Raw genomic sequence first — 116,303 nt, 5'->3', positions numbered from 1 at the left:
GGGGAGCAGGGCACTGGGCGTGGCAACAGGCCGGCCAAGAGGGGTTTGGGTGTCTTCTGAATCTCAGAAATGTCAGAGGGAGGTTTCCTCGTATGAGATTTTAGATTCCAAGATCTCTGGAAATGAACAAACTCAGTCCCTTTAGATCCCCGGAACGGTGTGGAGGATGAGCTAAACCAGCCCACATCCCATCCTGATTCTGAGGGCCATCTGTAGCCCTGCTTCCCCTGGTTTCACTCCTGCATCTGTGTTCCGGATTTTTAAGAACAATAAATAGAACAGACAGAACGAGGAAAGTAACAGGTCAACAGATTCTAGGCCTTGTGTCAGGAAATGCCTGCACGAGGAAGTCAGACCCCAAAGTCTTTCCCCACCTTCAGAAAATCAGAATCAAAAAGAAGAAGAAGAAAAAAAAGATCCAAGGAGCAACAGGAGGAAATGAAGGAGACCAGAAGATATCAGCTGCGATTATGACCAACGATAAAACCCTAAGATGTTATTCTGTATTACAAAAGAAGAAATTAGACTCAATGGCCCAATTATAAATTTGCTAAAAATACATATATATATATATATATATATTTTATCTGAACAGAAAAATAGACTACTCTGAGATGCGTGGACAACCTATGATATGGTCACGCATCACATACTTCTAGAGCCAGAAAAATGGCAACAGAAAATGCAGAGGTAACTCTTATTTCTGGGTGTAGCCAGGGCTGGTTTGAGTCGTCCGGGGTTGAGTGAAAGCATTTGGATGCTGTCATATAAGCTGTGGGAGGCGAGGAAATTTTAGCTCAGGGCTGCAGGTTCTCCACTGTCCTGCTGGGGGAGTCAGGGGAAAGCCCCCTTTTAACGCCTGCCAACTTCGCAGCAGTAGAAAAAGTCTTTTTCTCAAAGGATCACATGCTAGAGGCTTCTCACCACATTGGATTCAAAGTTACTTGACTGGAGGCTGAAGCCCGGGGTCATGTTACTTGAGACTAGTTGGCAGAGAAATGAGGAAAGCAGAGAGAGAGAGAGAGAGAGAGAGAGACACCTGGCATTAGTGACCCTTGTCCGTGGTGAATTTTAAATTTCCCCCTGCCCGTGGACTATACACTCCAGCCATAACTTGGAGCAAGACAGAAATATACAACAGTTACAAACATCAACAATACATTACAGTTTTACAGAAGAGAATACGGTTCTGTTTTTTTCTCCTTAGAAACGTGGATCTTATTCAGAGAAAGGGCAGGGATGAGGCTCACAGTTACTAAGACACGGCGGAGGAGATGTCAGGAATCAGTCTGAAAAAGTTTGTGTCACCAGCAATTCAAAGGGGCAAAGCCAGGTGGGTTGAAAGGAAACGGCCTCCTCAGGATTCTGCCGTTTCCCCATCGTCCTTGTCTTCCTTCTTGATCCCCAGTGCTTTTAGAGAAAAGGGCTTCACGGGAATGAATGTTCTTTCCTCTTTTTCCTTTCCCCGTTAAGTGTGCTTAAGGTAAAATCCCTAAAGAAGGCACTGAGAACTCTACTGCACTCCAGTCGTATTGCTCTTCTGTACCCCAAGATGAAAAGGTGAATAAACGGACTCCTCCAGAGCTCTCCCACCTCTCTCTGCTGGTCGTGGACAGTCCCCTGTGTGATCAGGACACAGAGCTACCTGGTCCCGAGCCCTTTTTGATGATGGTGTAAGTTTGGTGGGGTTCTTGATGAGTTTTACTGAATTTGCCAAAGGGACCAGGCATCCATTCACCTCCAGTCCCTAGATTCATTTCTTTGGGATGACTCGTTTTTTTTCCCACTTTCGTTGGTTTAGGAATGGGTGGTACATGGACGACCATCAAGTTAAAGCCGTAATTGCCTCCAAACCATTGCTTTCCTCTCCTCCATCAACACCCGTCTATCAAGGTTAGCTTCTCACTGGAGACTCGGGTAGATATCCCAGTGCGCGTACACAGGTACAGGTAGGGTGTACACATATTACAAATCTGGGTATGTTTCTTTTTGGCAGGTGGGGGCCTGGGAGAACTTACAATACTCTATTTTGAATCGGCACAGGGTAAAAGCTATATTCCTACAATACATCCACAAGTAAAAGGAAAACCCAAAACAAAGCGCGATACTTTCTAAGCATAGTATATGCTGAGTTTCAGTTATTCTGTTTCTATAAGAACTCTATAGGACTCTGGCTATTAAGCCTGAAAAGGTAGGTTCTTAATGATACTTCTGAATTCATCCTTCAAAAGTGACTCAATAAAATGCTACTTTAAGTTCAGACAAAATACATGAGGAAGGAAGGGGTAGGTCCTGCATGACCGCACAAGGCAGAAAGGGCCTTTGGTTAGAGACAAGGAGAGTTGCACCAATTGGTTATTAGTTTAAAAAAAAAAGAAAGAAAGAAATCATTTCTAATCTGTACACTTCTCGTCTGCTTCAACCAGCAAATGAAATGCCCCGATTTGAAGAAGGGGTGGTAAGTTCCTTCTCGCTATATATGGCTATATTTAAACATGTTCACTTTCCTGATATGTAAAATAGACTATATTATTATTATTAATTTTTACAGATAGCATCAGCTCTAAAAAATCTGAATCGGAAATCACAACTATTTACTTTTATCAAAAAGCATTTGTTTGTTTTCCCTGAATTTTCACATTTGTGCTGATGGCGGATGTCAATGGTGATGGAAACAAAGAGACGTGAGATGGCCCAGGGAGGACTGTTCTGCGGCCTTTCCTCCACAGGCCCCCAGCTTGTCCTGTGTGCTCAGTAAAGCACCTTGGGAGCTTCCCCTCTCTGGTGTGCCACCAGCACAGGATGACCTCACACTCCCTGCCCCTTAAATCCCTTTGCATTTGCTGCGAGAGTACTCCGGAGATACTTCCAGAGTCAAGATACTTTGTTAACGCAGCAAAAACCAGAACTGCACCCTCTTGGAGGGATCTACAGTCCCTGGGGATGCTGAGAAACAGTACGAACCGGGTGCATACGCAGCAGAGAACGCGCGTTTTTAAGGGCCGTGGAATGATCGCATGTCATCATACCTGTGACACGTTGCCCAACCTCATGCCACTGTGCAGAGCACGGGCAGAATGACGCCACGACGTCTGTGCACTGACAGGTGGATGGCGCCATCGTACTAACAGGCAGACCAACCACATGCTCTACGAAGGACGGGGAAACCCCGTTTTGTACCATCAGGAAGACATATGCCTGGCACGGTACTGAGGATCAGCAGATCTACACGATCGTACTTGGGACACCATCCTTCAAACTTGTGCTAGGAGAACAACGTCGGTTCATTGTACTAAAGACAAGCAGATCAATAACGTGTCCTCTTTACTGACACATGGGCCAACAGCTTGGCAGCCTGCTAACCAGCGGCTCCACCCAGTGTTACTGACCTGAGGAATGGCCAACGCACCGTGCTGTTGGACTAAAATCAGGCAGGTCAACGCCAGGTCATCAAACTAAGACAGGAAGACCAACACCAAGAGATAGACCAGAACCGCTCACAACGCACACGAATACTTATTGCTTTTGTCGGTACTGGCTGCATTGATGGCTGCAGAAAGGAGAGCTGAGCTGTTAGTACAGACAGTGACACTGAAAACACACCAACACCTGGTTGACAAGAAAGAGAACAGAGTAAAACACCCAATGCCCAACCGTCTACTTCATTCTTCTGAGATGTTCCAGTTTCCTGTACCCATGACTTTATGAGAGGCCCCATGCAGGGGCCAAGTACCCTTCCTGATGCAAGAGGGTTAAGGGGAAGCTTCAGGGGGGCAGGGAAGGAGCCCACAGACTTTGACACAGCAGACAGTAATACCAGCACAGTATCACTCACCGTGGCCAGATACATGCCTGGAGCAAAAACCCAACCGTAGTCCCAACAACTGGCCCACGGGAAATCATGCCTGGTTTAAAGTGCAAGATGTTGACACTGTCCCTGGTAGAACCTATTTTTGAAAAACATAAAGTGCTTTTTATTTTAACTTTTTTTTTTTTTTTCAAACTTGAATATCACAGGAAACAAAAAAGAATTTCTATTATAGTAAATGCTTTCCCTGCCCCAGCAGGAAGTATTCAAAAGTCTGAACTGGGCATTTCAATTGGGTTTTTTTTTTTTTCCTTTCGTTTTTTTCAGGTAAAAAAAAAAATCAGATTTTATTCTGTTCTTCGGTAACATACAGTCTCTTTGAATAAGCTATTCTTCTGCATATTTGACACTTGCATATCTTTTGAGTCTACACTAGCAATGTACAGAAAGCATTTTCCTTCCATAACCCTAAAGCAATGCTCAGAGTTCATACTGTTGGCTGAGTGCCCGCTTTCTGAACCCTTCCCAGATTGCCAGGGGGCAATTAGAATTGAGTACAAGTGGTGCAACTCACCCTGATGATATCTCAAAATAAAATCTCAGGTACTACGGAATACTGAAGTCAATGAAGACATTTGAGGAAGGGTTTTGCGCTGGGATCGTGGCTTATGGTGCAGTTTTCCCCATGACACAAGCATTCCCTGTAGCCTTCTAACAGTGGGATCCATCCAGCAGGTGATGGACAGAAGTTCCTAGAGGTGTGGCCAGGCAACACCCCAAACCAAATTGGTCAACCCCCTCTTTTAACACCAGCCACTTGTTCCGGCCTCCTTCTCCAGCTGCAGCCAGGAGGGATGGAGATCTTGCCCTCAGAGGCTGTGATGGAAAGCCACGAGAGAAGAATGGGGAGTAGGTGGCCTTGGTTATGTCTAGAACGTGGTAGTGGTGGCTGTGAGTTCTGCTCTTGTCATCTTCCAAAGAGGGCCGTGGAGCTCTTACAAGGAGGCGCCATACCCTGTGGCTTGGCCAGCTTCACTCTGATGGACCCGTTAACGGCTCTCAAGGTTTTAAGGGAGCTTTCTCTGGTCTCTCTTCTTTCTGGGGGCTTTGCAGAGCCTTTCTGTTTCAGAGGTCATGCACAAAAGCTCCACGGCAGGTAAGCTGAACAGCACTCCTCTTTGGACCCTGCCCCAAGTCTCTCCTCCGTGTGGAGGTAGTTCAGATGCTCTGATCCCGTGTGCTTCCATGGGCTCCTCCCCCCGGCAACACGCGGACGTCGGGGGAGATGTGGTTCTCAAGCTTGCACTTTTCCTGACCACTGGGAGTTTTTCCAGTCAATGCTTCTGTAGAGTAAATACAGTTCTGCCTTAAGAACTTAGGGGAGGTGGGTAAAGGGGAGCTTTCAAAGTGGTTCTTCTCTGACCTTGTCCCGACACTGAACTTGGGACTAGCGCTCCCGTGGAGGCTCTTGGGGGGGCTGGAGTCCACACTGTAGAGCACTTGCCCCTCGTCATCTGTGTCCGCATCAATGTACTGGTGGATACCGGCTTCAAAGTTGAATGCTATTGCTGTGTGTTTCTCTGGCGACCGGGGGGGTGTCCTAGCACTTGCTGTGGTGTAGATGGAGGACTCCGGACTCAGCACGGGCCTGTCCAAGAGTGTGGCGCACTCCAGCCCAGCAACAGCTGCCGCAGCACCCCCCCGGTTCCTAAGAGGGTCATGGTACATCCCCAGAACGGGGACTAATGGCCTGGGATCGCCCTCCATGAAGTTGACTTTAAGTGCGCGAAGCTTCAAGGGGTTGGTGGTCTTCATGGAGCTCTTGGGGCTCTCAGTGAAGAAAGCAGAGGGATGCCTGGCATCAGAGGTGGGGTTGGCCTCCACAAACCTACCACCAGTGGCACCCAGAGCTCCCTGCCAGCCAACCTCTGGGGCCAGGCCACCCCCAGTTTTGCTGGGGAGTGATGCCAAAGGGCTGTGGGAGAATCTGGTGGCTTCAGGGAAGTCTGTGGCACAGCTAATGAAGCTATCAATGCTCGACATGCTTCGCATGTCAATGACCCCTTCTGTACGAGTGGGCAGAGGGGCTACGGGGCTGGGGACACTCTCCATTTCAAGTTCTTCCTTTGGTTTGCTCTGTGTTGCAGACTCCTTAGTATTGAGGATGGGTTGAGATTGTGTCTTGGCCATCTTATTGTACATGTCTTCCAACTGCTGGACGTTCAGGTGCTGAGGACTAGAAGATGATCTGGCCTTCTCAGGGGACCCCTGCTCCTTGGTTTCAAAGGACTTGCTTGAGCTGGTTTCGGACAGTGTCCTCTTTGTCCATTTCCATTTGTTGGGAGACAAGTGATTATCTTGCACTTTGTCTTTCTGACCCAGGTTCTCTCCATTTTTCTCAACCACAATGTCCATCATCTCGATGCTCCGGGGGAATGCATCCTTCATGTTCATGGATACGATGCTGCCATTTCTCTTGGCTCTCTCCAGAGCCTCTCTCCGCTTGATTGCTTTCTCCTGCCTCTTCTGCTCCTTGTAGAACTCAGAGAAGTTATTGACAATGATGGGGATGGGAAGAGCAATCACCAGGACCCCTGCAATGCAGCAAAGACCCCCCACAATTTTCCCCAGGAGAGTCTTGGGGTAGATGTCTCCATACCCAACGGTCGTCATGGTGATGGTGGCCCACCAGAAAGAGGCTGGGATGCTTTTGAACTTGGTGTCATCCTCATCCTTCTCGGCAAAGAAGACAAGGCTGGAGAAGATCATGATGCCCATGGCAAGGAAGAGGATGAGCAAGCCCAGCTCGTTGTAGCTCCTCCGCAGAGTGAAGCCCAAGGACTGGAGGCCAGTGGAGTGACGTGCGAGCTTAAGAATGCGGAGAATACGCATGATGCGGAAGATCTGGACCACGCGGCGGACATTCTGGAACTGCAGCACGCTCTTGTTGGATTCAGTGAGGAAGATGGTGACATAATATGGCAGGATGGCCAACAAGTCAATGGCGTTGAGCGGGCCCTTGAAGAACTTCCACTTTTTGGGGGAGGAGAGGAACCGCAGCAGATACTCCATGGTGAACCATGCAATGCACACGGCCTCCACGTGGGCCAGCTGGGGGTTGTCTGTGGTCTGGCCAAACTCATCAAGGCTCTGCAGCTCGGGCAGTGTGTTGAGAGACAGGGCAATGGTGGAGAGGACGATGAACATGATGGAAATTATGGCAAGGATCTGTGAGGAGAAGAGAGTGGAATTTAGTTATCAACCACCAATGGGATGGTCATCCTAATACTCTGGGTCTGCAGGACATTCCTCAACATTCAAAAGCATTTTCATAGCTCACTAATCACCTAATGACTGGATGTTTGAGCTAAAAAGATTATTTATTCAAATCCATGTATCATACAGACGTGGAAACTGAGGCCCAGAGGATTGAAATGATTTAAAACTAATCATCAAGCCCAGGGGTCAGTCAATTTTTTTCTATAAAGGGCCAGATAGTAAATCTTTTTGACTTTGAAGCCCATGAATTCTTTGTTGCAACCACTTAACTCTGCAGTTATGGCATGAAGACAGACTTAGATAATACATAAACGAATGAGCATAGCTGTTTCACTAAAACTTTATTTACAAAAACAGGAAGTGGGATGAATTTCACCTGCAAGCCATAGTTGGCCGTCTCGTGATCTAAACCAGTGGTTCATGACTATTATGGGGTGGGGTACCGCTTTCCAGACATTATACTAATGATAATATCAATAGTTACCCTTTATCGAGTGTTCATTGTATCCGAGGCACGATGCTTGTCACTTTCCATGCAATTCCTTATTTCATTCTTACAACAACCCCATTAAGTTGTACTTCCAATGAAAAGATGAGGAAACCTAGGCTTCCAAAGCTGCTAAGTTGCAGAGCCAGTATATTAACCTGGGTCTGTCTGACCCCAATACTTGAGCTCTTAAGAATGTGTTAGAAATGAGATGAAAGCTACAGACCTTTTTGCTAAACGCTCAAGGTTTTGAAGATGATTTTCAGGGAGGCCTAGACATCCTGGTCTCATGTTATTAACTCCTGAGTGTGACTATGAAATTTTGAGGCTAAGGATCACAGCTTAACTACCTTTGAGTCCCCTGGATCAAGAAGAGGGTTTGGTCCAGATGTTTGGGCTCATTGGATGTCTGTTGAATTTAATGGAGCCTAGGCTAGTCTACAGCTTATGCAGAAATGCAAACATGTAATAAATTGCTCTAGGGTCTATTTTTCAAAAATACAAATCCAGTCACATCACTCTCCTGCTAAATACATTTCCAGGACTCTTCAGGAAAAAATATAAACTCCTAAACTTATCTATCAGCCCTCCTCCCCACCCTGCAAAAGCTGTCCTCTTCTCATAGGCTTGTGCTTCCCTTTCTGCCGCCCCTGCTAAAGGGCAGCAGGTGGGGGTGGGGTCTCCATGCTTGTATCACCTGATCCCGGCTGCCGCTGAGTGGCCCAGAGATGGACAGAAAACCCAGGCTGGGCTGAACCAGTCTACCATGGAAGATTTGAGTTCAGGGATCCAGGGGTGAGTGGGTTATGGGGGTGGTGAGCCTCTGAATTAAATGGTCAAGTACAGCCCAGGCCTGAACCAGCTTCACGATAAGCCCAAGCCTCAAACAACTTTTCACCCACATTGTAGGGGATCAGAAAAACCGTAAAAAAGTCAGAGAAAGCTGAACCTTTTAGAGAAGCCAGAGATTAAAGGGAAGAGGCAGAGAGAAGGAGCAGAGAGGACACAGGAGATTTGAAAAGGGTGTAGAGGGCCACAGTTAAAAGCTTGGGCTCTGGTGTCAGGCTGTTTTAGATTCAAGTCTCAGTGCTTCCACTTCCTTACCTTTAGTCAGGCATTTAACTTCTCTAAGCCTCAGTTTCTTCATCTGCAAAATGGGACGATAATGGCAATATCTATCTCAGAGGGCTGCTGTGAAGATTAAATGTGTTAACACATGCAAAGCACTCAGGACAGGTTCCAGCAGCACAGAGTGAATGTCTAATAAATGTTAGCTGTCATCACAGGGGAAATAGCTCAGCCCACACCCTGTCAGCCCAGACCACCCAGCCTCCGAGGGGCCAGCTAGTCTTTGCTTCTCGCCCTTGTTATGAAACTGCCTGCCGTATCCTGAAAGTAAATGCCGCTGCTGCTTGGGTGAGCGCGAGAGGGTTCTGTCCCCTGCAGTAAATCCCCGATCAGGACACACGGTTGCCAAGTCTCTGAGTTTGACTCTGACCCCTCTCTTTGGCCTCTCCTGCCACAGGTTCCCGAACTTCACGCTTCCCTAATCACACGCTATCGTTGGTCAGTTCTGCAGGTCTGTGCCTCTTCCTCTCTGTCCAGTGAATTCCAATCCATCTTTTAAAACCCAGCCCACATGGCCCCTCCCTGCAGAGGTCATCCCTGGAGGGGCCAGCCACTCCATCCTTTGGGCTCCCTCGTCATTTTGCCAGCCTTGGGGTTCTTAGCACACTACAGCCTATTACAGGTGTGTGTGTGTGTGTGTGTGTGTGTGTGTGTGTGAACGTGTCCATCACTGCCCAGAATCTGTAAGCTTTGGGGGGACAGGGATGGATTCTGAGATTCACCTCTGCACCCACAGCGCCTAGGGCAATGGGTTTTCATGGTGTTTCTTGGCTGTGGCTCAAGTTCACGGCCATTTATGGGTCCGGTGGCCTTGGGTATTGCAACTTTCCTTGCCTCTGTTTCCTTATTTGTAAAATGGGGATCTTCCAGTCGTTTTTAACTGGGGATGATTTTGACCCCTCCCCCTTCCCTTGGGGACATTTGGCAAATCCTGCAGAAATTTTTGGTTGTCACCCTTTGGAGGAGGGGTGATACTGGCGGCTGGTGGGTGGAGCCAGGGATGCTGTTGAATACAATGCACAGGACAGTCCCCACCAGGGAGAATCAGGCCCCAAATGTTAATAGTACCAACGTTGAGAATCTCCGGGATATACCAGTAGTCAGCCCCTCAGGAGCTGTAGAACGACGGAAACGAGCTGTTAGCCCAGAGCTAGGCACAGAGTGGGTCTGACCTTACAGAGCAGCCAGCTGTGACCTCGGGCTGAGCCCCTGCAGTGGAGCTGCTACAGTTTCCGACTCCTGGCCCTGAGGGCAGCTGCAGGAGAAGGAGCTGATCCCTGGGGCGTCTATTCCTTTAAGAGTTGGGAGATCTCATTTCCCCCAGAGGCTGGCAGCGGAGGCCTGCCCCAGTTTCTAACCCCCAAGACAACTCCAGGGAAGGCCCGCATAATTGATGTCCGCTGACAGATGCATGAATTATGCACCCACCTATAGTACAGTCCTTAGTGCTGTTATTCAAAGGTGGCACCCCCTCTTTGTACCCCAGAAAGTGCTCTCCCCTCCCGTCCTCTCAGCCTGAGGATGCTTAGGAAAGAAGAAAATGCAGGCAGAGGCCTCACTGCATCCTGGAGGGGGGTGTCCGATGCTCAGGGTTGGGTTGGGAGGGTTAGAGGGTGCCAGGCCTCCTGCCCTGGCACATGCACTCATCAAATAGCACTTGTGCTAACGCTGTGTGACCCACCCTTCCTAGCCCTGCCCACAAGACTGCTTTCTCTTCCAGACCCACTGAAGCCCTTAGGGTCAGGGTTACACTTCCTGACTAGGGAGCTCCTGAACATGAGCTAAACCCTCTGTGCCTCAGTCTCCTCATCTGTAAGATGGGGGTGGGTCACTGCAAGGTGGCAAAGAGAATTCAATGAATTCATAAGGCCCTTAGATCAACTTGTATTGCTTTTATTATTTCACAACATTATACTTATTTATAAGCTGGTTGGACTTGGCTCTGAGCAGTAGTGTTATTATTCCCACCTGGCTGAGTGGCCTTGGACAAGTCACTTCCTCTCTCTGAGACTCCATTTTTAAAAAAATTAATTAATTTATTTATTTTTGCTGTGTTGGGTCTTCGTTTCTGAGCGAGGGCTTTCTCTAGTTGTGGCAAGCGGGGGCCACTCTTCATCGCGGTGCGCGGGCCTCTCCCGTTGCGGAGCACAGGCTCCAGACGCGCAGGCTCAGAGGCCATGGCTCAAGGGCCCAGCCGCTCCGCGGCATGTGGGATCCTCCCAGACCAGGGCTCAAACCTGTGTCCCCTGCCAGACCCTCAACCACTGCGCCACGAGGGAAGCCCGAGACTCCATTTCTTTATCTCTAAAATGGAGATGAAAGTAATTGAGCACCTACCACATAACAGCCACTTAATATATATTTTGTTATTAAATTATTATTTGGATAATTTATTGTCACCCTTACCCCCAGCCTCTGGACTGGTTGCTTCTGGAGATCCAGGACTAGGTCTGTGGACCCCAGTGCCTGGCTAAGGCAGCAGACATCCTCTAAACAGTCTTGAACCCAAATGAACAGTGTTGATTTGGTCTCTGGGATGGGCTGCAGGGATGGGCGACCAGCCAGGCGAGCAATGAGTCCTCCCAGCCCCAGCTCAAACCCCTGGTCAGGTCCCTGCATTTTCAGCCTTGCTTCCCTGGATCTGAGCCCAATCGGGTTTGGGCAGGACTCCAGGAACCCAGGGAGCAGAGGCAGGAAACAGGACCAGGACTCAGAGGCTGTACCCAAATTCCCTCCCTGCAATGAGGTTCTGCATCCTGCAGCCTACTTGTCTGCACCAAGTGTGGGAGGGGGCTTTGGTCCTCTGAGAGAAGAGATTAGCAGGTAGGGGTACCCAGGAGGGAATCAAGGGTTCTGAAGCCAGGCCTTTCTCATTCTAAAAAAAAATTGTTGGCTCTGGTGGTTAATCACAGGATACCTACCTTTGGCTCCAGCAATAAACAGGCTGTTTATCATTTGCTCTGAACACTTCCCTGTTCTTCCAGGAATATGGACAAGGCACAGAACGTCTGTGCAGAAAAGGGTCCAGGCTCCTTTCTGGAAGGATAGGGAGACTCAAGCAGAGAAGGGAAGGGACTAGTCTATGGTCACACAGCCCATTGGGGTCAAGTCTGTGCAGCAACACTAGAAGCTCTGGCCAGCAGAGAGCTGCACCTAGTGTTCAGGTCCTGCAAACTGTTCTCATACACGTCCATCTTCACAGCAGCAATATTTGTAAGAGGCAAGAAGTGAAATCAACCTGAATGTCCATCAACTGATGGATATACAAACTGTGGTCTATCTATACAATGGAATATTATTCAGCCATAAAAAGGAATGAAATACTAATACATGATACGATATGGATGAATCTTGAAAACATTATGCTAAGTGGAAGAAGCCAGACACAAAAAGCCACACAGTGTATGATTCCATTTATATGAAATGACCAGATAAGACACACCTATAGAGACAGAAGGCAAGTTAGTTGTTGCCAGGGTGGGGACAGGGATTAACAGTTAATGGGCATGAAGGATCTCATGGGGATGATGAAAATGTTATAAAATTGATTTAGGATGATGGTTGTACTTGGCAAATTTACTGAAAAATCATTGAATTGCTCACTGGAAATGGTGAATTATATGCTATGTAAAATTAGCCTCAATATAAGTTATATAAAAAGTTGCTTTCCATAAAGAGTATCGCATTGCTTTTAATCCTCACAACCACACTGATGGGTCACAGGAGAGAAGCAGAAATCTGAGCAAGCTACGGCCCTGCTGTAAACCCTGAAATGGCTCCCCATGAAGTTCCGATCCTTTTGCATTTAGTTGGCAATATATTTACCGAGCACTTACTAAGTGCTATGCTCTTTGCTGGGGATGCAGCATGGATAAGAAAGACAATTTCCCTGGCCTTAAGGAACTGGTAGGGAAAGGCAGACAAAAAACCCCATAGACCAATAAAGGAGCAAGATGATGTCAGATAGTATTATGTGCCATGTGTTACTGAGAAAAACAAACCAGGAGTATCAGTAGAGAAGCACTGGGGCTGTCCACGTGAGGTTGAGTGGTCAGGACAGGCCTTTCACAGGAGATGTGCTGGTTCTGAGACTTGAAGGTGAGGAGTATGTCATTCAAAGATCTGAGCATTCCAGGTACAAGCACAGCATGTGCAAAGGCCCTGGGGTGGGAATGAGCTTGGCATATCAAGCAACAGAAAGAAGCTCATTGTGGGTGGGGCTGCGTGAGCAAGGCAGAGAGTGGGAGGAGGTGAGGTCAGAGAGGCAGGAGGAATAAAAAGGAGATTTGGCTTTTGTATTAAGTCCACCTTTCTTCTCTCTCCAGACCATTTCCTCCATTTCCCACTGCATATTCCATAATGAATCCTGGCAAAAGCACTTACAATTCCCAAGCCATGCTGCCATGGTTTCTCACACCTCCAGATCCTTGTCCATGCTGTTCCTTCTGCCTGGAGTACCCTTCCTCCCCTACTTCTCCTGGCTGATTCCTACAGCCTGTTCTGGCCTCAGCTCAGAAGCCACTTGCTCCAGTAAGCCCTCTCTGACTCCCAGTTGTGGGTTGAGAACACCCACCCCCTGGACTGTCACAGCCCTTGAGTTTGTCCCTTCACGGCCCTGATCTTTCCAAGCTGGAATTTTCTCCTCTGTGTCCCGCAATAGAATGTCAGCTGCATGAGGGCCCAGGCTGGGTTTGTCTTGCGTTGCTGTAACCCCAGCTCCTGAAACAGTGCCTGGCACAGAGCAGGAGATCCCTAAATAGTTAATAAATGAATGATCAAGCAAACGAATGAAATGGAGGCTCAGAGAATGAAGTGACTTTTCCAGGGCCACACAACTTGCAAGGAGTAGATCTGGGACTCCAATTCAGGTCTGTGCATCTCCCCAAGACGTTTTCAAGGGCGTAGGAGGTGGCAGTTTCTGGACCATCTAACCTTTTGCTCCTTTTATGGTGCTTCCGCTTCCCCAGCTTTAAGGGGGGGATTACAGATGGGGAGTTTTAATCAGAAGGGTCACTGGCGCAGATCCGATTAAGGGGATTGGGAGCAGGCTGATGGTTTTGGCTCCCTCTTCTACAGGTAGGGGCCTTTGGTGTGTGTGGGGGGTGTTGGTGAGAAATTGGAGTTGGGAGCCTGCAGGGGGCGCTCATGCGCACAAAGGGACAGGAATCCAGGGACAATAGAGGATGAAGGCCTTGGGGTGAGCCAGGCGACAGAGGCCTTCACCATGAGAAGGCAACCGAGACACAAAGGTGGAAACAGGGTGCAGTGACATTGCTGGGTGTGTCCCAGGCATTATAAACCAGAGGCCTTGGGGCTGAGAAATTTACTTTTACTTATTTGTCCAAGCTTCCAAATTAGGAGATTTCACATAAAAGTCTAGATTTTCAGATTTCCCTTGGAACATCACATACTGTGTCTACACGTTCAACCTGCGTTCCCCATGGCAACAACTTGCTGGCGCTAAGGAGTAGCTGTCCCTTTAGACAGGGCGCGGGTTCCCCAGGGTCCACAGGCCCCTTCACTCCTTTCATTATCTGTCAGGTCTCTGTAGGTGTCGGGTTTGCCCCCTGGGCCCACTGATATGATACTGAAGACAGCAACACTTACCTGACCTGCTACCATACACGAAGAACTTTCCAGACAAGACCTGCATCTAATTGCACATGCCAGGAGTCTAAGGGTCACACTTGCCACATCCAACCCCATCCTTTGCCTCCATATCCAAACTGTCACCACGTGCTGTCCATTCTGGCTCACAAACACCTTTGGATCTGTTCCATTCGCTCCACCTGCTAAACCATGACCCTGTCCCAAGTCACCTTCACCTCCCATTGGACCACTGCAAACTGACCTCTTTCTGGTGTCCCCAAAGCCACTAGATGTCCCCAATATCTATTCTTCTCTTCTCTCATTGTAATAGAGTTTTAGCGGGACAAAGGGTTACCCAGAATGAAGACTACATTTTCCAGCTTCCCTTGCAGTTACACGTGGCCATGTGACTAAGCTCGGCCAATGGAATGTGAGCAAAAATGATGCTTGCCTTCTTTCCTTTTCCTCTTTCTTGCTGGAGGGGAGGCAGCTGTGAGGTGCAGAGCTGGAGCAACTATCTTGGATCTGAGATGGAAGCTAACCCCAGCCCTGGACTGGTCCTTTACTGAAGAAGTTTGCCAGCTACTGGTCTACCTCATAACATCCATCTTGTTTAAGCCACTGTATTTTGGGGTCTCACAGTTACAGTCACTTAGTCTGTACGCTGCCTAACTCTCCACCCTCGTCTTGTTCCATGCTGCCCTTTGCTTTCTCATCTCAGGCACATTAGCTTTCCTTTGGTCCCTCATAGTCTCCATGATCCTTCTTGCCATAGGGGCTTTGCTCATGCTGTTCCTTCTGCCTGGAATGCTTTTCCCTCCACTCTGCTTGGTTAACTCCTACTCATCCTTCTTAGCTCAGCTCAGGCATCACCTCCTCAGGGAAGCCATCCCTGACCAGGTCAAATTCCTAATTGCAGGCTCTAGTAGTACTATGCCCTTCTCCTCATAATGCTGTCCAAGTTGCAATTTTACAATAATGCCCACCTCTGTAGAATGTAAGCAACTGGAGGGCAGGGGTTGTGTCTAAATAAAGAATGTATTTCATCCCCCAAACAATCTGCAAGGTGTGCTGTGTCCCCTCCCTTCATTTTATAATTGGGAAAACTGAGGCTGAGAAAGACTATATCCAAAGTGACAGTTAAGGAAGTGGTAGAGGCTGGCTTTTAAATCCATGTCTACTAGACTCTGAAGCACCCACTCCACCTTTTTTTTAAACACTGAGGACCTTTCTTATCCCAGCATCCTGGGGTCTGGGTTATGGTTTTAATTTAATTTAATTTTTATTTTTATTTATTTATTTTTTTGCAGAACATGGGCCTGTCACTGTTGTGGCCTCTCCCGCCGCGGAGCACAGGCTCCGGGCGCGCAGGCTCAGCGGCCATGGCTCACGGGCCCAGCTGCTCCGCAGCATGTGGGATCTTCCCGGCCCAGGGCACGAACCCGTGTCCCCTGCATCAGCAGGTGGACTCTCAACCACAGCACCACCGGGGAAGCCCTGGGTTATGGCTTTTAATGTATGCCCTCACTTGAACCATCTTCCCTAGGTGACCTGACTCTTCCCCAAAAGCTCTGGGTTGGGTACCCTTTTCCTAACAGGTCAACTAAGTTCTCATGAGCTTTGCCAAACAGGAATTCTAGAAGCTGGTGCTGTTACAACCTCCTGCCCATCTGAGGACAATGTCTCTGATGGGGGTGGGAACTTGACTCTGATCCCTATAGAGGGAGGAGGTGATGGGGAGAAACGTGGGGCAGTGTCCTTCCTGCCTGAGTGATCGCCAAGTCCTGATATGTGCTGAGGGCATGCGGAGCTGAGGAAGGGACTGTCAGTCTTAACGGTGATGAATGGCCTCAGTCTATCCCCGCTGCAGAGAGCAGTGTTTTGAATAAAAAACAAGGAGCATAGGAGACGTTAGGCAAGGGCAGTGTCCACAGGCTCTGCTCAGCCACAAACCTGTCCTTTTGCCCCCTGAGTCTGATAGGATGAGGAGTGGGAAGGGTAGTCTCTGAGAGCTTGGCTGAGGTGGTTGGGCTGCTGAAAGTAACTAAATGTGTTAGTCTGGATGCTGGGATTGGGTACCACTCTGGCTAATGTCAGAATGATGGCCCTGTGAGTGGTCATTTTGACAATAGCCAGTTTTGCTGGTTAATGCCCAATATACATTTAGAAAGAGACATTTGGGTGACTTAACAATAGTTCTTTTTCGTATAGCGTTTTAGTCTCACCAGAGATTCATACTGAGGTAAAATGGATGTGTGGATAGTCTAGAGACCTACTTTCTAATTCTGGCTGGGCATCCTTAGGCCAAGTGTCTTCACATCTCTGATCTTTTTCATGCAATATCTCCTGAGGGTCTGTAGCTGCAGGAATGGAGGTCTCATGCTCAGAGGATGGAGCTACTGGATTCTTGAGTCACCACTCGGAAGAGAGCTGTGCGGGGTTGTTACTGGATCCTCAGTGGGAACCACATGAGTCAGAAATAAACTTTGACGTATAAAGTCATGAGACTGTGTGTTCGTACATACTGCAGCATAATCTAGGGTATTCTAATTCATCCGGTTGAGTTGGAGTGCAGGTTCTATCCTCTGGTTTTAGCTGAACTAGTCCTTGCACATAAAGATGAAAGGCTTACAAAGATCCTCGCAAAGAAACAACGGCTTGGAGATAGTATTAATAATCCAAGCCCAGGAGAACATCAAGACGATAGCTAAATTGATATTTTTCCTCCTGGTATGAGTCCTTCAACAGTAACAATGTGAGGTTAAAAACAACGATGATCTTGTCATGTCATCATTATCAGGGAGACTCTGTAATATGGATTTTCATCCACTCTTTTACGGTGAACCCTGGCTTCATTCACTCATCACATATAGGAAGAAGGCAGGATAAGTGAATTAAAAAAATGAATGAATGGACTAGGTCCAGTGGGACGGAGGTACTAGAATGTACTGGTTAAGATCTAGACCTGCATTTTAATCCCAGCTTCTTAATTTTCCAGCCATGAGACCTTGGACATGTTACTTCACCTCTTTGGGCCTCAATTTCCTCATCTCTGCAACGAGGATAACCAGTTCCTATTTCACTGAGGATTCATTGAGACAATGGCTGGCACACAGTAGAGGCCCAGTGAATGTTAGCTGCTCATTTTTTAAAAAACCGGGAGGAAGACTTCAGCTCGATGTAAGACTCTACTAAGGTGGGTGCCGTTAACAATTAGTTATTATTATTTTTCATTGGAGGGAGGCCAAAGGGTGGGTATCCCTTACACAGCTGTGTACATTTACACAAGGAACTTCACCTCAGTTTCCTTGTCAGTAAAAAGGGAATAATAATACCTACATGGTCAGGTTTTTATTAAGATTGACCTCATTCATTCATTAAATGATGCCAGGTACCATTTTAGGCTCTCGGGATACAGCAGTGAACAAACCAGGCAAAAATCCCAGCTTGTGTAGACCTGATCATCTTGTAGAGGCAAGGGATACACAGTGAACAGTAGCAAGTCAATGGGATAATTTCAGGTGGTGAAAGTTGCTAGGAAAAAATGAAGCAGGTCAGTGGGAAAGAGAATGACCACGAGATGGGTTTACTTTAGCTGAGGTGGTCAGGGAGCGCTTCTCTGTGGAGGTGACATTGAAACTGAGACTTGAATGATAAGGAGGAGTTGCCATGTGACCATCAGTGGGAAAAGCATTCCAGGCAGAGGGAACAGCAAGTGCAAAGGCCCTGAGGTGGGAACGTGGGCCAGTGTGAAGTAGGGCTACTGAAAGGGAGAGGAAGAAGAGGTGAGAGGAGAGAGGTAATGGGGGCAGGTGTTAAAGGGTCTCCAGGCCACACACACTAAATGTAGAACATGTCATGATTATTAGTGGTATTATTAGCAGCAGTCTTCCTCTGACTCCCTTCTTCATGCTTGACTAAGGACCCGCTTTGGAAAAGACAATCATTCTGGAGGAGTCCCTCAGATATTCAGCCAAGAATCCTGTCAGGTCAATTTAGCCAGAATCCCCCTTTTCCCTGATGTTTCCTCTTAGTAATTTTCCATCCACTGACCCCCATCTGCTCCTTGGCTATAAACACCCACTTGAATGAAACTTAACAAGCTTTTGAACAGCAAAGGAAACCATAAACAAGAGGAAAAGACAACCCTCAGAATGGGAGAAAATATTTGCAAACAAAGCAACTGACAAAGGATTAATCTCCAAAATATTCAAGCAGCTCATGCAGCTCATCATCAAAAAAACAAACAACCCAATCCAAAAATGGGCAGAAGACCTAAAGAGACATTTCTCCAAAGAAGACATACAGATGGCCAACAAACACATGAAAGGATGTTCAACATCACTAATCATTAGAGAAATGCAAATCAAAACTACAGTGAGCTATAATCTCACACCAGTCAGAATGGCCATCATCAAAAAATCTAGAAACAATAAATGCTGGAGAGGGTGTGGAGAAAAGGGAACCCTCTTACACTGTTGGTGGGAATGTAAAATGATACAGCCACTATGGAGAACGGTATGGAGGTTCCTTAAAAAACTAAAAATAGAACTACCATATGACCCAGCAATCCCACTACTGGGCATATACCCTGAGAAAACCATAATTCAAAAAGAGTCATGTACCAAAATGTTCATTGCAGCTCTATTTACGATAGCCAGGACATGGAAGCAACCTAAGTGTCCATCAACAGATGAATAGATAAAGAAGATGTGGCACATATATACAATGGAATATTACTCAGCCATAAAAAAATGAAACTGAGTTATTTATAGTGAGGCGGATGGACCTAGAGACTGTCATACAGAGTGAAGTAAGTCAGAAAGAGAAAAACAAATACCATAGGCTAACACATATATATGGAATCTAAAAAAAAAAAAGGTTCTGAAGAACGTAGGGGCAGGATAAGAATAAAGACGCAAATGTAGAGAATCTGACTTGAGGACAGTGGGAAGGGTAAGCTGGGACGAACTGAGAGAGTGGCATGGACATATATACACTACCAAATGTAAATAGATAGCTAGCGGGAAGCAGCCGCATAGCACAGAGAGATCAGCTCGGTGCTTTGTGACCACCTAGAGGGGTGGGATAGGGAGGGTGGGAGGGAGACGCAAGAGGGAGGGGATATGGGGATATATGTATACGTATAGCTGATTCACTTTGTTACAAAGCAGAAACTAACACACCACTGTAAAGCAATTATACTCCAATAAAGACATTTAAAAAATACAAAAAAACCCCACTTGGTCATGCTGTATTCAGAGCTGAGCCCAATCTCTCTCTTACTGTAAAATCCCATTGCAGTGGTCCCCACACATGTCTCAATGGTCCTGAGTAAAGTCTGCCTTACCATCTTAACAAGTGTCACTGATTTTTTTTTTCTTTGACACCTTCCTTCTCTGGACCCCAGTAGCCTCTCATTTTCCTGTTGTACAAGGGAGTCAACAGAGCCTTTGGCACCTTCTCGTTTGCTGCTCTGTGGGCCTGGAGAGCCCTTTCCCCACTCCCTCTCTCTTACACACAGTTTGCTTTCTGACTTCTTTCAGGACTCAGCAGAAATGTCACCTCCTCAAAAAAGCCTTTTCAACTTTCCCCAGACTGAATTAAACGCCCTTCTGATGTTTTTCTCAACTCTTTTATTGCCCCTGTCATAGCAGTCTTTTTAAGGTAAAAACTAGGCCTTGTCCCTCCCCTTTTCAGCCCTCCAGTGGCTTCCTAGTGTGCTCAAAATAAGGTTCCATCTCTTATGGGCCTTACAAGACCCTGCCTGATCTCATCCAGGTTGGCCTCTCAGATCTCTTCTCCTCTGCTCTCTCCCACACAATCCCTCTCCTCTAGCCACACTGGCCATCTATCTGCTCCTCAACATGCCAGGATCATTCCTGCCTCAGGACCTTTGCACTTGCTGTTTTCTCTCCCTGGAATGCCATCCCTCCAGATTACTCTGTGGCTGGCTCCTTCTTATCCCTCACATTTCCTCCTTAGAGAGGCTGTCTCTGACAACCTGATCCAAAAGAAACTCCTCCCTACTCACTCAACCTTTCCATCCTGTTTTACCTCGTTGGGGATTTGCCACAATCTGCAGTCATCTTGTTTATTCATTTGCTCACTCATTTATTTTTTTCTTCCCCACTGACCTTGGTTAGCACTATGAGGGCAGGGACTATGTCTATCTTGCAAGGCTGGATCCCCCATTGCCCGGAACTGAGCTTGGTATGGAGTTGACATTCAACAAATACTGGTGCAGTAAATGAACAAATGAATGGATGGATGAGTGGATGGTTGTTGGGTGGATGGATGGATGGGTGGGTGGGTTTAGAAGTCAAGGCCTCAACTAGACCACCCAAATGTAACTAGTTTATTGAGTACTCACCCTGCATGAGACACTGTGGGGAAACACAAGCTGGAATTAGCGGCTGAACATCTAATAATAATGACATAATAAAAACAACTAGTATTTATTGATTACCCACCATGCCAGGCACTGTACCAACTGCTTTACATAGGCAGTCTCACTAACTCCTGAAGTCAACCCTAAGATGTAGATACTCTCATAATCCCTGTTTTGTAGTTGGGAAAACCAAGGCACAGAGAGGCGAGGCTTCCTGGAGGAGGAATCCTTTGGGCTGGACCCTGAGGGCTAGAGATGGATTCCAGCAGGCAGAGATGAGAGGAGGAGGTGTTCTAGGTGGAGGTAACCATACGTGCAAAGGCTTGGAGGTGGGGAATAAGAGTCAACCCAGTTTGGCTGGGGCGGGTGTGCACAGAGAGAGAGGCTGGCAGGAGTGCCAGCCTACTAAGTGCCTACTAAGTGCCTACTGCATGCCATTAACTCACTCAAGGCATTTCCTCACAACCACCCCAGGAGGTAAGTTTTATCACCTCCACTTTTTAGAGGACCAATCTGAGGCTTGGAGCAGCTAAATAACTTGCCCAAAGTCACACAGCAGAATTAGGGTTGAACTGAGGCCTACCTAACTCTGGAGTGGGCACGCTGGGTAAGAGGGGTATTCAGGGGTCGAGAAGAGAGAAGACAAAGGCAAGCTGTTAAGTGAGCATGTACTAAGAGTCAAGCACAGCATATTATCTCATCTAATTCTCACAAGTATGTAGGCGGTAGGTATTTTTGTAGCGTTTTTTTGTTTTTGTTTTTTTGGCCATGCCGTGCAGCTTATGGGATCTTAGTTCACCTACCAGGGATCGAACCCTGGGCAGTGGAAGCACAGAGTCCTAATCACTGGACCACCAGAGAACTCCCATGTAGTTTTTGATGTTTGAGACTGTTTAGCATTTTTGGGGGAGAATCAACCCTCTTCCACTCTTATGCATTGAGTGAAGTTGACCCTTTTCCCCAATCCCAGGGAGGGTAAGAATGAGATCAAAGCTTACCGGTTAGGCTAATCTATCCCCCTGGACACAGTGATTGGTTTAGCAGTGTGGGCATGACTCAAACTGGCTAATCAAGTTTCATCTTGGGATTGTTTCTGGAATTATTGGGAAAGAGGTATTCTCTTTCATCAGAGACTGCTGAGTTGACAGGATATCAACCTATGGGGGCCAGAAAGTAATCTTTGGCCCTCTGGAAAAAATCTGCCCAAGAATATAACCAATGTAGAGGGACTCAATGCTAAGAGACAAAGGCAAGTTTCTGATGACACTATTTGAGCACCTGGATACAGCCATTCCTGAAGCCATTGTCCTTGGAGTGTCAAATAATATGAACCAATCAGTGCCCTTTTTTTGATTTGGGTTTATGACTATTGCAAATAAAAAGTGAACTGGCTAACAAAATTCTTAACTTCATTTAACAGGCAAGGTAATTAAGATTCATAGAGGTAAAGTGACTCACCCAGGATCACACAGCCAGGAAGTGACTGAATCACACTGAGATATAACATAGAAGGTGCCTGGCATCTAATAGGTCCTCAATAAATGTCAGTTCCCATCCCCCACAAACCAAAGAATGGCAGAGTAGAGGACTGGAAGAGATATGCCATGTGGAGCTCCAAGCTGCTGGTCAGATTCTGGATTCCATCTGGAAACTTCCAAACTGTGTTAGGGTCTGGCAGGAGTGGGAACCAAGGCTTAAGAGTTGGCAAATAAAGTGAATCAGCTACCAGGATGTCAGGGTTTAAACAAAACTCCTGAGGATCTCACTCCCTCCAAAAAATGCCATCTGAGGGTTCTGGCTGCAACCCAAGGTTTCCAGGGAAGGGCCTGAAGTCCTAGCTCTTAGAAGCTTATACTTAGTAGGAGCGTGCGCAGAAAATGCTTTCAGTATTGCCAAGGATTCTGTGGTCATTGAACTTTTCAGAGCTCCTTCTCACTGGAACTAGACAAAGAATAAAGGGTTTAACCTGCAAACTCTGACACTGAACAGAGTTGGGTTGTAATCCTGGCTCTTGCCAGCTGGGTGACCTCTGGTACATTACTTAACCTCTCTGAGCCTTGGTTTCCCATTGTGTGAAATGGACAGAAACGGAGGAAGAAATCAGGCAAAGCAGGTAAAAGCTTTCAGTTCAGAGTTTAGAATCTCTCTAACTTTTGGGCCACACAAGTGAGTTCTACATACAGGCTGAGCCCTGGCATAGACAATCATGTCATCTCTCTGAGCCTCAGTTTTCTCATCTGTAACATGGGGTTCAAATAGTCTCCACCACACAGGTGTTTGTGAGGCAGGGAAGAAATCATGGGGGGAACATGTGTACCCCAAACTTCCACTTGGTGCCAATGAAGGGTGAGTGTATGTGACAGATATGAACTGAGGGCTGGAGGGCTCCACCTACCTACAAGCAGGTGGTTTTGGCCCACACAGTAGATTATTTGCCAAAATTTATTTCCCCTACAAATCCAGATTTCCAGCTTCTCAAAAGGAAAAAAAAAAAGCAATCTGAAGCTCTGGCTCCTCTGGGCCCCTGTTCCTCTGTGAATGCTGGGCTGGGGCTGAGCACCAGCTAGTCCAGGCCTGTGCTTTTCAAGTCTTATAAGCAGCCCCTGCAAGTTGTTTATGAGGCCTACTTGGCCTCTGCAGGGATCTCAGTTTGTGAGCCTAGGCATAAATCATTAGAAGTGTGGCCAGCGATGAGGGAAAGAATTAAACAGTGCCAGGGAAACAGTCATGGGCCCCTTAAGGAACGCTGGGTCTGCAGCTGGCTCCATGGGATGCTCGGAATCAGGGATGTGCGGCTGGAATCCCCACCTGCTCGAGCACCTCACCCCTTCCATACTGTGGCCTGCTCTTCCTGGTCTGTAGGAAAGCCGTGTTGTTGCTTCCTTAGAGCCCCTGATGCATTTTTTCCCCTGCTTCCGGAGCTCTCTGAAGCCCTCCCCACCCCCATTCTCCACTACCCACTCTGCCAATAAAACAAAGTGATGGGATTAAAAAAATAGGGAGGGGAGGAGTGACTACTTCAGTTCAAGTAGCCAGGAAGGGCCTCTCTGAGGAGCTGACATTTGAGTGGAGATCTGAGGGATGCGAAGGAGCCGGGCATGGGAAGACCTGGGGACAAGGTGTTCCAGGAAGAGGTAACAGCGAGTGCAAAGGCCCTGAGGCAGAGAAGAGATTGTAAGAGGAAGAGAAGGGAGAGCTGTGTACCCGGAGCTGGGAGAAAGGTAAGGCATGTCAGAGATGAGGTCCAAGAGAGAAGTGAAGAAAGCCTTGAAGACCTGATAGGATGTTGCTATTCTGAGAACCACATAAGCCACAGAGGGCTTCTCAGCAGGCTCGTGACACGGCCTAATGTAGATTTTAAGATCCTCCAGTTGCATTTGGTAACGGCCTGTAGGGAGATTGGAATAGAAGCAGGAATCTAAGTGAGGAAGCCTGGCAGGTGTCCAGGTGAGAGATGGTGGTGGCTGTTGAGAATACAGAAGAAAGGTTTAAGGCATATTTTGGATGTGAAACTAACCAAATTGCTGATGGCTCAGACGTGTGAAGTGAGGGAAAGAAGAATCAAGGAGGAATTCCAGGTTCCATCCTGAGCAACCAGGAGGCTTGTGGTGGCCTTTTCTGAGATGGGGAGGATTGGGAGGAACATGCTGGAGAGGCCAGAGGAGCACCTGGGGCCAGATCATGATGGGCTGTGAACACTGGCTGAAGGGTCTGGAGGAGACCCTGCAGGCAATGGGGAGCTATGGAGGGCTTTTGAGCAATAGCAGAATATTCATTCAGTCATTCAACAAACATTTATGGGACGAGGTAGGTGATGCACATTCTGCTCTCTTCCAGACAGTGATGCTCCCGCCAATCGACAGTGGGTTTAGGGGCACAAATCACATTCCTGAGACCAGAGCATCGATAAGGAGATCTCACCTGCTGATCCATGGGTTCCCTTCCCCTCCTTCTCCATCCCCTCCTTTAGGAGTCAACATGCATTTAAAAATCTTTATTTACTCACTGATTGTCCTCCCCTCTAAAAGCTCCATGAATGTAGTGACCATCTTTGTCACTTCTGTGTCCCCCATGCTTAGACCTGTGCCGGGCACACAGTATGTGTTCCATGACTATTTATTGAGGAAAAAAATTTTTTTTTTTTTTGCAGTACAAGGGCCTCTCACTGTTGTGGCCTCTCTCGTTGTGGAGCACAGGCTCCGGACGCGCAGGCTCGGCGGCCACGGCTCACGGGCCCAGCCGCTCCGTGGCATGTGGGACCTTCCCGGACCGGGGCACGAACCCGTGTCCCCTGCTTCGGCAGGCGGACTCTCAACCACTGCGCCACCAGGGAAGCCCGAGGAACCAAATTTTAAAAAAAGCCCCAGTTTGCCATCTTGAAGGACCAAGTGAGAGGCTATCAAGTGCCGGCCTCAGGCCTGGAACACAGCAGACGTTCAGCAAATGGTGATGAAAATGCATGGAAAATAAAGGCACACTGTATGCAGCCCTGGCCCAGTGTCTGGTGGGTCTTGAGGCCTTCCCCAGTACAGGATGGGCCTGAGGGGTGGGGACAGAGAGGTGGCCTGTGACCCACCCTCCTGGGTCCCTGTCTCGGGGCTAGACTGGACAGGTAGGCATGGTGTCTGAACTAATCCCAGCTAAGCAGCCAGACATGTAAGGATGTGTAATCCGAGGCCTGAGCACATACTCTCCTCTGGCTTTAGCCTGACCTTGGCTGGGATGACCCAAGTCAAGGTGGACACCCCGGCGCCCCAAGGTCCCCCAGAGCTAAGACCCTCCACACAGCCAGGGACAAAGACAAAAGGGAGCCCTTCTCTGAAGGCAGAGAGTGACAAGCTCACCCAGGCCTCCCCCACCTTCCAGCCCTGCCAATGTGGGGAGTACCTCTCTGCACCCCTCCCCCATTCCTGCATCTCTGTCTCAAGAGTCCTCCCTGATGTGGAAAACACTGTACAAAAACATTGTGTCAGGGAAGAAAAGAAGGATCCATTCATTCAGCAAATATTTATGGAGCCTAAACTATGTGTGAAGCCCTGTTATAGATTCTCAGGACACCAGTGACCAAGACAGACCTTGTCTTCAAGTCTCTGACATTTGGGTCGGGGGAGAAGATATTAAATGAGGAAACATGAATGAACAAGGTTACTTCAGATACCAAAAAGACAAGAAAATGGGCTAATGGGATAGAGTGTGACTGGGTGTAGGGAGGTCATCGTTAGCTGTGGTGGTCAGGGAGGGCTTTTTGAGGAGGTGACATCTGACCTGAAGGAGAAGGATTCAGCTGTTTAAGATCTAGCAGAGGAGTGTCCAGTCAGAGGGAAGAGATTTTAATCGTCCTAAGTTATATAAATTGGCACCATTACCTCCATTTATTGAGTACTTACTACATGCCAGGCCCTGCTCTAAGCAATAAGTTGTTTAACACTTAAAACGATCCATTATTGTTGTCCCATTTTATGGATGAGGAAACTGAGCCACAGAGAAGTTAAGTACTTTGCCTAAGGCCACACAGCTAGCAAATAGCAGAGCGGGGATTTGAACCCAGGTCTGCTCTATCCTCCAATTTAGGATGAGTTTTTCCCCATCCTCAGAGCACAGGGAGGAGAAAAATTAATTGTTGAGCACCTACCAAGTACCAGGCCCTTTGACCTCTGTCATCTTTGCCTGGCCCTACCTCTGAAGTCCACCCACTGGTTTCCTGCCATCTCTTTCCTCCTCCCCTGTTACGACCTTGTCCACCTCCAGCTCCGGGAGTAGCCATGTGACCCAGGCTGGTCCAATCAGCATATTTCAACCCTCTTAGACCCAGTGATTGGCTGGAAGAATGGGCATGTTACACAGATGGGCCAATTAGAGCAAGTCCTGGGACTTTGGATGTAATCCTGGGCTGGAGAGGAGCAGTTCTCTTTCGAAGGGGAATGTCTAGCTGGGAGATGAGGAGCCAGGAAGCCCAGAGAGCTTGCCTGAGAGTGAAGCTCACCCAGGGGAAGGCAGAGACCAAAGATGGAGGCAGACTAAGTTGCAATGACAAGTCCTGACAATATGGTTCAAGGGCCTGTGTATCTGGGCCAGAAGCCAGAGCAACTTCCTGACTTTCCAGTTGTTTGAGCCAATAAATCACCTCTCCCTTTCTTTTCGAGCTTAAGCCAGTCTGAATTGGATTTCTGTCACTTGCAACTGAAATCAGAATATTTTTTTTCCTCCTGGAATGTCCTCCCTTCTCTTCTCTCCTCCTACCAATAGTACTGTTCTTACGACCATCATGAATATAACCATCATTGTCGTCACTAATGCAATTACTATTCTCATGAATATTTCTGTTACCACTGCCAGTAATAACACCATCATCACCACCACGAACATATGACTGCTGGGGCCACTATTGCTCCTATGATTGGCGCTGGTATTAGTACTATTACCTCTATTAATGTCACAATCTCCATTGGAAACCTCCCTTGTTTACAAAGCTTTTCACCATCCATTGCAAGGGCAAGGACATTAAGGTTTGCAAAGGTGATGGAGTCTGCCTACAGCCATAGGCAAGGTTTCTCAGATTAACATTCATTCACTCTCACCTACTCATTCATTTATTGAAGAAATGCCATTGACTGCCTTCTGCATGAGGATGGGCTCCATTAGATGCTGGGATGCAGCAGTGAATATAGACCTGGTTCCTGCCCTCGCTGGGATGCCAGTCAGGGGGACATTCCAAGAAGTTTCTTCACAGCCCACACAAGAAGTCTAGCCAGGATCATTCCCTCCAATGCAGGGTTCTGAGACTATAGTGGAGGAGCCCTGTCTGCAGGCAGAATTGAAGGACTGCTGTTTTTTACCTCTTACCTGAGCTGCCTTGGCCAATGGTCTCAGCCTCTCAACATTTCTCCCCAACTAGACAGTGAATTCCTCATGCGTGTGTGTGTGTGTGTGTGTGTGTGTGTGTGTGTGTGTGTCGGCGGGGGTGGCGCACGGGGCTTGGGGAGTATGCGGTGAGGTGGGGAGAGAGCCTGACTTTACTTCTCTGTCTCTGCACAGTGCCTAGTATAGGGCTAGGCACATAGTAGGGGCTCAATAAATGCTTATTAATGGATTGTTTTTCAGAGGCAGAACTAAGCCTCCTTTCTTCCATCCATGCAAATTTCTATCCATTCATTTATCTAACATACATCTAATTCTTCCTTTCACCTATCCTCCATTCTTATATTCAGCCAGCCAGCCAGCCAGCCGGCCACCTACCAGTCTACCTTTATCTGTCTACTCATCTATGCATCCATTCACCCAACCATATACTACTGTCCACCTTCCTCTGTCTCACTCTCCTTCCATCCATCTATTCATTCATCCAGCCAGATTTCTATCTGTCAATTCTTTTTTTTTTTTTTTTTTAAAGGTTTATTATTTATTTATTTATTTTTGGCTGTGTTGGGTCTTTAGTTGTGGCACGCGGGATCTTCGTTGAGGTGTGCGGGCTCTTTCATTGCAGTGCACACGGGCTCTTTGTTGCGGCGCATGGGCTCCTCTCTAGTTGTGGCATGCGGGCTTTCTCTTCCCTAGTTGTGACGCGTGGGTTCCAGGGCACGTGGGCTCTGTAGTTTGCGGTACGCAGGCTCTCCAGTTGAGGCGCAAGAGCTCAGTAGTTGTGGCAGGCTGGTTTGTCGCCCTGTGGCATGTGGCACCTTAGCTCCCTGACCAGGGATCGAACCCGTGTCCCCTGCATTGGAAAGTGGATTCTTTACCACTGGACCACCAGGGAAATCCCTCCATCTGTCAATTCTTCCACTTTCCTTTTCTCTCTTCTTTCTCTTCCCTCCCTCCCTTCATTCTTTCCTCCTTCCACTCATTCTCCATTTTAAAATTCATCCATCTTCTCTCCACTTAACCAGCATCCACCATCCTTTAGTCTTCTACCATCCATCCACCCATCCATCCATCCATCCATCCATCCATCCATCCATCCATCCATCCTTTCCACTCTCTCATTTCCTGTGTTTGTCTCCATCTTTCTTTTAATCAGTTGTTCATTCATCCCTCAAGCATGTCAGGCCCTGTGTCAGCAGCCACGGGTAAGGTAATCACCACTTGATCCCTTCCTCAGAGGAATCACATTTAAGCCAGACCAGTGGCTCCTCAGGACCAGGCTCCCTTTCGCTGTCCCTACAGTCTGTCTCCTGAACCCTCCAAGGGACCCCACCTCTCATCCAGGCATTTTCTTCTTGCCTGTGCTTGGAATCTTCCCTAGAGTTCCAGCCCACAGCCCCAGCAGAGATTATAAACACAGCCACTTTCTCCGGCTGTTCCTAGAGCTGTTCTTAACCCCTGCCTTCAGAGAACACAGGCCTGGACAGGGCCAAGTTGCCACACAGCTCTGTGCAACTGTGTACAAAAACACTACAGTACTGCTTAAGCGCCTACTGAGTACTGCCATAATGAGGGGTGTAATGAAGAAGATAACCTAAAATTTCAGAGTCCAAAGGCTGCTCCCTGGTTCATTCCTTTCCTTACACCCATTCTAGGGTAAGAGGCTGGGAACAGCCCAGAGAAGAGAGTGACTAACCAAGGTCGCCAGGCCACTCTGTGGCAAAACCAGGATTAGATTAGGGGTCTCCTGACCTGGTGCTCCGTCCCCTTCCAGACCAGTCCCGGCCTCTACCCATTCTCCTTGGGTAATTTAGGTTGATTCCAGCCTCCAGGTTTTTGCTCTTGCTATGCCTCTTCCCAGCCTCCTTCCCTAGAATGTTAACATTTTCCTGGCTCTTAGCAATTTTCGATGAGTTTGCAAGATTGAACAAACAAACAAAACCTTGATTCTCTCAGCCACTTTTGAGGCACTCCAAATTCCTCCAGGGCTTCTTATCTTCCCTGACAACCCAGGCCCAATCCCTCGCTTCCTTTTAAAACTCTTCCTTCCGGTTTCCTGAGGAGTGTGCTCTGTCCCTCCCCCTTAGAGCCAGCCCGGGGTGGAATACGCAGTGGTCTACAGGGCCCAGGCAGGAAGCGCAAATAACTCCAGCTGGCTGGATGTAAAATTCCAGGAGCCAGGAGGGGTGCTCAGACTACTTCTCACCAGCTCCAGGAGGGAACAGAGGTGACCTAAAGGTGGCCTAATTTTCCAACTTCTTAAGAGAAACAAAAAAAAAAATCTAGGTTTTTCCCTGAAATCTTCCAAATTGTTAACGCTGGCAGCTGATTAAAATATGTAAATGCAGTTCAATTCAGACAATACACATTAGCAGGCTAGATCTGCTTCTCTCTTCACAATCTCATCTGGTAGATAGTTCCCTCCTCCCGCACAAATTGCCACAAGAGAGCCTCGCTCCAAGAAGAGCTTATTGCTTTGAATACAAATGACATAACCATAACAGTAGCAGCTACCTCAAATTCGATAACCAAACACTCAAATCACCACTATGAGATATCGTTGTCATTTTACAAATGAAGAAAACGAGAGGCTCAGAGAGGTTAAGGAACTTGCCCAAGGTCACACAGCTAAATGACAACCTGGATTTGAGCCCAGGTCTGTGTGACTCCAAGACGGTGACCTAGCCCAGTGGTGGTGGCAGTGCTGTCCCTTCGGAGGCATTTTGGAAATGTGAGGGTGGGCAGGTATGGGGTGGGTGTGCTACTGGTGTTCAGTGGGTGGGAGCCAGGGATGGGAGAAGTCCCGTGATGCACAGTCTTGCATCAAAGTCTCATCCTGCCTCCAGTGCCAATAGTGCCCCCAGTTTCTCCCTTCCCCCATGTTGGTAGCTATTACTACATGCCAGCTGTATGCCAGGGACTTGAGATCCAGCAGCCCAATGAGGTAGGTACTGTCAGTAACCCCACTTTACATATGAGAAAACTACAGCTTGGAGGCGGGTGGGTGGTGACTTGACAAAGGTTACATGAAGTGGCACCAGGGCCAAGACTAGGGTGAAAAAATTTAAGGGTGCAAAATGGAAGGGAGTCCCTCAAAACTCAGTAATCAAGATAACTAATATTTTAATGCAATATTTTAGAAAAGCAAACTTAATGCAAAAAAAATGCATGATGAAAAAGCGTCTATATCTTATGTAAAGACAGGATCTGCCGTGTTGAGCCATCCTGGAGTCTGAAGGAAAAGAAAAAATCAGTAATACTGATTCTGGATTTTTGTGCCTCACCTGCCACCCCCGAGCCCCAGCCCCAAGGCCATACTAATGGTAGGTACCCTGCCTCTCTACCACTAGCCTCAGTAAGACGGGGAATGGGGAGGCCAGTCTTCCATCCGCAACTCGCCAGGCCTTAATTACGACTGGTTAAATTATAGGCCCCAGAAAGCCATGATTTGTAAGCAGAAGACAGACAGGCCTTTAATTAGAGCCAGGCAGGTGGGTGGCTGGCTAATACTAAGTTCCGTAATAAGAGCTGTATTTTTGAATTCTCTGGCTTGATCACACCCATTCTGGAGGCCTCTTTGGAAACCTGTTCGTAAAAAATAGGGTAAACAGCTATTTCTACCCCAGGAGGAGGAAAACGACTCTGCAGCAGGGCGACCATAACAAGGGGGGGGGGGCTCTGGGGGCAGTGAGTCCAGGACAAACTCCAGCCTTGCCACTGCCCTGCTGTGTGGCCTTGGGCAAGTCACAGCCCTCTCTGAACTCCTGTTTCCTCATCTGCAACACAAGAATGAGAAAGACCTACCCTGCTGGTGATGAGGATGATTAGAAATAATACACAGTAGGTTCATACCCCTCATGGGTTTGGTTCCAAGGATAACCACGTAAGATGAATCATGAATCACCATCCTTTACTCTTGAAAATGCCTACCTTTAAATTGGAAGGGCCCCAAACCTGGAAGTTCAAAAAGCAAGAAGTAACATCCTTTACTTCAGGTATGGTCTCCCTCTTTGTGACCGGGAGGCACATGTCTAAAGTGGGGCCTTTAGGGAAAGGTGAAAGGATGAAGGAGGAAATAAAGAATTGTTCTTTTTCTGTCTCTCTTCCTTCTCAAGCGAGAAGAATCCAGTTCTCATGTATCAGATGCTTGGGTAAGAAAGTCTGTTCTAACTAAAAGTCTGTGGCTCATAGAAGCTCTCCCTATGGTTCTGGTTTGAAGAAACAACTGCCGGGGTTCCAGACTTCCTGAGCTGCCTATTTCTGGCTGTGAGCACACATGGGAGCTGGTTAATGTCTACAGAGCTAGTCTGGAGTGGCTGAGAATTCACAGTGGATTCAGCCAGGGGCGGCTGACTTCTTGGTAGCTTTACCAAGAATGAATAGCAAGGCTTGTTCAGGCTGGTCAGGAGGGAATCTGTGCTGGTGTTGCCTCCTTTATTTCCAAGGCTAATTGCTGAGGATGTGCACAGATTGGAAAAAAACACAAGCTGCTGTCACTGTGCAAGGCCCCTGATAATGTAAACAAAGTGTAAATAAACCATTAGGTTGAGGATAGAAGGACCAACAGATAACAGAGTGACCTGCTCAGAGACCGGCTGTTAGTTGGAGGTTGGCACCAGTGATTCTGTGTGTGTGTGTGGGGGGGGGGTACTGCCCACATGGGCAGGTGCTGGAAAAGTTCGAGGACGTCCCAAGGATGGGGGAGAACATTCAGGCACTCAGTGGGCAGAGGCTGGCACGCCAGGCGACCTGTAATGCACCCACGAGGCAGGGCTGCTTATGATTTCCTGCCTCCATCTAAACACATCACATATCTTCTGTCAATGCCAAGGTTTAACATACACTGAATTTTCCAGAAATGCAACCATTGAATAAAACAGCCGAAGAGCTGTACTTTCCTCTGTTCAGGTACTAAGTTACTCACCACATTGGAAAAACCACGTGGCTGATGGCAACGCCACTTGTGGTATTTGGGCTGCCGACATACCTGTAGCTGTCTGTTTTTGTCACTGTCACACAGCGCTTCTATGTATAGGGTGAGCACCTGACACTTCATCGTGTTTTCTGGTGTCACTGTCATGGCCAGGCATTTGTATATTGAAATGCATGAGAGTTTAATATAAATTATTATCCTTATAATTCTCCTTTCTACTAACGTTAGGGCATTACATATATTGATTTGGTGGGGGGAGTTACATATACAGGTAAAGTATATTATCTACTTTTTTTTTTTCTTTTTGGCTGTGCGGCATGTGGGATCTTAGTTCCCTGATAAGGGATCGAAACTGTGCCCCCTCGCAGTGGAAGCATGGAGTCTTAATCAGGGAAGTCAAGTATACTATCTATGAATTTCATTTTAGGGCAGTAAGTGGTGAGAGGAGTTAACAAAATATCTGTTATATGTAAAGGGGGCTTGGGGTTGGGCAGGTGGAGAACCATTACCCCGAATGATGTGTGTGTTTATACATCTTCCGTTCTCAGGGCTGCCTTCCTTGACCCTCTCCTCCCTCCCCGATAAGGGCATGTCTCTCCGCTCATGCTTTCAGGGCCAGGCTGAGGCATGCACTGTACCACCCTGAGAGTGAACATCTTAAATTTTATGCCCTGGGCACCTCACTCGTCTCTCTCTCTCTTCCTGGCCCTGCCAACATGATTTTGAATATTTGTATGATTCGTTGCAACGCCTGTCTCTGCTGCTTCACTGGGAGCTCTAGTCCAGGGCCCAGTCTGCCGTGTTCATCCACGATCCTGCAGCGCCTAGCACTGTGGTGCTTGAGGCACTGTCGTCACTGGCTGAAGGGCTGGTATATTTCATATATATGTAAATAAATTCATTTCAACTTTATGGCAGGATGAAAGGTGATCAGCTCTGGACCAAGAGCCAGGTCTGCAAAAGCAAGTAAGACGCAATTCTCCTCCCTGTCTAGTAGCAGAGAGACAGACACACAAATTATCGCAAAGCAGAGTGGGGCATCCAGGGAGAAGGGGGAGCCTGCAGCCTGGGGGAAACCAAGTCCATCTGGGGTGGGGAGAGGGAAGACTTTCTACAGGAGGCACCACTTGAGTCTTGGGGGAGAGCAGTTTGCCAGGCAGCCACCCACCATCCAGTCTAACCGGCTATTTTATAGACGAGGAAACTGAGTCTGGTTCTAGGTCCAGCTCTGCCACTGCCCTGCTGCGTGACCTCAGCAAGTCTTTCCCCTTCTTTGGGCCTCACTCTCCCCATCTGTACAATGAATGACCTCCAGGGTCAGCCTATCTTGCAGGACAGAGGTCTTAAACTGGCAGCTCTCAGGCTGAATCTCACCTGCTGATGGCTGTTACCTGCCTGATGCCAGGATGCATTTGAGCTGATGAACTATGTCTGAGGTCTTCACGAAGGCTAAAAACTTTATAAATTAGATGCCAACATTTTATCTTTTTCTTCTTTTTTTTTTTTTTTTTTTTTTTTGTGGTACGTGGGCCTCTCACTGCCGTGGCCTCTCCCGCTGCGGAGCACAGGCTCCGGACGCGCAGGCTCAGCGGCCATGGCTCACGGGCCCAGCCGCTCCGCGGCACGTGGGATCCTCCCGGACCGGGTCACGAACCCGTGTCCCCCCGCATCGGCAGGCGGACTCTCAACCACTGCGCCACCAGGGAAGCCCGTAGATGCCAACATTTTAGATTACACCTGAAAGCACTGGTTTTCAACCAGGTGTGATTTTACTCCCCAGGGGACATTTGGCAATGTACCCCCTACGGAAGGTTTTGGTTGTCACAGTGGGCGTGGAGTGGGGGCGGGGGTGGGGCCTGACTGGCATCTAGTGGGTGGAGGCCAGGGATGCTGCTAAACATCCGACGGTGCAGACCCCTACCCCACCCCACCAGCAAAGAATTCTCCCACGGTGCTGACCTCGAGATGCCCTGGCTAAAAATCAAGGCCTTATATATATATGTGTTAGCAAACGGTATTTGTTTTTCTCCTTCTGACTTACTTCACTCTGTATGACAGACTCCAGGTCTATCCACCTCATTACAAATAACTCAGTTTCATTTCTTTTTATGGCTGAGTAATAGTCCATTGTATATATGTGCCACATCTTATGGAATCTAAGGAAAAATAAAGTCATGAAGAGTCTAAGGGTAGGACGGGAATAAAACACAAACCTACTAGAGCATGGACTTGAGGATATGGGGAGGGGGAAGGGTAAGCTGTGACAAAGTGAGAGAGTGGCATGGACATATATACACTACCAAATGTAAGTGGATAGCTAGTGGGAAGCAGCCGCATAGCACAGGGAGATCAGCTCGGGGCTTTGTGACCACCTAGAGGGGTGGGATAGGGAGGGTGGGAGGGAGGGAGATGCAAGAGGGAAGACATATGGGGATATATATATATATATGTATAGCTGATTTACTTTGTTATACAGCAGAAACTAACACATCATTGTAAAACAGTTATACTCCAATAAAGATGTTAAAAGAAGAAAAGAAAAGAAAACATATGTATGAAAATAAAGTATAAATAAACATTTTTAAAAAAAACAAGGCCTTTTTCTGGGCCACAACAGCTCCTGGGAGGGTCCCACCAGATCCCATTGTCTTTCAACTTGTCAATTAATCACCAGCCTTTCTCGGTAGTCTGGAATTTTTCTCTGTTTTGTTACTATGCTTTTTCCCTACAGGCCTAGACTCCCTGCTAGCCTCCAGCTCCCTGGGAGCAGTGCGTGACTCTCTTGCTCACTCTTGACTTCACCTGATTTCTTTGGTTCAAACCTTGAGGCACCTTGGACACAAGGCCTGCATGTTAAGACCCTTCTTTTCCACATGGGCACATGTGGAAGCACAGAGGGTGACACTGGCTTGACCAAAGTCACACAGCGAAGGAAGTGCTGGGGCTGAGATTTGAACCCAGGCACCCTGACCCCCAGCTCGTTCTCTGAAGCTTTGTTTCTGAGATTTGACCTCCTCTGGGGTTCAGGTTTTCTATGTCCTCTCTGCTCACCACCCTCTATGCCTTTCTGGTTAGAACCGAGCCTTAAGGTTATGTTGGAAACAGAAACAAAAGCTGTCTTTGAATCCTCCCTCTTAGTGATGTGCTGAGGCTTTGAGTTACATCTCAGAAGGACTTTCTGACAACGGTATGTTAGGGTGGGCAAAGGAATGGCATGAATGGTGGGGATAAGGTGGCACACAACACGGGGGCTGAGAAAACAGTCTCCGGAGACAGAATTGAGTTCTAGTGTTTGGGTTTCACCCTAGACTAGGACAAATTCCTTTACGTCTCCGAGTCTCAGTTTCCCTGTCTGTGAAATGGGCGCAGTGATCCTTCCTCAATCATTGAGTTGTGAGGATTTGACGGGAACATGCATGTGGAGGGCTGGCCCAGGGCCTGTTCAATGAAGGGAGCTGGGGTGGCTGTTAGCTCCAAGCCTGTGGAGGCAGGGGGAGTGACCGGAGGATTCTGGAAGGTGACAGCGTGTCTTCCTCTCCAGAGGCTCTTTCAACTGCCTTGCTTTCTCTTTTAGGAATTCTCCCCCCCACACCTCTCTGCCCACTTTCATGCCACAAATTTCTCATACCCCAACCTTAGCCAGCAGCCCCCAGGGCGTTGAGTACTTCACCAAGAGAGGAGCCTAGAAGTTTCGCTCGGCTCTTCTCTGGCTGCGGCACGTTTCACATTTTATGTCCACTCAGTCACCACGTACTGGACACTTTATGTGGGCCCGGCACTGTGCTGGGGCCACAACAGTGAATGAGGCAGGAAGTCACGGTCCTCAGGGGAGAGAAGGAGCCGACAAGCATATAAATAAAGGCTGGCAGGGAGGGGGTTAACGGGCAATGGGGAGAGGTGCCTGTGGGAGGGAAACAGCTGGTCAAGAAAGGTCCCTCGGGCTTCCCTGGTGGCGCAGAGGTTAAGAATCCACCTACCAATGCAGGGGACGCAGGTTCGAGCCCTAGTCCCGGAAGATTCCCACATGCCGTGGAACAACAAAGCTCCTGCTCCACAACTACTGAGCCTGCGCTCTAGAGCCCGCGAGCCACGACTACTGAGTCCATGTGCTGCAACTACTGAAGCCTGCGTGCCTGGAGCCCGTGCTCTACAACAAGAGAAGCCACCTCAGTGAGAAGGCTGTGCACCGCAACGAAGAGTAGCCCCCGCTTGCCACAACTAGAGAAAGCCCGTGCGCAACAATGAAAACTCAACGCAGCCAAATAAATAAATTAAATAAAATAAATAAATTAAATTAATAATAAAAAAATTAAAAGTTAAAAATTTTTTTAAAAGAAAAAAAAAAGGCCCCTCTGAGGTGCCTACACAGCTGAGGTCTGAGGACGAGCACATCAAGACAGAGGAAACAGCAAGTACAAAGGCCCTGAGGCAGGAACAAGGTATGTTTCAGGGCCAGAAAGAGGCCAGTGTGGAAGAAGCAAGGGAAAGGAAGGTCAGAGATGATGATGGAGAGGCAGGCGGGAACCAGATCACACGGGGTTTTGAAGGCCAGAGTGAGGAGCTTCCTCACAATTTTTTCTAAAAACCCAGAGGAAGAGGAGGCTCTGGGTGCAGGGTGGAAGCGCTGCCTTTCTGCTGGGAGTGCCAGGGCTCATGGATACCAGCCTCAATCCTGCCTCCTCACTTTTGCTCAGGCAGATTTGCCTGCCTGGAATGCCTTTTCCTTTCCCCTCACCTGTCCAGCTTCTCTTCAGCCCACCCTTCCTCAGGAAGCCCTCCCTGACAGCTGAGCCCATGGGGACCTCTTCCTCCCTGACCACCCCTCTGACACTGAAATCCTCTGGGAAATTTTGCTAACAGTGCAGATTCCTGGTCCTCTACACAGAGAATGATTCAGGAGGTCTGCAGTAGCACCCAGGAATCTGCAATTTTAACAAACTCTTCCAGATGATTCTGTTACTGGGCCTTAGAGAGAAAGTTGCTGGCATTTTCCCAGAGCCACCTCAGGCAGTAGGGTGGCTGGTGTGTATATGGAAGAGGAGGGAAGGTGGCAGTCAGTCGAACCAGAGGACCCTGGGCTCAAATCTCAGCTCTGCTGCTTACCCAGCTGGGTGATCTTGGGCAAGTGCCATCACCTCTTTGAGCCTCAGTTTCCTCATCTATAAAATGGGCATAGTCACACCTAACTTGAAGTGCTGTGGAGGAGATCTGTCCACATAATGTGCTTAGCCCAGGGGGCGGCTCACAGTTGGTGCTTAATAAGCCCTGTCTGGTCCTCAGCCCATAGCAGCTTCCCAAGGGCCTGAATGAGACCAGTTAACACACTGAGGTTCGTTGTGTACCAGGCAATGCTGTCTAGACCAGGGGTCGGCAAACTTTTTCTTTAAAGGGCCAGACAGCCAATATTTTAGACTTTGTGGCTCACATGGTCTTTCGCAACCACTCCACTCTGCACTTGGCACAAAGGCAGCCAGAAACAAACAGAAACAAATGGGTCTGGCTGTGTTCCAATAAGACTTTATGGACAGTGGAATTTGAATTTCATATAATTTTCACATATCATGAAATTTCTTCTTTTGATATTTTTCAGTGACTTGAAAATATAAAAACCACTCTTAGCTTGCAAGCCATACAAAAAGGGGTGGTGGGCTAGACTTGGCCTGTGGGCTCTGGGTTGCTGACCCCTGCTCTGGACACTTTGTGTGTATTCACTCCTGGAACCCTTATGAAATAGGCATGTTATTACAACTGAATTTTCAGATGAGGAAATGGAGGCTCAGAGAGGCTAAGATCCTTGTGCCAGGTCCATCTGACCCCTGTTGCAAGAGATGGTGGTGAGATTTGGATGCAGGCAGAGCTGGGTTCAGAGCCCTCACTGTTAACACTGTGCTCTCCTGCCCTGTTGGGGCTCCACACGCCTTAGATGTATATACCACATTTCAAGAACCAGTGACCTCTCTTTATTGAGAGAGAAAGAGAAGAAACAACTTTGATATTGTTTAAGCCACTGCCATTTGTGTCTCTATCACAGCAGCCAAATCTGTATCTTATGTAAGTAATTCTTAGAATAATTGTGGGGGGAGGGTGGCTACTAAGCAAGGTGGTTGGTGATGGCCTTTCTGAGAGGAGACGTTTGAGCTAAGATCTGACTGTGAGAAGGAGTTGATCATGGGAAGAGCCCTGGCAGACAGTCCCAGGCAGAGATAAGTAAGTGCAAAGGCCCTTGGGTCGGAGGAATTTTCAGGGCTACCCTACCTTTTAATTCACATCCCACTAACAGGCTGTGCTGTGATCATCCATGGGTTTCTCACTCCTGTGGCAAGTGGCTTGATTTCTCATCTGAGAAATGAGATAAGAATAGCACTTAAAAAAAAAAATTAAAAAGTTAAAAAAAATTAAAAAAATTAAAAAATAAAAATAAATTTAAAAAAAGAATAGCACTTTTTTCATGGGGCTTTTGTGAGGATGGATGAATGCATACCTGGTTCTTATAACGGTGCCTGGTCCATAATGGGTGCTCAATAAATGGTGGATCTGTTTCCTGTCTTCTCTGAAAAGAGGTGGCCTTGGAGCTGCATGCTTCCCAAGTCAGAGGGGAGCATCACCAATGACTTAATGTGCAAGAACAGCTTTCTCATGTGGAAATTTTCTATCTCTCACACCTTTCTTGTCTCTCTTTTTCTACTCCCTCCATCATCCATCTGTCCACCCACCCACCCATCCTTCCTTCCTTCCTTCCACCATCTATATACTTACCCACCACCTATCTGTCCATCATCTACCCACTTGTTCATCTATTGTTTATCTATCCACACATCCACATGTCCACCTACCCATCCATCTGCGTATCTATCTATCTATCATCTATCTATCTATCTATCTATCTATCTAAGCTGCTTTGTAAAACATGACAGAGATTATAGAGTTTGAATTTCCCCTCTGCCACCTCTTTCACTTCTCTTGCATGACCTCCAGATAGTGACTTTACCTCCTTCAACCTTAACTTTCTCATCAGTAAAACAGAGGCAATCATCCCTATCTCCAAAGATTAGATGAGACCAGAAAGATAAAGTACTTCTTACAGAACTTGGCACGTAATAGGCTTTTAAAATATGGTTCCGGGGCTTCCCTGGTGGCGCAGTGGTTGAGAGTCCGCCTGCCGATGCAGGGGACGCGGGTTCGTGCCCCGGTCTGGGAAGATCTCACATGCCGCGGAGCGGCTGGGCCCGTGAGCCATGGCCACTGAGCCTGAGCGTCCGGAGCCTGTGCTCCGCAACGGGAGGGCCACAACGGTGAGAGAGGCCCGCGTACCGCAAAAAAAAAAAAATTAAAATAAAATAAATAAATAAAACATGGTTCCTATTATTCTAAGCGGAAACCCAGGAAGGTTTCTTGGAGGCTTCTAGGCTTGACATAAAAGGATGGAGAGAATTTGGCTACGTGAGAGTTAGGCGAAAGTGAATTCTAGGCAGAGGGCATAACAAGAGCAAAGGAGAGGCAGGGAAATCCAGGGTTCACAGAAAGGCCTGTGGAAGAGGAATCTCTGGTTTCCCTCCCTCAGTGTTCCCGGGGCAGCAGGTCCAGAGAACTGAAAATACCAGAGAGGGGAGGGTGGGTGCAGGACAGGCCCTGAGGGGTGAGGACCTGCAGTCCAGGTGACCCAGGTAGCCACAGGCAGACAGAACTGGGTCATGGGAATTAATCTCGGCCGCAAGGTGGGCTCCCCTCCACTCAACACCTGGGCTGGCAGGGCCTGGCTGGGTGGGAAGAGGTTTGCTTTGACACTTGGCTGTCCCATGGACGTCTCAAACTTAACAAGGCCAAGCAGTGCTCTTGAGCCCCTACTTGCTCTTTACTGGATTTTGCCTGTTTTGGCAAATGGCACTCCCATGCTCCCAAATTCCTAGGCCACCAACCTGGGAGCCCTGCTTGACTGCTCACTGCCCTGTGGGCTCTACCTTCAAGACGGATCCGCAGTCTGACCACTTCTCCCCACCTCTACCGCCACCACCCTGGCCCAGGTCCCTGAGGTATCCTGCAAGGACGGCAGTGGCCTCCACACGGTGTCGGCGTGTCCGCCCTTACGCCTGCAGTCCTTTCTCTACTCCGAATGATCTTTTAAAAACATACATTGATCCTGTCACTGCCCTGCTCAAAAGCCCCTAGGGGTGTCCCATGAACTTGAAATAAAAGCCAGCGGCCACACCATGGCCTCATGGTCCTGCCTGATCTGGCTCTGGCTGCCTCTCCCATCTCACCCCCACCCCCTCGCTCACACTGGTCTCCCTGCTGCTCCTCCAATACTCCAGACTGGCTCCAGCCTCAGAGCCTTTGCACGTGCGGTTCTCACTACTCCTCCCTAGATCTCTGCAGGTCTCTTTCCTCCTCACCCTTCAGGTTTCAGCTCAGAGGTTACCTCCACAGAGAGGTCTTCCTGACCACCTTGGTAAAGCAGCCCACCAAACCCTCTCACTTGTTATCCCAGGATCCTCTTTCAGGGCTTTTAAAGCACTCAGTCATTTCTTTCTTGACTTGTTGATTGTCTCATACACTAGAATGAGGGGGCAGGGACTGTATCTGCCTTCATTCCCTGTGTATCCCAGCTCCCTGGTACAAAGGAGGTGCTCAATAAATGTTTGTTGGATGAATGAATACACAAGGCCTTCTCCAGTGGGGAAATTGAAGAGACTTCTCAGAATCAGAATCAGAGGCTCATGGGAGTACTTTGGAGACATCTGAGTGGCGAGCCTCCTAAAGATCATCAGAGCCACCATGCCCATTATACAGGTGTGGAATCTGAGCCTCAGTCTCCCCCTGTGTAAAATGGGGTGAAACTACTGACATTGCAGAGAAATCAATAGGAAATCTTTTCTTGCTTCGCACAAGAAAACATCAGCAACCACAGTTTGAGCACCTACTGTATGAACTTTTCTAAGTGCTTTAATTGTAGCTTTTAAGCCTCTACAAGGGCCACCTGAATAAGAGCTACATTTACAAAACAACCCAGAGAACATACCCCCGCTGAAATAAACGCTCCCCACACAACATGGATCCTGATGATGACATTCTCTGGCCTTTTTTTTTTTTTTATTTGCAGTATGAGGGCCTCTCACTGCTCTGACTTCTCCCGTTGCGGAGCACAGGCTCCGGACGCGGAGGTCCAGCGGCTCACGGGCTTAGCCGCTCCGCGGCATGTGGGATCTTCCCGGACCGGGGCACGAACCCGCATCCCCTGCATCGGCAGGCGGACTCTCAACCACTGCGCCACCAGGGAAGCCCTCTCTGGCCTTTTTAGTTCTTGTTTTTTCAATGGTGGTTGTGACCCACTAAATTGATTCTATGACCTGCCGTACTGTGTTAACTCACTTAAACCTCTCAAAACCCTATGAGAGGTTTTGAGACCAGGCTGGAGCCATGGTCACTGAGCCTGCGCGTCCGGAGCCTGTGCTCCGCAACGGGAGAGGCCACAGCAGTGAGAGGCCCGCGTACCGCAAAAAAAAAAAAAAAAGAAAAAAAAAAAAGAAAGCAACAAAAAAAACCCTATGAGAGAAGAACTATTAATACCTCATTTTATAAATCAGGAAAGAGCTTGCCGTAGTAAGTGATGAGGCTTTGAGGCCAACCAGACCTCAAATCTTAACCGCTGTGCTCAGCTGCCCCTTTAAGGGCTGGGCTGGGTAAGTAGGGCCCCCTTCCTGGGATGGGGCGATGGAAACCTTTCCACAATCCCCTGGCAATTTCCATTCCTTGGCCCCAGGCAGCTCCTCTTTTGGTTTTCCTAAGCAAGATGTCAGGTTAGTAAAACAGATCCCAGAGTTTAATTAAAATAATGAGCCATGCCAAAGGATAGGGCGCCAGGGCCAGCCCGAGTGGGGAAGATGAATTACAGTTTTGTTCGGGGGAAGAGGGAGGGAGGGAGGGAGGGAGGGAGGGAAGGAAGGAGAGGGATGGTGAGTGAGTACGAGAGGGAAGATGATAGCAGAGAAGAGAAAAGAAGAAGACAGAGAAGGAAAGGGTGGGAGAGAGCAAGAGAAAGGAGGAGGAAGAGAAGGCGGGGGAGGGTGATAGAGGAGAGAGACGGACAGACAGACAGACCTGAGAGGGCAATCACGTTTTGAGATGGTGCTGCTCACATTATTGCCTCCTCTAAGCCCTCCTCCCAGAGAATCCCGAGATCAGCGTCTTCTACAAGATCTGAACTTGTCGCTCCTCTGCTTTAGAGCTTTCTGTGGCCCCCCAGTGCCTTCAGAATGAACCCAGACTCCTAACTGTGGCTCTCAAGGCCCTGAAAGATGTGGGTCCTGCTGCCCCTCCGGCTGTCTCTGTCCCCACTCCCCTCCTCGCCTCCCCACAGCACAGCTCCCCTCTCCCTGTCTCCACACGGGGCTGTTCCAAGGGGCCATACAAGGGCTCTGCTCTCTCCTCACTCCTCTTGCCCCAGATAACACCGGCTCCTCCTTAAAGGTCTCTTTAAATATCACTTGGGGACACAGGGCTGAACCCCACTGGCAGCACCCCCTTCCTGAGCTCACAGCTCAGAGCGGAAGCTGGGGCACACACAAGTAATGGATAAAAGGAGATAAGATTTAAGGCACTGAGTGGAAAAGCAATGCCCGACCTTCTGAGCACTCTCTGTGCCGGGCCCTGCTCAGCATGCTTTATGTGTGTTCATTGCATCTTGCTCCAGCCCCAAAAGGTGGGTGTTAGTATTGTCTTCACCCCTGTGAGCAGTGAAACAGGCTGTTCGCAGCTTGTCGGGGCAGAGCCGGGTTCCACTCGGGAAGTCTGGCTTTGAAACCACCAGGCTTCAGGGTGGCTCCAAAGAGTGAGGAGGTAGGCAAGGTGGGTGGACACGAGGAGAGGGAGGCAACTGATGTTTGGTGGCCTCGGAAGTTGATCTGCTCAGAGAGAGAGAGAGAGAGAGGGGCTCGCCATGCAGAGATGGAGGAACGTATTCCAGGGTAGCTGCATGGTGGGATATTCTGAGCCCAGCCCACCTCAGCACCCCGTGAGTTCCCATCCTTTTAAAAATGTGCTTTTGCCCCAGGCCAGTGTGGGCACTGAGAGAGGCCACAGTCAAGTCCACTGAAGGCCTTGGTGAGTTCCAGACCTGTGGCAGGTCACTAGGCTCTTTCCTCTCTGTGGGGTGACCTTGGGGAAAGGTCTAGGGGACCCAAGAGGGGAGGGGCCGCCAGTCTTTCCAGCAACCAGAGGTCAGGGGAGGGCCATGCCTGTCTCTTGGAATATAATGTCTTTTCAGTTGTCACTGAATGAATATCAACGAATGGCTTCATTGGGAATTCCCTGGTCGTCCAGTGGTTAGGGCTCCACGCTTCCATTGCGGGGGGCCCAGGCTTGCTCCCTGGTCGGGGAACTAAGATCCCACATCTCACGTGCCACACGGTGCGGCCAAAAATTTAAAAATGAAAAAAAAGAATGGCTTCCTTCATTCATTCGCCCACTCCAGCCTCACCATGGCCCGCCTGCCCTCTGAAATCCTCTCTAACTTCATCTCCTACTCCTCTCCCCTGACATGCTCCATTCTATCCTCAAGGGCCTTCTTGCCATATCCCAATATGATGAGCTCATTTTTGCCCCAGGGCCTTTGCATTGCAGTCCCCTCTGCCTGGAAGGTTCTTCGTCCATTTTGTGATGCTATCCCTAATCGAGCTTCAGCTTCCAGGAAGGGGTTGGAGGTGTGCAAAAGAGGGGCCATTCCACCCAGACCTCATAATCCTTAAGGGTCTTAAACAAGAGTTTTCATGATATAGACATAAGGTTCCTCACTGCACCAGTCTTTATTAGATCAGAAAGTTCAGAAACAACCTCAGTGTCCATCAACAGGGGAAAAGTTAAATCAGCAGTGGGTCAGCCACACAACGGAATACTATGCAGCTGTAAAAAGGAGCAAGGTGGCTCAATACACATGAATAGCGAATAATCCCTGAGGAATGATGTTAGCAAACAGAGCAAGATGAGAACAATGTTTGTAACCAGTCCCCATTTCAGTAAAACAAAGAAAAAAGGATCTACACATATATGGATTGGGATGAATTTGTATATAGATAAATTGTTTCTGGAAGGGATCAGAAGAAATTGGTAACAGTGGCTGCCTCTGGGGAGGAGGGCTGGGGGAAGGGGCAGGAGAAGGACTTTTCACTGTGTGCCCTTTTGGACACTTTGACTTTCATACCAAGAAAATATATCACCTATTCAAAAAACTGACATCCCAATATTTTTAGAATTTTGACCTTAACTCTAGATGGGTTACATACATAAACAGGGACACAGTGACAATGATGAAAAAAGGCCATGTTCGTCAAACCTCACCATCCTTGTATCCCATTACTGGCTCATGCCTCGAGAACAGCATGAATTTAAAATATAAATATATAAGTGCATAAAACAAATCCTGTGGTTATCTTGTGAGCCCCACACATACATTGTGCTGTAATTTTGTGCAGGTGGGCCCAAAGCAGGAATTTGTTCAATTTAATATTTAAAAATTTTATTCTATTTTATTTATTTGGTTCCGCTGGGTTTTAGTTGTGGCCGGCAGGCTCCTTAGTTGCAGCTCGCCAGCTCTTAGTTGCAGCACGCGCGTGGGATCTAGTTCCCTGACCAGGGATCGAACCCGGGCCCTCTGGATTGGGAGCTTGGAGTCAACTGCTGCGTCACCAGGGAAGCCCCTAATATTTTAAATGTACCATAACTTTTGGGATGTCTTTGTTTGGGGGCTTTTAAAAAATAAATTAATATTCCAGGAGTCTCAAAAAATAGAAGTCTTCCAGGCTTCTCTTGGCCTGAGGGACCCTGTCCCAGTTCTCCTCAGGGAGAGACCAGGAACAGTAAACCCACAATCCCACATTTAGCCACTCCCAGGGGACGATGACAAGTTCACCAGGATGCAGAGGCTGGGTCAGGCCCGCCCCTGGGAACGTGGCCCCTGGTGAACGGGGGCAGGAGGGAATACCAGCCCGGGAGGCTGGTCTGGCTACGAACTGGGGGGACCATCTTGTGTTTTAGCTGCCTTCCTGGGAACTGAGCTAGAAGCTCCACCCAGTTCTGTCCAAACCCACAGCCCAGGCTTTTTGGCCACTAGATCAAAGTGAGAGATGTTGATACTGTATGTTTTCACTTATAAGTCTAAAAAATGAAATAAACTTATCAATATAACAAAACTGAAACGGACTCACAGATACAGAGAATGGACTAGTGGTTACCAGAGGGAAGAAGGGCAAGATAGGGGTAGGGCATTAAGGGGTATAAATTACTAGGTATAAAATAAATAAGATACAAGGATGTAATGTACAGTACAGAGAATATAGGCAATATTTTATAATAACTTTAAATGGAGTATAATCTATAAGAACATAGGGTCACTCTGTTGTACACCCGAAACTAATATAATATTGCAAATAAACTATACTTCAATAAGAAAAAGTGAGATATGTTGATCTAGCGTGGCTGTGACCTGGCTTGAACCAAGGTCAAAGTTTCCCACTAGCCTGCAGGACAGCAGACATGACCAAATGTCACTACTAATAATGTACACGAGTTTAACACCTTTGTGAGCATTGCCCTTCACCGTCTTCAAAGCTTGTGCCCAGCCTGCATCTTACTTCTCACGGCCACCCTAGGAGGCAGCAGGATTGGCTTCATAATTCTCACTTTACAGACAGGGAAGCTGAGACTCAGCGTGGGGAGGGGACTCGTCTAAGGTCACACAGCGGGGGAGTATCATACATGGTAAGCATCTACAGTCCAGAGCTCTCTCTGAGACACCGCCTGGGGGAAGCCAGGGTGGGCCTCACCCAGTGCCTGGGTCCCCAGGGCACGGATAGACAAGGCTCCCACCTCCTCAGGTGGGCAGAGACCAGGTGACCTAGTCTAGACTGTGTTGCTGAGCCTGGGAGCGGGGAGGCACCTGAAGGCACCAGTGACAGGGAATCTCAGAGTATCTAATGGATCAGTGAGACCTGTCACATCTGCCTTCAAGAGGTATCTGGAGTGAACCCACCTCTCACCACCCCGACAGATGCCCCCTGGCCAGGCCACCATCCTCTTCTGCCTGGATGGCTGCAATCACCTCCTCACTATCTTCCTGCTTCTGTCCTGATCCCTACAAGAAACCCACTCCATCTTCTACATTCATCTGGAGGGATGCCGTCAGAACCTAAGCCGGGTCATTTCACTCTTCTTTGCTCAGAACACTGCATGTGTCCCAGTGCGCTCAGAAGAAAAGCCGAAGTCCTTACAAGGCCCACAAGGCCCTGCGTGGTTGGGGCCTCCTTCCCTCTCTGACCCGTCTCTCTCCACTCCTCCCCTTGCTCACTTGGCTCCAGCCACGCTGGCTTTCTTGCTGCTCCTGGAACACACCAGGCACTCTTCAGCCTCAGGGCCTTTGCGCTGGCTGTCCCCTCTGCCTGGAACACTCCACCCCGACATACATACTCATCTCCTTCACTTCTTTCAGGTCTCTGCTTAAATGTCACATCCCCAGAATGGCTTACCCTGACCTACTTCAAGCGGCACCAAGCTCCCACGAATATCTGAATATCTGTGCCCTTACTCCTGACATATCATATCTATGCATAGATATTATATATTTGTGTCCTGTTGTTTTTGTTCTTCTCTCCTTTCTAGAATGCAAGCTTCATGAGCTGTGGAGGCTTGGTTCTTTTCCTTCATTACTGTATCGTCGGAGCCTAGCAAGGGGCTAGTGGACAGTAGACACTAAATAAAGATTTGTTGGAGGACAAACAAATGAATCCAGGTCTCCAGACAGACTCCTCAGGACTCCGACTGGGCCAAGGAGCTCTGAAATGCCCCATGGATCTTTCTCTCCGAGAAATGCAAACCTTGCTTCCCACTGGGGTTGGGTAGTTTGCTGGCCACATGCCCAAGTCACTGCAGTGACAATACCCATTCGGTGTGTTTCTGTGATTGAAGGCAAAGCACGCTCTGTTTCCTCAAGGTACTCACACAAACACAATGAGAACTTTTGGGGGCTCAAGGTAAAATTTGTAGAGTGAAATGTTGCTCCAAATGCATGGTTTACAAGGAACCGGGAATTATTTCTTTGTAAACAGGAAATGAGATCTTATGCAAAATAGGCTTTCCTTGGGGTTGGCTCCCTTTTTCAAAAGACCATTATTAGGCAGAAAATAATGATAGTTATCACTAACTGAGCAGCTGTTACGGGCGAGGCACTGTATGAAGTACACTGTCTACTTCATCCTCATGATATCCCTGAATAGTATTCCTGCCTGCCAGAAAAGGAAACGGAGGATCGAGAAGTGAAGTGACTTGTCTGATGTCCCACAGTCACTAAGAGCAGAAGACAGCACCCAAACCCTGGTCTTCTCACCCCAAATCCAAGAAAAGATCCTCTAAGGACACTGGCACTAGCAATTTGCTAAGACAGCCATGCAGATAAGGACAGGCCTGCTGGCCAGGGTCTGAAAAAAAAAAAAAAAAAGAAAAAGATTCTAGATCATCCAGATGACAAGGGTAGCCAGTCATGCAGCACCCGGAGTTCGGGCTGGGGTTACACTTCACTGCTGGCGTGTTCCTGGAAGACAACCAGAGAGCTCTGGCCATTTCCCCTTAAAAGCTCTGGTGAAAGGCGAGGAAAGACGTGTTTGGAGAAGCTTCTTTGGATTCCATTAAAGCAGGTGCTTAGGGGCCTGGAGCAGCCACGTGCATATGTTGCCCCACCGACTCACTGTTGGGTCTCCCCACTTCTGAGAGGATGTTGTGACCCAAGGCTGGGCAAGAAGGCCTGGATTTCCAAGTACACAATCCCTCGGGGAAGGAGGGCAGTGACGCTGGCCTAGGGGCATAGAAAAGACAGGGTACGGACCTGCTTAACACTTAGCCCATGAGGCAAAATGAAATTTGGCTCAAACCAACTATTGCCAACATGAGGTGGTAAGGAGTCTCTTGTCCTGGGCAGGCCCTTCTGGTTTAATAGTCCCACGGAGCATCTTCCTCCAAAACCTCATGACCGACTGACGTGCCATGAAACTACCAGTCACTTGAGTCTTAACACATCGCCCCCATGATCTTTACCTCTCCTTCCATTAAGAGGTGAGGTCTGTGTCCCTTCCTCCTGAATTTGGGCTCTGCAATTGCTTGTTCAGTAGAGTATGGCAGAAATGATGCGGTGCCCGTGTTGGGACCCAAACCTTGAGAAACTGGCATCTACCACTTCCCGTTTCTTGGTACGATCACTCTTGGAGCCCAGCCACCATGCTGTGAGGAGGCATAAGCTACTCCATGGAGGGGAACTGACAGCCGGGAACAACTCCCGGGGGTGGCCAGTGTGAGTGAGCCCAGGTGAGGTGCTCCCATGGGTACCACGTGCAGGGTAGAAATATACTAGCCCCACCCAGCCCTGTACATGTTGCAGATTCGCGGACAAATAAATGATTGAGTGTGTTTCAAGCCACTAAGTTTTGAGGGTGGATTGTCATGCAACAATAGATAACCAGAACACCTCCCCAACTTGGAAGACATTTCCTGTGTCTTGCAGGAACCCCCAATCCAGGTATAGGACGTTAATATCAACAGAGAGGCCTGGTTATTGAAAAGAAGGCTAATAAATCAGGCCAGAAAACTTCACCCGCTGACTTTCCCCCATCTCTCTCCAGTCTCATCAAGTAGAATAGCTAAGTATAGTCTTGGACTCTTCCCTATTTGAGATAGAATCCTCTATTAACCAATACCCACCCCCCAGATCCTCGATAGTCAGCGGTGAAGGTGGCAAAGGTGGAGAATAGATGTTTTCCTTTAATTCAGGATTTTAGATATTTTCATGGAACATGGAATCATCTGGTAGCTATAGTCCTATTTGGAATATCAAAGGAAAGAAGACCACTGTATAGGAAAGCACCAGAAACCTCGCCTTCGGCTCTTCTCTTTTAATGACCGTGAGGGGATGCCATGGATATGGAACTGGGAAGAGATGGGGAAAATTCGGCCTGGAAAATCTTCATGAACGCCTCTTTTCTAGGGCTTGGACTGGCTCCATGGAAGTGATTTGCCTGCTTTTCATGGAAGTGGGTTTGTCATATGGTTTTAAAAGTCTCTAAAACTCTGCCTGCCAAACTGGCCCTCTCTTATTTTAAGCTAGCTCGAACTCCCCAAAGGGCCAGGATGACAGGACAGGCCCGACGAGGGCCAATGGAGGGATCCTAGCCGTGAGACTCAAGGCTCTGAGACTGACAGCACCCAAAAAGCTCTCGCCAGCATGACCTTGGAAAATGCTCTCAGGAACCCGGTGAAGGTGACTAGATACAAACTGTGGTCTATCCAAAGAATGAAATACTACTCAGCAGTAAAAAGGACTGAAGCACTGATGCACCATGGATGAACCTCCCAAACATTGTGCTAAGTGAAAGAAGCCAGACACAAAAGGCCATATATCATATGATTCCATTTCTAGGAAATGTCCAGAAGAGGCAGATCCATAGAGATAAAACATAAATTAGTGGTTTTCTGAGCCTGTGGGTGGGAATGGGGAGTGAATGCAAGTAGGTGGGAGGGTTTTGGGGGAAATGTTCTGAAATTGGATTATAGTGATGGCTGTACAGCTCCGTAAATTTACGAAAAATTATTGCATTGTACATTTAAAATGGAATGTTATGGTATATAAATGATTCCCCAGTATTATTAAAATGGAATTATTCCCCAATATTATTAAAATGGAATGTTATGGTATATAAATGATTCCCCAATAGAGCCATTTTAAAAACCCAGGGAAGTCAGAGGGAGGAACCGGGCGTGGGGACTGGGGGTACTTAAGGCCTCGTGGAGCACAGGAGATAAATGGGTATGTACTGGTTAGAGGGATGGAAGCTGTGATTTTCTTTTTTTTTTTCGGTATGCGGGCCTCTTACTGCTGTGGCCTCTCCCGTTGTGGAGCACAGGCTCCGGACACACAGGCTCAGTGGCCACGGCTCACGGGCCCAGCCGCTCCGCAGCACGTGGGATCCTCCCGGACCGGGACACAAACCCGCGTCCCCTGCATCGGCAGGCGGACTCCCAACCACTGCGCCACCAGGGAAGCCCTGTGATTTTCTTAGTCACCTAACTGGGGAAACCAAAGAGCAGAAGGCCTCTGACTCCCTATTAGTTGAAAGGAGATTATATTGTGACGGGGATAAAAGCTGAGAATCATCATGATAACGGCTGACATTATTAAGCGCTTATTCTTCACCAGGTGCTGTACGAAGCAGTTTACACATATGAACTCCTTTGCTCCTCCCAACAGCCCTATGAGCTGATGCTGGGAGAAAATTCTCCATGGGTCGCTCAATGTCTGCGTGTCTTCTGAGCAAGAGACACCGAGAGCTTTGTACTGGACTCTCTTCTCAAGGATGTCTGCATAGCAAGCAGCCTTGGAAGATAGAAAGAGTAGCTCCCTCTAGGGCAGAGAGAGTTGTTTCCCAATCACTATAATAAAGATAAGGTCTCCCTCCAGAGCAAAGGCTGGGTGGGTTTGCCAGCAGCCCTCTTATAAGATTGGGGGTTTCCTAAGCCTGGGGGTCCTCAGCTGTGACAAGTCCAGGTGGTGCAGCGTCAACCTGGGTCACCCTGCAGTGCTCCCATGGAAGCTGGGACCTGCTGGGCTGTGAGTAATAAAGTCCTTTGTCTTCTGACCCAGGGTTCTCTTGTCTCCTGCTGGTATCTGTTAAATTGGGGCAGGCTCACTTGTTTGCTTGCAAGCAAAGTAAAATCTCAGAACCCTCCACAGTTCTTGACAGTTGGCGCTCACATCACCCCCATTTTACAGATGAGGACTCTGAGACCCAGAGAATTAAAGCTTCTTGTTCAAGGTCACACACAGCTAGCAAGTGACAGAGTTGGGACTGAAACCCAGACAGATTGGGAAAGGCAGGAGATCCGAGCAGGGGACTGGCGAAGGTATCGCCTGGGAGTGACAGGAGCTGAAATCTCTGAAGATACACAGAAGGTCGTGCCTCTCAGCCTCCCAACCCCATACACCCCCAGATGCTGCCTGTCCCCACATCCGGCTGCTGGGGCTGAGCAGCCATTTGGGACGGCCGCGATATATTTAACAGTGAGTCACGCTCTCCCCCAGCAATCAGCAGTGGCAGGCTCAGGAGGATGCAGGGAGCATCTCTGGGAATCCAAGCCTGAGGGTCGCCATGGCAACCCCACCCAACTTGCTTGCCAACAGCTGGGATGCCAGTGCCTGAATCAAGGTAGAAAATAGTCTCATAGGCCGAGTGCGGCCAAGGACAGGAGCAGGCCTGCCACACGCCATCACTGGTGGGTTCACCAGGGGTTGCTGCAGGAGTCCTGAGGACTTGGTGATCAGGAAGTCTCATAGGCGCACTGGTGAGCTCGAGTCCCCCCATGGAGGCCTGATGTCCCTGGCCTGCTGGGGTGAGGGTACTTGACTTGATGGGTACTCTGGTGAGAACCATCTCTTTCTGCCTTTGTTCCTCTCAGTTTGTCTGTCTGTCTCATACATACCCACCCTCATGAAGACCCCTCTCCATCTGAGGCTTCTAACAAAGCATGAGTACAACAGCTACAGGCTGATGGCAACCTGGGGGTGTGAACCACAGACCAACATCTTCCAGGATAATTCTGAAGACTTCAGAACCTAAGACAAAGCAGCTACACCCACACTCCCACACCAAATATCAATATTCTAGTGAAAGCAGTTTGGAACCCATTCATTCATAAATTCATTCATTCATCAACTTGTCTTAATTGTTCATTCTGAGTTAAATTCAGGCTCTTACAGGCCCTGTATAGATGTGGACCTGGTTATCTCTCTATCCGCATCCCCTTCCACTCTCCTCCTTTCTCACTCCACTCCAGCCCACTAGCCTTGTTGCTGTGCCTCAAAGATAGCAGGCTCTTTTCTGCCTCAGGGCCTTTGCACTTGTAGTTCTAACTTCCTGGAAAGTTCTTCCTCCAGATAACCACAGCCCGACTCCTTCACCCCCTTTTCATCCCTGTACAGATCTCATCTCCTCAGAGAGACACTGTCAAGACCACCCAAGGAGAAAGCTCCCAATACAGCCTCAGGGATAAGGCCAAATATATCTACATCATGTATGACACAGATTGTGACTTAGATTCTTCTATTTGTGACAAGGAAAGGGAGATTGAAAATTCGTGGCCTGTAAATTGAATCTGGTCCACAGATACGTTTTGTTTGGTCTAAATAGTGTTTCCAAAACATTGAGTTAGTTGTTAACATTCATAAAACTGGGGAGATTTCATTTTAAAATACCAATTTTCAACTTCTCTTGCAAAACTGGAGGATCAAGCTACACGTTCCTGCATCTCAGCCACTGGCGGGGGCTGAGAAGCGGCCACTCCTTTAGACAGAGCCTGAGAATTTCTGTCTGCCAGGTGCACCACTTGGCGCCCTTCAATTATTTACACAGCCACGCGCAGCCTCTGGGGGTCTTTATTCTCACAATCCAGGTCTCCAAGCTGAGGTCACTAAGCTTGGTTTTGGATGGAGGGAGTGGGACATCACAGGTTTTTTTACCTTAATCAGTTAGAATTGAGTTTCTGAACTAATGCAGGCATTCTAGGTGAAGTAAGCAAAGGCATGAAAATGTAGGGCAAGTTCTAGGACTGCCAAGAAGTAGTATGGAGTGGGAAGAGGCCAGCAAAGTCATTTGGGACCAGAATCTGCAGGGCCTCGAATGCCTTGTTAAGTCCTTCAACTTCTCCTGAGGGTAGCGGGGAGCCACAGAAGATTGTGGAGCAAGGCAAGGGACACGGTCAGAGTCGGCAGGGGTGTGTGGGGAAGTAGGAGCGAGAATCACCCATGATACCAAGTCTGGCTCAGGGTTCTCTTGGGGCCAAACCCCAGCCTAGAGAGCACTCAGGGGTGAGAGGGGTGGTGTCTCCCATCAGCCCCTCAGCTCCCGGCTCCTTCCTCTGGCTGTCTGATAATAAGTGTTTTCAGTACAGACGTTCTGGGTCCCCTGCCGTGGATCACTCAGCCACCCTTCCAGAGAGAAAACAAAGAGCAGTGTTTTTCCATGTCTGTTTTAGACGGCTGCCTACATCTTTGTTCTCCATGAGGAACACCCACCCCCCGGGGTGCCTCTTTTTCAGTTGTGGCCCAGCAGCCAGGTCTGGACCACCAGGCTGGGTTCCATTACAGGAAAGAAGCAGCAGATGTAGCAGAATCATGCCAATTAGTCCGGAAGCTGCCTGGGGATGGTGGTGTCATTAAGTCTCAGGGATGTGGAGGTGAGGGGGAAGGAAGCTTGTCCCAGTCCACATGCTCATTCAAGTTGCCTTCTTGAACTATTCTGAGTAGCTAGGAAGAGCCTGCTCTCCTTGTCTCCTCAAGATGCTCCCTGGAATTTGGGAGTTTGTATTGTGTGGTATATTTGTGCCCATTTTACTGATGGGCTGAGAGAAGTAGGAACTCTACTGCACCTGGGTGGATCCAGCTCACCCATTTTACAGGTGGTAAAACTGAGGCCTGAAAAGGAAGCATGGTTTGCTCAAGATTATAGCGCAGTTGGCCACAATCTGAAAAGACCAGAATGTAAAATCTCACAGGGCGTGCACTTTGTTTGCCTTGGTCACAATTCCATCCCCACCACACAACATAGTACCTGGCAAATAACAGGCTCTTGATAAATATATGTTGAATGAATAAATAACATTGCTTCAGCTGTTTTCAACTTTCACAAATAAGTCTCACACACATTCCCTCATTTCGACTGTCATCATTATCTTTCAAGCCAGGAATGGTATTTTTCCTCATTTTGTAGGTGAGGAAATGGAGGTTCAGAAAGGTTTAGTCACCTATCTGAGATCACAAAACCTGGAAAGAGCAGACCTAAATCCATAACATCTTACTGTGGGCTGAGGATCCCTTAGAATATTCGCGTGGAGGAAGAGACCTTGGGAATGCCCAGCTATGGGGTAAAAGCCTTGATCCACAAGAGCAGCTCTGACCTAACAATCTGGGGGGAGAGAGAGATCAAGAGAACAATTCCTCAAACTGTTAAACAGAGTTGCCATACGAGCCAGCAATTTCACTCCTAGGTATATATGCAAGAGAACTGAAAACCTCTATCCACACAAAAACTTGTACATGATGTTCATAGCAGTCTTATTCATAATAGCCAAAAAGTAGGAAAAAAGGTAGAAATGCCCATAAACTGACAAAGGATAAACAAAATGTAGCATATTCATACAATGCAATATTATTTGTCTATAAAAAGGAATGAAGAACTGATACATGCTGCAACATGGATGAACCTTGAAAACGTTATGCTAAGTGAAAGAAGCCAGACACAAAAGGCCACATGGTGTATGACTCCATTTATATGAAATGTCCAGAAGAGGCAAATCTATACAAACGGAAAGCACATTAGGGGTTGTCAGGGGCCGAGGGAAAGCAGGGATGGAGAGTGACTGTTAATGGGTATGGGTTTCTTTTGGGGATGATGTAAATGTTCTAGAGTCAGACTGTGATGATAGCTGTACAACTCTGTGAATATACTAAAAACTACTGAGTTATACCTTTTAAATGGGTGAATTTTTATGCCACATGAATTATATCCCAACCAAACCATTTTTAAAAGAATACCAAGAGAAGCATTTCCATAACAACAGAGTTTTAGAAGGAGGAACACACAAATGAGAAGACGTCCCCAGCATGGGCAGCCCCATGCTGTCTTCCGGGATGTCTCAAGAAGGATTTCAAGACAGAATTCCAACCCCAAGCCCCAACAGTTCACCTTAGGGCTTGTTCCTAGAGAATTGGGAATCTGCGGGACACTTCCTTCAGGAAGCCCCTCCAGATATCCTAACCACAGATGAGAAAAGGAACCCGGTGTGATGACTGCGCAACATCTGGTGTCCAGGTGCTCTGCCTTTGGTATCTTACTGAAGCCACGCAACAGCCTTGCTGAGTGCGAGAGAACATCCTCACCCCCATTATCTGGGCAAAGACACGGAGGCTCAGAGAAAGGAAATGACTTGCCCAAGGTCCCATAGTGTGTGATGCTCTCAGCTACATCATAGCACAAGGGACTCGCCTAGGTAGACTTGGGGCTACTTGCAGGGGAACCCCAGTCAAGTTCCTCACTCTCTGTGGGCCTTGGTTTCCCCATTTGTACCACGAAATCCCAGCTCACTGTCCCCTTCCCTGTCTTGGTGGGGGCTTCAGCCGGACCACCCCTAACTGCCTCTGATGTAATGATTCTCCACATTTCATCAGGTTTCATTTGAACAAAGCCAAACATCTGTTCTCAGGGCCCCACCCACCCAGGGATTCTAGGCTAAATCTGTGCTGTCTTTCTCAACTCTGTCCTTCTAACGCTTGGCATGCCACTCTGCACTGTGGCCTCTATAACCACTTCTCAAATAACCCTGATGCTGGGGTTCAAGGAAGAAGACAAGGTTGCTGCCTTGTGAAGCATTTGCATGATGCAATTTCACAGGCTTTCTTTCTTCAGAGCTAAATGAGATGCTTTTCAGGGGCCCTCCCTTTTCTTTCGAAGTTCAGCTTTGGGGTTTGCAGACCTGAGAAGAATTTCCCACCAAAGTGTACAGACAAAGCTGCAAACACACACCCTTTCACACCTCCAACCATCCATCCAACCATCCATCCATCCATTTCCCCATTCATTCATTAGTTCAACAAAAATTTATTGAGGGACTTCTATGTGCCAGGCACTGTGTTAGTCACTGGGTACCATGGAAGAAAAGATAAAACAAGCTCCTTGTCCTCATGGAGCTCACAGACTAGTGGAGGAAGATGGGTCTTAGTAGACCCACAAAATAGCAACACAAATTGGGATGAATGTCACCAGAGAAAATTTCAGAATAATAAGGAGGACCTAATTTCTATTGGGGGGCAGAGGAGATCTCTCTGAGGAAGTTGATATGTGAGATAAGTATGATTTACAATTTATCAGTGAGAAATGCTCTTGGTTGAAGAAGTAGAAAATGCTGACTCGTAAGAGACTCAAACCAGCAGGGCATTTATAATCCCACATAACAAAATGCCCTGAGATAGGTACCCCATCATTGAGGTTCACAACAATATCATAAAAGATCCAAGTTCTCTACCATCCGTTCTACTATCCTCAGAGGATTGGCTCCATTCTCAGTTTCACTCACCTCATGGACCCAAGATGGCTGCCACTGCTCTAGCCATCACATGAAGACATGACCACACAAGAAAAGGAAAAAAAGTCCTTCTCGTCCTCCTATCATTTTCTGAAGTAGAGAAAAACCTTTCCAGAAACTCCCCAGCAGATTTGATGTGGGCATCATATATCCTCACCTAAGCCACCACTGGTAAAAGTAATGGGGCCACCATGATTATCTCAAACCAGCAGTTTTTACCCAAAGGTGATTTTTTTCCTCCTTGGGACATTTGGAGACACTTTTGGTGCAATAATTGTGTGTGTTGGGGGTGCTACTGGCATCTGCCAGGTAGAGGCCAGGAATGCTACTGAACATCCTATAGCACACAGGACAGCCCCACAGCACAATTATCCAGATGTCAACAGTGCTCAGGTTGAAAAACCATGTCTTAGCCCAATCAGAAGCAAATCCTGACTCATGGGGGCAGCAGGTGGAAGGGGGTGGGAAATTGGTTAGGGAAGCTTCCTGGAGGCTGTAACAGCCCAGCTTAGTCTAAAAAGATGGACATTGGCCAGACCAATCCAGGAAATGAGTCAAGCCTAGCATCTGGCCAGTGTACCAGCAGAAACGCAGATGACCCCCTCCATCTTTCCTGCCTCTACCAGTAGGATGTAAGCCCATGTGGGTATAGGTCTTGCCTGTCCTACTCAGTGCTTTATCCCCATTCCCAGTTCAGTGACTGTCACAGAGGTTGTTCAGCAGGTCATTGGTAAAGAAGATGTGAATGGAATGGAGGTAGCAGACTCTTGACTGTGAAACCTCTGGGAATTTCTGGGCATCACACAGAGTGGACATCACATCACACAGAATGAATAAGCATAGGGGGCGCAGTCAGTCAGCAGTAGCAAGACCCCTCCAAACGGTTCAATCCCATCATTGTACAGATGGGGAGACACTGGGAAGGGGAGAGTCCAAACTCCCTCAGCAAGCGGCAGATGCAGGCCACGTGCCCCTTTCCGAGCCCAGGATCAATACCAACTGGTAGAACCAGAATGATTGTTTAGAGACACATGATGCAGCCGACCACAATTTCTAGTTCCTAAATCCAAGTCTATTTGGGGGATTTGGGCACGCCCCACCTCCTCGCAAAGCGGTCTTCCCCGATTTGCTTACCTTGTGACCCCAAAAGGATGCTGAGCAGGGCAGCCATTTTGTCACTCACATTCCCTGCTCAGATCGCAAAATGGCCGGCCCACGTATTGATGCATGTTTTGTTTGGACCACACAGTTCTCAAAGAATTTATGATTCGCCTTCTTTGCCAACAATAAAAGTAATTGGGACAGTGAGCCTATAATCCAAATTTCTCACTTTCTTAGATAATCGGAAGGTTGGGCAGCACTGTGCCCATTTTTCTGCCTGGCAGCCATTTCCTGGAGCTGGAGTGTGACTGCCCCTTGAGTTGGGATACAAGCGCTCCATCCCAGCCCAAGGCCTTCCTGGCATGTCACTCACAGGCTGGGAGAGGCATTCTGAGGTTACAATCTAGCCCCCGCGGATGGGGCACAAGCGTGAGTGGGCGAGGCTGCACTGGACCCCGGGCCGGACACTCTTCCCCTCTCTTGGAAGGAAGTGCCTGGGTGACCATGGCAACACGCTGCCATTTGTAATACAGCTTCCATTCGAAATGGAGAGACGACAAGTACATCTCTCTTCTCGGCTCAGGTGACATCAACTCCTGGTGCCCCCCAGACCTAAGAGCCAGAAGGAGATAGAGTGTGATCTGTCTTCTCCAATCTCGGCCCCAAAGGCAGATGCCCCCAAACACCCCCATTTGTTCAACCAACCCAGAGATGGGGGGTAGGGAGGGGTTGATTTAGATTCCATCTTATATAAAAAGACCAGAAAATGTTTGATTAGAGATAGAGGAAGGCGTGGGTGTCTGAGACGGGGCTCTATTTCTGGGCAAACGTACACATTCCCTGCTGCCTCTCCTCCCCTCCCCTCCCTCCTGCCCTCCCCCTCCCCTCCTGCCCTCCCCCTCCCCTCCTCCCCTCCCCTCCCTCCTCCCCTCCCTCCTCCCCTTCCTCTGAGCAGCAGCGCAGACTCTCCTGGCCGCTCAACGCCGCCATCTTCCCCTCAGCCATGACCCCAGCCCTCTGCCAATATCCTGGAGTCCCCAGTGCATCCGGCATGTTTTTACACTGCTTACAGGATCAGAAGGGAATGAAATGAGAGAATCATCCAGAAATAAGGAAATACCCCACGCAATATTTCCCTTTGAAACTAAGAAGCTGAAACCCAGAACTGCAGCGGAAATCGGAAGCCTCATTGAGAAACGAAGCAAAGAGAAGAGTGCCAGTTAGCACCCAAGTCCCCTCCTGGGAGTGAAAACCATAAATATTAATGGCCATAATCATCTGGTATTAGTCATATGCCTTGTAAATTAAGGTCTTTTTTTTTTGCGGTACGTGGGCCTCTCACTGTTGTGGCGTCTCCCGTTGCGGAGCACAGGCTCCGGACGCGCAGGCTCAGCGGCCATGGCTCACGGGCCCAGCCACTCCACGGCATATGGGATCTTCCCAGGCCGGGGCACAAACCCGTGTCCCCTGCATCGGCGGGCAGACTCTCAACCACCGCGCCACCAGGGAAGCCCAGGGTCTTTTTATCGGGAGTAAATAGCCGTGTTAATGGCAGCAAAAGGTAACCGTGTGGCTGGCTGCATGCCAGGTGTGGCCCGCCAAGGTGACGGCAGAAATCAAAACAGGTCCAATCTGTGAAGTGGGGCAGCGGCTTCTAGAACAGGTGGGGTGAGGGGGCAGGGGGTGTGGCCAGCCCTCTCAATGTCTGCAGTTTCCATGCAGGGTCGTGGGGCAAAGCTGATCTGGCAGATGCAGCTTCAGACAGTGAAGTCTGGGAAGATAAAGCTTCCAGGGAGAGGTGAGGCCAGGTGGGCAGGGAGAGGGGGGGTCTCGGGGAGGTGACCCGAAGGGTGCAAACGCTTGGGCTGAGGGCAGAGGGCGGAAGTTCTGGCTGCTGCCCATCCTGTTGCATTGCAGCCTCGATCTCTTCGATATGTGATGCAGCCCCATCTCTTCTTCCTCTGCCTTCTTTCCCCTCTTCTCTTCATCTTCCTTCTCTGCCTCTACACCTGCCAGGGCTTACTTCTCCATGAAACATCAGAGACACAGAGCATGGGGCTTACATGGCTTCTAAGGTCCCCTCCCCAGTGTTCTCATTTCTTTCTAATTAGAAGGAAAAGAATGAATTTTTTTCTTTTTTTGGCTGTGCCGTGTGGCTTGTGGGGTCTTAGTTTGCCCACCAGGCATCGAACCTGGGTCACTGCAGTGAAAGCTCCGAGTCCTAACCACTGGACCACCAGGGAATTCCCCAGAAAACAATGAACTTTTAGATTGCAGAAGATGTTTCAATAGGTAATCTTAATCTAGTCATCTTTATATCAATGCAGCCATCAAATGTAATGTTGAATAATTTTCATGGAGAAAAGCGAAAGTACCCAGGGCCCCTGAAACGCATAACGTGGTCCTGCTTTCTGTCACCCGCCTCTTCTCCACCTCCTCTTCCTTATCCTCCTCCCACTCCTCCTTTCTCCTTCTCCGCAACCTCCTTCTCCCCTTTCTCCGACTGATCCCCTTCCTCCCACTAACCATGGGGTCTCAAGCAATCAGCATTGCTTTATGGAGTCTCAGTTTCATCCTGTGCAAAATGGGCTAATAACAATAATTAATAGTAATGACGAGTCAGTGAAATAACATCAGGGAAAGCTTTTGACACAAAGCAGTGCTCAGCAGTAGTACTTCCCTTCCTTTCCAGGAGGTTCTGGAGTCCTGGGAGTCAGAGGTGTGATTTACTTGAAAATCTCAGGGGACAAAGTCCCTGGTCATATGCGCCCCACCCGCCCACCTGCTAAATGCATCATCAGGCCCTCTCTCTCCCTGTTTCCTGGGCTCCCCTGTTCCCCTTAAGGATAAAGGCTTCTCTTGACCCTCCGAGAAAACTCACAAGGCACTTGATTAGATAGATCAACGAATGCCTCCAAATCCCAACAGAAAGCAAGCATCCATCTGGCTGGCTCTGGCAAGGGAGGGGGGCCTCCCAGCTCCTTGTCAGCCAGGACTGGATGCATAATTTACAGAACCCAGCGCCAAGTGAAAATGCAGGGCCTCTTGTTCAGAAATTATTATGATTTTCCAGACAGTGACAGCAGAGCATAAACAAAGTATGGGGCCCTTCTGAGCGCAGAGCCCAGTGCTACCTCAGGAGCCGGGGGCTCGTGACAGCGCCCGTGGTCAGCTTGGGGCTGCCGGCCTGAGGGTGGGTGTGGCCGTGGGAGGGGGAGGTGGTAGCAGTGATGCTGACTCTCTTTGATTCCCCACACCCCCACTCCACACAGCAGGTGCCCTGCAAGTTCTTACTTACTCACGGTTCACTCATGCATCCTCTGAGCATTGGGCCTACAGTGTCAGGTGAGACCCCTCCGGGGGGCTGTGCCCTGGACCCACTCCCTCCTCCCTCTTCCAGCTTCCGTTAGATCCCTGGCTCCAAGTCATGCTGGCCATAAGCACCCTCACCCCTGCCAATCGCGCACAGCATAGGCCAGGAATAAAAATGAAATGAAATAATAATGGCTGAAATAGGAAAAGCCAGAATTTATAAAGCATTTACAAGGTGCTAGTCTAAGTTCTGGGTCTATCTCAACCTATTTTAATTCTCACAAGGACCTTCTGAGGTGGGTCCTATGATGATCTCCATTTGGCAGAGGTGGAAACTGAGGCACAGAGAGGTCAGGTCCCTTGCCCAAGGCCACACGTGGGGATGTGGCAGACCTGGGCTCCAGTGAAGGCTGGTGCTGGTTCAGAGCAGGGACAGGAAGGGGGGTGATGTTGCCTGTTCCCAGCCTCTGGGCAGGAGACCTACAGACCCCTACGAGAAGCTTTCTCCTGGGAGTGGGGTAGAGAGCATGGGTGACCGGAGAGTAGTGTGTGACCCCTGGGAGCGCGCTGGGCTGCGAGTGCTGAGACCTGGGTTAGAGTCTGGGTTCTACCGATACGTCAACCTGCAAGGTCACTCACCCTGATGTGCGCCTCCTGCCAGCTTTGCTGACCTTACCTCCTGCACCCTCCCTTCACTCCTACAGCAACACACTAACCTCTCCACCATTCCTAGACTCTACCAAATGCATTCCCATCCCAGTACCTCTGCACTCGCTGCTTTCATTTCCGGAGCGCCCTCATGCAGTGATTCACATGGCTCCTTATTTTTCTGGTTTAAAGTCAAGGCCCACGAAGCGTTTGTGTGTGGGGGGCTGTGGAGAGCGTGATCTGTCTTCTCTGTGACAGAGAGGCTTCTCTGACTGCCTCACCTGGAAATATATGTAAACTGCTTTGAACAGCACCCAACACTTGGTAAACACCACAGAACTGTCTAGTACTATTATTGTCATCTAAATTTGCAGCCCCTCAACTTGTCCCTCAATTCCCTCTATTCTTCTTCACTGCTCTTATCCCTTCCTGAAATTATCTTACACGTTTGTCTACCTGTGTACCATCTGTCTCTCCCACTACAGGGCGAGCTCCACTGGGCTGGAGCTCCAGGCACTTTGGACCCCGCGAGTTAGCACAGGGCTCAGCCGGTATCCCGGGGCCGGGAAGTCACCTCTCTGAGCCTCACTTTTTTCAAGAGGTAACAGCAGCTCCCACAAAGGCTGAGGAGCAAATGGAAGGAGGGGAGACCCAGCCATGGTTCTGTGATACTGGGGAGGGGACTAGAGCAATGACGGTCCCTAGAGCTTAGTCCCGAAAGCTGGCCGTGGCTGCCAGTCGGCATAGAGTGCTGCTGCCCCGGCTCTGGCCTGACCCAGGAGACTGCCCAGCCACAGGTAGCATCCTGGGAGGTCCGGGGCGGGCGGCTTCCCCTGAGCTTTAGGCTTCAGCCCTGCCCTGATCTGGAAGGCAGCTGAGGGGGCTGGGCCATGTAGACCCTTGTCATTCAATTCACTCCCTCAAGAAACATTCATGATTAGCCATCAGGGAAAGGCAAATCAAAACCACTGGGAAATGCCACTTCACACCCACTGAGATAGCTAGAATAAAAACCAGACAATAGGGCTTCCCTGGTGGCGCAGTGGTTGAGAATCCGCCTGCCGATGCAGGAGACACGGGTTCGTGCCCTGGTCCGGGAAGATCCCACGTGCCGCGGAGCAACTAAGCCCGTGAGCCATGGCCGCTAGGCCTGCGCGTCCGGAGCCTGTGCTCCGCAACGGGAGAGGCCACAACAGTGAGAGGCCCGCATACCGCCAAAAAAAAAAAAAACAAAACAAAAAAACCAGACAATAACAAGTGTTGAAGATGCAGAGGAACCGGAACCCTCGTATATTGCTGGTGGGAATGCAAGATAGCACAGCCACTGTGGAAAACAGTCTGGCAGCTCCTCAAAAGGTTAAACATAAGAGTTACCATATGACCCAGCAATTCCACTCCTAAGTATACACCCAAGAGAAATGAAAACCTATGTCCACACAAAAACTTGTATACAAATGTTCACAGCAGCATTATTTATCATAGCCCAAAGTGGGAAAAACCTGAATATCCATCAGCTGACAAAAGATAAACAAAATGCAGTATTCTCCATACAGTGGAATATTATTCAGCCATAGAAATGAATGAAGTACTGATACATGCTACACGCAAGAACTTTGAAAACATTATGCTAACTGAAAGAAGCCAAACACAAAAGGCTGCATATTATATGACCCCACTTATGTGAAATGTCCAGAAGAGGCAAATCTATAGAGACAGAAAGTAGATTAGTGGCTGCCTAGGACTGGAAAGGGGTGGGGGGAAATAGGGAGTGATTGCTAGTGGGTACGGGGTTTCCTTTTGGGGTGATAAAAATGCTTTAAAATTGATTATGGTGATGGTTGCACCGCTCTGTATATACTAAAAATGATTGAATTATGCACTTTAAGTGGGTGAATTATACATCCCAATATCTCAACAGAGCTGTTATATGTATGTGGATATGTATGTAGATAGATAAATATATTTATGAAATATCTACTATGAGCCAAGCGAGCAAAGCAAAACCCCTGCCCTCTTAGGAAGCTAACAAGGAAGAGACGAGGGAACAAATACAAGTGTAATTTGATTCTTGGTGATACGAAAAATACAGCAGGAAAGGAAGAGAGGGATAGGTGGCAGGGGAGAGGCACTGTGGTTCAGGAAGGCCACTCTGAGGAGGCGACATCTGAACACAGACCTGAATGAAGAGATTGAGGGAGTCACAGATATCTGGTGGGAGAGCACCTGGAGAAACGGCAAGTGCAAAGGCCCTGAGGCGGGAGCAATAATCCAGTGGGACTGGAATGTAAGGAGCCAGAGGGAGGGTGGCAGGAGGTGAGGTCAGAGAATTGATGGGGGCTGGATCATGGAGGGCCTGGTGGGCTATGGTAAGAACTGTAGCTTTATTCGGAGCGAGGTGGGAGCCATGGGGGAGTTTAGAGCAGAGGAGGGATGGGTTCTGACTAAAGTTTTCATGGGCTCCCTCTGGCTGGGAATGGAGAATGAACTCGGGGGTGGAAGTGGGCAGGGTGGAAGCTGGGAAACCAGGGAGGAGGCTACCATAATGGGCCATGTGAGAGATGATGGGGGCTTGGCTCTGGGGATGGAGGTGCGGGAAGTGGTCAGGTGCTGGGTGTGGAGTGTACCATCCCATCCCTGGTCTTGTCTGCACATCCCCACAGCCCTGACATTTGCAGGGACTTTTACTGCCATTTAACTTGCCCAGTGATCAGCTGGGAGAGGGGGCTTCCTACATAATGAACAGTCTGAACTCCTTGCACTGTCCAAGGTCAACACCCAATCCACAGCCCTTACTCAGAACCCTGAAAACTCCTATGGATTTGTAGACTTAGGATCCTTGCTGCTTCTCTCTCCTGTGACCAAGTGTCCTGACCCCGTCTGGGCCCTGGCTCAGCCTCCACTACCAATTTCATGAGAAACCCAACCCCACCCAACACTTTATCATTCTGGCAGACTTAACTGCAGACTCAGTTTCTTCATCTATAAAATGGGAATAGTAATAGATAACTTGAATGACCATTGTCAGGGTTAAGTGAGTTAATGTATGTAAAAGCACTTAGAACAGTGCCTGGCACATGGTTGGCATTCAGTGAATGTTGGCTGTTATTATTATTGTATATTATGTATTATTATTGTATATTATTATTGCTGTATTATGATTAGTGGTAAGGGGTATTTGGCAGGTCATGGGGTGGGGGGTTCATGTATTAAAGGATGCTAACCCAGAGCTAATTCTCTTCCCTTGCCCCATTCCCACCAGCAAACTCCTGTCTTCTTCTCACGAAGCATAATTTCACTCCCTTTCTGGGAAGCATTGGCTCTACCCCCAACCACCGAGAGGCTCACTCATTTCAAGAGGTCTTAAGAAGCCATCTCCCCAATAGCACTGGGCTCCTGGGAGGAATTCTCCTGCCAGCCGCTCAAAGAATGTGTTTTTCTGTACCTTGTTTAAGGAAATGGAAGCACAGAAAGATGGAGAAATGTGCCCAAGGTCACAAAACTTAGATGTGGCAGACCTGGGAATTTAATCCACATCTGATGCTAAAGCAACTGTTTAAAGATAGAAAGCTGGTGTTACTGAGTGCCTGTTATGTTCCAGGCATTTTGTAGGCATTGCCTTTCTTTAAATTGTATTTTTACAAAAATTATATATTTTTGAGAAGGTCACACATGCATACAGTTTGAAAATCAAAAAGGTACAAGAGGGTATATACATACAGGTAAGGGGGTGATCTCCCTTCTGTCCCCATTCCTGTTGTTCAGCTCCCCTCCCTGGAGCCAGCCACTGTGCCAGTTTGTTATGGATCCTTCCAGTGATGAGCTATGAATGGCAGACCCCACTTGCCTACCCAATATCCACCCTCCACCTTACTAACAGAATCCCAGTTTTGTTCAGGCAGCCATGTGCCCAGGTAAAAATACTCATGTTCTCAGACTCCCTTACAACCAGGAGCAGCCATGTGACCCAGTTCTGTGCAAAAGTCCCTGGGCAAGTCATTCCTTTCTACTTCCCCCCAAAGACAAAGCACATTTTGCCCTTTGCCCTTCCTTTTCCTTCCTGCCTGGAATGTGGACTTGATGCCTGGAGGCAGTGCAGCCATTTTGAAACCATGAGGATCAAAGCCACATGCTCTGGAACAGGAAGAAGGAAGATGCCCGAGTCCTTGAGCATCTGGGTCGGCACTGGTCCACCCAGCTCTGAACTTTTGTTGTGTTTGTTCAAACCATTGTTTGTTGAATTTTCTGTTCCTTGCAGCTGCATGCCTTCCTAGCTGATGTACTATACATACATAAGCATTTATATTTATCTGTATTCTTTCTTCCCCACAAAAATGTAGCATTTTTTACACCTACCCTTCAGAATCTTACTTCTTCACTTAATGATGTATCTTGGAAGTTGTTACAAATCAGTACACACAAAGCCTCAAACGTAATTAAATTATTGTGTCAAATACTTTGTACACATGCCCCATAAGTCCTTCACCCAGTCCTCTCTTAGGCCTCATTTGGATTGTTCGCAACCTTACAAAGATTATCCAGGTATATATATTTCCCACATGTGAGGGCATATCTACAGGAGTAGAAAGTGTAGATGCCTTTTAAATGTTCCCAAATGTCAAATTGCCCTGCAAAGAGGTGTGGCCAATTTGCATTCCACCAGCAATGTGCTAGAGACCCCATGCATTGTCTCTAATCCTTGCAACGACAAAAATTGCTAATGCCCATTTTGCCAAGACTTAGGGAATTGTATGTGGCCTACCCAAGGTCATGGCAGGGAATTGTATGTGGCCTACCCAAGGTAATGGAAGGTAACTGGTAGAACTGGGATTTGAACCAAGGTCTGTCTGATGTCAAAGCTGTGCTTTTAAACACTTACATGACATTGCTTCCCAGGCAGGCTGGATTCCAGAGACTCTCATCAAAGAGGGAAGAGTGAATATAACCTGGGTGCTGGTCTGTGCCTGAGAAGGGCCTTTGGGTGGAGCTGCGAAGAATACATCCCAGGCTGGCTTTCATCTCAGATCTGCCACTGCCTTGCTGTGTGAGCAAGTCCTGCCCCCTCTCTGGGCCTCAGTTTCCCCATCTGTAAAATGGGTAGCTTGGAGTTGTGGATCTCTAAGACCTTCTAATACTCAGCTTCTGGAAAATCCCCAATGTCTGAGGGTCTCCAGGGAGCCACTTTTTTCAGCCCCCACAATGGAAACAGTCTTCTGAGCAATTTGTCCTCCGTTCCTGACCAATCAGAGGTCAGTAGCATCCAGGGGCTTCCATTTCTATCTGTGGACCGTAGTCACACTCCCTGGGGGAGTCTGGGCTGCAGAGCAGAGAACGGCCTGGCTGCCCTGTTTTCTGTTCAGAGCACATCTTCTTCCAGCTCTCTCTGACACCTGGATTCTGAGGGCAATGATTCTAATTATGGCTTCATATACCCAGAGCTTACCATAGGTCAGGCACTTGCCAAAGTGTTTTTACAAATATAACATACACACATTTGGAAGAGACAGCCTATCCTTATCCTGTTTTCCATATCCAACTTTACAGATAAGGAAACAGAGGCACAGAGGGGTTAAACAACTTGCATAAGATCACTCAGCCAGTAAATGGCAGGCCAGGGTTTGGCTCCAGGAAGCCTGGGCCAGAGTCCGTGCCCTTAACACAGGGTTTCTCCACCAAGGCAGTGTTGGGCTGGAGCATTCTTGTCTAGGGGGCTGTGCATTGTAGGATGTTTAGCAGCAACCCTAGACTCTACCCACTACATTCCAATAGCACCCATCCTCCTGAGTGGGGCAACCCCAAATATCCCATACATTGCCAAGTGTCCCCTGGGGGCCAAAACACCCCTGGCTGAGAACTGTTGCCTTAACTACAGCTCTGGAGGAATGGATTCTGGGTCCATCTGGAGGCTCTTACCCTCCGGAGCCCAGATCAGGCTCCTGGGAGGCACTGCGAAATCTGAGAGACCCTTGCTGGAGGTCCATGCCCTGTGTAGGTGATGGAAGCGTTGCAGGGCAGCCATCTCTGAGACTGGTGATGGGAAAACTCAGTGAGGGTCACTGGTGGACAGCAGCGTGGTGGTGGAGTGGGTTTGTAGGTCAGCTGGGGGACCTTGGGCAAGTGCCTTAACTTCTCTGAGATGCCGTCTTCTCAGTCAAAATCAGTGATAACCGCTTGCCGAGTTGAGGTGTGAAGCAGGTGTCACATTATGGGGGAAGAAAAATGAAAACCAGAAACTACCTCAATGTAAGGTCTACTTAAATAAATTATGGTTCATCCATGGCCTGGAAGATTATGTAGCCATTAAAAATGAATGAGGTCAATGTATTTTTGCTGATGTGGAAAGAGCTCTAAGGTTTATTAATTTATTAATAGTTAAAAGGCAAGGTATAGAGCAGGATGTATGAAATAATCCCATTGGTATTATAAAAAAAATTGAATGTTCAGCATATCCTTATTGAAAACCTACTACTTGCCAGGCGCTATTCTAAGCAGTAGGAATACAGCAGTGGACAGAACAGACAAATCCCTATTTCCTCAGAGCTTGTGGAATGTGAGTATGAAGATTCAAACACATGAAGATTTAAGAAGTACAAGAAAATGGTTTCTTCTGAGCCTGGAGACGTGGGGGTGAGATTGCTATCCTTCCACTGTATACCCTTCGGTATTGTCTGAACTAGTCTTCACTGGGTGCGTGCATTCATTTCAATGATCAGTTTTTAAAAGACCGGATCAAAAAATTAGAGGCAAAGCACAGTGCCCGGTTGCCTTTATTATGATCACGTATTCAGTAACTGTTTCTTGAGCACCTACTATGTGCAGCTACTATGCTGGGTGGTGAGCAGGAAAGATGAGAAACCAGCCCTCAAGGGGTAGGCACTCTAGTTGTGGGGCACAGACCCATTGGAAAAGTACTGCAAGTGTCATTCGTGTTACAGTGATGACGTCCAGGGGATTACAGAGGCATCAGCACTTAACACAGGGGAGGCCTACAGATTTGGGGAGCTGGCCAGGGGTCAGGAGCCTGGGCTCTAGCCCTCTCTCCCCTGACATAACTTCCCTGCCCCCCACTGTTCACAGGGTGTGGCCCCGTGTGGCTCTGGAGCTAAAACAACTAAAATTGACTGAGAACGTACAACCTGCGAGGCGCTCTGTAAGCACTTTACACATATTAATTGACTTAATCCTTACTACAACCCCATGAAGTAAATAGGATTTTTCTCCCTATGCTACAGATAAGAAAGCCAAGGCACAGAGAGGATGAGTAACTTGCCCAAGGCCACTCACGCAGCTGGTACGTGGCAGAATCAGAACAGAAACCCAGGTTGTCTGCTCCAGACCCCAAACTTGTAAATACTTCCTTTTAGGACTTCTCCTTTTCCTCCTCTTCCCTGCTCATCAGGGGCCGTCCTCTGCCTCCACGCCCTCCCCCAGACTGAGGATGGCCCTCTGGTCCCACCTCCAGCAGGATGCAAGGATGAGGGAACATCCCTGCGCACGCTCACCTGCCTCCGTGGCTCACGTGGCATCTTGGCTTTGCCCTCAGGAAGCACCAGGAGCACACGGTGCCTCTGCCTGCCTGTCCTTTAGGGATGAGGACCTACATTGACTCTTAGAGCCCAAGGATCCAGACTGAATCTAATTCCAGACCCTGAAAGAGCCCTGCCCTGGGTCACAGACTGGGTCCTAATCCTGGTCACACTGAATCCCGACTCTGGCCACAGATTCCTTCACGACCCTGGTCCTAGTCTATGCCCTGACCCTGGTTACGACAGAGCTCTCACCTCGGTCCCAATCTGAGCCCTGGTCCTGGTCACAGACCCAGTCTTAGGCTGAGCCATGATCCAGGTCACACACTGACCTCAGACTCAGATTTAGCTCTGATCCTTGTCAAGAATAAGCCCCGACCCTCATCACGCACCGAGTCCTGACCCTGGTCACACATTGAGCTTTACCTTGGCCTCAGGCAGAGAGCACCCTCTCCACCTGCTGCTTTCTACCGTCCAAGGGTCTGGAAGACTTCTAGAATGCACTCTTCCCACCTATCCCTGAGCTTGGACCAGTCATTCCCTCCACCTGTGTGAGGATCGTCCAGACTGCCATCTCCCAGGGCCAGTCTGGGGGACCTGGGGAGCCCTAAGAAAGATCAGGAAGGCATGATTTAGATAGAGCTAAATTCTTGGGAGGTCCCTTTCCATCCAGAGGATGTCAACCCCCTCCTATTTCTCCCTGCCCATTTCTTTCTTTCATGTTCATGCACACATTTATCTTGAAATAAAATTCATCAGCAGAATTCTGTCTTTAAGGAAGGGAGGTCAGAGAGCCACCCAGCAGCTGGGCAAAATTCTATTATCAGGATGAAGAGCTGCCAGCAGGAAAGGACAGTGCCCTCTTTTCCCCCGCCAAGCATTACCCACTCCCCCCTGAGCCTGGCTTGATTCTGAGGGGCTGTGGAGTCCCCAACAGGTGGAGAAGGCCCGCTGGCAGAAAGAACCTGTCCCCCCAGCAGCAGCTGTCTGCCCCGCAGATGGCCAGGGTCTGCCTCCGGGCCTGCGAATAAGCCCGCGTCTGAACAACAATAGTGTAAAGATTTGAAAAGGGTCCCCCTTCCAAGGGTGGCAGGGCCTGGGCAGGGCGTGACACATTGGGAGCATGTCCCTGCGGTCTCCTTGAAGGATGATGTTTCCTCCATCAGGCCCCTGGGGGGGTTCCCTGAAAATGGGGGTGGGGGACGGTGTGAGGAGCACGCATTCGTCACCTTCCTCATTCCCCCAGAGTGCAAACGTGTGAAATCACGGAGATGGAGCAGATGCTGAGTTTGCCACCCCACTCCCCTCCCTCCTCTGGAGGGGTACATGGAGGTACATGGGGGTACATGGGGGTGCCTGGAGGCGTATATGGAGGGGTACATAGAGGGGTACATGGGGGTACATGGGGGTAACATGGGGTACATGGAGGTACATGGGGTGCTTGGAGGGGTACATGGAGGGGTACATGGGGGTAACATGGGGTACATGGGGGTAACATGGGGGTACATGGAGGGGTACATGGGGTACATGGGGGTACATGGGGGTACATGGGGTGCTTGGAGGGGTATATGGAGGGGTACATGGGGGTACATAGAGGGGTACATGGGGGTAACATGGGGTACATGAAGGTACATGGGGTGCTTGGAGGGATACATGGAGATGGAGGGGTACATGGGGGTAACATGGGGTACATGGGGGGTAACATGGGGTATATGGGGGTACATGGGGTAACATGGGGGTAACATGGGGTATATGGAGGTACATGGGGTGCTTGGAGGGATACATGGAGGGGTACATGGGAGTAACATGGGGTACATGGGGGGTAGATGGGGGTAACATGGGGGTACATGGGGTACATGGAGGGGTACATGGGGGTAACATGGGGTACATGGGGGTAACATGGGATACATGGGGGTACATGGGGGTACATGGAGGGGTACAGGGGGAAGGAGGGAAGCGTGATTGCTGAGGCCGGCTGGGGGTATTTCAGCTGGGTGTCCTTCAAACCCCACCACTACCTAGGTCAGCTTGTGAGTTGTGTCCTAGTTGGGGAGTCAAGAGCCAAATATCCAGTGAGCCAGTCAGTGGGACATGGAGGTGGCAAAACAGTCAGTCAGCCTGTCGGCCATCTTGTCAGTCAGACGCAGAGACAGGCAGGTATGAGTCAGTCACTCAGCTATCTGATCAGGCACACGGTCAGACAACCGGCCGAGCCGAGAGACGACCGGTCAGTCAGTCAGACAAGAAGATGGACGGAGAGACGTCCTGTCATCGTCTGTTACATACAACAGCCAGCGAGCAGTCGGACTGACAAACAGGCTGTCCGCCCTCTTGCCAGTCAGACATGGAGACAGCCAGCCAGGCGGGCAGTCAGACCAGGAGACGAAGAGGTAGGCTCGGCCATTCATCTAATCGCAGCCGAACACCCTGGCAAACAGACAGCCCAACAGCCTGTCAGCCCGTCAGACAGACGTGAAGGCAGGCAGATCAGCAGGTGGTCACTCAGCCATCGGGTCAGACACCCAGGCAGAACAGACAGACAGTCAGCCAGACACTCATAAAGGCATTTAAACAAGGAGATGGACAGTCTGTTACACATCCAGTTACATACAACAGTCAGACAGACAGACAGACGGTCAGTCAGTCATCCATTCAGTCAGAGGTCTCACAGTGTCATCACACAGGGAGCCATTCAGTTTCACAACCGCTCAGTGAGTCTGGAGACAAAAGGTGATCCCCCACTCAGCCAGCACAGCTGAGTCAGGCAGACGCCTAGGTGGACAGAAAGACACAGCCAGACAACCATTCATGCAGTCAACCATCCAGTCAGTCAGACACCCAGGCGGGAAGGCAGACAGACCAACAGTGACCTAGGCTTGTAACCAGTTTGTTAGATGGACAGATCATCAGCAAGACAGGCAACCACCAAGCCAATCATTCAGACATTCCTCCTCCAGTCAGCGGTGTGGTGGGCGAATCAGACAGTCAGACCCAACCTGCTCCCCGGCCAGTGGCCCAGCCGGTCATTATGATCCAGGCCAGGCGGTGTAGTAACTGGACCCTGTGAGGGACGCTGGGAAATGGGACAGGTGGCCACAGAATAACCAACTGGGGATCTGAACACCCTTCGCGAGACCCTGACACAGACACCTAAACAGTCAGGGAAAGCTTCCCAGAAGAGGAGGAAGGAGGACCAGGCTCAGCAGTCAAGAGCAAAGCATTCTGGGTGGGCTAGCTGCCCATCCCCCAGCCAGGATTGGAGGCAATTTGCCAGTTTGTGTCTCCTCTTTCCTTAACCCCAGTCATCTTCTAGCTCTGGGCAGGGGGTCCACACGTTCCCTAACCTTTTTATCCTCAGCATGCCCTGCCCCATCCCAGGAGCCCTTTCTCCCTCTGAAGCACATCAGACACATTGCCAGGACCTGGAAACACCCCAAAGCTTCCTACTTTTTACAGGTTGCAGGGCTACAGAAGGGCTGTCGCGTGTGTGTGTGTGTGTGTGTGTGTGTGTGTGTGTGCGCGCACGCGCGCGTGTGTTTGGGGATGGTGTGTGGAGTCCTCGTTGGGCCCCCTCCTTTCTCACAGCTCTGCCAAGTTTTCCCTTCCTCCCTCCTCCCCTGGAGCTGAGGGTGCGGAGGACCTCCCACCTTCCAGGCCACTTCCCATTTTGGGAATTGGGCTGAGAACTATGCAAGGAGACAGAAATAATTCCTTTTTCGAGCCTGGCCTGGGCCATAGCAGCCCAAACATTGGCCCAAAACCAGTGCTGGGAAGGGGCCCAGGAAGGGGCAGCTGGGGGCGGGGCTGAGCCTTGGGGCCCAGGGAGACAGAGGCCTGGGTGTCCAGAAAATCTTCCTCAGCCAGCCTCAGGGCTAGGTCCCAGGAACCTGGAAGACACAGAAGCTCCCAGCGGGGAGCTGCCAGGCCAGAAAAGGTTGGGGGAGGGTTATGGGGATCAGGATAACGAAAGAGGAAGAAAGAAGTCACAGATCCTGCGCTGGCAAAGACAACTTGAAAAATAGACCATGTCTGGAAGGCAAGAAGGAATCTCTGATATCTCCTGAGAACATGCCCCTCCCACAGGCAGACAGGGTTTCAGCAAAATGGGGGCAGACCCACTGACCCCTCAAGTAAGAGATGGTGGCCAGGGAAGCACCTAGCACACAGGTGGTACACACGAAATGCAAGTGTCCTTCTGATGGGAATTCAAATACAGCCAGCTTTGTACCCTGGCTGCACTGCCTCCGAGCATGTGACCCTGGGCAAGTCACTTCAACTTGCTCAAGGTCACATTTCACATCTGGAAAATGGGAGCAATTGTAACAGGGAAGAGCTTAATCAGACTCCACGTTGGATCTGTTTCTTTGACTTTAACCTTTGCTTTTCATTGCTTTTATTATTATAATCATACATAATGGCCTGCCTCAGGGAACCCTGCCCACCTGTGAATGGCTGCTAGAAAGTAGAAACTAACACAACCCCTCACTGAGGCTGGTCATTCCAGGAGATGTTTTGCAAGACTGATGGCCCTTTTACTTTACTTCCTCACCGCCTCTCCCTCTCTGATTCTATAAAAGAAACTGGCATCCAGACCCAGATAAGATATTTTTTCAGAGACACTAGCCTGCCGGCTTTCCGAATAAAGTCATATTCCTTGTCTCCGATTCACTGGCCTGTGGTGACAAATTTGGCTTAGCCAGACAGGAGCCTTGCTGCTTATGGCTAGCCGGCCCCGGTCAGGGAATACTGGGGCAAGGCCCTCGCAGCTGCCAGGACCATTTGTCCTGAGGATCGTCCCTTCAAAGTTCCCTGAAGCGGCACCAGTACCCCAGCACTTGGCAGTTGAAGCAAGGAACCGACCAACTTCAATTTGGGGCTACGGGTCGATAGACTCGATTCGATTCTGGAACTTCGGTTCCATCTGGGCAACTTCTGTTCCATTTGGGGCTACAAGTTGACGGACTCGGTTAGATTCTGGAGGGTAAGTTGCTCAGGCGTGCACGCGGGGAACATATTCCCCCCTCAATCTGGGCTTTTCCCTTACGGGACAAGCCAATCTGGTCGGGGTATCCTGCTGGAGGGGAGAATTGTTGCTGGACTCTACCTGATTCTGGGAACCGGTTCGCTGAGACCCAGTTCGTTGGTTTTGTAGGGTAAGTCTACCCGATCGGGGAACTAGTTCATTGGTTTTGTCTTGGTTTTGTCTGCATCGATGCTAGAATTTTTGCCTTTTGCGTTAGAATTGGTCTGTGTCTTTTGTGTTTTGGTGTTATCCAACTTATAAAAATGGGAAATACTCCATTTATCCCGAAGGACAGCCCTTTTGGGCGTATATTAGATAAATGGGCAAAACAGCTGTGAGCCTATGACTAAGAAAGACAAGATGTACTATTGTAATAGGGTGTGGACCCAGTATATGTTAGGATCAGAAGAACGATGGCCCCTGAATGACTCACTCAATTATTATACAATCTCGCCGTTAGAAATGTTCTGCAAAAGAGCAGGGAAAAGAGATAAGATTCCACATGTAGGAGCATTTATGCTGTTGCATCAGGGGGAAAAGGAGTCAGAGGGCTGCCCTCTAATGGTGCTGTGGTCTAAAAGGAAACACAAAGGAAAACCTGTTCTACACGGGAAGAGGGAGAAAATGAGAGTGGGGACATGTTATTTCAAAACTTAGCCCGCCCCCTCCCCAGCCTATCCAGCTCCCCCAGTGGCCAAGCAGGCTGCACCGGCAGTAGTTCCAACTACCCCCACCCCCGCCACCCCATGCCGCCAACATATTCTCACTGCCTCCTGTTTCCCCTACCTGTGGGGATCAAATAGAAGTTTCTATGGTAACCCCCAGGGCACAGAGACCTGGTTTAGTATCACCATCTAAGACCCAATAGGGCGCCCAATTTGGACCGGGAGCCACTTCTGCAGCAGGGCAATTTCCCTTGCCCCGATATCCTGTAAGAGGCCAGGGGACTCCCTTGAACTTGAGGTGTCCAATTCTGATTTCCCCACAGGAGCCCCGGGTAACATTGACAGTGGGGAACAAGTTGATTGACTTTCTAATAAATACGGGTGATCTTAAGAGGATTGTAAATATTAAACAAAGGGGGAACAAAGTCATCCTAGGAAAAACTTGCCTGTATCTTTGAGATACAAATGTTCTATCTGGTCTTCTCAGAAACCTTTATCTCTGCCATCTTTTTAAAATGCAAATTTTGAAAAAGAGGTATGGTAATTTAGAACTTGACTCGTTTTCCATAAATATTAGTAGAAAGAGATTAGCCATCTAGATAAGGGAGTTGATTTGTTCCATCTGCCAGAAACCCAAGTTTAATCCAACCTCTTTTGTAAACTGATGGATTTTACACTGCCATGCCTGACTCACGGCTAAAATTTTAAAATGAGAACTATGATGTCTCTCTGTGTGTTTGTATGTGTTTTTGTCTTTGGATAACATTACTGAGGTTAATCTGTAAATGAGCTCTATTTAATTGGCTTAAAGAAAAGTGAGCATTTTCAAAGCAAACAACTCTAAATACAAGAGAAATTAAGCTAAATGAGTTTCATGTTCACTTGAACTGGAAAATATTTAGTATTAAATTAATATCTGGTATTAATGTTTAAGTTTGTTGATCTAATTAATATAGACATGTCTTTAGAGCCATCAACAATTAAGTACAGTACTTTCACTGCACCTAGGTCTAATAGACGTTAAATGAAATCTTGTTATATCTGTTGCAAATTTGTCAGCAGGAAAAGTAACTTGATATGATGAAACTTTAAAGTAATTATAAATGAGATAAGAGCTTTTAGGTAAACTATAAAAATATTTTTATGTTCTAAAAATCATCTAAAATAGTTTCTCCAGATTTTGGTAACTATTACTTGCCTCTTGGTTGTCACTAGAAATTAAGGTTTTTAAGAGTCCAGGATTCTAATTTAAATATATAATTAAAGCTACTGAAAATAATAAAAGATTTCCGTACGGTGGAAGGTGTGTTTTCAGTTAAGAAGGTATGAGAAATGGAATTACATTTTACTGAGAAAGTTTTTTGAAGTTAACTAAGTAAATAGATTTTTTTTTTTCTTCTTTTTTTTTTTTTTTTTTGCAGTACGCGGACCTCTCACTGCTGTGGCCTCTCCCGTTGCGGGGCACAGGCTCGGGACGCGCAGGCTCAGCGGCCATGGCTCACGGGCCCAGCCGCTCCGCGGCATGTGGGATCTTCCCGGACCGGGGCACGAACCCGTGTCCCCTGCATCGGCAGGCGGACTCTCAACCACTGCGCCACCAGGGAAGCCCAGAAGTGCTTCTTCTGATAACAGATTATATAAGTTTCTGTGCCCTTGGGTGATCCGTATTTTCTTTTAATCTTTGTGACTTTGGTTAAATGGATAAGTACTGTTTCACAGTGACCTACGATCCTGTTGTGTTTTAAAACCTTTTTGATATTTTTAACAAACTTCCCAAATATCAAAATCTGACTCAAGCTTTTTAGCCTCCAGCTGACTCTGGGATACTTTGAAAGAATATCTCTGAGACATCTCAGAGACAGATGTCAAACTAAGTTTATTTGATATGTTAAATTGCTTCAAAAACATTGTCAAGTGATTGGAGATGAACCTTAGATTATAGTGTGTGGAGATATGTCATTTATATAGATATTCCAAAATTTATATGGAATCCCTAACATCTGATATGTCTGATATGTAATCAATCATACTAGCTATTCTAAAATGGTATATCCAAGTTTCCTGCTAATTGCATTGTACTCAAATCTTTATCCATGCCATTTTAAGTTTTGTCTTGATGCTTTTACAAAATGAAGATTTTCAAGAAGACTGATAAAAAGGAACTTTTTAAGAAATACAAGTTTCTGATTGCCTTTAGATAATATCACTGGACTAGGTAACAAATGACAACTAATGGGAAACCTGACTATTTCATCCAGATCAACGGGAATTAATTACATGAGACTGAATAAACTGGTAAATATGATTTATAACTTTACGACTTTGGGAAATATATTGGCTTTAATCTTTGTTTTTCGGAAAACCTTTTTCTCTTGTGCTATGATCTACAACAAGTTGATAAAGTATGCCTTTGTAAACAAAGACAAAACATTAATCTTCTTCTCTATACCTGATCCTGCCAGAATTTGTTGTCTCCAGCTGGCTCTCCTGTGGACTTGATATTATGCTAATCATTGTTTTAATTTGTTCTTTATTTCCAAATTGTTTGTGCTTTGTGTCTCCCCGCTGTACTGTATTTGTCAATATTACTAGCTGCATTGCTTATATCCTATTTTATAAGATCGTTGTCTCTTGCAGTACCCAGTGTGTAACCAGGCCTCCAACAAAACTTCTATGGCTAAACATCTTAAGGAAATAGATCACTTTTATAACATAAAATAATTGTAGTAACATGATTCTAAGTATGGGAAGAAGCAACAAGGGAAAATGTCTCCTGGATCATAATTAGAGGAGCCAGAGAATCTTTAATTATCAATAAGGCCTAATCTGAAAATTGGCACCTAGAGTGGCATATCAAGAATTTTCCCCTGACCTGGGAATGAGCCTCCCAGCACCTTCGGACAAAATCTTATCATGAAATATCTCCCAAATATTGGTCAAATTCCTGACCAAGAGGAGAGGATCAGTCATCGGCGACTGCAGCCTTCCAATGTGAGCCGGTGAACCCGGAGGAAACTCAGGAAGGAGAAGAAAACCTGCCACCTAGCAGCCATCAGACGGCAGCCACTCCCTATGGCGAGCCCTGAGGAAACGCAGGATGTGAAAATACAGGATACAGGCCCCAGATAGCTGTGTGCATATCAAAGAGATGATTTCTGTGAGCCCAGACTCTTGTATCTTCCCATACCAAGAAAAATGCTAAATTCCTTAACGTGAGATGTGGCCTCCTGGGCTTGTGAAGCCCTCAAAATTCCCGATAACTCTCAACTTTTAGGTTGTGAATATTTTTAAGTATGCAGGTGTAAAGCAGACACTTCCAAAGCGGAACAAAAGACAAATCTCAACATTTGGGACACTGACCCCAGTGGTGGACACTCCCAGAAAGATCCATCTGACGGAGCAGTTAGAACGTTGTCACGCCTTTTTCCACAAGACTGTGGAATGGACATTGACAGTGGAGAACTGTAACAGGGAACAGCTAAATCTGACTCCATGTTCGATCTGTTTCTTTGACTTTAACCTTTGCTTTTCATTGATTTTGTTATTATAATCATACATAATGGCCTGCCTCGGGGAACCCTGCCCACCTGTGAAAGGCTGCAAGAAAGAAGAAATGAACACATCCCCTCCCTGAAGCTGGTCATTCCAGGAGATGTTTTGCAAGACTGATGGCCCTTTTACTTTACTTCCTCACCCCCTCTCCCTCTCTGATTCTATAAAAGAAATTGGCATCCAGACCCAGAGAAGATGCTTTTTCAGAGACACTAGTCTGCCATCTTCTTGGTCTGGCTTTCCGAATAATGTTGTATTCCTTGTCTCAACACCTCATCTCCGATTCATTGGCCTGTTGTGTGGCCAGCTTGGACTCGGAAACACAATGACAGAACCTACTTTCCAGCCTGGCTACAAAGATTAAATGACATGATGGGGGTAGAAAATCTAGCACGGAGTAGGTGTACAATGCATCTTAGTCCTTCTTTTCCTTCTTAAAGCATTATTCTTATCTCAGTGCGGTCTTACAGCAACTCAGACAAAGGTAGATCTCCGTGCACATTTTCTAGGTGACACCCACCTGGAACCTCATCTCTCTGAGCCTTAGTTTCCCCTTGTGTAAATGATAGTTTAGGACAAGAGGAGATATCTCTGAGAGCCAGCCCTTTCATTGCTGTCATCATTAGAGTCTCTGGTGATCTTCAACATCTGATTGCATCATTGCCAGCATGCATTTTTCCCTTTGCCAACCTCTTCCTGGTCAGCTGGGATCCATCTGGTCCTCAGGAAGCTGACTCCGCCCCTGCCCCAGGGATAAGCCAATCAGCACATTGCATCCTCCAGCCACTGAGATTGCTCAGAGTGTGAGGTGTGACTTAAACTAGTCCAGTGAGATTGACTTCTGAGACTTTTGCTGGAATGCTGGGAGTTCTCTTTTCTTCTGGACAACATGGTGTGCAAATGTGAAGCCTAGAATTACCTTTAGGGCTCCCATGAGGGGGGCCAGTCCAAGAGCAAAGCTGACTCACAGAGAAAGGCAAAGCAGAATTAATCATAGACATTGGAAAGGCATTGTGACCCCTCTTTTACCCCTGGATCAAAACTCACTGAGACTTTTCAGTTACACCAGCCAATAAATGCCCTTCATTGTTTATGTCAGTTTGATTTGGTTTTCTTTTTCTTGCCGCCAAACGCATCCATCCTTCCAGACATATCTCTTTTACCAAAGACTTTCCACCAGTTTTCATCCTCATTGTGACCTTTCTAAATAGATTCTATCATTCTTCCATTTTAGAGATGAGGAAACTGAGGCTCGGAAAAATGAATTGACTTGCTCAAAATTACAGAGGCAGAAAGTGTCAGTGCTGGGATTTGAATCTGGAAATGCCTTAAGTTCCTTTCTTCATGCTATATATGACCTCCCCATTTCTCATCTATCTCTGAGCAATTGAAAGGGAGAAAAACAGTAACAACCACTAAACAACGATAATAATTGTTCCAGGGCAGACAAATCTCAAAATGTCAAAGCCTGGAAGATTCTTAGAGATCATTCAAGTTAACCTCCTTCAACCTTCCATTTTGTAGATGGGGAGACCGAGGCCCAGAGAGGGGAAGGGACACAGGGAGAAAGAAGCAGATTGGGAACCAGGGCCTGGGAGAGCAAGAGGAGATTGTTCCTGCAAGAATGGACAGGTCATCTGCTGTTTCGTGTCTGCCTGGAGGGCTTCCTCTTGGTAACAAATCCCCTCACTCTTTAGAGGAACTGTCCCCCTGCTCTGGAGCCAGGTGGCTTGGTTGAGGCTGACCCCACCTCTAGCTCTAGGCCTGGCCATTCGGAAGGGTGCGTTCCCCTGGCAGCAACAATTGGCTCCATTTGAGCACCTGACCAAATCAAGCCAATCAGAGTGAGCCCTGGAACTTGTGGGGGGACTACAGAAAAGAGGGGCTCCAAGTCTAAAACTCCAGGTTCAGAGCCTGTGGCAGAGGCCACTGTGGCAGGTTACAGTTTAATAATCTAGCTCGTTTTCACAGCATGCATTTTTAAACTTGCTTTCCATTCAGGGTAAGCAACGCAACCCAGTTTGCTGGGCCCATCCCAATTTTAAAACGGAAAAGTTCCATGTCCAGAGAACTGCCTCAGTCCCAGGCAAATGGGGACAGGGAAGGTTGGTCACTCTACTTCAATTTAGGGGGATCTGATATTGGTTTTCCATTAATAGCAGATTCCTTTTAAAATAAACTTACTTAAATTTAATAAGTGGGCCGTTTACAGGAAACATACTAAGAAATAATAGTACCTTTAGTGAAAGGAAATGGCAAGAAGAAATCATGAAAGCTGCATGTCAGTGCCTGACTGTCGTGGGAGACACACATGCCTGCAAGTTCCTGGGTCGCTGGCCTGCTAGCTGTTTGACCCTGGACAAGTTGCTCACCCTCTCTGAGCCTCCATGTCCTCCCCAGCTCACAAGGCGGTGGAAAGGACAGAGGCAGGGCTGGCGCGGGCAGGCAGGCTCTGTTTATACTCTTAAAGTGTGGGCTCCTCCCAGGGCAAAACCTGCAGCCAAGAGTGGCTCACAAGTTGTTGGAGGAAGCCCTTCATCCGCCTGCTGCGCTTGGCTGATGGGACCATGTCTGCACATTAGCCACCAGTCAGCCAAGACGCCCTTTAGAGATGCTAATTGCCTGGAGTCCAGGAGTCCACACTCCTCCCTGGCACAGGCGGCTGGCTGTCAATCTCTTGCCATTGTTGTCTGAAACAGCGCTTGATTTGTCTACACAGACCAGGGCCCTGGAATGCTGTTAGCATCTAACTGTGGCACAGTGAGCGGAGCGTGGTCCAGCGATGCTCCTGCATGTAGCACACAGGTGCTAGCAGACATCTATTCCCGTGGACATCTCTGTGGACGCACGTGCGCCCTCCTGCTCTCTGTGGACATATGTGCACCCTCGTGCCTGCCCGCTGGGGCCCTCAAGTTTGGGGATGAATGAGCGTATATATGTGCTCTGTGAACCATGCATAAACCTGCACAGAAAGCCCCAGACAAGGTACGTACAGGCATGCTACGTGGGGCTGCTGTGGGGATTAAATGACAGACACCTGTAAGGTGCCCAGAACAGTGCCTGGCACGTGATTAGTTAGCCCTCAGTAAATGAGATCACATACGTGATCATTTCCCCCCATGTGCTCTTATTTATTGAGGTATAATTTACACATATAAAATGCACACATTTTAAGTGTTTCAGCGCAATGACTTTTGATAAATGGAAACACCTGTGTAACCGCCATCCCAATTAAGGTACACATATTTCCATCACCTTCCAGTCAATATCCCCAGAGGCAACCACTGTTCTGATTTCTCTCACCAAAGTTTAGTTTTGCCTATTCTTGAAGCTCATATAGAGATGATGACTATTAACATACTCAGACACATGCAAGTAAGCATGCAGAGCCACACACACTCGCACATACGTGCATGGAAGCTCACGGATGCACCCAGATACACACTGAGAAAGGGGTATTTCTAAGCTGTAAATCCCTGGGTTTCAGTCTGCAGCTCAGATTAGCCTCTCAAGGTCCCGGTAGCTAAGGGAGGTGGGGAAGCTCCTGGTACTGGGACCAGACCACGGGGAGGCTCCTTCAGCATCTCCTTTAGCTGCCCCTTGCTGGATGACCTCAGGAAAGTACGTAAAATCTCAGTTTTCTCCTCCATAAAAATGGGCTGACTAACATCCTCCTCCCTTGGATTGACCACTTACTATGTGCCAGGCACTGTTCTAAGGCCTGTACAAGTCCTAACCCACTCCATTCTTCCAGCCAGCTTAGTAGTTAGACCCCTCTTATGGGTAAGGGAACTGAGGCACAGAGAGGTGCAGCAGCTTGCCCAAGGTCACACAGCTGGGAAGTGGCAGAGTTGGATTTAACCCAGTATGGCTCCAGAGCCTTCATTCACCACCCTTACAGTATACGCCTCCCCATGGAAGAGACTATGAGGGTTATTATCTATGTCCACGCCCTGGAAAACAGTAGGTGCTTAATAAATATTAGATGCAGCTACTACCAAGAACATTCATGTCCACTATCTCAGTGATGCCTCAGCAGAACCCAATTTTACAGACGAGGAGACTGAGGCTCAGAGAAGTCAGTGGCAAAAAAATGTAGGTCTTCTGATTCTAAATCCCACATTCTTTTTATTCTCCCCAGTAGGGCTATCCTATCCCACGAGGAAGGGACTTTGTTTTGTTTACTACCATGTTCCCAGAACCTAGAAGAGTGCCTGGCAGGTACTCAGCACTCCATAAATGTTTTTCCAATGAATGGGTACAGCAGGGAGCTGGGAGGAATCATCCAGTCCAATGTCCTCCTTTATGGTTGGGGGATCCAGGACCTGGCGAGGGGGTGTGACTTGTCCAAGGTCACACTGAGCCTTAGGACCATTGAATCTATAATCTTCTCCCTGTCTGGTTCACTCTCTCTACTTCCTGACCTGAGCAGGCCAAAAGCTTTTGGGAGCCCATGAGACACCCTCAAAGGCCATGTTAATGGGGATCTGGCACAGAGCCTCTCCCAAATTCATTACGCTGTCCAAGGTCGGCGTGGAAGGCTGCCAAGCTTATCCTCAGAAAATGCCCAAGCAGGAGGGAAACAAGGCCCAGCTTGCCAGGGCTTTCACGCTGGGGCTGGGGAGCATTCCTGGCGGAGAGGGCGGGGAGGGAAGGCCAGGCCAGCCTTTAAAAGCCCTTTGTGCACAAATGCTTGAACTGCAGCCCCCTCTGGCCATCGTCCCACCAAGTCAGCAGAAGAAGCTAAAGCGCTCAGCCCAGCAGGACAGTGGGGAGGGGCCTGAGGTCTGTGCTCGTGGGGACAGGGTCAATGAGAGCCCATCCTGAAGACCAAGGAGAAATGAGAGGAGGGTGGGAATGCTGGGGAGGAGACAGACTGCCCGAGACCGAGGGTCACTTTTAGTTATAAATCCCTAGCGTATGTACAGGGATGTACATTTTAAACACACAATGACTTCCCCTCATGACCGTTAAGTGGGTGTCGCTAGAAGCAGAGACTGAGAGCCTTATGTGCCAGATGTATTGAGGAGACAGCAAGCGAGGGAGGCAGGACCCTGCAGGGCAGGAGCTACAGTAAGGTGGGGTCTTACAGGAAGCTAGCTTCAGCCTGATCCCACCACGGGGAACTTGGGAGTGTGAACTGCACCTGAAGTTGATCTCACCTTAAAGTAAGAAGGCAGAGCTTTTGTACCCCTGACTCAGTGAGTCGTTGGCTACAGGCTGCCAGTGATGGGGGGAGGGGGCAGGACAGAGCTGTTGTAGGGTGTAGTCCCCCAAGCGGGTGACTCCCATTGGCCAAGGGCAATTGTGAGAGGCGGGCAGTTATGAGAAGGAGGCAGTTGTAACTTATCAGCAGCTGGTACTCATAGCAGTTGCAAGGGGTGGGGGGTATGGGGGGAGGGGGGGAGAGAGGTACAGGTGCACCAGCTTGGAAAGGGGATGTAGGGGAGGCACCTACAGCATCCCTCTTGACTTACTGCATTAACTCATCACTACCTAAACCTCCCCAACTTAGGGCCAACCCTTGGAAGAAAATGAGGAAAAGACTGAATAGTGCATAGTGCTGAGGTTAAGTTTCCAGCACCCTCCCTCCATTGCAGGCCGTGGAATCCAGTATTTGGGAAATAAGAAATTAAAAAAGAAACGGCACTTCATACATCTGGGCTCACAGAGTACAAGTTAGAACTATTCTGTCTGTAGGATTCTAGAACCTGCGAGACCCTCAGGGTGGCGTGTCAGAATCATTGCTTTCAGGCGCTCTGAGCTGATCTGCCTGCTGGGGAGGCCTCACCAAGGGAAGATGGGGTGGGGCCCAGCTGGAGGACCAGGCTGTGCAGATGAAGTTACAAGGTGAAGAAAGATAAAGCGGCCTAGCCAGGCCTCAGGGGAGGCCCCGGAACAGGCCGTGGGAGGATGGCGAGATCTGATCCCGTGAGAAGGGGAGGTGGTGGGTCAGGGGTGTGGGGCAGAGGATCCTTGGGCAGGTGAGGGCCTGGCCTGCAGCCCCCATCCCAGCCGCGAAGGGCACCAGACCCTTCAGCCCTGAGCAGGCCCAAGGGCAGGGCCACAGCTCACCCTCACCCATGCCAAGCTCCAACCCCCTCACCTGGGCACAGCGCTCTCTACACTGAGCAAAACACCTATTAGTTCAGCATTCTGAAGTGGGTGAGTCAAAATTCTACAATGACAATGTATAAGTATGGGGAAACGGAAGCTTAGGGAGATGCAGTGACTTCGTTCAGGAACAAGTGTTGATTAAGCACCTACTGTGCCTGGCACTAATTCAGGTGCTGGGGATACCTTAATAAACAAAACAGAAAGCCCTGCTCACATGAAGCTTATATTCAAGTAGGCCAGGAGGGCGGTAGGCCAGAAGGGAATAACTGCTATGGAAAAATAAATAAATAAATAAATAAAGAAAGAAAGAAAGAAAGCAGGGAAGGGAGAAAGAGTGCAGGGTGCAGAAGTCACCATTTAAAGATGGAGGGTGAGAGACAGGCGAAGAACTCCAGCTTTGGAGTTAGGCGGGTTCGGTGTTTGAATCCCAGCTGTGCCAGGTACTCAGGGCAGAGCCTTGGGCAAAGACTTGGCCTCTATGAGCCTCAGTATCCTCACCTATAAAAAGAAGGCTGCTGTGAGAAGGGCACGGCTGAAGAAGGAGTTTTTATGGTGAGCCCCAAGGCAGAGGCACTATGCTTTTACAGTGTACTTCGAGGACCACCGGCATCAGAATCCACTGAGATCCCTGTTAGAATGCAGATCCCAGGCTGCGTCTAGAGACTTGGTGCTGTGGTCTGAGTGATGGACCTGGGAATCTGAATTCTGCTGGGGTTTGAGAATCCCTGACCTGGGCTTGGGTGTGGGGTTCAGGAGCCTGTGGCTGCCTCCCTGATGAAGACTCATGGATCCCCAGAGTGGAAATGCCCTTAAAGATCACACAACCCAGCAATGTGCTCCCAGTAATGCAGATAAGGAACCTGAAGACCAGAGAAGTTAAGTGACTTGCCCAAGGCCACACAGCAGGAAAGCTGGGTCTGGGATGGCTGACAGCTGGATGGAGAGGTAACAGCTGGTTCAGATGACAAGCAGTCAGACCCCAGATATTGGGGGTAGGGGCAGAGTGAGAGTTGAATTTCATCCTGGGAATCTTATCCTGCTAGACTGGGAGATGGATGAGTGTTTCCTTCCCATTTGAGACTGTTAAATGATCCTCCCCAGACTCCTGCTCAGTTAATTCCTTGGAGAAAAAGAAGCCTGCCCTTGGACCACTCTGACCAGCCCAGGGCACCCTAGCCTCCCAGTGAGCCCCTTCCTACAGCCCAGTGGACTTGCTGAACCCCTGTGGGTGCCAATGTGGGACACATACCACCAGTACCAGATGCATTGAAATCTGATTTCTCAACCTCAGTGCACCCTGGAATCACTTTGGGAGCTTTGCAGAAAACCAATCCCCGGGTCCTACCCACAGAGATTCTGATTTAATTGGTCTGGAGGGTGGCCTGGCATTGGGATTTTTCAAAGATCCTCAGATGATTCTCACGTGCAGCCAAGACTGGGTTAGCTGTACAGGGAAAGACATCAAATCCCATTGATTCAAAGTGAGAAGGTGTTAGCCTTTCTGATTCTCCTTCAAACCTTCAGACTCCCTTAAGGGGAAAGTCCCTGTTTGAAGCTAATGGGACTATCACACCTCTCTAACACACATACGTCTCCCCTTTGAACCCAGAGAGAGCAGGTGTCGGGCTCCAGCATCTGGCTGGAATTTCATAACATGATTTATGGCAAATGGTACCAAATTCTTCATGATAGCAAATTTCCTCTTAAGATAACTTGATTGAAGTAAAATAAATTAATTAAAGAATATTAAGCAGGGCTTCCCTGGTGGCGCAGTGGTTGAGAGCCGGCCTGCCGATGCAGGGGACACGAGTTCGTGCCCCGGTCCAGGAGGATCCCACATGCCGCGGAGTGGCTGCGCCCGTGAGCCAGGGCTGCTGCACCTGCGCGTCCGGAGCCTGTGCTCCGCAACGGGAGAGGCCACAGCAGTGAGAGGCCCACGTACCGCAAAAAAAAAAAAAAAAAAAAAAAAAAAAAAGAATATTAAGCAAATCCTATTTTGGGTATTTCCCCTGCACTCAGTGGTGGTTTCTGACCCAAGTGAGTCCCCTCACTTATGTCCTCCTCTGGCCACAGGGATTGGTTCAGAGATGAGCACATGACCCAAGTGTGTCCAATCAGAGCCAACCCTGGGACTTTTGCTGGAACAGCCAGGGAAGAGGGCCTCTCTTTCTGCTGGCTTTGGTGTTCAGAAGATGAAGTTCAGAGAAAATGTCAGCTCAGAGAGAGGAAGTGACCTGTCTGAGACTCCAGGCACTAGTGGTGGAGCTGGGATTTGAACCAAGTCCATCTGCCCCCAAAGGTAGTGCAACTTCCAACTAAACCATATTTCTGGTGAATTTTTCATTTAGAAACCTCCCTCAGAACTTCTGTTTCCTCAGTTTAGAGTCTTCCTATGTGGCATTTGCTTTAGAAAAACTCAGTAACACCCTATAAAAGATAACCCAAGTAGGTACCTTTAAAAAGCTGATAGAAAACACGAATTATCATTCAATACGTTCCGAGCACCAGAGAAGATATTTGGCTGTTTGCAAAGAATTTGGTGCCCTTCCTCCTTTCACTTTGGGATGATAAGAGCCTTCTGGTTGGAGTTCTGGCCAGACCTTTAAAACTATTTCACCCACTCCTAACCCAAAGGAGTTCGATATTTGCTTCCCAGCAACCGTGACTAACCTCTGAATTCTTTCACCCATCAGTTCATTCAACACAATCCTACAGACTGCTTACAGGAAGGTAGGCACAGTGCTAGGTGCAGGAGACACAGATGGACACAGCAGACAAGTCCTGCCATCAGGGAGCTCACAGTCCACATGGGGCAAGGGAAGGCAAAATAATCACCAAAATGGATGTGAAATTACAGTGGGAACAAGGGCCATCCAACAGAGGTACATAGAACTTTGAAAACCATAACTGGGAGGTTTGACATTTTCAGAGATCATGGACGGCTTCCTGGAGGAGGTGACATTTGATCTGGGAGCTTCAGGATGAGCAGGCAATACTGGGTGAAGAAGAAAGGAAAACAAATTCCAGGCTGAGGGAAAGCATGTGCAAAAGCCCGAAGCAAGAAGGAATTTAGTATGAGATCAGTGTGGTTGGACACAAGGAACCAGGAGACTGTGGTGGGAGATGAAGTCAGAGAGGTGGAGGGCCTGGCCACATGGAAACTTGCAGGCCACTGGGAGGAGATTTAACCTCTCCTTCCACCCATTCTCTAGCAAATCAAATGGAAATCACCCACCTTTCCCCTCCTCCCTCCTTTATATCATAAAATTGTGTAAAACCCCACTGCCCTTACGATTTATGGAATTTGAAAAATACAACAAAATATCCACACAATTGAGATTCTTTAAACACTTGGGGTGTCTGAGCTACTTAAGGAGAAAAGGGAGAAGAGCAAAAAGAGAAAGGCAAGAAGCCCAAGAATAAAAGGAAGAAGCAAGTGAGGGAGAGCTATGGAGAGAAGGAGAGCAGTGTGGCAGGGTGGAGGGGTTCTGGCTCAGTGCCTGGGCTCTGCAGGTAACAGCCTGGGGTCAGACGTTGCCCTGCCCTCTCTTAGCTGCATCCTTGCATGTATTACTCTGCCTCTCCGGGGCTCAGTTTCCACATCTGTAAAATGGGGATAATAACAGTACATTCCTCATAGGGCGTTGAGGGGACTATCCGAGTTAATGTCTGTGTGAGTGGTACAGGAATGTTAGCTATATGGGTGTTGGCAAAGAAATAGGCTGGATGGTGCCTCTGAAGCCCTCAGTGTCCCCAGGGAAACCTGGGCTCAGCCTGGACAGCTGGAGGGTGAGAAGTACTGAGGAGACACAGGGCCCACAGTGATGGGCTAGTATGAGACAGGCTTTGGAGGGCAGCTAAGAAATCTTCCTGGGAGAGAGAAACGCCTCCTCCCTTGAGTGAGAATGTCTCATATCTGGGAGGAGGAACCAGGTTCTGCATTTTTCTGAGTGAAAGGGAAGGGCTTCTGGGCACCTCCTCTAAAGAACCTCCAGTTCAGGGAAGATTAACCCCAGAACAATGAACTTTGGAATCCAAAAGCAGTGACCAAAGGGGTCTGATGATAAATTCTTGAAAGAAATACCAGGGCCCATTGTGGGGCTTAGAATGTCATCAAGTTTGGGAAGTCAAGGGAATTCCCTAGCGGTCCAGTCATTAGGACTCCTTGCTTTCACTGCCGAGGGCACCGGTTCGTTCAATCCCTGGTCGAGGAACTAAGATCCCGCAAGCCACGCAGCGTGGCAAAAAAAAAAAAAAAAAATCGGAAGTCAAGGGAAGGGTGTTCAAATAGAGTTTTAAAGGAGGAATTAAGGAGGCCAAGGGGGCCAGGGTAGGAGCTACAAGCTTGTGCTAGTCAGCACAGCATGTGCAAAGGTCCTGAGATGAGACCTGGAATGGTGTCCTGAAGATCTGAGAAAGGAGATAGGGAGCCATACGATGTGTCTGTAATGTGAAGGTGGGGTAGTACTCCTTATAGGTTCTTAGTGGCCAGGTAAGGGTTTTGGAAATTATCCTGAGAACAATGAGAAGCCATGGAGGGGCTGATACCTCTTCCTACCACCGCTCCCCCTCACCCCCATTCAAAAACTGTCTAGGTAGAGTGGATGTGATTGGACATGGGCTCTGCATGGAATGATATGAGAGCTTGGAAAACTCTCTGAGACTATATCAGAAAGAGCATTCATTCATTTATTTATTCAACAAATATTTATTTAGTAACTACTATATGCTAAGCACGATTTTAGCCCTATGAAGATAGAAGTAAAACCTGAACAAGTTCCTCTCTAATGGAGCTTATAATGCAATAGAATGAGACAGACAAGAGCCAGATAAATATATAGCATTCTAGGTGGTGGAAAGGACTTTGAGAAAAATAAAAGAAGGTAAAGAATGGAGTGTGTGAAGATCAGGGGGAGGGGGTGCTGTAACCATTTACTAGGGAATGTGACCCAGCAAATTGTCCCTGCAGACCCCCATTCCACCCAGTGTCCCCTGAGTGTCCATTATTTGCACCATTGTAAGCAGAGTTTCAAGATGATTTTTTAGCACCTCTCCATCCCACAGTCAATTAAGCTCCCCCTCTACTTGGCACCAAGAGTGCGTTTGTGGTAACCACAGTGACCAGCAAACTGTTCCACTTCCCTACGTGTTGCTGCCGGCCGCATATAAGGAAGCCACAAGCACTAGGCACTCTGTTCTCACCTTTGCCTGACACCATTTGCCTTTCTCTGGATAATAGGGTGGTGAGATCATCCAGGTGCCCTGCAGGGGGTTGGCAGGGCTGCATCCCTGGGCCTGTTCCAGGCCAGCAAGAAAAAGAAGTGGATTTAAGCGGAGTTGACAACAGGTTCGAGGGTTTCTGGCAGGAGTGGGGCAGGGGAGCCATTCTTCCACCGCCTTGCTGAGGATCACGTCACCTCTGCCAGCACCACCGGAGCGGACGGGCGTCAGAAACAGAAAGAGGTGTAACAGAACCCCCCTGGCTCAATGGAGATTTGAGAACCTTCTGTGGTTTGCATTTCTTCAGGAACTCTGCCAGAGGGGGATGATGAGCAGTAATGACACACACAAGAGACGAGACCCACAAAGAACGAGTTGGAAACCGGAGTTCTGACTCTAAACACCAGCGTTCCAGATATGCCTGACAGAATTCCCATCACAAACGCCTGTGTCCTGACCTTGAAACCTCAGAATTCCAATTCCAACATGAGTTCCAACCTCAAACATCAGCATTCCAACCTTGCCTGCTGGAGTTTTCTATCACAAATATCAATACTCTGGCCGTGTACTCCTTGGGTCCAATTACAAATCTGAGGATTCTGACCTTGGATGGCAGCCTTCTGACCTTGAACCCCAGAGTTGTGACCTCGAATGGCGCCGCTCCAAGAATGAACATCAACCACAGCAGTGATCTTGAGTGACAGAATTGCAACCCTGAACACCAGAATTCCAGTCCCAGGCACCCGAATCTCTACCAAGAATTTCTGAAATCTCAAGCTTTCCAGCTTGAATTTGTAGAGCTAACATCACTCCATAAGGATATAAAGTTGAATTCTATACAATAAACTCTCCCACAGGCCCACAGCCTCCAGAAATAAGCCAGAGGCTTGGATGATGATGAAGAGGATGAAAATAACAGTACGAATAACACTGGCTCACATTTATTTGCTGCCCTTTGCTGAGCACTTCACGTGCTATATCTCATTGCATCCTCTGGACCAGCCCAGGGAATTTATTATTCCCATTTTACAGACGAGGAAACTGAGGCTCAGAGTCACTCTGGTTTGCTGACTCAATATTCAGTGCTTTTCCCAACCACGTCAGCAGATTTTTCCTCCTGCTCTCTTTGGAGTTTGGGTAGGTGGGCCTAGGATCCTATTAGGTAATAAATTTAGGACTTACCTGTGAATTTCCCTGACCTGTGTTGTCATTCACCGGGGATGGGCTGCCTTGAGTTTTGGAGCCCGACCTGTGTGGTACAGTCGCTCATTCAACAGACACTTGCCACCCTGTGCTGTGCTGCAGTAAGGAGAGGGGAGAGGGGACCTGTTACTTCTGACACCCAGGATCTATACCCTTCCTCCCCACTCCCTTCCGGATGGGAGGGTCTCAGAGGCAAGAAGTGATCGCCCCCTGCTACTTCTAGCCATCGAAAGTTCCGTGCGGCAGGGGTCAAGAAGTGTAGCCCCAAAGGCTGAATGTGGTCCACAGACGTGTTCTGTTTGGCTCACTCAAATGTTTTTAATTTTTAAAAAATTATTTGGCAACATTGAAAAATGTGGATATCTCAGTGAAAGCTAAAATTTCTGGCTGGGCCCAGAACCCAGTCTGGACGCAGAATCCAGCCTCGAGCTGAATAGCAGCTGCCTCCTTGGACGAGCACATATGCTTCAGTTCACTGCAGAACCCACCACGCTCTCCTGCCTCCTGAACTGAGTGTTGAAAACCACCTCTTTGGATTGGTTTCTCCTCCCAGTCGTGAGGCCAGCAAGAGTCTAAAATTTTTATGCAGGGGTTGGGTACTGGGGGGTAGAAACCTGAAGGAAGGGGGAGGGGAACTAGGGGACTTGCCTTGGGTTGCATTTGCATGGGGCTTGATGTAAGATGGAGAAGGCTCCATGTGCCCACATCAACAGATGCGGGGTGTGATGGAGACTGGGGAGAAGGTTGGGGGCAGGGTCTAAGCCCCCCACTCTCCAGTCACTCCTTGGCACAGCCATTGCATGAAGGGTTCAAGCAGGCAAAGGTGTCATAAGAGGCCTGATTAAGGCAAGGTTTGGGGTAGCCTCTCTTTCCTCTCTCCCTCTTGACAAAAGGAAGAGAGAAGGAAAACCAACAACATGAACTGAGCATCCGTGCCTGGCCAGTGCAGTGCTGGCCACTCTGGCACAGATGAGTGCACCTGTCTTTCCAGTAGTCCTGCTTGGCAAGTTACCATGCCCATTTTACAGGTAGGGAAATTGAGGCCCAGAGAGATGATGCATCTGTTTGCCCTGGGTCTCATAGCTCATATGTGGTGGTGTTAGGATTATGAACCCAGGCCTCCAGAGTTCCAAGCCAGAGCTCCTTCCACTCATCCTACCAGGGAGATGGCATATGAGAGGAGGAAAAACACTGGTGAAGAGGAGGGGAAGGACACCTGCCCCAAGTGGGCCTAATCTGAAAATAAACCAGAGAGACATTTTATCATTGAAAGAGTAGAAATGCCACCAAGTCCAAACTGGTTGTTCAAGGTCAGTGAGGGCCTTTCTGAAGAGGTGACATATGAGCCAAGATCTGAAGGATGAGAAGGGGCAGCTGGCATTGCAAGATACAGAGCCAGAGGCCCAGAAAGGTTAAGTGATTTGTTCAAGGTCACAGGGCTAACTTGTGCCTTCCCTCCCTCCTTCCAGTCCTCCAACAAACCCCCTCTGACAAAGCCAGCCCCTCCCATGCATCAGGCCCTGGCGTGACTTTAGAACACGGGTCAGAAAACTTTCCCCGTAAATGCTGTTGTTACCAAAAAGCAACCATAGATAATAGGTAAATGAACGTGTTGATGTTCCAATAAAGCTTTATTTACAAAACTGGCAGCCTACCCTGCTTTAGAACACAGAAATGAGTACGACACAGTCCTAGACTTTGAGAATATCCTGCTTTAGTTGGGGCGATAATACAAGTTTAGAAGAAAACAGAATACACGAGGGAGCATACTAAATGGTGAAGGAGAGGTAGAAACAGAATTTGTGGAAGAAGATCACTTCTTCTGCAAGGAGAGAAATCAAGTTCAGGTTCTCAGAAAGGGCCACCCGCACTCCTCTTTGACCTTGGCCTGTTATTCTCTATCTAAACACCTTCTTTCCTTCCCAGCATACATATTACACTTTGTGATTATTCTTTCATTTATCTTTTTATTTGTTTAATGCCTCTCTCCCTCCAGCAGGCTATAAACTCCATAATGGCTATGTATTATTTTTGCCAGCTTACATTTATTCTCTCCTTTTTTGCTAACAGTATTTCAATTTTTCTTTGAAGAACCACCTCTTTCCAATTCTCAGTCCCAACTCAGAACCAGCCATTATCATGTGACCCAGACCTGGCTAAGTGATTGGCTTAGGGATGGACCAGTGAAAATCAGCCCTGGGATTTTGCTGGAATTATTGGGGAAGAGACTTGCTTTTTCCCCAGGATGGAAGCCTACAGTTGCTGGGTGCTGTCTTTCCAGCCATGTTTGCACAGCCTGCTGAGAAGCCAACATGGATAAGAAGAGACTTAGATGGACTGGAGACCAATTCTTGATGACATATTTAAGCCCCAGATCCAGCCCTGCCTGAAGCCCTACCTAACCCAAGACTTTTCAATTACATTTTTTAAAATCCATTTGAACTGCATTTTTGTCACCCACAACCAAAGGAATCCTAAACCAATAGATACACAAGTGCTTCTCGCGCACCCTGCACAATGCCTGGCATATCGTAACATGCAACAAATGTTTGTCACACAGACAACAGGTGGCATTGAAGAAGGACCTCAAAACATGCACATATACCCACATGAAGTTAGAAGGACCAGAGAAGCCTAGAAAGGAAACTAACTTTGAATCCAATAGGATTGTCCCAGGAATAGGAGGGAATGACTGAATCAAATTTCGGTCAGTATTTCAAGGAACAATAAGGGATGTGTAAACATACCCACAGTATAAGAGATAAAAGAAAATTGATCTATTCAGTGGGAATTCTAGACGTGTTGAAGGCTGGTTCAACGTTATCTCTTTTTTTGTTTTTTTAAGTGGCCACACTTTGCAGCATGCAGGATCTTAGTTCCCCATCCAGGGATTGAACCTATGCCCCCTGCATTGGGAGCACAGAGTCTTAACCACTGGACCGCCAGGGAAGGGAAGTCCCCCAACAATATCTTATCTCCACCTTTCTTTCTGTTCTCACATGCCCCTGGCAGGGCGATCAGGCACTGCCTCTTCGGTACGAATAGTTGGGTCTACAAAGACTCTGAGAAGCAATGCTGGCCAAGGTAAGGGGCCCCAAGGATCACACGGGCCTTGGAAAGACTCAGGGATGGGCCTTAGGTAGCAATGAGTGAAATACAATGCTCTATGTTTAGAAGCTGTTTGATTCCAGGTGCATTACCTGGCAGATGTGAATGACGATGTGCAATTGGCCAATATGACATTATTCTCTCAAAGACAGTGTCTGTCTGCCAGGCCATGGTGGGCAATTATGGTGCAGACCAGCCCTGTTGCAGAGCAAAAATGGAGCAGACGGGGTGTGAAGGAACACCTCGAGTGTCTAATTCAATTGCACCTCCTCGCTGTGAATGGAAGGCCAGAAGTCACTTCTTCCTGGCCCAGGAAGTATGGGGATGGTAGTGGGCAGGTCGAGATAAGGAAGGTGGGAGAAGATTGGAGGGGGTACACCTGGGAGACCCTTGCCTTGTATGGGAGACCCCTCTGATCAATCGCCATAAGATCATGCAGGTTTGCTCATTCATTCACTCAACAATTGTTTACTAACACTAAACTGCAATAAAATTTAATAATAACAGGAATGGTTAACTCGTACTGAACACATGCTGAGCACCAGGGATTGCTGAGTGCTTCACATAGAATTGTCCCAGGAATTCTCTGGAGGTCCAGTGGTTAGGACTCCGAGCTCTCGCTGCCGAGGGCCCGAGTTCAATCCCTGGTTGGGGAGCTAAGATCCCGCAAGCTGCGCAGTGCGGCCAAAAAACAAAGGAAGAAATAGAATTGTTACTCTGGTTGTTAGGAGGCTCCCCAAATTATGGATCAGGAAATTGAAGCCCAGAGAGATTCATTCCCCCCAAGGGCACACAGCTTGAATCATCATCAAGCTAGGATTTGAATGTAGGCAGTCGGGCTGCAGAGCCTGCTCTCTTAAGCATTCCTGTCTCTCTGTGGGCCAGGCCTGGCATCCACAGAAAAACTCATAAGCTAGTCTTCAGAGTGTTTTGTGCAAGGAAGTTATGAACATCAGGTTTCTGGAGCACAGAGGAGGGAGCAGGCAGTGCTGCCTGATGGGGGTGTGGGTGGTGGAGGGAGGGAGAAGCTGGGCCTTGAAGGGTGAGGAGAGAGAGGCTGCAGGCAGACAAGAGGGAGAAGGGAGTGCAAAGCAGAGGAATCAGCTTGCAGAAGTGTGGAGCAGGACCCAGGAAGGATGGTGTATTGGGGGAATGCAAGAAGGTGGGTGTGGTGTGAGCAGAGGGTACCATAGACAGAGGACAGGGGGAGACGAAGGTGGAGAGGTTGGCTGCGGTCTTGAAGGTCAGGCTGAGGAGTTTGGACTTTATTCTGGGGGCAGTGAGAACCGTGCAAGGGTTTTTGGAAGGGGATGATTAGCATGAGCAGATGACACTTGAGAAAGATGGCTTGAGTTCCCTGCAGAGAAGGGACTGGAAGGGGACAGCTGGAGGCAGGGAGGCCAGTTCAGAGGCTCAGACTCTGAGGAAAGACCAAACTCCAACAGCAACAAAGTCATCCCTCTGCTCTTACCTCCCCAGCTCCCCTGCTTTCACTCTGCTCTGGCCACACTGGCCACCTGGCTGTTTCTTGACTGCCCCAGACATGTTCTTGCCCCAGGGCCTCAGCACGTGCTGTTTTCGCCACCAGAAACACTCTCCTCTGCCGAAGTCCACGTGCCTCCCTCTCTCCCTTCCTGCAGGTTTCTGCTTAATTGGCACCTTCTTGGTGAGGCCTTTTCTGACTATCCTGGTTAAACACCCTGCACCCAAACACTCCTGCCCCCTTCCCCGCTAACCTTTCTCCGTGTCTCCTGTTACAACCAAAATATTGCATATTTATTTCATCTTGTCATTTCATCCATGAATACTTCAGTATGTATCTCTAAAATATAAATATTTCCAAACATAATCACAATGGCAATTATTACACCTAAAAAATAGCATTCATTCTGCCATAACATCAAATATCCAGTTAGCATTCATCTTCCTCTGACTGTCTCATGATTTGTTTTTCACAGTTTCTCAGCTCCAGGAAGTATCTGTATTTGTTTCTTTTTTTTTTTTTTTTTTTTGCGGTATGCGGGCCTCTCACTGTTGTGGCCTCTCCCGTTGCGGAGCACAGGCTCCGGATGCGCAGGCTCAGCGGCCATGGCTCACGGGCTTAGTTGCTCCGCGGCATGTGGGATCTTCCCGGACCAGGGCACGAACCCGTGTCTCCTGCATCGGCAGGCGGATTCTCAACCACTGCGCCACCAGGGAAGCCCTGTTTCTTTTTTGAATGGTCTTAATCTCTCTATTCACTGGAATCTCAGTGCCATGAGGGCTGGAATCTTTGTTTTGTTCTCCGTGCTGTGTCCCCAACACCTAGGACAGTGCTCAGCACACAGTAGGTGCTCAATAAATCTTGTTGAATAAATGGATACAACCAATCCTAATAATAACAGCTGCTATTGAGCTTGTGGGTGTTATTTGTTTATTGTTATTTACTATATTACATCATCGAGTCCTCACCACCTCTTTATAAGGTAAGGGCTGTGATTGGGCCCATTTTCCTGATGGGGAAACTGAGCCACTTGGCTCAAGGACTCACAGCTAGAAAATGGCCAGGGCCTAAGACCCATCATATGGACTGGGCATCTGTGGCTGCTGGTGGAGGCTGAAGTTTTGTGGTTGCCCAGGAACTGCCCCCACATCCCACATGTATCCCGAATCCAGCCACCTTTCATTGACTTCTCTCTTCCAAGCTGCCATCTTTTCTCTCTCTCTGTTTTTTTTTTTTTTTTTTTTGGTTGCGCCATGTGCCTTGGGGGATCTCAGTTCCCCAACCAGGGATCAAACCCGGGACCTGGCAGTGAGAGTGCCGAGTCCTAACCACTGGCCCACCAGGGAGTCCCCCGCCATCTTCTCTTGACTGCAGTGCTGCAACATCCTCTTGGCTGCTGCTCATCTTTTATTTCTCTAATGCCCACTCTTCATGCAACACCTAGCGGGTGGAGGCCAGGGATGCTGCTAAACATCTTATAATGCACAGGACAGCCCCCTACAACAGAGAATTATCCCTCCCCAAATGTCAACAGCGCTGAGGTTGAAAAGCCAGAGATGTCCCGCACCCAGAGCATGGCAGAAGCAGATGAGAGTCAGATTTCTAGAAATGTGTTAGTGATAGTAATGAGAGTCCCAAAGTTTGTAAACAAAGCTCAAAGGCCTAAATGCAAGGCCTGAAAGTATAAAACTCTTGGAAGAAATCGTGGGGAAAACACTTCATGACATTGGATTTGGCAATGACTTCTTGGATCTGACACCAAAAGCACAGGCAACAAAAGAAAAGATAGACAAGTTGGACTTCATCAAAATTTAAAACTTCTGTGCCTCAAAGGACACAGTCAACAGAGTACAAAGGCAACCTACCAAACGGGAAAACATATCCGTAGATCATATATCTGATGAGGGGCTGATATACCGAGTATATAAAGAAACTGCTCCAACTCAAGAATAAAAAATTAACAACCCAATTAGAAGATGGGCAACTTACTTAAATAGATATTTCTCCAAAGAAGATACGCACATGGCCAACAAGCATACGAAAAGGTATTCAACGTCACTAATCATTAGGGAAATGCGAGTCGAAATCACAACGAGACACCACCTCATATCCGTTAAGACGGCTACGATAAACAAAACCAAACCAAAACCACGCAGGAAATAACAAGTGTTGGTGAGGATGTGGAGAAACTGGAACCCTTGTGCACTGTTGGTGGGAAGGTAAAATGGTGCAGCTGCCATGAAAGACAGTATGGAGATTCCTCAAAAAATTAAAAATAGAATTACCACATAATCCAGCAATTCCACTGCCGGATATACACCCCAAAGAACTGAAAGCAGGGTCTCGAAGAGATATTTGTACAGCCACGTTCCTAGCGGTATTATTCACAAAATAGCCGAAAGGTGGAAGCAACCCAAGTGTCCATTGATAGGTGAACGGAAAAATAAAATGTGGTACATACACGAAATGTATTCTTATTCAGCCTTAAAAAGGAAGTAAATTCTGACACATGCAACAACAAGGGGGACCCTTGAGGATGTTACACTAAGTGAAATAAGCCAGTCATGACAAGACAAATACTGGACCGAGGGTAGTCAAATTCATAAAGACCGAAAGTAGAAGAGTGGATGCCAGGGGCTGAGGGGAGGGAATGGAGTTACTGCTTCCCAGGTACAGAGTTTCAATTTTGCAAAATAAAAAGTTCTGGAGATTGGTTGCACCACAATGTGAATATACTTGACACTACTGAACCATCCACTTAAACATGGTTACGATGGTAAACTTCATGTTATGTATATTTTACCACAAATAAAAAAGAAATCACCCAGAGATTGTTTCAGTTGTGGGGTCCAGGTATGTCGAAGCTCAGGTGACCCACATGTTCAGACAGTGATGAGCGCGCTGCTCTGTGAAGTGTGCCCTATTTATCATTCCCATCCCCAGCACGGGTGAGGTGACTTGTGGGCTTATACTGCCAGGAAGCAGTGGGGGTGGAATTGGAACCCAGGCCACACCCGTGCCCGCAGGTATATGTCTCACGTGGTAACATTACGTCTTATTTGCTATTTATGTCCTCAGGGAAATTTTAAAGGAGAATTGGTGCTCTGGATGCGAACATGTGAATTCCGGCTCCCGCCCCACCCGCCTCCAATCTGGGGGCAGGGGTGTGCCTCTGTCCCTGCCCCTATCCAGTCGAGCCCACCTCAACCAGAGACACCAAAATCAAGAATATCGCACGTCAGGGAGAAGGTAAGGCCTTATCTTAATATTTAAATTACCTATTAAAATAATGCTTAATGCTAACCCTGTGTCTCCAATAGCCCCATCCCATAGTCTTTGGGGTCAAGGTCATAATGCAGCAGGAGCCAGGAACACTCCCAAGCTAGGAGGGAGACGCTGAAGGCCTCTCACCTCCGCAGCACTTCAGTTCTGCAAGGTGAAGAGGCAACCTGGAGCTCTTTTCTCACTTCCTGAAGGTCATTCATGTGGCACGGAGGCCAGATCAAGGGCTCGCAGTCCTCCCATTCGCTGCGTGACCCTGAGCCCGCCACTTCACCTCTCGGGGCCTCAGTTTCCACAGCTGTAAGATGAGGATAATTATCCCTCCCTCATGAGGTGACATGGGAATCGGATACCACAGTGCATTTAATGCTCCTTGCACCGCCTCAGGCACCGTGGTAGCTGCGGCTGCCATTGTTTTTATTTTCTCCAGGAGCTGGAAAGGAGGCTGACTGAGCCCAACCAGCCCTGGCATTTTTTCTGGCAAGATGATCACGGATAGGAGTCTGAGGTTTCCCACAGGTCTTTTGTTGCATCCCTAGAAGCAGATCCTAAGATAAAGATCTGAGTAAAGTGGCTTATGTAGGAAGTGATCCTAGAAAACACTGGTAGGGGAGAGGAGACATGAGACAGGGAAGGGAAAGAGGCCAAACAGAGTACTGTCAAGCAAGGAACCACTGTGGGCACCTGGGGCTGAATTCTGCGAGGAACTCTGGGGCCAGCTGTGGACCATGAACCTCTTGAGTTATATCCCCATCCAGGGGGAGGGAGCTGAAGTATTATATACCTTCCCCATCGGTCATCAGTTGAGGGCTGCTCCCTCCAGGCAGGGCCTTAACTCCCTCTCTTTACTGGACTCCACAGGCCAGAGGAAGCTTCTAGGCAAAGAACTGCAGGCGCTGGCAGCTGGGAGTTGGGCTTGTGGCACTGAAAAGGTAAGAGCTAAAAGGATATGGGTGGGACACTGACCATATCTTCCCCATCAGGATTGGGTTCTGCTCCAATTGCCTATGTGACGTTGAGCAAAGTTATGTAACCTCACCTTATACTGAGCATGTCTCTTTTTATAAGAATAATGAATTTTTGAAAAGGATCTTATTTATCTGGCAGGAGAGTCCGGAGGGTTCGATGAAACGACAATTAAAAACAAAACAAAACAAAACACCCACTAACAGTTACTGAGGGCTTTCTACGTGTCAAACCCTATTTGAAATGCTTTGCATGCATTAATTCATTTAATTCTGGTGGCGATTCAATGAGGCAGCCCCTGCTATTGCCCCCATTTTATGATTGAAGGAACCGGGGCACAAGGAGGAGCAGTACTTTGTCACATGTCAGATGGTGAGTAACAGGGGAGTCAAATTTTGAACTTGGTCCCATCCACGACAGGTTGAACTTGGGCGACCCTAAAATCAGGGCTCCCAACCACGACACTATCAAGTATAGGAAGTACACATAGTGCTGGGTATGGAGTTGGTGCTTAATGCGTGCTTGTTCTCTTTCAGTTAATTAAGCTTTGGCCAAACTGCTCATTTGGCCAGCACTTGGCCTTCTTAAACATTTTCACAATCTCTAGCTTTTTGTAGCCTTTCAAAACCCCTGGGAGACCAGCTGTCCAGGTATGATCCTGGTCAAGCATCCTAGAGGAATGGAAATAGCCCTGAACCTCGGTGAGGGTAATGGGGTGGGGGCGGGGTAGGGGCAGAAAGGCCTGAAAATGGCCCCTGATCTTTCCCCAACTTGTGTGACCCAGGCAAGTCCTTGAAGCATCCTCTGTGTTTCCCCTTATCAAATCGGGATACTGGATTTATGAAGTGTGGCTTCAGTGCTTTCTATGCACGATCATACTTAATCTTCCAGGCAACCCTGGGAGGTAGCTTTTATTACCATCCTTATTTACAGATTAGGAAATGGAAGCCAGGAGAAATGAAATGAATTGTCCAAAGTCCAGAGCTAGGAAATGTCAGGGCTGGGAATCAAACCGAGGTCTGTGTGACCCCACAGCCGGGATTCTGTATCTCTGGCATATTGGGCTGGCCAAAAAGTTCGTTCGGGGTTTCCATAACAAAAACCTGAGCGAACTTTTGGCCAGCCTAATACAAACATCCAGGATGACTGACCCGGGCCAGCAAGAGCCTCAGCCAAACGATTCATAGCACTGCAGGGGCCCCATGGATTCTGAGTTCGTTTCCCTCATTTGTCTTGATGATAAAACATGAATCCCTCCTGGATCAAGTCAAGGAAGCAGAAGCATCATCACACTAAAGGCATGAAATCCCAAGGGGGCAGGAGGTGATCCTACCATCAACAACACTGTAATAGGGGATGTTGCCAACCAGGGGAGTAGCTAGAAGAGAGGAATTCGGTGATAATACTAATCATCACTGTTGTCACATATAGAACATTTATTACATGCCGGACACTGGGTTAAGCTCTTTATGCAGATTATCTCCTAATGGCCCTAAGAGGCGGGCTCCATTATAATTCCCATTTTCTAGAGGAGGAAACTAACACTCAGAGGAGGAAAGGAACTTACCCAAGGTCATATTCCTGGTAATCAATGTAGAAATGAACCACATCTGTTGGACTCCAGAGCTGAATCTTTTTTTGTGGGGCGGGGAGGGGGGGGGAGGCGCTTTAAAAAAATATTTATTTATGTATTATTTACTTATTTATTTTGCCTGCACCGGGTATTAGTTGTGGCATGGGAACTCTTAGTTGAGGCATGCATGCAAGATCTAGTTTCCCAACCGGGGATTGAAACCAGGCCCCTTGCATTGGGAGCACAGAGTCTTATCCACTTGGACCACCAGGGAAGTCCCCAGAGTTGATTTTTAATTCTGTGGTGGGCAAAGTACTGACCAAAGTCTCTAAATAAAGAATACTCTCACACTGGAATATATTAATAATAATTCATATGTATAAAGTACTTTCCCCATTTGCAAATTACATTCACCATCTGAAATCTCATTGAATCATCAAAACAGTCCTAAGAGGTGGGCACTTATACCATCACCATTTGGCAAATGAGCTCACTGAAGCTCAGAGAGCTTGAATGAGCTGCTCAAGATTCTAGATTGAAGAAGCACAGGTTTGGGAACCAGACTAACCTGGGTTCAAACCCTTGCTCTGCCATTTTCATTCCTTCAACAAATATTGACTGAACACTTAGCTGTGTGAGCTCTGGCAAGTGACTGCCCCTCCCAGAGCTTCCATTTCCCCTTTATAAAAGAATATTAATACCACTCATCCAATCCATTCCCTCCCTCATCTGAAAATGCCAGACACGCTTTTCCAGGCTTCCGTGCAGACAGAGCATGGGCATGTGACCTGATGCCGGCCAACGGGATCTAACAAGAAGTCTGCCAGGGGTCTGCTGGGAAAGGTTGGCCTTGCAGAAAAAAAAAAAAGTGGCACATAAGAGGGCACGCTCTTCTTCACTGGTCACATGTCATGTGTCTACATTTGAAGGCTGGAACTAGGTAGCCATTTTGTGAGATGAGGCATCCAGCCTGAGGACCAAGCCACCTGCAAGAGTTGGAGGAGCAGAAGAATCTAGAATCCTAATGGCATCATGGAACCATTAACACAAAACCAGCTACTTGGAACTTCCCGTTAAGTGAGAAGATGCATCTTCCTCCTTACAGAAGCCACTTCCAGGTCTCTATCTGTGACTTGTAGCCCAAACTGGCAGACTATCTTGATTGAATTGCTGAAGGGATTTCAATGAGCTAGTGCATATAAAGTATCGCTAATCAGTTCCTGGCACAACAAGCAGCAGCTACTCTGGAAATTATCTCAGGCTTCAACCCTGAGACTTTTCCAGGGACCACAGACACTCCTGGCCTGGCAAATTAGTTCCCTGTCTCTCCTACTGAGAAAAGCCTGTAGTTTTCCCAGAAAGCAGAAACTCCGTGGTGGCCCAGCACTGCAATCATGTCACTCTGATGAAGCTGACCCCAGCTTCCAAACAAGAATCAACCACACTGCCTTTTGCCTAATGGATTTTGATTTTCACTCCCCTGACGGGGAAGGCGAGGGCCTGTGATTTGGTTTGTCTCTGTGTTGCCAGAACATCCATCAATTATTAACAGTGGCAGCTTAGCCTTCCAGTCCTGCTATCAGAAGGAAAGGGCTTGCTGCAACTCAGCCCACCCAGCCATAGAAAAAGGACTCTGCTCCCTATTATTTATAACAATAAGCCCTATGTACTGTGGGTTAGGCACCGTGCTAAATTTTGACAAACACGATTTCATGATGACCCTGAAAGGTGGGCCTTTTTTCTATACTTTAGGAGGCTAGCTGGTGGGAGGCTAGAGCTTGGAGAGGTGAAGAACTTGCCTAAGGCCAGAAACTGGGGAGGGGGTGAACATGGGCTTGGAACCCAAGTCTGTCCTTGCTCTTAAATATATGAGGTACGGTCATTTCTGTATCTCACAATCACCCAGCAATGATCCTCCACTTGACTTCTTATTCTGTGACCTCTGAGAAATTTCTACAGGCCTTGCTCTTCTGACAAGCAAAGCATCCAAGTTGGGGGGCTGGATGGGGGTGGGGAGGGCAAAAAACAAATGATTGAAGGAGGCCAGAGGCACAGAGAACTGGGCTGCAGGTGGGCTGGGAGGAAGGAACGACAGATTCCCAGGCCCTGAGACACAGTGACTGACTGATCACCTGCTCCATTCATTCATACCACGTGTAGTCATCTGGTCACCCTCTGTGCCCGGCACCACGCTGGGTGCTGGAAACAGGGCAGTGAATGCCACTCTTGACACTCATACTCTTGTGCGGGAGAAACGGAGGAACACAAGGAAGCAAGTATAATTTCAGATGGTGCTTAAACCCTATGCAGGAAAGACACTGCAAGATGTGACAGAGTGTAAGGGGAGGGAGGCTGTTTTAAACAGGGGTCAGGAAAGGTCTCTCAGAGGAGGAGACATTTGAGCAGGGACCAGCTCCTATGAGGAATGAGGAGGAGCGGCCAGCCATGGGACAATATGGGGAAGAGAATTCTAGGCATCAGGAAGAGCAAGTGAAAAGCTCCTGAGTTAGGATAAAGCCTGACCTGTTTAGGGAACAGCAAGGAGGCCAGTGGGGCTGCAACTGAGTGAACAGAGGAAAGAGGAGATGAGCTCAGAGAGGTCATGAAGCTGGATTCATGGTGAAGCGTTTGGACTTTATTCTGAGTGCGATGGGAAATCTCTCTGGAGCATTTCGAGCAGATGAGTAATGTGATCCAATATACATTTAGGAAAGCTCGTTCTGGCTGCCGAATGGGGAATGCACTGCAGGGGGCAAAGGTGGAAGCAGGGAGACTGCAGAGGCTGAATGGGGAATGGATTGCAGGGGGCAAAGGTGGAAGCAGGGAGACTGTGGAGGAGACTATGGGACTTAATCACTATGGAAAGAACAGTGCCTTCAAAATCACACTTGAGTTTGAATTTCTGGCTACTCCTGTTTGCCCGTCACACGTCCTTAGGTGAGTTACTTAACCTCTCTGATCTTCCCTCTTTGTGAAAGGTGGGATAATAGTAGAGAATTGGTATAAGGCTAACTGTGTTGTTATATACTTCATACACAGTAGATATGTGATCGATGGCAGGATTTCTATACTGAGGGCCAATGAGCCTGCCTGCCTCACCATTTCAGCCTTGGCTGCAGAATATCCTAGGCCGTCATCCATCTGCTAGGACTAGCCGGCAGCCCCAGCCTAGGATCACAGAGAGGTCATGAAATTCGTCCCTGTGAGCGGATTAACCCGAGGGAGAGATGAAGCTGTTGATTCCCAAACAGCACCTTTTGCAAGCCTGAGCTACTTGCCTAGCTGTCCGGCACCAACCCAAACACAGCCTTTTGCCTGCTTCTTCTGGGGAGGTGACCCTCCCCTCCTCTGCCCCTCACTCTCTTGACTTAGGGACAGGGCAGGAAGGAGGGAGAGTCATATCTGGGTCTAAACCAGGTGTGGAGGGGAAGAACCCGTCAGGCCTGGAAATAGCAAAATAAGTCTGTTGATCCTAAGCCGGTTAAGGGTGAGTGACTATGTCTTCAGAGAGAGGCTTTTTGGACATGAAACCTGGGGCAGGATTATGGCCAGAGGCAGCCCACAGAAGAGGAAACAGGCCTAGGAATCTCTCTGTCCTCTTTAGAGTCGACATGGAAAAGAGAAAAAAACCTTTGGGCCTCTCTTCACCCTCCAACTAGCCACTCAGTCCTACATTCACTCGCAAAGGCCTCTCCTTGGGCAGACAGATCTGGAGAAAGGACCCCACAAAACCCGCTCCAGACCCAGCCCTGTAGGTGGGCCTTTAGTGGGGGGCAGTTGACCGAGGGAGCACCCATCATGAGAGGCCAGGCTGGACAGGAGGCAGCCCTATAGCTAATACATCATGGCTGGTATGCAGACTTCCTCTTTTTCTCCTTTCGCCATGAATACATTTACCTGCCCCCCCCTTTTTTGGCCCTGTACTCAGAGAATGAGTTATGTTCAACACATCTTTCCCAACTTGGTTTTCCTGGATTTTGACATCAACACCTCTTGTTTTCTGGGCTCCCCCTGGGTCCCGCATGGCCTCTTTTATAGCATTGCACACACTGTGTTGTCATTTACTCCCAAATCCCAGCACATTGGCCATGTGAAGACAGGCCCCCACCTCTCTGAGGCATCCCCGAGTCCCAACCTGACCCAGAGAAGTTGCTCATCAACAAATGACCTCCTGGCCTGGCCTGGCCCCCACCCCAATCCTTTCTTAGTTCCTTACAGACTCTGCTTTTTTACCTGAGAGCACACAGGACTCCCTGGCCTACCCAGTGTGATTGAACCCATTCCTGCCTCTTTCTCCTGCTTTATTTTTCACATTGCCTCATTTTTTTCCTCTCCTATTTTGAAATTTACATCCTCTTCCGACAGCCAAAGCATCTTTAGAAGCTGCATCAAACCATTCTTGGAATCAACTCACCAAATTAAGAAAGACCAAACCAGGGGTGACCCCTCGCCCACAAGCATCCACAGCCAGCTGCATGCGTCATGCACGCACACACCCAGCCCCCCGCGTCCCTTTGCCTCGTTTCTCTCACTTATGTTAAAAGCGCCTGACAGCATCTCTATGTCCTCCACGTATGTCTGTAAGCTGCCTTCATTCCCTTCTTGGGGCAAAATGAGGTTATAAATATAGGGATAAGTATTAAAATTGCAGGGTGAACCCCCTCCAGCCCTGGTCTGGGCCTCCACAAGGGAGCATTATGTAGCATAGACCAAACTCAACTCTACTCCATCCCAAAGCTTTACTGTCTCTCTGTGCCCTTTTAATTTGCAGTGTCCATTCCCTTGCTGTGGGTTTTCATAAGTCTCTGTAAATCCTTTTCTCCAACAAAGTCGGGGTATAAATTATTGAATGATAAAAGGATGAGGTGGCCAGTGCCACAAAGGGACAATCTGAAGGGGTTGGTGGCCTCACCTCTGAGATCTCAGCCATATAGCCCTTCCTCTTTTCTGGTCTTCACATTTGGGAACTAAGCCAGAGTCCCCCAGCCGTGGTCCTCGATCTGGGGACACAGGCAGAATGCCCCAGCCCAGCAGCCCCCAGATTTCACACTCACCTTGGCGGCCACAGAGGAATTGGGCTTCTCCAGTAAGTCCCAGAGCTTTTTCCTCTTCTCCGCGCAGCACGTGTTATCAAACTCCTCACCCTCCCGCTCCCGTAGGGTTTCTGCCTCGCGCTTGAGCTCCTCGTTCATCTGCTCCTTCTTTTGGTGGTAGCGGGCCTGGCAGCAGGACTCCAGGTAGATTTCGTCGATGCCCCAGTAGTCGAGCTCTTGGCTGAAGCTGAGCGCGCACATCTCCTCCATCATGTGCAGCCGTCCGGTGCGGTAGAAGTTGAGGATGGAGGTGAAGGCGCCCGGGTGGCGGTCGAAGAAGTACTCATTGTCGTCGAGGCTGTAGTCATCGCACACCTCCAGCAGCGAGTCGTGCGTGTTGCAGTCGCGCAGCTTGCCCAGCCGCGTGCGGGGCAGGCGGTCCAGGGTGCGCCAGAGCACCTCGTGCGCCAGCCCACCGACGTTGAGGCGGACGCGCCTCGAGCACGCCTTGCTGCGCACGATCTCCATGGGCTCAGGTGGCAGCGAGCTGGTGGAGCGGGAGCCATGCTTCGTCATGCCCGCCGGCATCGCTGGTCCGGCCGCCCCCGCCCCCCCTGCCCCCCCCAGGCCGCTGTCACTGGAGGGCAAGGCCAGCCGCCGCGGGGGAGGGGGGCAGGGAGCGCTGTAGGCTGCTGGGGGCGCAGGGGGCCGCGCGGGCGCGCGTCACGGCCGTCTTCTCACCTCCATCCCGACGGCTGCGAGGCAGAAAGCAGACGCAGGTCAGCAAACAGGGAGCTGTGCACGGCCCCTCCCCACCTCTCCACCCGGGCCCCAGCCGGCCTTGACCTTCCCGGCGCTTAAGCCGCTCAGGCCCCGCAGAAAGGCTGGGCGCTGTCCTTCGCGCCGGTGCTGAAGCCCGCCCCACCCGGTGGCTGGAGGGAGGGGCCGCCCTTCGGGGCGGGGAGAGGGTCCCCAAGAGGCGCCCCGGGGGCCCAGGAGGCCCTACCCCCGGCTTCTGCTGCCGGGACCCGACCCGGCCGCCTGGGGCGCTGTCCGCCCCTTCGAGTGCTGAAACTCGCTTCTCCCTAGGTCTCCCCGTCCAGTCACCGACCTGGCCCCGCAATGGGGAGAAGAGGGGAGCTGCATGAGAAAACTTTTTTTAAAAAAACTTCTCATCTTTTCCTTCCCCCGCTCCGAGATAATTAGGATTTGAGGGCTTGGGGGTGGCAGCAGGATTGCTTTTTCTAAACCTTTAAAGATTGGGAGGAATTCCGGAGGGTTTCAGGTGCCCACCTGTCGGTCACAACAGACGGGGTGGTCATGAAGCCCCGCTGTCCTGAAGCGACCCCTCTCCCCAAGCCACGGGAGCATCTCTTGAGGTCTCTCCGGCAACGAGGTGAACCCTGAAGACGCAAAGCCAAGCTCTGCGCGGGGTCCCGCCCCTCCCTCTGCGCCCCCTGCCCCACGACAGAAGGGGGGAACAGAGTCCTGGGGATCCACCTGGTTCGTCCTCCCCTCGCTCCTTCCCCGCCCCCTCCTCCTTATCCTCCTCCTCCTCCTCCTCGCTCTTCTCCTGCGGTGGCTTTTTATAACTCCGGGTTCTGCGCCTTTCCCGGGGCTTGGAAGGGAAGGGGTGGGGGAGGTGGGAGGCGGGGAAGTGAGCTGAATTTTCTGGCCTTTTCAAAACGAGCCCTCCTCCCTCCGCGCACTGGTGATTTCAGGAGCTCCTCTGAGCCCCCAGGCATGTGAAGCTCACGCCCTAACCCCTCACCCCAGAATGCGGATCGCGCACCTCCCCGGGCCCCGGCCCTTCACCCACCCCAGCCCCCAGCCTGAAGCCGCGGAGCCTGGGTGGACCAACAGGCCGAACCGCGGCAGGCGAGCCCCCCCTCTTGTGTCCCCCTGCGCCCCCGCCGCGCGCCCCAACACTCACCCCCAGGGTGGCCGCCTCCCGGGGCCAGGGACCGCGCATCGCCGCGGTCGCCCGGGCGCCCCCGCCCGCGGGCAGCGGCGGACCCGGGGCCGGGCTGGGCCCGGCCTACGCCGGACGGGCAGGCGACGCGCCGGAGCAGCAGGCGCTGCGGGGCCGGAGCGCGCTCTCCGAGGCTGGGGGCGCGGACTGGCGCTGGGGGCAAGACTGGGATCGGGCGGCGCCTCCTGCTCCACCTCCTCCTCCTCCTCCTCTCTCTCCTGCTCCCGCGGCAGCGGTGGCGGCTGCTTGGGCGAGATCAACAAGTCGGGGCTGAGCTTCGGCTCCGCGCTCGCTGCGATTCTGTCCCGCACTTGAGAGCGCCCAGAGTCGGGCACCGAGGCGGGACAGCGCCACCTGCGGGTCGGGAGCGTGCGCGCCGCTTAACTCCTGCCTGCCCGGGCCCCCAGTTGGTGAGGCTCGGGGCGGGCTGGGGTTTTGGGCGAAGGAGGCGAGCCTAGCGGTTTGGCCCTTCCCACCTGGGCTACCTCCACTGCCTGCCTCTCAATCTCGGCTTCCTTCACCCGGTCAACAACGTGGCTTGAGCGCCTACTGTGTGCAAGGCACAAAGATAAGCGTCCGAGATACAGCTGTGAACCAAACGCAAACGTCCAGCCCTTGTGGAGCTGGTTGGAAACAGACCAAAACTAAGAAAGTCAAAGAATATGTCAGACGGTGATAAGCTCAGTGGGGATAATGAAGCCGAGGAGAGGGATAGAGGCAGGGGTAGGGGGAGAAGATTGTAATTTTAAATAGCCTCTGCTTTCATGAGCTTCCATTCTAGATTCTAAAATCTAATTCTAGATTCTAGTGGGGGAAGGTGAGCAATGAATACATCAACAAATAAATATCCAGTGTGGCAGTTGGTGATAACTGCTAAGAAGAAAAATAAAGCAAGGTGACGGGAAGAGAGAGTGAAGGGTAAGTTAGCTTATAAAGCCTGGTGATTCAATCATTCATTCATGTTACTTTGGACAGCTGGTTATTGAGAGCTTCCTGTGTGCCAGACCCTGGGCCAGGGTCAACAAAGAATACGTCCTCCCCTGGAGCTCCCTGTCCAGTGGGGGAGACAGAACTGATCAAATAAACTCCAGAAATGAATAAAAAACTGAAGGATTTACCTAGAGAAGTGAGCAAGGCCTCCCTAAGGATGCCATAGTTGGGCCCCGTGTTTACTCATTTATGCTTTCACATACATATTTACTGCATGATAAGTAAATAGGTGCTGTGGACACAGCGGTGAGCCCCTGTTCTGGAGGAGAAAAACTGAGCAAGCCACAGTGCCCTAAGGTAAGATCCTTCCCCATCTGGCCCTTTCCTTCATTTCTAAAATTAAGGAATTCATTTCCATGGAGTTGCACATAATATTATTATATATTTTAATCTGTTCATTTCTCATCACCGCCATCATCATGATCCATGTCCAAGATGCCATCATCTTGTAGGTGGAGGCCAGGGATGCTGCTAAACATCTTCCAATGCACAGGTTGGAGCCCCACAATAAAGACTTCTCCAGCCCTGAATGTCAATGGTGCCAAGGTTGAGAAACCTTAGATTAATTTAACAGAAGGCAAAGGTATTTCCCAGTCTGGAAATGCTATTCTCTCAACCAGTAATTAGTGAGCACCTACTATGTGCCAGGTACTACTCTGAACACTAGAAATACAGTGAGAATAAAGCAGGCCATCTCTACACTCATGGACTTATATTCTGGTGGGGGGTACAGTTAATAAACAAGTAAAAAAATAAACCAGATCATTTGAATTGTGTTAAATGCCATGAAGAAAAGTTAAGTGAGAGAAAGTGATAGAGCATGACTGGGAGAGGTATCAGCAACTTTAGATAGGGTGGTCAGGCAGGAAAGGCTTCCTGGAGGAGGTGATATATCTAAGGCAAGAACCTGAGGGCAGGGAGAAGACAACCACGTGAAGTCCTGAGGATGCAGGTACAGGCAGGGGAAACAAAACAAGCAAAAGCCCTAAGATAGAAATGAGCTTGGGAAAGGAAGTTAGAGAAGTGGATGGAACCAGGCCAGGCAGAGCCCTTTGGGGATTTTATTCTCAAGGTTAAGGAATGTTTTTGAGTTTTTTTCTTAATTGTGATGGGAAGCCATGATAGAGTTTTAAGCAGAGAAGTTCCATGTGCTGGTATATGTTTCAAAGTGATTCTTCCTGCTGCTGTGTGCATTATGGAATTTGGGGGACAAAAGGTAGCAGAAGGAAGACCCGTCATGAGACTTCTGCAATTTTCCAGGCCAGAGATAATGGGGTTTGGACTGGGATGATAATGGTGGGAATAGCTGGGCAATTTCATAGCTACAGGGCTCTGACAGGGGAGAGTCCTCCCCAAGTCCTAGGCTAGTGTTAGATATTCCATGTCATTCAGATTTGTCACTCCAGGTGGCCCAATTCCTGCAAAGTTCTGGCTCTGGCTCCAGATTCAGATAAAGAACATCTGTGTACAATGGGATGTTAGAAGTGCAGATAGTGCAAACAGTTCTGTAACTTTTAGGCAAAAGCCCTGTTGCTACTACTTGTTCATACATTTACTCAGTGCAAAGGATTCAGTGCAAACTTAAGAAGGAAGCAAGTGTTGCTAGTGCCTCAAAGAGTGAGTTCTGGAGTAAGAATGATTGGTGCCATTTTTTGCAAAATGACCTTGGGCAAGTGATTTAACCTCTCTGAGGCTCAATTTTTTTCTTCTGTGTAAAAGGAGGATGGAAATTATTATAAGGAATTTATAGAAAGCATTTACTCATTGCTAGCTCTCATTATCTGATAGATTGTAGGTTACCCAAGGGCAGGAGGTGGTCTGTCTTGCTCATCTCAAGTAACAGAATACTTTACTAACAGGAGCTTAAAGAATAAGAATATTTAGTTATCTCACATAAAAATTTAGGAAGAGGGTGGTAAGAGAGTTGATTAAGCAGCTCAACTATGTTATTAAGAACCAGGCTTTCTTCCATTTTTTTTCTCTGTCTTCTTCATATATTGGCTTTTTGTCCCAAGCTTGTTGCCTCATATTCACAAAATAGTTGCCACCACTCCAGGCATAAGTCTCCATAAAACCATATTCAAAAGCAGAAAGAAGGAGATGGCCAAGGTAGTCAAAAATAATTCCCCTTTTATGCTTTTATCTGCCCCCTCCCCCCAAAAATCTCTGCCAAGTTCCATATCATGGGTCACATGGCTACTCCTATACCAATCACTGTCAAAGAAAATAGGATTCACCCCATAGGGCTAGGCCAATTACTGCCCTTACAAAATTGAAGTTTATTTAACAAGGAAGAAGTGAAGATTAAAGTTGGGTAGGCAACCAACAGTGTCTGCCACAGTGTTCCCATAGTGCCCAGCACAATGCCAGGTACAGAGTAAATGCTCAATAAATATTTATTGAATGAATAAATAAATCCTCTTATATGAAGGTATATAAGAAACATGAATAAGACACACCTCTGACGCCAGGAGTATCCAATCCTATTGGTGAGGGTGAGGGCAAGGTATATAAGAAATAAAACTGGGGCTCCCCTGGTGGCGCAGTGGTTGAGAGTCCGCCTGCCGATGCAGGGGACACGGGTTCGTGCCCCGGTCCGGGAAGATCCCACATGCCGTGGAGCAGCTGGGCCCATGAGCCATGGCTGCTGAGCCTGTGCGTCTGGAGCCTGTGCTCCGCAACGGGAGAGGCCACAGCAATGAGAGGCCTGCGTACCGCAAAAAAAAAAAAAAAAAAAAAAAAAAAAAAAAAAAAAAAAAAGAGGTCAAGTATAACCATCTCATTCTACAGATGGGAAAACTAAAAAGCTCATCAAGAGGTGCAGTAAGTATCCTGATGGTCAACCAGTAAGTAGGCAGCCAAGTACCAGCACTAGGTCACAAACCATCTTCTGCTCAGGCCCTCTCGGCAGACTTCCCATTGAGAGGTGTTGAGAGTTTTCTCCGAGGCTGAATGAGGTCAAGTCAGCCCAATTTATCCATGTAAATACAAGTGAATCCCCATCTAAGCTGGGCTGGCAAGAGACATGTCCACTTGAAGTCAGATATTTTTTCTTGGACTCCATAATACCAGGCATCACTTATTTATAATCCCACTGAGTATCCTACTCAGGTTTCTCAGCACTTCTGGGCACTGAGCAAAACTAATTAATCCCCTCTCCCCTCTCCCCACAGACCCTTGGGAAGGAATCATTGTTTTCGGTTATGAGGGTACCCAAAGGCTCAAGGGATATAATTGACATCTCTGAGTGGCTGTCACTCAGGACAACTGCTCTATGCTGTGGCCTTGCCCAGATACAGTTCCAGTAGCCCCAGGGATTTTTCTAGCAGCTTGGACTCCAGTCTTTTTGCCCGTTTCTCTTTTGCCCCAATAATAATAATAAAACCCAATAATAATCATCATAATCATGAGTAAAATGGGGTTAACGATAGAATCTACCTCCCAGGGTTGCTGGTGGGACTAATAAGGCATGTGAAGTGCTCAGCACCATACACAACACTAGCAAGTACACATTAATACAACTTCAGTAACTATACTAACAACCGCAATAACAACAGCTAACATTGATTAAGCAGTTACTATATGCCAGGCACTGTACCTATTAGCTGTTGGATGATCTTTGAGTGACCAGATGTCTGCTTCTAGTACTTTTTCAATCTAGCCTGATTACCTGTATCAAGCCCTGGGGTTCCCGGCCCAGGTTCCTGGAAAGTGGGTGAGCTTGATTTTCTGACCAACCCAAATGTTTTTCCATTTTTATTTTCATCTTTTGCTCACCACCTACCCATCAACCCAGCCACCCATTCATCCATCCATATACTCAGCCATATACTCAGTTGTATAGCCTCCAACTATACACCCACCCATTTATCTACCCAATCACCCATCAATCCATGCACTCACTTATTCACTCATCCATCTTTCTTTCCATTCATTCACATATTCTATCCACTATCCATTTTTCTACCCACTCATTCACCCATCTATCATTATCCAGCCATCTACCCATCCATATACCATCTGTCTTTCCATCCACCTGTCTATCTACCCATTCACTCATCCATCCATCGATCGATCTATCCATCCATCCATCCATATATGCCCACTTACCCACCTAGTCACTCATCCACCTTCCATCTACCCACCTATGCATCTACCTACTCATTCATCTCACCACCCAATCACTCTTCCAGCCCATCTACCCACCACTCACCCACCCACCCAGCCACCCTACCCGCTTTCTCAGCCATCCCCACCCATCTACCACCTAACATTTTGGAGTGTTTACTACGCATAATGCTCTGTGCTAAGCTGTGGCATGGTCTCTTGAGCTCCCTCCCTGGGAGGAAATGTGGACACGACCAGAGGGTCCCCACAGAGGGAGTTAGGTAAACCTGCACTTAGTCCATTGAGCCCCTTCGTGGCCTGGGCTTTGCCAAAGCCACTGGCTTCCAGGGTCTGTGCTCAAACAATGATGAAATACAGGGTGAGGATGGACTGAGGCATGGGCTTCCAACAGAGCAATTAGAGGTAAACGAATACCTCTTCCCCACAGAAAAGCCTGGGAACTCCAAGATGCAGTAGAAAAGGAGTGAGTCAGCAAAAGGAGGAAATAAAAGCCAAAGAGATCAAGAGCTAATTAACAGGTTCTCCTAAGAGATCATTAAATCCAGCCCTCCTGCCCTTTGGAGACTGATCACTCTCCTACTTCCTTTCCATCACCCTTGTCCACTCTGTCCTGACCTCATCTGCCTCCTCTCTCATCTCCCTTCCCTCATCTTATACTTCCTTGAATCCAACGTCCCCGCTGCGACCAGGGTTGAACTTTAAAGGCCCAAGTCTGACCACATCACTCCCCTGCTTATAATGCTTTATGACTCCTCATTGTCCAGGATAAATGACAAACTCTCCCAAGATGAGAAAAAGCCCATTCATTCACTTATTAGCACATATTTCCCAAGCACCTATTAGGTGCCAAGCTTAGGTTGCATGTTGGGAATCCAACAGTGGTGAAACCAACCTGCTGTCCTGGAGCTCCCATTTTAATGGGAGACATTTAAAAATAATCTAATATTGATACTCAATGTGAAGGAAATAAGTAGAAGTGTGAGAATAAGAATAATGGGGAGGAGAGGCAGCGATTTCAGCTCAAGAACTTCCTGAGCGAGTGATGATGCTGATGAGTCTTCAGTCAGAGTGATCACCAAACCATAAATATAGAAGGGAGAGCAGGTGCAAAGGCCCTGGGGCAGGTGGGTTGAAGGAGATGGAAGATAGCAGGTGTGGCCAGGGCAGTGTATGAGGGCAAGAATGGGCTGAAAAGGAGTAGGAAAGAAAAACAGAGGAGGAGAGAAAAACTGTGTAGGTGAGAGTTGTCTGGAGGTTTTTGGATTTTATAGCAAGAGCATTGACGGGGTTTTAAGCAAAGAAGTAGTTGACCAGATTTTTAACTTCAGGATGTAAAAGGCTGTTTTAGAACCTCTGAGGTCTCCGTTTCTGCTGTGCTCAGAGCCTCCAAACTGGGCACAATATGTGACAAGCCCCTCATACCTTTTAGTAGTCACTCTTTATTTCTCCCCATACCTCCCGCCCCTTAACCCCTTGAAACTGCTAACCTACTTTCTGTCATTATTGATTTACCGATTCTGGACATTTCACATAAATGGAACCATACAATACGTAGCTTTTTGTGACTGGCTTCTTTCGCTCAGAATATGTTTTCAAGATTCATCTGTATTGTACCATGTACCAGTACCAGTACCTCATTCCTTTTCGTTGACAAACAGTATTCCATTGTATGAATATACCACATTGTGTTTATCCACTCATCAGTTGATGGACATTTGGGTTGTTTCCACTTTGGAACTATTTAATACCAACTCTTGAGTGGTTGTATTAATTTTGATATGGAACCTACCTTTCTGTGTTAGGGGTATTCAAATGTCCTTTCATAGATTGACAGTGGAAGCAAATGACAAATGTATTTCTTAATGTCCTTACCTGGCAAAATACAACTCTGGAGTCTTTCTCTTGACTTTTATAGTGCAGGGGTCTGAAAGGTCAAAGTCCTGGAGCTGCAGACCTCTGACAGGAAGTCAATGGCTCAGAGAAGCCAAGTGTTGCCCCTCTGGCCCTGCATGTGGCTCAGACCATGACTGGTAAACAGGAGAGCATAATGCAGCACTTGTCAAGCTGGGGTGCAGTGCCCTTCTGCAGGCACATATTGGTCTCCTGGAGAGAAAGACTACATTTCCCAGCCTCCTATGCAGTAAGGAGTATCATGTGACTAAATTGTGACCAATGGGATAGAAGCAGGTTTTTCTCCTCTTTCCTTCTCTCCCCTTCCTGCTGGCTGGAATGTGGACAAAATGGCTGGAGCTCAAGCAGCCACACTGGTCCCTGAGGTGGAAAGCACTGGTTACAGATGCTGGAAGGACCAAAGGAAGAGGCCTGGTGACTGTGGAGATGCCACACCACCTCTGATCTCCTGCATCTGCATGAGAGAGAAAGATGTGTTGAATGTAAACATTTTAACGCATAAAATGTTGCTGTGTTACTTTGTGCCTCCATGGCCCCCCACAGATGAAGGACATTTGCCTCTGGACACTATTTTTTTTTTTTTTTTTTTTTGGCCGAGCTGAGCAGCATGCAGGATCTTAGTTCTCAGACCAGGGATGGAACCTGTGCCCCCTGCAGTGGAAGCACAGAGTCTTAATCACTGGACCACCAGGGAAGTACCAGGACATTATTTTTACTCAAAGATTTGAGAGAAAAAAACGATTTTCCCTTTTCAATTTTTCTGAAAGCTAATATAATTCATTTCTTCCTGGGAATTCCCTGGTGGTCCAGTGGTTAGGACTCCAAGCTTCCACTGCCGGGGGCTTGGGTTCTGTCCCT

At 48.5% G+C, this 116,303-nt stretch overlaps 1 protein-coding gene across 2 annotated transcripts; it reads right to left on the bottom strand.

The window, feature by feature from the left end:
* Nucleotides 1–581: 581 nt before the first annotated feature.
* Nucleotides 582–108,442, bottom strand: KCNB1 (potassium voltage-gated channel subfamily B member 1). Of its 2 annotated transcripts, none has more exons than XM_059036036.2 (3): nucleotides 108,378–108,442; nucleotides 106,466–107,199; nucleotides 582–7,036 (listed from the first exon to the last, which is right to left on the bottom strand). In XM_059036036.2, exons 2-3 carry the CDS (start codon nucleotides 107,030–107,032, stop codon nucleotides 5,027–5,029), a joined length of 2,577 nt encoding a protein of 858 aa, XP_058892019.1. In that variant the 5' UTR covers nucleotides 107,033–107,199; nucleotides 108,378–108,442; the 3' UTR covers nucleotides 582–5,026. The 2 variants fall into 2 exon arrangements, with proteins under 2 accessions (XP_058892019.1, XP_066868151.1); XM_067012050.1 differs by lacking the exon at nucleotides 108,378–108,442 and adding an exon at nucleotides 107,738–107,843.
* Between the last annotated feature and the right edge of the window lie 7,861 nt (nucleotides 108,443–116,303).

The sequence above is a fragment of the Kogia breviceps genome, chromosome 14 (assembly GCF_026419965.1).
Source record: "Kogia breviceps isolate mKogBre1 chromosome 14, mKogBre1 haplotype 1, whole genome shotgun sequence".
NCBI classification, from domain to species: Eukaryota; Metazoa; Chordata; class Mammalia; order Artiodactyla; family Physeteridae; genus Kogia; species Kogia breviceps.
The sequence above is the reverse complement of the archived record's forward strand: the minus strand, read 5'-3'. Positions and strand labels throughout refer to the sequence as shown.

What these genes read in the sequence shown, in the direction of transcription:
- KCNB1 (XM_059036036.2), bottom strand. Translation starts at nt 107,032, where the DNA reads ATGCCGGCGGGCATGACGAAGCATGGCTCCCGCTCCACCAGCTCGCTG. An exon ending in ATTCCTCTGTGGCCGCCAAG is followed by an intron (nt 7,037 to 106,465) that starts GTGAGTGTGAAA and finishes TTCTCCTCACAG; the next exon opens with ATCCTTGCCATAATTTCCAT.